General features: G+C 47.9%; 1 protein-coding gene across 1 annotated transcript; it reads left to right on the forward strand.

The window, feature by feature from the left end:
• Positions 1 to 9,858: 9,858 nt before the first annotated feature.
• Positions 9,859 to 100,952, forward strand: LOC144770783 (phospholipase A2 inhibitor gamma subunit B-like). Its single transcript, XM_078655537.1, has 5 exons — positions 9,859 to 10,115; positions 30,834 to 30,947; positions 70,298 to 70,447; positions 97,888 to 98,028; positions 98,577 to 100,952. The coding sequence occupies exons 1-5, from the start codon at positions 10,046 to 10,048 to the stop codon at positions 98,765 to 98,767; spliced, it is 666 nt and encodes a 221-aa protein (XP_078511663.1). The 5' UTR covers positions 9,859 to 10,045; the 3' UTR covers positions 98,768 to 100,952.
• The last annotated feature ends 43,227 nt before the right edge of the window (positions 100,953 to 144,179 follow it).

Here is a 144,179-nt window from a genome sequence, read left to right on the forward strand (position 1 = left end):
GCTATGGCTAGGGTGACCAACCGTCCGTAAATTTCACGGACAGTCCGTAATTTCAGCCGTCTGTCCGTTGTCCGTGAAGGATTCTTTAACGGACGCCATTTGTCCGTAATTTTAACCCCGGGCACCGGTCGCACTACCCTAAAGCCGGCACAGCTTCCGCCCTCCTCCCTTCTTGACTCTGATGAAAAGCTCAGATACTCAGCAGCATTGGAGACGCACTTCGGGATGGCAACCCTCACACCTCCAGCCCTTGATGAGCTGTTAAGAGGTGCTTGAAGGTGACAGAGGGAGGGGCGGCAGCTTCAGGAGCAGCGACATCTATTCACATGCAAACAGCCCTGAATGCGCCATGTCTCTGTGATTTAGGAGGGCTTCACACATTCCATTTCTGCCCAGGGCCCCAAACATCCTAGAACCGGCCCTGATTACACTGTGCAGCACTGGTTCTCTTCACAGAGCTTAAATGCTGTCACTAAATTGTAAACAAACCTCAGTTCTTCTAACATGCAGTCTTAATGTAATACAATTAAGAAATGGCACAATCGCACCCACACTGATTAACAAAGTATGGCAGACAATCAGTTAAATCACTTTTCTTGGAGCATCTCCTGTAAGTACTGTACATCACAGTGGGGATGGCAAAACTAACATTTTGCAAAGAGGCTGTCTTCTCGTTGTCTTGTCCAGGAGGAGGTGAGGAGCCATCCCCCACCCTGGAAGAGGCCAAGATGATACTAGAATACTGCATGTCCACCCTGGTGGATCCTGTTCCCCCTCCTGTGATGGCTCCTGTCCCGCCCCAGTGATGGCTCCTGTCCCGCCCCAGTGATGGCTCCTGCCCCGCCCCAGTGATAGCTCCTGCCCCGCCCCAGTGATGGCTCCTGTCCCGCCCCAGTGATGGCTCCTGTCCCACCCCAGTGTTGGCTCCTGTCCCCCTCCTGTGGTAGTTCCTGTCCCCCCTGCCTGTGATAGCTCCTGTCTCCCCGCTGTGGTGGATCCTGTCTCTGCCCTGGGTGGCTTCTGTCCCAGTCCTGGAACGGCCCCTGCAGCGAGGGTGAAGTTCTTGATGGGCCTCTTCTCAAAAGGGCTCAGCTCAAATTAATATGGAAAGGTGGGCAGTAAGTAAGTGAAGGGATGGGTGGATGGCTGGATGAATTAGCGAAAGGGAGAATGGATGAATGAAAGATTGAATAAATGGATAATGAGAGAGGATGGATGGATTGACGAGTGAGGGGAAGGATAGATGAGATAAAATGTAAATAGCTGGATGTATGGGTGGAAGGGTAGCTGCATGATAGATGAGGGGAAAGATGGATGAGGGGAAAGATGGATGGGTGAGTGGAAGGATGGATGGATGAGTGGAAGGATGGATGAGTGGAAGGAAGGATGGATGAGTGGAATGATGGATGGATGAGTAGAATGATGGATGGATGAGTGGAAGGATGGATGGATGAGTGGAAGGATGGATGAGTGGAAGGAAGGATGGATGAGTGGAAGGATGGATGGATGAGTGGAAGGATGGATGGATGAGTGGAAGGATGGATGGATGAGTGGAAGGATGGATGGATGAGTGGAAGGATGGATGGATGAGGGGAGGGATGGATGGATGAGGGGGGAAGGAAGGATGGATGAGATGGATGGAGGGGAAGGATGGATGGATGAGGGGAAGGATGGATGGATGAGGGGAAGGATAAATGGATGAGGGGAAGGATAAATGGATGAGGGGAAGGATGAATGGATGGGAAGGATGGATGGATGGATGAGGGGAAGGATGGATGGATGAGGGGAAGGATGGATGGATGAGGGGAAGGATGGATGAGGGGAAGGATGGATGGATGAGGGGAAGGATGGATGGATGAGGGGAAGGATGGTTGGATGAGGGGAAGGATGGATAGATGAGGGGAAGGATGGATGGATGAGGGGATGGATGGATGAGGGGATGGATGGATGAGGGGAAGGATGGATGGATGAGGGGAAGGATGGATGGATGAGGGGATGGATGGATGGATGAGGGGAAGGATGGATGAGGGGAAGGATGGATGGATGAGGGGAAGGATGGATGAGGGGATGGATGAGGGGATGGATGAGGGGAAGGATGAGGGGAAGGATGGATGGATGGATGGATGAGGGGAAGGATGGATGGATGGATGAGGGGAAGGATTGATGGATGGATGAGGGGAAGGATGGATGGATGGATGGATGAGGGGAAGGATGGATGGATGGATGGATGAGGGGAAGGATGGATGGATGAGGGGAAGGATGGATGGATGATGAGGGGATGGATGGATGGATGATGAGGGGATGGATGAAAGGATGGATGGATGGATGATGAGGGGAGGGATGGATGATGAGGGGAAGGAAGGAAGGATGGATGGATGGATAATGAGTGGGTGGGTAGAAGGAAGGATGGGTGGGTGGATGGATGAAGAGGGGAAGGATGGATGATGAGGGGAAGGATGGATGATGAGGGGAAGGATGGATGGATGGATGGTGAGTGGGTGGGTGAAAGGATGGATGGATGGAGAGTGGGTGGATGGAGAGTGGGTGGATGGATGGATGGATGGATGAGTGGGTGGGTGAAAGGATGGATGGAGAGTGGGTGGGTGAAAGGATGGATGGATGGAGAGTGGGTGGGTGAAAGGATATATGGATGGAGAGTGGGTGAAAGGATGGATGATGAGTGGGTCGGTGAAAAGATGGATGGATGAGTGGGTGGATGGTGGGTGGGTGAAAGGATGGATGAGTGGATTGGATGGTGGGTGGGTGGGTGGGTGAATGGTTGGGTGGATGATGGGTGGGTGGGTGGATGAGTGAAATGATGGATGGGTTGATGGATTGATAAGTGCAAGAGTGAATGAATGTACGTATGAGTGAAAGGGTGGATGTAAGGATGGATGAGTGAGTGAAAGGGAGGGTAGATGGACAAAAGGGTGAATAGATGTGTGAAGGAGTGAACTGATAGATGGATGAGTGATAGGGTCAATGGATGGATTCATGAGTGGATGAGTAGATGGGTGGGTGGATGGATGGAAGGAAGGAAGGATGGCTAAGTGAAAGGGTCGATGGAGAGAGAAAGGGAGGATGGATGGATGACTAAGAGTGGATGGGTGGAAGGATTAGTAAGTGAAAGGATGGCTGGATTGGTGAAAGGGTAAATGGCTGGATGGATGAGTGAATGGATGGATGGGATGAAGAGTGGATGGATAAGTGTACAGATGGATAGGGTGAAAGGGTGGATGGATGGATAATGGATGGATGAGTGAAAGGATGGATGAAGGGATGGATGAGTTAAATGATAGATGGAAGGATACATGATGGATAGGTTTGCAAATGGTTGAATATGTTTGGAAATGGCTGGGCTTAATTATATACTATTGCGCGACCTCTGATGAGTCTGTAAAACTTACCTATTGTCCTGAAGTTTTGTCCTGAATTTTGACCTCCTGTCCTGAATTTGTGTCCTGAATTTTGACCCTTTGTCCTGAATTTTTACACTCACCGTCCTGAATTTGCACCAATGCCAGTTGGTCACCCTAGCTATGGCAGTGCCCTTGAGAAGTGCCAGTGCTGCTCTACTATAGCAGTGCTGCTGAGAAATCCCAGTACTGCGCTATGGCAGTGTCCTTGAGATAGGGTGACCAGGCGTCCCCGTTTTGCCAGGACGGTCCCTGCTTTTAACCAGCTGTCCCAGCAAATTTCAAGGAATTTAGCTCAAGTCCCCGTTTGTGGAGAGGGTCGACTGAAAATAGTGGGAGGTGTTTTTTATGTTTTACAAAGCAGGCATAGTTAGCAGTTGTTTCAAGAAAGCAATTTTATTAACAGGCAATCTACTGGGCTTAACAATTGCATTTTATGTATGTTCCTACTGCCTGTTCTGTAATTCTCTGCTGAGGAGCGCTCTCATCGCTTGAAGTAAAATTGTAGTCCTTATTCTATTTTTTTTAAATGTCCCGGTTTTTTACTTTAAAATTCTGGTCACCCTACCTTGAGAGGTGCCAGTGCTACTCTACAGTAGCACTGTGGAGAAGTGCAAGTACTGTAGCTACCCTGCTGAGAGGTCCTAGTACTGCATCGCAGCAGCACAGTGGCGAAATGCTGCTCTTGTGTAGATTTGCCGAGAGGGGCCAGCGCTGCTCCCAGTGAAATAAAAGAAGTGCAGCTAGTGAGGGCACGCGCACAGCACGTGCGGCGTGAAGGGCTGCCCCGCGCGTGAGAGCGGAAGCACCACCACGACCCGAGCAAACTCTGTGTTGGCAACAGGCGCCGCTAAGCCCAGATCCAGGTGGCACCTCATACTCCTAGATGAAGGGCCCAACAATTTCCCACCGTACTTCCCTGACTGTACATTAATTCGGTTTTCTCACCTTAAACGCCTGGATTATGCGCCCCCGTTTTGCCCTTTTATTTCTCCTCACCACCGCTTTCCCAATAACACCCCTCTCATCCCTCCCCCACCCTTCCTCACCTCATCCACACAACATGGCCACCTCCCGAGTTAAGACTGGAGCCAATTGCTACAAAATCATTTTTCCTCCCAATCAATCTAAAGCTACAATAAAACGACTGAAGCATAACACTATTGAACGTTTCCCGGACTCCCTTTTCGTTGATCAATTTTACAATGGGTGTCTTGGGAGGCTCAAAAACGATCTCATTTTCTTCACTCGCGACACCCTCTCTTGGTCCAACACTTTTTACAATTCCCTCAACGTCACCTCCTCCTCCTCTATCCCCTATGGGAAACAACAAAAAATCTCCCCCTCTGAGTGCTTCAATGGCTACCTCACCATCTCACTCTATAACAACGGTACTGTCATGATCCAAGGCAAAGACACCTGCCTCTCGCTCTTTGACCACCTCTTCCCCTCCTTACTCCCCTCCTCTGCAATCGGGTTTCCCCCTGTCTCACCGTCCAGCTCCACCCATTTCTCCCTTTCTCCCACGCCGACCACACCCCACTCGAACTGGCTGCACTCTCGAGTAGCACAGGTCGGTCCTCTTCCCTCTCCGCCCCAACTTACCTCATCTCCTATTCCTCCCCCCTCACAGCATGTCCCCTCCCACATTACTTCAGCCCTACCATTAGCTAATACGCTCCTCGTACCATCCGCACTATCGCAATACTCAAATCTCTTTTCCTCCCCTATACTTCTCCCTATCACCCCCCTTCTTAGTTCACCTCCCCTCCAACCCTCTCCCCCAATTAATTTTCCCTATGCTTCCCTTATCCCTCCTTCCATCCCTCCTCTCCACCCCTTCATCCCCTCGCCTTTCATCCCGTTTTCGCCACATTCCCACTGCTTCTCTCCCCTCCCTCCTACTCCTCCAGTACTGCTGAACTACCCCCTATCCTCTCCCAGTAACCCCTCCCATCTCTCTCCCTCGGGCCCAGCAGGACTATTTCCCTTCCACAACTTCCCTCTCTTGCAATCCCCCTCACTCTGCCAGATGACCGTTCCCTCATCGCCACCTCTCCTAACTGTCTGGACCTCCACAACTACTGCACCTAACTTCCTCCCTAACCTCCTACATACCCATAACGCTACTCAGGCCTCCCCCCTCCTACTCCCCTACCGCCGTGTTCCGCACCTTTCTCCCTCTAAACTTGTCCTTAACTCCTCTCCCTCCTGCGACACCAACAATGACAACTCTCCTTTAACGCCCAATGCACTTACTCCACCTGTGAACCCCATACCCCAACTTACCTCCTGTCCCCCCACCTCTCCCCAACTCACCTCCTGTCCCCCCACCTCTCCCCAACTTACCTCCTGTCCCCCCACCTCTTCCTGCCTTCCACCACCAATACCACCGCCCCATGTCTCAATCGAGCCACCCTACCTTCCGTGCTCTGCCTCATTCTCACTGGAAAATACGCTAGGCTCTCTGATCACCTCCATCTCCCAGCTTACAGCTGCCATTTCACTTTTATGCTCGAAGATCTCCACCCATCCATGCACCTCTACTCCCTCTCAACCTCCCATGAGATGCACCTTGCCCCTTCACCCCAATACAGCCAAGTCCAACCTCTCGTCCGCAAACGTCTTGAATTCACACAAGCCCTTGAACGCCACCCTCCTTCAACAGACATACTCTAGCAACCCCACTATCTACTCTATTCCGACCATCACCTCTGTCAGAACAAAGCATCCACCTAAACCTTCACGAGCACCCCCACATAAGTACAATATCCCAATCACCCTTCAGAGCCCAAGTGCCCCCGTCACCAAAACAGTCTTGACAGAGCTGCGCTGTATGCTTCACAACTGCAGATCTGCAGTAAAACACAAACTTGAAATCTCCGATACCATCACCCTTCACAAACTTGACATGCTCTTCCTCACTGAGACCTGGTTCAATGATACCTCTCACTCTATTTTTGATCTCCTAGTACCCACAGGTTACTCCATATTTAGGAATGACAGAACTGACAACACGGGGGAGGTGTGGCAGTCATCTTTAGACACGCCCTCCAACTTAAGGCTTCTCCAAGCAGCTCCTCCCTCACCTTTGAATGCCTTTCTCTTGAGCTTCAATTGAAACACCGTCCATCACTCAGATTCCATATCATTTACCGCCCGCCTCGTAGTGGCCCCTCGTTTATAGAGGATCTCACTGACTTCATCAGCGACCAATATACACAAAGTGACAATCAGACCTTCGTGGGTGACTTTAATCTCCACTGGGGCGTATCGCAAGACTCCTCTGCGAACTCTCTGGCCACCTTCCTTTCTACTAACGATCTTATCCAACACTGCATTGAACCAACCCACTCTAAGGGTGCAATCCTGGACCTTGTTATTTCTAAAGCAGGCATGCTTTCTACCTCTTCCCCATTCCATGTAGATTGGTCTGACCACCACCTCATCCCATTCTCTCTTCAACTTTCACACTCTATAACTCTCGGCCAACCCAAGAGGGCCATCTCCTGGTTCCGTGATGCCAAAAATATTGATGTCGGTCCCCTCTGTGAATCAGCCTTGCTATCACTTCCAAGGCTAGACCCAAACATAGCTGTTGACGATCTCACCTCCCAATGCCTCACAGTCCTTGCAGCTGAAATTAATAACGTCGCTCCACTCAAAAGCAAAAGGATAAGGCCCACTCCCTCAGCACCTTGGTTCAACAAATCCCTTTATGAGGAAAGGAAGCAGCTAAGATTCCTGGAGTAGCAATGGAGGCAAGGGCCCTCCACAGACAATTTAGCCATGCTTCGCACAGCAAGATCCAGGTACCACAAGCATATCTTCCTTGAGAAAGCGGCGCACTTCAAAACCCTCCTTGACTCCGCCAAAAATAGACCTAAAAAACTATTCGAGCTCGTCAAGTCTCCGAGCTGCTCTCCCCCTTCTTCCGAGGTGGAGGATCCTACTAAGAGAGCAGCGGATTTCGCTATTTTCTTCGATGAAAAAGTGAAATCACTTGTGGATCAGGTCGCGCATCCTACACCTCCAGAGGAGCGCAAATTCTCAGCCATCTGGCAGAGCTTTGACCCCATATCTGAAGATGCCCTTCTCAAGTGCATACGCGAACCAAAGCCCTCCAACCATTCTCTTGACCCTATCCCCAGTGCAATTGCCTTGGACTTCTATACCCATTCCCTTTCCTATTGGGCCACTCTGATCAACCTCTCTCTCTGGCAAGGCTCCCTTCCTGTCCCCTTCAAAACTGGGCAGGTCACCCCTCTGCTTAAAAAGCCCACGGCTGATGCGAAGGACCTCAACAACTTCCGCCCCATCACTAACATTCCCTTCCTTGCGAAGATCACAGAAAGATGTGTAGCAAAACAACTCTCTCGTCATATCAAGGACAATGATCTTCTTGACAATTGTCAGTCTGGCTTCATGCAAAACTGCAGCACTGAAACAGCCCTACTGCAAGTGGTTGATGACGCGCTGAGGATACTCGATTCGGGGGGTCCTGTCTTCTAATTCTCCTGGACCTTTCTGCAGCCTTTGACACTCAATCACAACACCCTCCTCAATATCCTTCAACAGAGAATGGGCATGGAGGGCACTGTGCTTAAATGGTTTGCATCCTTCCTCTCTGACAGATCCCAAATGATCAAAATTGCGAACAGTCTTTCTTCTCCTGTGGCGGTAGGTCAGGGTGTTCCTCAAGGCTCTATACTTGCACCCACATTGTTCAATCTCTACTTAGAACCACTGGGAAACCTCCTAAGCAAATCCGGGATTCACTACCATCTCTATGCAGACGACACTCAACTCTACCTCAAGGTTGCCTCCACCCAGGATCTCTCCTTCCTAAGCTCTACTCTGGACTCCATCCAAAACTGGATGTCAACTCATCAACTGATTCTGAATCCTTCCAAAACTGAATTCCTCCTCACTCTCTCCCCCCCCCCGGTTCAATCATGGATGGATCAGCTGAATCTACTCAACACTAAACCCATCATTGTCGACAGCGCAAAATCCCTTGGAGTTATTCTAGACAAAAAACTCAATCTAACCCCCCACATCAATTCTATTGCAAAATCTGCTCGTTACCAACTGCGCCTTCTTTGGGGAATCAGACGCTTCTTCCCGGAACAGGACCTTATAACCCTGGTGCAAGCGCTGGTCCTCTCCAGATTAGACTACTGCAATTCTCTTCTTACTGGCCTCCCCAAATCTCACCTGTCCCCACTTAAGTCTGTTTTCCATTCAGCAGCTCGCTTCATTTATGGGGCCAAAAGAAGCGATCATATCACACCGATGTTATACACCCTTCGCTGGCTCCCCTTCGAGGCTAGAGCTATCTACAAGACCGCTTGTATCACCCACAAAGCCTTGCACTCCTCCTCTCCTCGCTACCTGGCGAATAAACTGAAACTCTATGGAGGCTCGAGACCATCACGTAATGCGGAGAATCTTCTACTTGAACCTCCCACGTTCAAGAAGGAGAGAACAATGGCCCAATCCTTTTCAGGCAACGCAGTGAGAATCTGGAACTCACTCCCGCCTCAGCTCCGGACCACTGCCTCCTCCCAGGCTTTCAAAAGGGACCTCAAAGTTCTCCTCCTCCAGAGGCACCTCCAAAAGTGATTCACGTCCTCTTGGTATTTGGAGGAAGACTCCCCACTACTGATATTTTCCATGCCCATGGAAGTGCCTTCCCAGGGTATTCCTGGGGTTGGAGTGTCTGCCTCTTTGGAGTATTTTCCATGTACCTGTGTTCGGTGCCCTTGTGTAACATGCACACACCACTTTGCCCTTGTATAACACGGTTTGCTACCTCTCACATGTTTTTATCTTTGATACTTGCATAAGTGCCACCTTGCCTACATAACGCTTGTTCGTATGCCTGAGTGTCTAGCACCGTTTGCAGTATTACACCTCAAATGATACTTTGTTCTCTCTTGTAACTGCACACTTTGTCACTTTTTTCTTCCTTTGCACTTTTTACTACCTCATGTATTTTTGGCTGCTCACAATTCTCACTACCTCATGTATTCTGTGTGCTCACAACTGTCACTTTTACCTTTACTACCTCATGTATTTTTTGTTGCTCACAATTTTTACTACCTCATGTATTCAGTTTTGCTCACAATTGTCATTATTACCTTTACTACCTCATGTATTTTTGGTTGCTACCTCATGTATATTGTTTGATCACAAATGTCACTATTACTTTATGTAACTTAACGTATGCTTTTGTAATGTTTCTCATTATGTTCCATTTCCGTTCCTTTTGTGAAGCGCTCTGACACCTTCGGGTAAAGTCCGCGCTATATAAAAATGCATAAATAAATAAATAAATAAAAGATCGATTCCTAGAAGGAGGAGGCGCGGGGCGGGAGGGGCAGGGCGGCCGCACCCCTCCAGGCCACACCCCCACTGGAAACACGGCACCTTCGCCCAGGCAGCGCCCCACCCCTCCAGGCAACCCCTCCCTGGAAGCACGGCGCCCCCGCCCAGGCAGCGCCGCACCCCTCCAGGCCACACCCCCACTGGAAACACTGCACCCTCACCCAGGCGGCGTGCACGCCCCGAGAAGCATAAATACACCGAGCTGGGAGCCACCGGCACACGGTGTAACCCTGGAAGCCATGCTGCTGCAAGGCACAGTGAGGGCTGCGCCTCTGCTCACCTGGATCCTGGCGGCCCTCCTTGTGGAAGGTAAGGACCCTTACCCCCTGCACCCCACGACCCGCGAGGCGCGTTATCTTTGATGTCAGACCCTCTCTCTCTAGAGCTTGTATTCCCCCTACACCCCTGCTGCACGCGAGGTTCCCTCTCTCTCGCTAGCATTTATCCGCGCAGCTCTACAGGCTGAAGGCGAGGTTCCCTCTGTATGTAACCTGTGTCGCCTGGGCCCTACAGGCTTAAGGTGAGGTTCCCCTCTCTCTCTAGAGCTTGTATCCCCCTACACCCCTGCTGCACGTGAGGTCCCCTCTCTCTCTAACATCTATCCGCGCTGCTCTACAGGCCGAGGGCTCTACAGGCTGAAGGTGAGGTTTTCTGTCTCTCTGCCGCCGTTATTCTCTGTTCCTTAGGATGAAAATGCCGCTCCGTAGACTAGTGCCACTTACTCTCTGTTCCCTGTATCCTGTCAGCTTTCCTGGCTGCAGATGAAGTTCACTCTCTCTCTAGAGCTTGTATTCCCCCTACACCCCTGCTGCACGCGAGGTTCCCTCTCTCGCTAGCATCTATCCGCGCTGCTCTACAGGGTGAAGGTGAGGTTCCCTCTGTATGTAACCTGTGTCGCCTGGGCCCTACAGGCTTAAGGTGAGGTTCCCTCTCTCTGTAGCCTGTATTCCCCCTACACCCCTGCTTCATGTGAGGTTCCCTCTCTCTCTCGCCTGTCTCCACGCTGCTCTACAGGCTGAAGCTGAGGTCCCTCTCTCTCTAGCCTGTCTCCACGCTGCTCTACAGGCTGAAGCTGAGGTCCCTCTCTCTCTAGCCTGTCTCCACGCTGCTCTAAAAGCTGAAGATGATTCCCTCTCTCTCTCTAGCCTGTATCCGCGCTGCTTTTCATGCCGAAGGCGAAGTTCCCACTGTTTGTAACTGCTGTGTCGCCTGGGCTCTACAGGATGACGGGGAAGTTTCCTCTCTCTAGAGCCTGTATCCATTCTACACCCTTGCTGCATGTGAGGTTCCTGCTCTCTCTAGCCTGTATGTATCTGCTTGCTCTGCTCTACAGGCATGGTTCTCTCTTATCTGTATCCTGTGTCGCCTGGGCTCTACAGGCTGAAGGTGAGCTTCCCTCTCTCTGTAGCCTGTATCTGTGCTTCTCTACAGGTTGAAGGTGAGGTTCATTGTGTGTGTAACCTGTGTCGCCTGGGCTCTACAGGCTGAAGGTGAGGTTCCCTCTCTCTAGAGCCTTTATCCCCCCCTACACCTCTGCTTCATGTGAGGTTCCATCTCTGTCTAGCATCTATCCGCGCTGCTCTACAGGCTGAATGTGAAGTTCCCTCTGTTTTTAACCTGTGTCGCCTGGGCTCTACAGGCTGAATGTGAGGTTCCCTCTCTCTGCAGCCTGTATCTGCGCTGCTCTACAGGCTGAAGGCGAGGGGCCCTCTCTGTAGCCTGTATCTGCGCTTCTCTACAGGCTGAAGGTGAGGTTCCGTCTCTCTAGAGCCTTTATCCCCCCCTACACCTCTGCTTCATGTGAGGTTCCATCTCTGTCTAGCATCTATCCGCGCTGCTCTACAGGCTGAATGTGAAGTTCCCTCTGTTTGTAACCTGTGTCGCCTGGGCTCTACAGGCTGAATGTGAGGTTCCCTCTCTCTGCAGCCTGTATCTGCGCTGCTCTACAGGCTGAATGTGAGGTTCCCTCTCTCTGCAGCCTGTATCTGCGCTGCTCTACAGGCTGAAGGCGAGGTGCCCTCTCTGTAGCCTGTATCTGCGCTTCTCTACAGGCTGAAGGTGAGGTTCCCTCTCTAGCCTTTATCTGCGCTGCTCTACAGGCTGACGGTGAGGTTCTCTCTCTCTCTAGCCTATATCTGCGCTGCTCTACAGGCTGAAGGTGAGGTTCCCTCTCTCTGTAGCCTGTATCTGCGCTGCTCTACAGGCTGCTGAAGGTGACGTTCCCTCTTATCTGTAACCTCTGTCGTCTGGACTCTACAGGCTGAAGGTGAGGTTTTCTGTCTCTAGAGGCTTTATTCTCTGTTCCTTAGGATGAAAATGCCGCTCCCTAGACTAGTGCCACTTACTCTCTGTACCCTGTATCCTGTCGGCTTTCCTGGCTGCAGATGAGGTTCCCTCTGTTGCCTGTATCCTCTGTGCTCTAAAGGTTGAAGGGGAGGTACCCTCTCTGTAGAGCCTGTAGTCTCTCTTGTCCCCTGGTTTAAAGTGTCCCCCTATTACCCGTATGCTCGCTGCTCTCCAGCTGAAGGCGAGGTGCTCTCGCTCTGTATCCTCTCTGCTGCCCCTCTCACCGCCCCCGGATGAAAGCGACCCCCTAATAGTGCTTAATTTGTAAAAAACGTACTGCTGGGGCCCTCGACAGGAGGACACTAGAGCTTGCACCATCTGTTGCCCCTGGCAGCACTGCCAATGACGGCACCAGCACTCTACTAATCATCACACTCTAAAAAGTGTGACCATTCATACTTTTACAGGCCCTCAAATCTATAAGAATGGCTTTGGAGGCAAATACTAATAATTGGAAATTTAAATTGAAATAATAAACAGAAGTTGTTGTGCGCGTACCTGAATTGCCTGACACCACTACCATGTGGCAGACAGTCATGGCAGACAGTCATAAGCCCCGGTGCTGGCAATTAAGTGCCGGTGCTGAGCACCTGAAAGCACCTGCACAAATAATAACCTGTATCCTCTGCTCTCCTGGTTTAAGGGTCCCTCTCGCTGTAGCCTGTATCCTCTCTGCTCATAAGGCGGAAGATTAGGTCTCATCATTGTCCACCCTGTATCCTCTGTACTTCCCTGGCTGATGGATGCGTTTCCTCTCTCTGATTCTTGTTGAAGTTGGTGTTCCCATTCCACAGCCTGTATCTTGTCTGCTCTCTTGACTGATGGTGAATCCATCCGCCCCACCTCTCTCCACACAGCTGTCAAGTAGTACCATGCGGGGTGTGACACACCATGTTTTTTTTGTTTTTTCTTCTAGTTATTAACATTGCATGTGCTGGGATTTTTTAGCCCATTCTTACAATGTTAAAAAAAGCAAAATTACAATGTGATGAGTAAAAAGCAAAGGCCGGAATAAGGGAGCCCACACGAAATAGGTTCACAAGACAGTTACAATGGGGGCATTTTGGAGCTCCGGGTGAGGTGCATTTTTGTTGCCCCCCTTTTTTTTTTTTGCAACAACATGAAGAGGTCATCACTCTTCCTCATAGCATGGCCTGTAATGTGTAGATCAAAAGGTAGTTCATTCTTTGAATAAATATATTGGTTTTATGTTGATGAAAATGTAATACAACCATTTAAATCTGATCCAGAGCATGCACAGGTGATGTGTGCAAGAGTGAGGAAACTCAGGTTGTGGTGGGAACTAGGTGCTGTGGGCAAGAGTGAAGCGGTACAAAAGGGGGTGGTGATGGACGGAGCATCTGAACCAATCAAACACTCACACCCAGTCAACAGATCTGGGTTTAATCCATCACCGTTCTTTAGCCCACTCTGCCACCCCAGTTCAGACATGGCCATATGCAAATCAGTCTGACCCAGTGCCTCATGGGAACAGTCCAGCCCGAACTGCCAAGCCATGCCTTCCCTCGACCGGAAACAAGCTTCCCAGGACCGGTCTCTGGCATTTCAGCCGTCTTCAGCCAGGCCTGCTTGAATCCAGTGGCAAAGTGAGCAAGGGACTCGCGTCTGAGCATACCCTGCCAACTTATGGCGAACAAAGCTGTACAAAAGGGGGTGGTGATGGATGGAACATATGAACCAATCAAACACTCACACCCAGTCAACAGATCTGGATTTAATCCATCACCGTTCTTTAGCAAAGAGTGAGGCAACTCAGTTTGTGGTGGGCACTGTGTGAGTAATAATAAGTTTTAATGCTCAATAATAATAATAATTATGATGAATATTAAGACTGAGCCTGCAGACATACCTAGACATCCTACTTGCAGGTGCCCACAAATCTAACTTTTCACCTCGTTGAAAATTCTTGGCATGTGACTATCAGTGTACCCCTCATTCAAGGTTATCTGTCCAAATTTCCTAAACACAGGCCAGGCCTTCTTCATTCTGAAAAGTGCCATAGTCAGGCCTGGTCCTGGCTGCCTGATATCCAGTGCAGTCCGTATGGACGCCCTAATGGGGGCTCCATAGAAAACTCTACCTGGCCTTTGCCTTCCGTCAGATTGGTAATATGGAAAGATGTGTAAGGCCAACACCGCAGGCAAGCTGGCATGTTCTCAGTTTTGGTCGCTGTAGCACAGACCTTGGCAACGCATTGCCATGTGAAGAATGACATGAAGGTGCCCCTTCTGCTGGTTTTCCAAATGAAAGTAAATGGAATGTGTATGGTCAAGCAGAGCCAGCAGGGGCGATGGGCCCGCCTCTCCATCCGCGAGCGCGTGCCCTCTGTCTCAGAGCACAGGTCCTTCCCACCCTCTGGCTGCACCCTGTGTGTGCTCTGCTCACCTTGTGTTTACCTAGACAGCTTGATCGTCTGCCATGATGGCACTCTCTCATGCCAGGCTCTGGCGGTTTCACTGCCCGGGTTGAGCACCTGCCAGGCTAAATTGCCCTCCACATGCCTCAACATGTGGTGCTTTTCAGCCTCCAGAGCTGCATAAGTGCAATTCATATGAGAGAAAATTAGCAAACAGTGGATTAATCTTCAAGTGAAAATCTAGAAAAACATTCAGGGGGCCGGGGTCGCAGGGGACGCAGCGGCGAGGGCAGTGAGGGACAACAAAGGTAACAGGAGGAAAAAGGGGCACAAAAATCGAGTGGAACAGAGGGCATAAGGGCACAAAAAACGAGGGAAAAATGAGTGGAACAGAGGGCAGAAAGGCTAAAAAAACGAGGGAAAAACGAAGTGGAACAGAGGGCAGAAAGGCACAAAAAACGAGGGAAAAACGAGTGGAGCAGAGGGCAGAGAGGCACAAAAAACGAGGGAAAAACTAGTGGAACAGAGGGCAGAACGGGCAGAGAGGCACGGGGCAGCGAGGGGAACAGAAGGGAAAACTGGGCAGAGACACGGGGGCAGCGAGGGGTGTAGAAGGAAAGACCGGGCAGAGAGAGCACGGGGACATCGTGGGGAACAGAGGGAAGACAAAGGAGCACGGACCACGTACAGGCAGCGGGGGAAGACAGACAACAGACTGCCTTTCTCTTTTTCCTCTCTTCTATTACTTTTTTTCTACAGCCTCTTTTTTTCTATTAATTTTGTATACTTTTCATAATGAATATTTCAATTATCTTTTTTTAGAAACTTTTGTGAATCTTTTCCGATACAAATATTTAACCTTCATTAATATGTAAATACCGGGTCTGATTAGCTTTTCTCAAGTTGTTATTACTGCGGTCTAATAATTATATAGACTTATTTCAAGCTGCTAATGCATTCATTAACTTTAAGTTGTTAAACATCAATACATATGTATGAAATAAGCAATTTGTAGCACTGAGACATTTTACCAGAATTAGTGTTTTCCATTCACAGCACACTTCATTTTAGTGCCCATTTTCAGGCTAATGGCAAACAACTTGTGGCAATGAGAATCGGTCTCTTCTGAAGGCATTGAAGATAGATATACATGTAGAAAGATTTAAATAAGTTCCTGGCCATGCTGCTCGGGGGCTCTAAGCTCAGATGGGCTCACAGGGGTCCACAGGGGTCCACAGGGGAGCTACGTACATGCGATCAGCAAGCATCTTCACCTGGAGTGACGAAAGCTGTATCAGTGCGGGACGTTGTTATTGTTATTGTTGGCTTCGGTTTATATAGCGCCAATTCACCGGCAGGTCTCAAGGCGCTCATGACCGAAGGACAGAACAACTATTAGAAGATCGGAAAGACCAGTAACACAATGAGGACTAAGTTGAACCCAAAGCCTCCCTGAATAGAAGTGTTTTTAACGATTTCCTAAAACGCAGAAGATTGCCTTCTTTGCGAAGGGACTCGGGTAGTCTGTTCCAGATTTGAGGAGTTAAAACAGAAAAGGATCTCCCACCCTTTGTTGCTAGTTTAAACCGTGGGCAAACTAACAGCTGAGCATCAGAAGACCTCAGCCTTCGTTCAAGTTTATACACCTCCAACCGTTCTTTAATATAGGCAGGTGCTTGCCCATAGATTGCCTTATGGGCCATGCATAAGCTTTTGAACTCTGCCCTTTGCCTAATGGGTAGCCAATGAAGGCTCTGTAACAAAGGAGAGGCGTGGGATCTTCTCGGGAGCCTGAAAATGAGTCGTGCGGCGTCATTCAGGACAACCTGCAATCTATTGGTCAAGATTTTCGGCAGACCTAAATAGAGAGCATTCCCGTAGTCCAGCCTCGAGATGATTGTAGCAGAGACTACTGTGCGAAGCATGGACGGGGAGAGAAGAGGAACTAACTTGCGCAACTGCCTAATTAGACCAGTTCAAGTCCCCACAACTGAGGAAATCTGGCTGGCCATTGACAGTTCGCAGTCAATCTTAATACCAAGACTTTTCACCTTGTCACATGGTATTGGGGTGGGGCCTAATTCCTGGGGCCAATATAGATCACTCCAGGGGGAACTTGTAGTCGAGACCACTAGAACTTCAGTTTTTTCAGGATTAATTTTCAACAGATTTGCAGTCATCCAACTGACTGCATATCTGAGAATATCCTGCGCGTATTTCTGCACGGAGACCGTATTGTGCATGCTAAGTAGCAGCTGGGTGTCGTCAGCGTAATTAAACACACGGCAACCCACATTGGCCAAGGAGTTAATCAATGGTTGTAGATAAAGATTAAACAATAATGGGGATAGTGCGGAACCCTGTGGGACTCCGCACGTCAAGTTACCCACCTCCGATATGCCGTCCCCCAGCTGAATCCGTTGTGTCCTTCCCGACAGGAAGGATTGAAGCCACTGAAAGGCCGTATCCCGAATCCCGAAATTGGCCAATCTATCCAAGAGCAGGGCATGGCTGACAGTATCGAACGCCGCTGATGGATCTAAAAGTATCAGGGTGCTCGGTTTCTTGCTGTCAGCCATCCCTCTAAGCTCATCCAGCACCGAGAGCATCACCAACTCGGTGCTGTGGTGTGCACGAAACCCTGCCTGACGTTCCTGGAAGAGATGGTGTGACTCCAGAGACGAGGCCAGGGACTTCAGCACATGTTGTTCTAAGATTTTGGACAAGAACGGGAGTTGGGAAAAGGGCCTATAGTTTTTCAAAATAGTGGGGTCGGCTCCTGGCTTCTTTATCCGAGGCTTCACTCGTGCTTCCTTGAAACTGGCTGGTAACAGTCCTGTTTCCAATGAGTTGTTCAGAAGGGAGATGATGTGATCTTCTAGAATAGGGCGCGCTAAACGGAAGACACTAGGCGGGCATGGATCTGCCGGAGAGCCTGATTTAGTTTTTCTCATAAGTTGCTCAAGACTCACCGGATCTATCAATGGTAACTTTGAAATAAGGACTTCCGAAGGGGTCTGGACATCCTGTGACATGATAGATCCAGTCACAGTACCATTCCTAATATCACAGAGAATGGTTTCTACCTTCTCCAGAAAGTAGTCTTGAAACATATTACAACTAATTGTTGTTTCAGTGTTTTCAGGTTTTTTGCTCAGCTCTGTTAATATTTTGAATGTTTCTTTCTGAACATTCTCAGCCTAGTTTATACGGGTTTCGTAATATTTTGCTTTAGTAGCCAGAATGAGTTTTTTGTATGAGTTGAGCGAATTTTTATACTGCTCTCGATCCCCTTCATCTTTTGTTCTCCTCCAGTTTCTTTCTACATGACGGAGCCCCTTCATCTTTTGTTCTCCTCCAGTTTCTTTCTACATGACGGAGCCCCTTCATCTTTTGTTCTCCTCCAGTTTCTTTCTACATGACGGAGCTTCTTTTTATGGTCCCTCAAAGGCGGTGTAAACCATGGTGCCCCCCTTCCTGCTTCTTTAGCTCTATGTAGCCTCTCCGGTGCGATCTGATCAATCGCTTTACTCAGACTTCAATCGCTTTACTCAGACTACACACTATGTCCCTATAATCCTGATCTAAATTGCCATTAAGGGCCATTGGTTGAACAAATTCCGAAAGGGTATCCGTTAAACTTTGTAAGTCAACTTTCCTTTATTGACGGACTTTCTTCATTTTAGAGGGTGGTTGTGTCAGCTTAGCATCAATAGGGATATCACAATAGACCAGGTGGTGGTCCGACCAAATGCAAGGTAGAATGTCCAAAAGAGCCACCTTAGGATCTAAAGTCCAAATAAGATCAAGGATGTGTCCCTTTATATGTGTAGGAGCTTCTACCAGTTGCCTAAAACCCAGTGAGGACATGGTTGTCTCCAAGAATCGAGCTGCCGGCTCCTTATGAGCCTGTCCCAATGTAAATTAAAATTCCCGGTTACCACTACTTTTTTATATCTTGAACAAATGTCAGATATAGTGGACATAAATAGGTAATTGAAGGCTGAAGTAGAATTGGGTGGACGATAAACTGTGAGAATCCCAAGACACAAATTATCAAACATGATTTTAACTCCAAAAACGTCGGCTAAATCCACTGTTTCTGCCACTATTTTAACTACTGTTAAGGTTTTTTTAAACAGAATTGCTGCTCCCCCCCGAGCATTATCTGCATGATTGTGCCATACTACATCATACTCATTCGGAAGAGCGGCTATGATGTCTGGCAGTGAATTGTCCCCTCAGCGAGAGTTAGGACATCAATATCTTCATCCTGAAGCAGGGAGAATATTTCTAAATTATGTTTGTGCAGTGACCTTTTATTTAAACAGGTCAATTTCAGGGACCATGGATGGGATCCAGTCAAACCAATAGATGATCTTACAATGGACATCTCGTCCAATCTAGTCATCGTGGCTAAATCTAGGGACTGGCCCTCCCTATCAAGCTGATGTAGCTCTCCCGAGGTATAGACACGCCGCCGACCAAGAGTCGAGGCCCCCGTGCGCGGATGGGCGCAGACGGGCTGGACTCTGGCGTGACTCCGGCGTGCTCACGCTGCGCATTAGCATGGCCGCCCTAAATAGCTGCCTATGGACACTAGCACGCCAACAAAGATGGCGCCGCCGGTCATCCCGTGTTTCCCCCAAGATGGCCGCCGGTGAAAAGAGGGATGAAAGGGACCCGCCAAAATGCGGTACGTTACAGTATTATAGTGCAAGTAAGCTGGGATTGGCCAAGTTTAAAAACAAGGGAAATATAACGAAATGCAAATCAAATAAAAAACGGGTAGTTTAAAACTCTCTATTGCCCACCGCAATATGAGGCCTGAAACGCGATCTCCCAAAGCCCTGCAAAGTTGAATAAAGCTCCCTACCTGGTCAAGACTTGGACCCTGATTTGCCCGCCCTAAATAGCTGCCTATGGACACTAGCGCGCCAACAAAGACGTCATGAGTTGTCGCTCCAGCTGCCTTCTTGTACCTACAGAGGAAGACAACCTATCGCATTTATAACCAAGTGACTTGTCTTGTTTAAAAGAAATTTGTATTAAATTAGCACAGTTAATTAAAACCATTGCAATAGAGTGTCATCATAGCTCAGTTACCACGTTAAAAGCAAAAACTAAGAAAACCATAAAGTTTAAGTTCATATACATATAACTAACAAGGCAGTCTTGTAGTTACCATTGTAATCACGTAACAGGTTTCCAGAGCCAAGAATACAATAAATTAGTACAGGAATACTAAGACGGGGCAAAAAAAGTCGGTGATACTTTTTTGGGGGGAGGAACTGGAAGGGCAGGGGCAAGAGAGGGTAAAAAGATTGTCCAGGTGTCTCACATATTTTCCAGACCTTGCAAGCTCTTGAATGTCTAAGGAAGTAAAGCGAAGGTCCGATGCCTCCCAACATGTTCTGATGCCCTCATTTTAAATATAAGGGTTTTAAAAGAAGTCTTCTGGGAGCGTCAAGGGCGGGACAGCGATACAGAAAAGGGGGTGGTGATGAACAGAGTGTCTGAATTAAGCAGACCACTCTTACCCAGTCCAAAGATCAGGGCTTGATCCATCACCGTTATTTATCTCACTGCCCCATCCCAGCTCAGAACCTGGCTATATGCAAATTAGTCTGTCCCTGGCCCAGTGCATCATGGGAACAGGGCAGACCAAACTACCAAGCCAATTCTTCACCAGAAAGGAGACAAGCTACCGGGGACCGGTTTCTGGCATTTCAGCCTCTTCGGCCCGGCTTGCTTGAATCCTGATGGAGCAGTGAGAAAGGGACTCATGTCTGAGTATACCCTGCCACACCTATAGTGGCCAAAAACGATACAGAAAAGGGGGTGGTGATGAACAGAGTGTCTGAATTAAGCAGACCACTCTTACCCAGTCCAAAGATCAGGGCTTGATCCATCACCGTTATTTATCTCACTGCCCCATCCCAGCTCAGAACCTGGCTATATGCAAATTAGTCTGTCCCTGGCCCAGTGCATCATGGGAACAGGGCAGACCAAACTACCAAGCCAATTCTTCACCAGAAAGGAGACAAGCTACCGGGGACCGGTTTCTGGCATTTCAGCCTCTTCGGCCCGGCTTGCTTGAATCCTGATGGAGCAGTGAGAAAGGGACTCATGTCTGAGTATACCCTGCCACACCTATAGTGGCCAAAAACGATACAGCCCTGATCTCTTGACTGGGTGAGAGTACTCTGCTTAATTCAGAGACTCTGTCCATCACCACCCCTTGTTGTAAATAATAATAAGGGCGGGACAGCAGCACAGAAAATGCAACCATGATTCAGACCTGTAGTTGCACAGTCTGCAGGCCCCCTCCTCACTTGTTGGAGCCCATCGGTTGAAGGCAGTGGAGCGCAGACCCTAGAGACGCATGAACATTATATTCTTCTGGGCCACTGCGTTCAGACTTTCCAGGAGGTAAGATTGAGGTACCCCAGGGAGGTATGAGTTAGTCAAGGGAAGCAGGATAGTTGTTGTTTTTAGAACCTGGATGTCCATCCGGTAGGAAATTTGTGTGACCTGCTTATTGATAACCCTTTTCCAGACTTTGTATGGAATAGTGTCTGCAGTTAGTAATGAGTTGTCGATGTCTAGCGTTTTTATGGCCTTTATAATTTGACTATTCCACGGATTCCCAGAGTTGGCAAGAGTTTCTTTTAACCCGTGCTTTTAGGGTGTTGTCTGCGGCTTTTAGTGTCCTTATAAAGTATTTCAGGATATCAGCCTCACAGAAAATAGATTGTCTTTGAAGGCCCAGCTCCAGTCGCAGTCTTGCCCTGTGGATGAATATCAGAAGATGGAAGATTTTTTTATAAATGAAAACTTGGGCGTGGTCGAGACTGGCTGAGCATGCGCCAGGAAAGGCCTGATGCCCATAGTTTGAGGCGGGGAGAAGAGTGGCTTTAATCACCTTCACAATCAGTTCGGCAGAAGGACTACTCAGGGACTGGTTGAGTCGGGTCAGAGAGTATGTTATTGCTCCAGCTCACTTTTTCAAGGCGGCTAGGTGGACTGATGATCTGGAAGACTCGCTAAACAAGATCCCAGGTAATTGTATTTTGATGTTGTTTTGATCTTTGGGGGGGGCCCAATGTTCCACGTTAAACTTTTCTTGTTCTTGCAACAGCCGAATATCAAAACCTTCGTCTTATCCTGGTTGACTTTTAGAGCGTTAGCAGTATTATATTTGTGGAGCGTGCTTAAGGCTCTTTGGAGGCCAGATTTTGCCTGGTCCATTATAACAATATAGTCGGCATATTGCACAATGTGCAGGTTCGTTTTTGCGAGGCCCAGTTTTGGCGGAAGGAGATTGCTTTTCTCCAGGAATCTTCCCATATCGGCGGTGTAAAGGTTGAAAAAGAGGGGGGCGAGAACGCAACCTTGCTTTAGGCCATCTGAGGTTGGAATTTTTGCAGAGACTGTCGCTGGGCCAGTTCTGACTCGTACCCATGTGTTCTTATGCAACTAGATAAGGGCTCCTAGCAGACTCTGAGGGATCCACCACTTGTCTAATTCCCTCCATAAGGTGTTGCGAGACACTTTATCAAAGGCAGCGCTGTAGTCTATAAAGCAGCAATTAAGGGGGAGATGATTTTTTTTGCGCTGCTTGTTGACTCAGGTTGGCTAGAGTGGTGATGTTGTCTATAGTGGAGGTCGGGGATCGAAACCTACTTTGAAAGTATGGTAGAATGTTGTATTCCGCTACCCATTTTTCTAGCGACCAGAGAAGACCCCGGGCATATACCTTGGCCTCAATATCTAATAGAGCAATGAGTCGGTAATTATCTGGGAGAGAGGGCTCTCCTTTCCTAAAATATGGGCATAATATCGAGCCTTTCCATAAGTCTGGTAGCCGATAGGTAGTAAACGCGTTGTTGTATAAGGGGACTAATAGCTTAACCCAATCTTCCAGTGCACATTTGAATACCGCAGATGGAAGGCCGTTGGGCCTGGGAACGCCATCGTTTTTCATGGCTTTCAAATACTTGGAGACCTCGGCCGGAGTAGTCAGCTCATGGGTTTCTATCTGCGTAATATCAACACGATCTCTAATTTCGCCCTCCACAGGGTCCAGGGTATCACAGCAGTATTGTTGAATCACATGCTGGTACCAATCTTCTTCAGGGACTGCATTCCCCCTGCTCCTATTGGAGGAACGAAGTTTATTTATATAGTTCAAAAAATGGATCAGTTTTTTTTCCCTTTGACAGGGCAAATATTTTTAGCCAGTCAATCTGTTCTTTTTGTTTCTTGGCTTCCCATGTTGATTTTTTGTAGGCTTTGCGCAGTAAGGCCATATTATTAGCAGAGTACTCTGTGCCTTTCAATTTGTGCAGGCGCACAACCCTCCTTAGGGCACTTCTTTGGATGGCTAACGCCGGGTTAAAAATCTGCTTCAGGAAAGGCCTGGGGGGTCTGTCGTGAGCTTCAGGGCCTGTTAAGAGGTCTCGTAATTTGACAATGGCTTTGTCCCACCAGTGATGGAAGTCTGTGGGAGCATTATGCGTGAAGTTTGGAGTTGTTCCCATGAGCCAAGTGCCCACCATATCGGAACCTGAAGTGTCCCATTTAATTCGTCTGACTAGAGTGTGGAATTCGACCTGCATTGAATGCCCCACTTCAGTTATTTCGGCAGCGGCAGGCACTTGCAGGTCCATTGTTACAGTCAAAGGGTTATGGTCGCTCTCGGTACGAGTGGGGATTTCCTTCATGATTAATTTGTTTGCCAGAGATGGTGATAAAACAATGTAGTCAATGGTCGAAAGTTTCCTAAAATGTTGGGGACAGATGGACACCAGAATCCTGATCCAATACAATTTGCTTCGCAGAATTTAAATTGTAATTGGTTAAAGTGGTCTAGACTTCTTGCTCTTTAGTTTTGGTGACTGCGTGGGCGTTGGAAACCAGGTCTCTGATGTTGCAATTGCCCAATAACAGTACTTCTGCAGAGGTGAATTCCAATAAAAGTTCTTCCAGATGTTTGACCAATAGGACTGTTGCCATTGATTTTGATGTTTTAGCTATATTGTGGTAACAGTTAATTAAGATCAAGGGAAAGGAATTGCTTGAAGTTGAAAGACCGGTAATTGGTACAGTTTGCTCTGCCGTTAAGTTCTGATAGATGGGAGTAGCTGCGATCTTGCACCTGTGTTTAATGAAAATGGAGATGCCCCCAGAAGGTCTTCCATAGGAATTGGGCTGGGAGGCTGATTGAAAGAGTTCATAATAGCCGTGGAGAGCCGATGGAGATAGAGACCAAGTCTCTTGAAAACAAATGATGTCATTTTATTCAGATATTCCACTGCTGATATGGATGAGAGGGTTGACTTCAAACCAGCCGCATTCCAAGAAGAAATGGTCAGTTTGGAGTCTGACTGTTTGGCTTCCCCGTTATTAGGGGTACTGCTGGGAGCATATGGTTGGAGGCTCTCGATGGAAGTATCCATAGCGGCTGTAAGTATTGTGGGAGACAGGGAGACTGGATTTACAGCTCACCAGACTTTGATTGTTATTACATGAAATGTTTATGAGGTTATCCGCTTTTGAAGCGTCTGACAGCCAAACATGGGTTGCACCCTGAGTCCCCTTCAGTACGCTGATGTGCGGCCTCACTGGATCATCCTGAAGAAGAATGTGGGGATATTTTTGTTGTAGGGGGACCCAAAGTTCTATGCCCCAGTCTTCATAGAGGCTGGCTTCCCCAAAAATTGAATCCCTTAGGGATTCTCATGACCACGTTGTAAAAGTTGCTTCTGAACCCCCTTTGTCTGGTATTGAGACAAACTTGACTGATGTAAGATCAGGAGAAGTAACCCCAGAAAGTGCCGGAACATGCTTGAATAAGCGGATGAGGTTGTTTCTATTAAGGATGTCGTGCGGGCCCTTGTGTACAAAGTGAGGAAAAAAAACAAGTTCTGCGTCTTTTTCCGGACTTGATATTTCTGTCTCCCAACTATTTCGGGTGGAGGCACTGGGACCTTGAGTTGTTGGGGTTGAACTTCAGATAGACGATAATTCCCCACCAGTTGACTTTCCCCTCCCAAGACATGTATCAATTGAGACTGAGAAGGCCTCTGCATTTGTATAGGGTAGTCCCGAAGAGTTTTGGTTGGGTCACCTGACGAGTGACACAGAGAAGGGCCCGTCAGTACACCTTCTGTTGTAATTTGGAAATCTACGTTGGTTTGTTTTGCATTTTCCAAGCATTTGTTTGGGCTGTTCCAAATGTTTGGGACTTCCCTTAGGGGCTGAGCTATGCTGTCTTGCCTGCCCAGGCGTTTGCCTTGAGAGGCTGTCCCGTTTGGTTTTTGTTGACAAAGATCCATGCTTCGCGATTGAGTATATTTCAGTGATTCCAGAGGCCGTGGGGGTTCCCTTAGGCACTTACTCTGTTAATGACCGGAGATTATCGGTGGCATTATTATTGTCCATGAAAGTCATTCTAGTCTCAGGGGTTTTCATTTTAAGTTTTGAGGCCTGGTTAAAAATGGGGAAGTGGGAGAGCCTCCTCGCTTCAGAAGCTGGCATACTAGATGCCCCTGTCCCGTCGAGCCCGAGCTCCTTTTTGCAAGACGTTGTTTTTTGGATTGTTTTTTTAAGTTTCTTTCTCTCCCTCCTAGACAATGGTGGTTTAGTAGGAGGATTAGATGGCAGGTAGGAGATGTTTGAATGGGCTGGGTCAGTGAGATCAGACTGCGTAATCGCCGATGGGATGGTCATTAGACCGCTGATGTTAGTGGACTCCAAGCCAACTTTGGGATCATTTCGGCTTGTCGCCAATGACAAGCAAGGCGAAAAAAGGTGAATTTTTGAGGTCTAATTCCAAGGAGGGGGAGATAATTCTTTTCGCTGATGGTAGGGAATCCAATGTTGCTACACACAAGGACTGTTCAGTGGGTAGACCGGTTTGAGCCGCTTGAGTGGATTTCGGTTTCTCGTTTCTATTGGTGTTGAGCTTCACGCTGTCCAAAAGCGAGCCCAGAATTTCTGGAAGAGATGAAAGTGTGTTAATTAGTGGACAATAGGAGCAAGAGTTTGAACAATCGGGAGGCCCTAATTACCTTTCGAGAGAGCTTAGCCTGGAGCCCAAGTCAAATAGTGCTAAAGCTGAAGTTTGAATTAAGTCAATCTGTAGTTCCATTTTCTGAGATTGCCATAACAGAACTGTTGCAATTGAGTCTTTCTTTACGTGAAGGGACGTCAACGAGACCAGGAAACGACTTATAGGCTCCAAGGGGGTAGATGGGTCAATGTCTTCTTGCACAGTGCTAAAGAATTGTAGTGAGGGCTGAAGCTCGGTGTATGGGCTAGGGAATCCTCGATTCGTGCTTCTAGGGAAGCCAAAAATCGATCGGATAGGTTTTTACATGACAAGGGACTTTAAAACTTTGGGCTCTTCCTTAAAGATGAGGAGTCACTGGGCTCAATTTGATGTATACCCGGGCTGCATCGCAGTGCGGACTTCGATAATGAATGAGTTGCTGCCGGGTCTCTGCTGCTTTCTTGAAGATTTAAAGGGGCGGCCAAGGTGCCGACATGGACTTGGGCTTGAACTTGTAATTTGGCCACAATATTCTGCCCAGGCAGTGGTGGTTAAAGCTCTAGAGATTGGAACTTGGAATCCGTCGCTTTTAAGTTTATTTCTAGGTAACGTAATGGTCATTCCACATTGTCTCAGTATTAAGCACACATTTTTACGCCTTTACATTTCGGTAGATTAAACCTACTGGAATTCACCTGGGGAAAACTACCGGGATGCGATATATACCTCACCCAGTGCTTTGAATTCAGAACCCTGCAAAAGCGGGTTTGCATAGGGATTGGAATTTTTATGCCCGGACCACTGTTGCACAGCGATGCTCATCATGGTGTGCAATGGGCGTGCATGCAGACGCCTTGGATCACACACCATGGTGTGCAAAGGGTCTGCATGCAGATGCCTATGTTTGCATACCATGGTGTGCAATGGGCCTGCATGCCGACGCCTTGGTTCACACACCATGGTGTGCATTGGGTCTGCATGCAGATGCCTTGGTTCACACACCATAGTGTGCAATGGGTCTGCATTCAGATGCCTTGGTTCACACACCATAGTGTGCAATGGGTCTGCATGCAGATGCCTTTGTTCACACATCATGGTGTGCAATGGGCCTGCAGATGCCTTGGTTCACACACCATGGTGTGGATGTATGTCATTACATCGCATTCTAATACCACGCATACCATTACAACGCGGGTATTACAACGTGATGACAATGACATCGCATGCCATTACATCGCATACTTTTACCACAAGTATGCTTTTACCACGCATGCCATTACAACGCAAAGGCATGCGTGGTAAAGCTATACTTATGGTAAAAGTATGCAAAGTAAGTTACATCTCTATCCCTACACCTACACAACAAACTACTCCCACCCTTACACTACCCTAAACCCTAAAACACTACTACGCTACCCACACTACTCCCACCCCTACACTACCCTAAACCCTAAAACACTACTACGCTACCCACACTACTCCCACCCTTACACTACCCTAAACCCTAAAACACTACTACGCTACCCACACTACTCCCACCCTTACACTACCCTAAACCCTAAAACACTACTACGCTACCCATTCTACTCCCACCCCTACACTACCCTAAACCCTAAAACACTACTACGCTACCCACACTACTCCCACCCTTACACTACCCTAAACCCTAAAACACTACTACGCTACCCACACTACTCCCACCCTTACACTACCCTAAACCCTAAAACACTACTACGCTACCCACACTACTCCCACCCTTACACTACCCTAAACCCTAAAACACTACTACGCTACCCACACTACTCCCACCCCTACACTACCCTAAAACACTACTACGCTACCCACACTACTCCCACCCCTACACTACCCTAAACCCTAAAACACTACTACGCTACCCACACTACTCCCACCTTTACACTACCCTAAACCCTGAAACACTACTACGCTACCTACACTACTCCCACCCCTACACTAGCCTAAACCCTAAAACACTACTACGCTACCCACACTACTCCCACCCCTACACTACCCTAAACCCTAATACACTACAATAAACATACACTACACTACCCTAAAACCTAAATCACTACACTACATAAACACTACACTACTCTCCCTAATACACTACACTAAATAAACACAACACCACAACACACACTAAAACGTTTTAAAAAAACACAAACAAACATTACCACACTACTTTAAAACTGCCCTAAACCCTACATAAGTAACCCCCACCCCATGCGCAAAACCCCTTACCTGTCTCCTCTCCAACGTCGCCTACGGATCCTGCTTCCTCCTTCCTGCTGAGTTCACATCGTTGTGAATAGCCGCCGCCGCATTACACATTACATCGCATGCATTGTAAAAGCGCATGCGATGTAATGGTATATGCGATGTAATGGTATGCGTGGTTTTACCACGCGTTGTAACATCACATGCGTTGTAATACATGCGATGTAAAAGCAACGCGTGGTAAAACCCGCGTTGTAATGGTTGTTCCCCCATGGTGTACAATGGGCCTGCATGCCGACGCCTTGGTTCACACACCATGGTGTGCAATGGGCCTGCACACAGATGCCTATGCTCGCACACCATAGTGTGCATTGGGCCTGCATGCCGACGCCATGGTTCACACACCATGGTGAGCAATGGGCCTGCATGCCATGATTCACACACCATGGTGAGCAATGGGCCTGCATGCCATGGTTCACACACCATAGTGTGCAATGGGTCTGCATTCAGATGCCTTGGTTCACACACCATAGTGTGCAATGGGTCTGCATGCAGATGCCTTGGTTCACACACCATGGTGTGCAATGGGCCTGCAAGCAGACGCCTATGTTCGTACACCATGGTGTGCAATGGGCCTGCATGCTGATGCCTTGGTTCACACATCATGGTGTGCAATGGGCATGCAGATGCCTTGGTTCACACACCATAGTGTGCAATGGGTCTGCATGCAGATGCCTTTGTTCACACACCATGGTGTACAATGGGCCTGCATGCCGACGCCTTGGTTCACACACCATGGTGTGCAATGGGCCTGCACACAGATGCCTATGCTCGCACACCATAGTCTGCATTGGGCCTGCATGCCGACGCCATGGTTCACACACCATGGTGTGCAATGGGCCTGCATGCCAACGCCTTGCTTCACACACAATGGTGTGCATTGGGCCTGCATGCAGATGCCTTGGTTCACACACCATAGTGTGCAATGGGTTTGCATGCAGATGCCTTGGTTCACCCACCATGGTGTGCAGTGGGCCTGCATGCCGACGCCTTGGTTCACACACCATGGTGTGCAATGGGCCTGCATGCCGACGCCTTGCTTCACACACCGTGGTGTGCATTGGGCCTGTATGCCGACGCCTTGCTTCACACACCTTGGTGTGCATTGGGCCTGCATGCCGACGCCTTGCTTCACACACCGTGGTGTGCATTGGGCCTGCATGCCGACGCCTTGCTTCACACACCATGGTGTGCGTTGGGCCTGCATGCCGACGCCTTGCGTCACACACCATGGTGTGCGTTGAGCCTGCATGCCGACGCCTTGCGTCACACACCATGGTGTGCAATGGGCCTGCATGCCGACGCCTTGCGTCACACACCGTGGTGTGCATTGGGCCTGTATGCCGACGCCTTGCTTCACACACCTTGGTGTGCATTGGGCCTGCATGCCGACGCCTTGCTTCACACACCGTGGTGTGCATTGGGCCTGCATGCCGACGCCTTGCCTTGGTTCACACACCATAGTGTGCAATGGGCATGCAGATGCCTTGGTTCACACACCTTAGTGTGCAATGGGTCTGCATGAAGATGCCTTTGTTCACACATCATGGTGTGCAATGGGGCTGCTTGCAGACGCCTTGCGTCACACACCATGGTGTGCAATGGGCCTGCATGCCGACGCCTTGCGGCACACACCATGGTGTGCAATGGGCCTGCATGCCGACGCCTTGGTTCACACACCATGGTGTGCAATGGGCCTGCCTGCCGACGCCTTGGTTCACACACCATGGTGTGCAATGGGCCTGCATGCGGATGCCTTTGTTAGGAGGGAATCTTCAGGTTGTAGAAGGGATGGACCATCCGGACAAGGGGTGCACACGTCCCCATCTGTGCATAAAAGTCAGGTTCATGGCTGATACAAAAGCCCTAATTTAGAGCCTAGAGACCAATACTGATCCATATACAAACCGATATTTGCACAGAAATCAGAATTCTGAGTTGTGCAATAACTGTTGCACCCACCGGATTTTACCCTAGAAATGTATTTAATTCTCTTGCTGTCTCAGCTGTGATCTTAACATATGTATTGACACCTATACTGTTTTTTATCCTGTGTCACTTTTATGGTTCGAACTAAAAAACGAATACCGTTATTTGAACTGAACTGATTGAACTGACTACCCTAGATAGACTCCTGCAGGTCAGACCTAGAAAAACTAATCAAGAGGAAAAATTCCTGAAAAAATAAGAGACATGTAGATTTTGTTAAATACCAATTCTGCATGTTATTCCTTATTTCAAGTGAAATATGAGTTAAATATCTGGGTATTGGTATTAATTGGGTGTACCCTCACAGTACCCTGACCTACTGGGAATCAGGGCCTTGGTTATCCATGGGCACCATCACGCTTGCTTTTAACCTCTTTGCTTTACTCCAGGTGGGTGATGTCATGGATTTTTACATGTTGGGCTTCACCTCTAAAAGCAAATTTCCAACACAGGCAGTGAACCTGGAAAAAAAGCTTGACTTGGCTCCTGCAGCAAGGGGGGACTCCACAAGAGAGACAAAGGGTCAGAAGCCGTGCCCCATTTGCCTTACATATTCCTCTGTACCTGTTTGGCGCTATACAAAGGGGGTAAAGGGGAAGGAGGGCCAGGTGGCATCATTTTACCTGCATCCCTTTCTGAATTACGGACAAGCTCCTAAATATGAGAGGCCCACCTGGCTGACACCTTCCAAAGCCAATGAGAATGTCCTAAGCTATGCACTCCCGCGTGTGCGCAATGCCATCTGCACTCTTTTGGATGGAGTCTGCTGAATTGGGTTACCACACCATTTGCTTTTTTTTTTAACTTGCTTTCCAAATGGGGGAAAAAGCTTTTGCGAATCAGGCCTTTAACTTTGAATACATTTGTGTTTGCAATCAATTATTTTACTCATAAAAGTGGCGACACAGGGAGATTATAATGTGTATGTGAGATTAACACAAAGTTTCTCCATTTTGTCTTCCAGGCGAGGCCCTCTCCTGTGTGGAATGTACCAGCAACATAGACTGCACGACCCCTAGCGTTACCTGCCCCAGCCCCTCTGATATTTGTTATACTAAATACACCGAAACTACCTCCAGTAAGTAGGAAGTTTCAAATGAATGGGGTCCCAGGCAGTAGGTACACAATGGCTACTAAAATGTACTATTTAGTCCATATATGTTTCGGCTTCAGACTTTTGTAATCTAGATTCATTTTTAGGACTAAAACAGATTTTCAAACATTTACAGATTGTTAACTCATTTATCCATCTGGCTAAAGGGGTTTATATTTCAGCGAACGGGATATCCATTACCATTGTTACGGAGTAACCAGTCTGCCAAGATCTAAATCACGCCCTTTGTAACTTGTAAACATAGAAACTGCCTCATTATAGAAGAGGACTCTTATAGGAGCCGTGGCAAATGTTTTAACCTCTTACTTAAGCAGAAAATGCACAAGGATGAGCCTTTAAACCTAGTGCATTTCTTGAGATTCACATGGAATTGCATTTTTAAATTATAAACTGTAGAAGAAGCCTTTTAATGGGCACGCTTAAAACTAGGGGAAATCAGAGGAGAATGAATCACAGATACGGTTATTACCAGGGTCTAGGGTTCTGGTATATCAAAGACCCTCATACACATGCGCCAAATGGTATGGTATATCTTGGTTCTCCGCCCTGTCGGCTATGTGAGTAGCCTCATCATTGGGTCTTTTATCACTCGAACACTGGGTTCTCCAAGTGATCTCCTTTTTTCACCCGGAGGTGAACTGTCTGGTTTTATGACAGTTGTGATAAAAAGTGCAGAAATGTTCTAGCGAAGTGTGAATTAAAAATACCTCATGTCCTCAGTTTGAAACTTTAATTACTGAGGATGGGGTAAGATTAAGAGTGGGGTCGTGCTGTGGTGGAAGTGCTTCTGTTCCACCGTACCTGGTGATAGATCGTGAAAGGTCGACATGTTTTGGCCGTAGGTAGCACTCAAGGGTCTGTGGGCCTTCTTTAGGACCAGATCGAGGATGGCTATTGTCAGGAACAGCCTGTGACTGGTAAGTACATTACTCACCAATCTTCATCGAGCTCATTCGCTCATGTTTGTTTTAGAGTCGCAGTTGGCAATTTAGTCTGACTCTGGAGAGATAAAAGACGGTACAGATTGAAATACTCTGATGCGTTTCATACAGTACGATGTAGGTATCATCCTGTTCTGTTTTAATAAAATAAATTTAAATTGGTACAGCTGGAAACAGGAAAGTTTCTGATGGTAAGTGTTCCAAAATAACTGGTTTGGCTTGTGAATAAATTATGAAGTTGTATAGTACTGCTGTAGTGTGAGGAAATTCCTCTATTGTGATGATGATGGTGAGCGCTATCAATAATGCCGCTCACAGTGCATTTTTTTCATAGGGATTAAGGTCATAGTTATCTCGCTCACAATGCTTTCTGAAGCATTTTTTTTGTGTTCAAATTATTTTTGTTGAAAAAAAAAACGCACAGAAACGAAAGAAAATAAATACAAAAATGGCGGAGAAGAAAATAGCAATACAGATGGCATCTCGGTACAAGACAATCATTGTATGCAAACTAGCCAAAAGATACAAGCTAACGAAAAATAATATGTACTATACAAAACAATACTATCGTACTCAAGTGCCTATAAAATTCAGCCATAGATCGATTGTGGGTCGCAGGGTAAGAAAATAAACCTCGGACGTAGTAAAATACCAAGCGTGTCCAGATAAGTAATCATTAAGTGACATATGAAAGAGTGAGACAAGATTACAGCATACTTCTTCATAACAATGTACAGTACAAATCTATATATTTCACAATAGAATAGATTCACGGGGTTCAAATGACAATGTTGAGGCGTCCAGGGATTTCCACAGTTTTGGGTGAGATTTGCGCCATGGGGAGGAATGAAGTGCCGGGTTGTCCGCACCACTCAGAAAGGACAGCCACTCTTGCCAGATTTTAAATGATAAGTTAATTGCATTTTTCCATTTGCACAATATAACCTTACAGGCTAGGGTAAGCAAGATGTCCATCAGATCTCGGTCGTTATCATTGACCAGTGTTGGATCCAAGACGCCCAATAAAATATATGAGAACTCCCTGGGAGGATGAGTGTTAAAAATGTGGTCTATGCATTGGTAGATTTTATCCCAATATGACTGTAGAGTGGGGCAGGTGAAGAGCATGTGTGTGAAGTCACCAACAGCAGAGTTGCAGTTCCAACAACTCGGGCTGTAGATGGAGTTTGAAAAGTTTTTCTGGTGTCCAGTATGACCTATTGAGTAACATGTACTTAGTCTGTGATAAGATAGGGGATATGTTATTCGAGAAGGCTGTGCAATATATTTTTTCCCAGTCAAATGAAATATTAGTAGTGTTTGGTTCAGATTCCCACTTTGTTTCATTTTGTTTGTGTGCTTTCCTTGGATTAGGTGTCAGAAGCTTGTATATTCTGGAAACCGTGTGGCCAGAATTCAATAGCAATGGTAATTGGGTAGCTAACGATCGGACGTAGGGTTTAATAGAGCGCGAAGAGAGGAGGGATTTCAATTTTAGGAATTCATAGAAGTCCATGGGGGTTAAGTTGTATTGACTTTGGAGAGTTGAGAAAGGTAGCGGTTGTGTACCTGAAAAAAGGTCTTTAACTAGATTTATACCTTTGTGAGATCATGGCTCCCAGTAGAGCATACTACCTTCGATCCGGTGCGAGGCGTTTTTCCATAAAGAGGCCATGTTGGACTTGTTTATCTTAAGCTTAGCAAGGTTGTTTAACCATAGAAGAGCTCTTTTGGTGTTGAGGAGAACGTATCGTGAATGAGGAAGGTGAGATAGGTCCATGGTGAGGAGAGCAGATAGAGGCATTCTATCAATGAGTGACCTTTCTATTTCCAGCCTTATTGGAGTATAGTCTGAATGCCCTGTCAACCAATTAGCTCCTTGCTTACAGAGAAATGCCGTTTGATAGTTCCCAAAGTTGGGCAGACCCAGGCCGCCTTTGTCTTTAGAAAGCTGTAGCTTACTCAATGATATTCTGGGCTTCTTACATTGCCATAGGAACGAGTTAAAGAGTTTATATATTTTGTTTAAAAAATCAGGAGAGAAGGTCATCGGGAGCATGCTAGCAAGGTAATTGACCAGGGGAGTCACCATCATTTTTAGGGTTTCAGCCCTGCCCCACCATGAGAGGTATTTCCAATAATGTGGATATCTTCTTGTAGACCGAAGCTTCATTGACATGGAGAGTAGATATTAAGTCTTTCTTGAAGTCAAGGCCTAAATATTTAAAGCTTTTAGATTGCCACGACAGACCGGAGTCACCCATAATGTCCTTACTGCCGATATTGTTCAAGAGTTTAACTTCAGTTTTATCCTTGTTTAGTTTATATCCAGACACCTTTGAGAAATGATCTATTGTAGACATCAGTGCTGGAATGGCCTTATCAGCCTCTTCAGAGACAACTAGGACATCATCGGCGTAAGCCGTAATCTTGACCGTGTAATCATTAAAATGGACCCCAGATATATGTTTATTGTTCCTGATGTGAAACAAGAACGGTTCAATGGCAAGTAGGAAAAGTGAGGGGGAGAGGGGGCAGCCCTGTCTAGTTCCTTGTTTGAGTTTGAAGGAGGACGAGATCGAACCTCCTGGCCGAGGGGCTGAAATATAATGACATGACCATACGCGTGAAGTTTTCACCCAATCCAAATTTATTCAGCGCCGCTTCTAGATAAGTCCAATGAACTTTGTCGAATGCCTTTTCAGCATCGAGTGTGATGGCTACTGTGGGTGAAGGTGTTAATTTAGCCTGTTCCAAAACATGTGGTAAGACCCTAGTGTTGTCACTAGACAATCTATTCTTTAAGAAACCCACCGAGATGGATGAATTATTTTAGGTAAGAATTTTTGTAAACGGTTAGCTAAAATCATGGCGTAAATCTTAGCCTAAGTTGATGAGGGAAATCGGCCTACAGTTTTTAGGAAGTGTTGTATCTTTCCCCTCCTTGGGTAGTACTGCAATAATAGCTTCGGCCAGAGTACCCGTGACTGCCTGTCTCACTGAATTCGTGGAATAGGTTCAAGAGGGGAGGAACCAGGAGCGAGGGGAAGCATTTATAAAAGTTTGCACTAAACCCTGGGGCTTTCCCACATTTAAGCAGTTTAATAGCTTTTTCAATTTCCAGGGCGGTTATTGGACTGAGTTCTAATCGTTCTAAATCTGACAGGGCTGGAAGGCCGCATTCGTTGAGATAATCCTGAATTTTACTTTCATCAACATCCTTGTTCTTAGAATATAAAGTATCATAAAAGATTTTTAAAATATCAGCAATCTTATCTGGCTCCGAGTGAACTGCGCCTTTATGATCTCGTATACTATTTATCGTATTTTTCTGTACTTTAAACTTTAGATATGCTGCAAGGCTTTTACCAGCCTTGTTGGATTTAAAAACTTTCTGAAGCATTTTAAAGAATAAATTCAATGTAATGTGGCAGCACTTGGTATGGCATGTGATGGTCAGCGTGTTACTAGTTACTACAGAGAGATTAGGCAAACTAAATATGAATGAAAATATTCTTATGGATACCTGTTGCAGTGTGCGAATGACGCGAAGTTATGAAAAGGGGTTAAAATATGAGTTTATATTTCAGAAAAGAAAGCCTGGTTAGATATTAGACATTGTACAGGGCGACTGAATTACAAACCATAGCACACAAATGCGTGTTACATGCACGTTTTTATGTCACTTAAATTGTGACTCGATGACAGCTGTAAGGTAATATATTATGAAAAAAGGCTAGCATCTTAAACATCATTAAAAAAAATATTTTCTCTAGAAAGGAATCTGTGTTGATGATTCCAGATAGCACTTCACAAAAACCAAAAAAATAATTTTTCTTTCATATGCAGATTGGCCAAGGTCAAAACCAAGGGGGAAGACACCTTTCTTTATTTTGAAAGGGGTCTCCTTGACAGGGTGGTTCAGTGATGATAATGATGGCACCGTATGTTATAGTGTGTCATATGGTGTGTCCGCTGACGTTCCTCAGAGGCGGTGTACCTCTTATAAGTATAAAGCTTGGTCTAACCTCTGGGGATGGCATGGTTTTATGCTGTGTTATGCATAGTTTTATTATTCTGATTTGTGCTCTTTGTTATGTCGGAACTGGGACTTTCAATGTATTACAGAGAGCCAGGGTATATTATCATTTACACCATGGACATTGGTCTTCAGGTGGTACACCCACCGCTGTTCCTTTTCAAAGAGGATGAGCTCTGCATTGTTGTTCTTTGTGGGAAGGGTTTCCAAAATGACCCGTTGTATGTCCTCGGTGATGTGTTTCATATTGAGAAAGTGAGTGCTCATCCGGGTGGTGTATTTTCTGCATTTGATGTTACTACGGTGCTCGCAAATCCTCTGTTTTGCTTTCCTGCAGGTCACACCAATGTACTTAAGACTACAGGGACAGGTAATCATGTAAATAACGTGAGTTGTAGTGCAATTGATATGGTATTTGATTGTCCATTCAAAAATTTCACTTAGACTCTTGGTAGTTTTAGTGAGTTTGCAAACGGAGCAGGATCTACATCGGTAATGACAATGGATGGGTGGTAAGTTCCACATTGTAGTCCATTTTTCTCCTTGAGGTCTTTTTTGTGGTTGTCTTGTGTGGACTAGCAGGTCCCGGATATTCCTGGTTCTTGTGTTGGCAAACCTTGGTTTCGGCCAGTTAAATGTTGCTGATGTTAAGATACGCCAGTGTTTATTGACTGTTTTTTTCACTAGGTTAGTGACTGAACTGTAGGTTGTGACACACGTCTGGACATCTGGGTTATTTTCTTTGATGTTCGTTTCTAGGAGATTGTCCCTGTGTTTGTGTCGTGCTCATCTCTGGCATTTTCTAAACCCTAAAGCTGAATTGAAATAAACTTCAGGAAAGAAAAATATCTTCCTTTTCTGCGTGACAGTTTATCACAGTGTTTTAATCGTATTTCCGCTGCACTGTCTGTAAATAACCTCACTGGACCCTTCTCCTCGCTTTGCAACTGCACACCTTGGCGAGCAAAGGAGAGAGGAGGGGAAAACAGGCATTTCTTCCAGTGTTGTGCACTAGACTCTGGTTGTGCCACTGGCAAGGTCACAGCCTGACACAGTAAGTAGTCCGCCTTCTCTTTCTCTGACGCTGCGGATGGGCGTGGCGTGCTATTGCCTGGCACTCCTAATGATTCTGATGGGTTCCCTCTGGGCGTAATTTCTTTGCCAAGATGCCTGCATGGCATTCATGGGCCTATCTTGAGGTGCAGCTTGTCACATTAAGTGGAGTGAAGAACAGACAATTGATGGACAAAGTAGGCTCTGTCGTAGCTTAGCAGCTCGTGCTCGTCCTTGTGCTTTGTGATAAGGTCGTTTTGTAATTGTAAATTTGCAGTATGCTCATAGACATGTGGGTGTGTCTGTCACCATAGTTTGAAACCTTTGTGCTATATACACACATTTGACCTGTACACCTGGCAATCCACAGTGATAATGTCTCATTGTTTAGGAAGTGCTTTCACCTTGCGGGGTCATTGAACAACTGACCCTGTTGATACTAGCTCACACCAGTTGTTAGAGAGCTGGACTAGCCCAAGGAGGTAGTTCCTTCTATTTGCAGTACGTTGCTTTATTTAGCCCCATAGTTCCACATTCCTACCCTTAGAACGCTTTATCACCCGCAAGGGTATCCTGTCGCTTGGGTACCACCCGTCTGGGTTGCCGTACAGGTGTGGGCTAAGGATTGCGTTATTTGTGCAAACTGCAGCAGGTCTGGCTGTTAAGTCCTTCGTATCCCAGGCCAGTACAAAATGTTAATAGGATGATTAATGCCATTGCACCTGTTCTCACTTCATGTATGAGCACCTTTTCCTACTGCCTCTGATCCCACTTGCTGGACACAGCTCCCTGTGGTTTCACTGCTTAAGCAACCTATCACAAACACCAACATTCTTGGCAGTTTATGAACATTTCTGGATTGCCTTTTATGACTAAAATAGTGTAAAAGAAGTTAATAAACACCTCCCGTACTTTGGAGAAACATGGGCTATCCTAGACATGGCACAAGCTGGCTTCCCGGCTTGTCACTGAAGCAAAGTGGCACTTGCATTAGTATTGGATAAATTGCCTATCACACAGGATAAGAGGCGTGCTGCAGCACGGACCCTAGTGGACTTGGTAGCCACATTGGAAAGCATATTTCATTCAGTCCTCATTTATAGACTTCAGGATGCCTGTGTCTGGAGCAAGGCTATAGGTTGGATCAATCTGTCTTATCTGGAAGGGTCTGTAGAGAGCCACCCATCATCTTTTGAACTTGGTTTAACCCCATACACCCCTTCGGACCGGGCTTGGTCCGAGGGTATAAATAAAGGAGCCAGAGTTGCACGCGACCACTGGCTCAATAGAGACTAACTTGTTTTGCGTGAGCTTCTTTTGTGCTCCGTAGCACAGGCCTTCACTGCTGGTCCTTGCCTGCTACACTGGCGACGAACGATGCAGAAGGCGCGTCTAAGGCCAGCCCGTCTGCGCCCGTCCGCGCTTGGACCGCGCCCAGCACCAGAACCCCTGGCCCCTTTAAAAACCACAACGCCCAAGAGCACTACGATGCCAGCTTCCTCCACGCACTCAACCCCGGACGAGAACACACCTGCTACCAGGCAATCCCGAAGCGCACCCAAGGACCTTTCACCTACGGAACTGCAGCTTCACCAGCACTTGGCCCGCAAAACCACCAACCGAAGGACCCAACTACCTCCGGTGCATACTCTTCAACACCGACTCTGCCGGCAAACACGTGGTCGAACTATGGGACCTCCTCGACTCTACCTCCCCAGACGTCGCCTTCCTGATGGAGACCTGGCTGAACCCCACCTCCGCTCCCGACATCGACATCGCCATAGCCATCCCGGAAGGCTACAAGATCAACCGCAGGGACCGCACTAACAACGTAGGTGGAGAAATCGCCATCTTCCACAGGAACACCATCAGAGTCTCGACCAACACTGACAACCTCCGGACCGCCGAACACATGCACTTCCAGATTCACACCGACCTCAACACCACCCTCAGAGGAACCCTCATCTACAGACCCCCGACCACAGTTCAGCGACTCCATCGCCGACTTCATCAGCACACAGGCCCTCGCCTCCACGGACTACATCCTCCTCGGGGACCTGAACTTCCACCTCGAACAACGACACCAACTCCACCACCCTGATTGACAACCTCGCCAACCTCTGACTCAGACAGCTCGTGACAACACCAACTCACGCCGCCAGCCACACGCTGGACCCCATCTTCACCGCAAGCCCCCACGTCTCCGTCAACCACACCACTGAACCCCACTGGACGACCCTAACTGCACCCACTTCACCTTCAGGAAGCCCACCACGCACCAACACACCCAACAGATGCCTCGACACTGCTGGAGGAAGGTCACAAGACCAGCTAACCACCACCCTTGCCTAGAGCCCACCCACCGACTCCATCGACCCTGACACCGCCGGCCGCAACCTCAGAGAATGGATCAAAGACTGCGCCAACACCCTCGCCCCGCTCAAGACACCCTCCAACAGCCACACCAACAAGAAAGCCACCTAGTTCACCTAAGACCTCCAGGCCTCCAAACGAACATGCCGAAAACTGGAGAAATACTGGCTCTGCAAACAAATACCGGACAGCCACGCAGCCCACAAGAGAGCAACTCGCAGACACCATCAACTAATCAGAGCCGCCAACAGGGCCTCATTCAAAGATTGCCTGGATAACAACGCACACAACAGCAAAGAGCTCTTCAACATCATGAAGGAACTTTCCAACCCCAGCTCCAACACCAATGACATTCCGCCTTCGCAAGACCTGGGCAACGCGCTGGCCACTTTCTTCCACCAAAAGATCGCCAACATCCACGACCGCTTCAATGCCACGACTGCCCCAACAACCATCTCCCCCACGACAACCCCCTGCACCAACCACCTGCTCTCATGGACCAGCATCAACGACAAGGACACCAGCGAGATCATGAACACCATCCACTCCGGATCACCGCTAGACCCATGCCCTCAACAAAGCCAGCACAGCCATCGCAACCCATCTCCGGAAAGTAATCAACATTTCCTTCAAGACCGCAACCTTCCCAGAAAGCTGGAAGCACGCCGAGATCAACGCCTTACTCAAGAAACCCAAGGACCTCGAACGTCTGACCCATCTCCCTGCTCCCGTTCCCGGCGAAGGTCACCGAGAAAATCGTCAACAAACAGCTGACCCGCTTCTTCGAGAACAGCATCCTGGACCCGTCCCAGTCCGGGTTCTGCAGCAACCACAGCACCAAAACTGCCCTCCTCGCCGCTTCCGATAACATCAGGACCCTGCGTGACAATGGAGAAACAGCAGCCCTCATCCTCCTGGACCTGTCAGCCGCCTTCGACACCGTACACTACGAACACGCCTACACAACTCCGGGATCCAAGAGAAGGCCCTGGACTGGACCACATCCTTCCTCTCCGGGAGAACTCGGAGCATCCGCCTCCCCCCCCCCCCTTCCGCTCCATTGCCACCTATATCATCTTTCCACAAGACCGGCCCAGCATACCTCAACAGACGACTCAACTTCCACTCCCTCACCCGCCAGCTCTGCTCCGCCAGCCTCGCCCTCGCCACAGTCCCCCTTATCCGAAGAAAGACCGCCGGCGGAAGATCCTTCTCCCACCTTGCCGCCAAGACCTGGAACACCCTCCCCACCAACCTACGGCAGACCCAAGACCTACCGACCTTCAGAAGACTCCTCAAGACCTGGCTCTTCGATCACTAGCAGCACCCCCTCCCCCTAGTGCCTTGAGACCCTCACGGGTATGTAGTGCGCTTTATAAATGTCATGATTGATTGAACCCCCACCCTCCTGCCGATAGCCTCACTCATCTCATACGCTGAGCGGCGAGCCTGCCACCCCCACTGCAAGACTAGTGTGGTGACGTGTGTGGAGACGTCATGGCTCACTGCCTTGTATCCCACTGTGGCAGTGCAGCCTGAGCATACTGAAGTCAACCCAGCCTGCGGCGGTGATTAGGAGTGTGGAGCTCAGACGCACTCCGACATCTGCGAGCGGGCTAATCCAGTCAGGGAGGCCATCAAAGAAAAAGAAATTGCGGGGCGTTGCTGCCTGCCTGCCTCCTCTTCGTGTATAAGCAAGACATGCAACTGTATCCCTGCAGGGTGAGTGCCCCACCCTGCAGAGATACACTGAGGGGAAATGGTCACACAGGGAGCCTGAAAAGAGGCATTTCAAAATACATTCCCCCCCTCCCACACACAACGGCCTAAAGACTTGCTCTCAGCAGCTGAATACCCAGCAATACCCAGCCTCAATCAGTCACCTGCACATTACTGCCTGGAGCACAATGTGTAGGCGAGCATGCCCATAACCACTTAAAGGGGAAAGGAGAGCCAATCACAAGCACAAAGGTCAGTTGCAGTCTGCGAAAATAATAGTGCCACAACAGCACCTCACCCACCTTCAGCAGCTCTACCTCAAAAACATACAAAGACCACCATCTACTAACAATGGCAGATCCTACTGCCACCACAACCACCCACGCAGGCACCACCAGCACCATTCTCACTCGCATCAGTGATGCCCAGCTCGCCGACCCCGCCACGGCCATGCCCAGGTGGAAACTCTGGTTGGGTCGCTTCATATAAGGAGCTTCCTTGGCATGGTGACATACTGCGGGAGGTTCGTTTCAGCTCTGGCCATGCTGTCTGAACCCCTTTGCCAACTTACAAAGTCCAGTGTACCGTGGAGGTGGGGCCCAGGAGAAGAGACAGCATTCAACAATATTAAAAATGGTGCTGCTGGACCAGACGGCCATTGTGTATTTCCACCCCAAGAAGAAAACAGCTTGCAGTTGACGCCACCTCCATAGGGCTCAAGGCAGTCCGCCTGCAAGAAAACAACAGAGGAACCTGTGTCCCAGTCGCGTACGCTAGTCTGTCGTTGATGCAGACTGAAAACTGCTACACTCAAATAGAGCGGGAAGCCCTGGCAATCATTTGGGTGTGCAAACATTTCCACCCATACCTCTACAGCCACCCGTTCCGTGTAGTCACGGACCACAAGCCTCTACTACCTCTTTTCAATGGCTCACCTCACCTAGCGCCACCAAAGATAGAAAGATGGGCCATCCAGCACCAAGCTTCTCCTTCCAGCTGATGTACAGACCAGAGGAGGACTACCCGACAGACTTCCTGTCAAGACACCAACCACCTGGCAGCATAGGCGAAAACAATGTGGAGGACGAACATACCGAACGCTTCATAAACCTAGTGGAAGCCAATGCCTGCCCGATCGCCATAATGCGAGAAGACCTCCAGAGTGCCCCAGGAGCAGATTACACATTTGAAAAGGTGAAGGAGACTCTGGCTAGTGGATAGTGGCATCAATTCCTTGACGGTTCAAAATCACCCATGCCAGAGGAACAGAATGTCGGACGCCAGCTCTGGAGGGTGAGACATGAACTAAGCATCAGCAGGACAGGTTGGGTACTACGAGGGCAGTGAATTATCATTCCAAGAAGCCTCCGCATTCAAATGGTCGCACTTGCCCATCAAGGACACCAGGGGGGCGCAAAGAAAAAGGCCAGACTCTGCAAGAAAGTGTTGTTCCCCTACGTGGACAAAATGGTGGATGAAGAAGTCAGGCGCTGTCGACTAATCCGCATTGATTTTGGGAGCTTCCCAGATGGGCAGCACACAGTGGTAATAATGGACTCCTTCTCGAAGTTTCCCATAGTGGAGCTCTTGCAGACTACTACATTAATTCACGTTAAGCCAGTACTGGAGAAGACTTTTGCGCTGTTTGGGCTCCCAGAAGAGGTCCATTCAGACAACGGGCCGCCATTCCAGGGGCAAGACTTTTACGATTTCCTGGCACAAAGGGCTATCAAACACCGTGTGATCACCCAACAATGTCATCGCTACCTATTTCGGCCCAACCCTGCTCCAAGGCGAAGACTAAAAGACTTCATGTGCTGATATGCCTATGCAAGTTTGTTTGGTTATTCTCTTTCACGCTACTCCTTGTCTGTTCTCTCTTCTCTATCGGTTTTCCCTGTTCTCTCTGAACTAAAATAAGGGAGGGATGCAGAGAGCCACCCATCATCTTTTATACTTGGTCTGACCCCATACACCCCTTGCAACGGGCTGCACGCCACACACTGCTGCACGCCACACACTGCTGCACGCCACACACTGCTGCATGCCACACACTGCTGCACGCCTCACACTGCTGCATGCTGCACGCCTCACACTGCTGCATGCTGCACGCCTCACACTGCTGCATGCTGCACGCCTCACACTGCTGCACGCCTCACACTGCTGCCCGCCTCACACTGCTGCCCGCCACACACTGCTGCCCGCCACACACTGCTGCCCGCCACACACTGCTGCCCGCCACACACTGCTGCCCGCTGCATGCCACACATTGCTGCATGCCTCACGCTGCTGCATGCCTCACGCTGCTGCATGCCTCATGCTGCTGCATGCCTCACGCTGCTGCATGCCTCACGCTGCTGCATGCCTCACGCTGCTGCATGCCTCACGCTGCTGCATGCCTCACGCTGCTGCATGCCTCACGCTGCTGCATGCCTCACGCTTCTGCATGCCTCACGCTTCTGCATGCCTCACGCTGCTGCATGCCGCACGCCTCCCACTGCTGCACGCCTCCCACTGCCGCCCGCCTCCCACTGCCGCCCGCCTCCCACTGCCGCCCGCCTCCCACTGCCGCCCGCCTCCCACTGCCGCCCGCCTCCCACTGCCGCCCGCCACACACTGCTGCACGCCACACACTGCTGCACGCCACACACTGCTGCACGCCTAATGCGAGACCTATTGCATTGCAAATGCTTGTTCTGGACTGCAGTGACAGGAGGCACATCGATGTGCGCGTGCTTACTCCTCAGTAGAGGAGAAGTTACGGCATGACTTCATGCCAGGTGAGCATTGTAGGGGAATCGAAAACCTTTAAAGATCGTCATTTTCTCTCTGGATTGCCCTTCTCTTTTTAAAACTCAGAAGCAGCAAAATTGTCGTGGTGTCAACAGGATTTTAAGTGGAAGCTTTTTCAATATTACACACAAGACCTAGTTGCGGCTTATTTATCTTATGCAACTAACAACCATTGACAAAGCCAATAGTCCTGACTTGTTGTAGGTATGATGTTACTTGTTGTATCATATATCTGGATGCAATGACAAAAACAGCAAAATACAAGTCGGGCGGCACACTATTCTAAGCACATATTTTTAGCTTACATGTTTAAAGCCACGCCCTTAATTACATTAGTTTTTCATCCCACTTAAAGCCCTGAGAGCTAGTGTATCTGCCATGAAGGTATTTACAGCAGGAGACTTTCCTTCCTTTGCATACCAACCTTCAAGAGTTCTTCACTTAGCCACACAAAGATTGATGGTCATTCTGAAATCAGTGGATGAGAGCAGGCAGTATATCCAAGTCATGCTTTGCTGCTAGTGTGTGAAACTCGCTTCCCTTGTCTCTGCAATGAGCTTCATTTCTTCTTACATCTAGGAAGCTGCTGAAGATGTAATTGTTCTTTATCATTCTGCTGATATTGACTGTGGTGTTAGTGTCAGGATGCCCCTGAGGGTGATATCCTGCTTTGCCCCAGTATTGGACTTTCATAGATTCCCATGCTTTGTATCATTCCCCCGTCGTCGGAATGGGAGCCTCGGTAATAGAAAAATACCATAGCAGTAGGTACAAAAGTGAAAGACAGGCCTAGGCCTCATCTCATTTTGTAGCCTATCCGCCTCTTTTTGTAAAAGAGACCAAAAAATTGCAACAACCAATCAGAGTTGCCTCACCCCTTAGAACCCTCCTGAGAGAGCCTCAGAGCCTCAGATTTTCTACCGCACGTTGTGCTTAGGGAGTCTCCTCTGAGCTCTGCTCAGATTTCTCTTCAGATTGGATTTTTCTCTTCATTTTTAACTCTACTATGTCTTATGTCTGATGAGGAAAAGAAGGCTTTATTTAAAGCCTGTGCAACCTGTTCAAAGAAAAGGCTGTACATAGAGGACAAGCATAAAGACTGTATATACTGCTTGTATCCTGATCATAAGGCCACAGATTGTAAGATCTGCAGGACAGTCTCTACAAAGACCTTGAGAGACCGGGAAGGATGTCTGTTAACCTGGTTAGAGAAAATGAAGTCTCGTAAGGAGGTTCTATCATCTGACAGTGAGGATTCTTCTTCAGCTGCGTCTTCCAGAAGAGCCAGGAAGTGGGGTAGGTCATCCCCTTTAACTTCATCTGAACCCCCTGTTAAGGCCTCCTAAAAGCCCACTGATAGGTCTGAATGGGCAAGTCCTAAAAAATCTCCTCACCGAGGTGTAAAGGAGAGGCTGGGACAAATTGCTGATGCGCAAACATCAAATAAGGTACTTCAGATTCCTTCTGTGGCTTCTCCTTCAGCTGAAAAGGAGAAGATTTTCAAGAAACCAGCGCATGGAAATCTATGAAGGTACCAATACTGGGGAACCAAAGTTACAGGTAAGTAACTTGTTTTCCTACAGAACTATACATTAAATAGATAAATACATATGATCTCTTAAACCTGCTTAATTTTAGTCATTGACTATTACTTCGTTCTACTCCCTGGTTGGTCCAGCAGCACATTATTCATGCATGATATATAGCAAGTAATACATCTGTATTCTCCCATAACCATCTGGAATAGCTGGATTAACATATAACTACTGCTCACTTACTCTGAGAGCACAGTGCATACACTCTCCTCGTTCCTGCACTGCATCTCACGCGTGCACAGTATTGAGAAATATTGCTGGATATACATCTTCTTTGTAGGGCTGAGGAGCCACCATTCTTCTTAGGGTAGCCCAGGTAAGCTCTGCTTTGGGGCAGGAGGCAGTCAGCAGGGAAGAGACCTGAATGGGGCCCGGCACAGACCACTGACATAGAAATAGTGTGAAAAAGGCTGCATTATTGAAACCGGTGCACATCACAATTAAAAGGCCCTTGGCCTAAATGCCGTACAAAACTACAACCTCAAGCTGTTACCTATATTACGCTACCCCCACCCCTAATTTTCCCCGACACAACATTTAAAACCTGCAATACAGTACCACCTACTGTGACCTTTTAGCTTTTGACCTTTGAACTTTACCCTTTTACCCTTGGTGTGACCTTTTAACCTTTGCGTTTGACCTTTGAACTTTACCCTTTTACCTTTGCCCTTACAATCTTAACCTTTACCACTATTAACCTGTCACTAACCTAACTTCCTAAAGCACCTTAAAGATCCTACCTCATGAACCTGTCTACCCATTCCTTTTCAGCCTGGATTTTCTCTGTCAATAAAGAATAAACTTGGCTAAAACATGACTGACAACCTCCACCCAGAAAAAGGGGGGTGAACTACCCCTTTTTCTGCCCCCCAAAAACTTGGAAAACTGAAGAAGCCTCCGCAAAAGAAACCTGCACCTGACACCACCCGATCCATGAGAAAAAGGAAACCGCGAAAAAAGACCCTAAAATCACCTACCAGTCATAGATAATGCCCGCCGCGTGGGCTTCGAGAAAATAAATCCGGCCACCAAAGACCCCTTCCATGACTTCCTATTGCCTCCAATTAAAAGTCCTCATACCCTACCCTGCATGGACAGCACTCAACCCACCTACCTGTCGCTCGACCATTGGCGTAATTCACCTGTACGGAAATTCCTAAGCCCTACACCCCGCCCCCAACAGCCTATCTTTTAGAGGGTAACAGCTACCTCCCCCCCTAGGCCCCCACCTCCTATACGATCCCATGTGCAAACAATATGAAGCGGGCCCAGGACTCCAAGCCTGCTTCTCTTTCTTGCTGATCTTCCCATGTAAAACAGACTCCTCCCGTATCGAAACAGACACCCCGGAGCCTCCAACTGTAACCAAACCTGAAGAACAACTATAATATTTCAGAAAACGAAAAATCTGAAAAACCACTACCCCCCGACCATAACACATTGCTAACAGCAGTACATGCCCTTCACCCCAAGACCTACATGCCCCGAACCCATGGCCAGACTCCAAGACCTTGTGTGACTGCAGATGCACAGCAACACGGAACAATGGACTAATTTGCCCCTTGGCCCCCCAGTGTGACCTAACAAGCCCCAGCCCCCAACCGCTCCGATTTATGGTAGGCGTGTAAAAATCCGAATGTATGCTGTTGCCAGGAGGCTACCCCTAAGCTTACTAGTTTAACCATACCACTACCTAACCAAGGGTAAACCCCCCCCCCAAAACCACCCGATGAGTGGGAAAAACCACAACTAAAGGGTTCTCCAGGGACACACCCGAGGAACTTAAGGAATAACCTACCACACCTACTCCACAGTTTCCGGAGAGAAAAATTAGGGGGTCCCACCCAAAAACCACATGTCTGGAAAATGTGAAGTATCCCTGACCAAAACTACCCTGCACTGCGGACCACTCGGCTGTCCCACTCACAACCACTATCCCAGTTCAAACGGATGCCAAAGAAACTGTACCGATCACAAACCTCACTCTGGATTTTTGACTCTCTTGCTCCCTGCAAAGCAGGGCAGCCCCTCAAGCCTTGTAACCGTGAACCTCTTACGGACTCACCCACTGTGCGCCGGAGAAAGCATAAGCAATGTCCGAGCCCCTCCCTGTCGCCTGACATGCTAACAACATGCCCTGAAGTTCCGATCTGCGCATACTAACCCAGAAACAAATTCAGCGCCGTACCGGGACACACTGTCTGCCCTGTTTGTCACTGGCCCCAAAGCTAGGCCCAAGCTGCCCCCAAAACACTGACCCGTGCCTACTGACAGCCTATGGAAACAAGCATTTACAATGCAACGGTTTCGCCTTTGGAGAAGTTAGAGCTATTGGCATTGTAAATGACAAAATTTGTATTTATGTGTTGGTTTTGAAAACAGATAAATAAATGACATTGTCATTTACATTGCCAATAGTTTAATCTCTCGCAAATGTGAACTATTGTCTCCTACGGACGAGCTCAGCAGACAGCAATTACTACCACACACACACACACCCAGACCCAGCCCCACACACCCAGAGCCAGCCACACCCAGAGACCCCCCACACACACACACACACACTGGAGCAGTCACACACACACACACTGGAGCAGTCACACACACACACACTGGAGCAGTCACACATACACTGGAGCAGTCACACACACACACACTGGAGCAGTCACACACACACACACACACACACACTGGAGCAGTCACACACACACACACACACACACTCTGGAGCAGTCACATATACATATACATATACACACACACACACACTCTGGAGCAGTCACACACACCCACACCCAGGAGCAGTCACACACACACACACACACACACACCCAGGAGCAGTCACACACACACACACCCAGGAGCAGTCACACACACACGCACACACCCACCCAGGAGCAGTCACACACACACACACACACAGACACACAGACACACAGGCAAAACTTAAAAACCTCCCGCCCATGCTCATTACTTGATAAACAGTACCCTCAACTCAACCATGCCCGACATGGGTGACCAACGCCTATAACCACCAGCTATTCACAAGGTTTAGGTTACATTTTTAATACAATGAATCAGCTTCCCCAAGGGCTAGTCTGCTCATGGTTCACTAAGCCGCAGTGAGAGCAAAAAAGACAGCCCAGTGTCCACAATTTACCTGGCCAAGAAAGATTTGTAATAATTCTTAAAATATTTAAAATGTAACCAACTGAGGCCGGATAGGCTACACCTCCTGATGCTAAAGGGTGTTGGTGCTTGCCTATGTAAAGGAAGCTTTCTAAGCAGTGCAATTAAGCTCCTGGAAACCCCTCGAAGTGATAAGCGCGCTATAAAAATGCTGAATGATTGAAGCTCTGGGAGACGTGGAATGTACTAACGTCGAACAACGTAAAATACAGTCTGCAGAAGCTCGGCTGTCCCACTCACAACCACTATCCCAGTTCAAACGGATGCCAAAGAAAGTGTACCGATCACAAACCTCACTCTGGATTTTTGACTCTCTTGCTCCCTGCAAAGCAGGGCAGCCCCTCAAGCCTTGTAACCGCGAACCTCTTACGGACTCACCCACTGTGCGCCGGAGAAAGCATAAGCAATGTCCGAGCCCCTCCCTGTCGCCTGACACGCTAACAACATGCCCTGAAGTTCCGATCTGCGCATACTAACCCAGAAACAAATTCAGCGCCGTACCGGGACAAACTGTCTGCCCTGTTTGTCACTGGCCCCAAAGCTAGGCCCAAGCTGCCCCCAAAACACTGACAGCCTATGGAAACAAGCATTTACAATGCAACGGTTTCGCCTTTGGAGAAGTTATAGCTATTGGCATTGTAAATGACAAAATTTGTATTTATGTGTTGGTTTTGAAAACAGATAAATAAATGGCATTGTCATTTACATTGCCAATAGTTTAATCTCTCGCAAATGTGAGAACTATTGTCTCCTACGGACGAGCTCAGCAGACAGCAATTACTACCACACACACACACACCCAGACCCAGCCCCACACACCCAGAGCCAGCCACACCCAGAGCCCCCCCCCCCCCCACACACACACACACACACACACACACACAGGAGCAGTCACACACACACACACACACACACACACACACACACTGGAGCAGTCACACACACACACACACACTGGAGCAGTCACACACACTGGAGCAGTCACACACACACACACACTGGAGCAGTCATACACACACTGGAGCAGTCAAACACACACACACTGGAGCAGTCACACACAAACACACTGGAGCAGTCACACACACACACACTGGAGCAGTCACACACACACTGGAGCAGTCACACACACACACACACACACACTCTGGAGCAGTCACATATACATATACACACACACACACACACACACTCTGGAGCAGTCACACACACCCACACCCAGGAGCAGTCACACACACCCACACACCCAGGATCAGTCACACACACACACACACACACCCAGGAGCAGTCACACCCAGACACACCCAGGAGCAGTCACACACACACACACACACACACACACACACACACACCCAGGAGCAGTCACACACACACACACACACACACACACACAGGCGAAACTTAAAAACCTCCCGCCCATGCTCATTACTTGATAAACAGTACCCTCAACTCAACCATACCCGACATGGCTGACCAACGCCTATAACCACCAGCTATTCACAAGGTTTAGGTTACATTTTTAATACAATGAATCAGCTTCCCCAGGGGCTAGTCTGCTCATGGTTCACTAAGCAAAAAAGACAGCCCAGTGTCCACAATTTACCTGGCCAAGAAAGATTTGTAATAATTCTTAAAATGTAACCAACTGAGGCCGGATAGGCTACACCTCCTGATGCTAAAGGGTGTTTGTGCTTGCCTATGTAAAGGAAGCTTTCTAAGCAGTGCAATTAAGCTCCTGGAAACCCCTCGAAGTGATAAGCGCGCTATAAAAATGCTGAATGATTGAAGCTCTGGGAGGCGTGGAATGTACTAACGTCGAACAACGTAAAATACAGTCTGCAGAAGCGCTTATAAAAGTAAATGTCCCTCTTCTACGCAGATCTATGGCGCACTTCATAAAACAAACTGTTAGATGTTTACTGAAGCGTCGGAAGACACATCTGTTGTTAGAAGACATACTTATATGCTGTGCAATTACACAAGCCACCAAAGTAAACATTTCTTGATTCAGCCAATACTGCTTGCACGAAACGTTGCCTCTGAGTCATGCCCCTACGAACAATAAATGAAAGTGCAACACCGGCTCGTAGAGAAACGGCAAGCAAGTGTGCTATGTGTGTCGGGGATTTTCACGCACAACCCTTGTTGCCGCCCCGACTGGGCTGAATGCTCATGGGCTAGCTACTGAATTAAATTCTCTTCCGTGGCTATGAAAAGCAGCATTTTTCAAAGAAATGTGTGCGTGTGTTTTGAAAATTCGTCGAATCCATAGAGTGCTTCGCGCAGCAGATCAGCTGGTTTCCACACAGCAGAAGGCTTCCAGACATCACTAACACCAGCAAAGTGCCTTTTCAGTGTTCAAATTTCGGGTAAAAACGAAGCTCAGAGTACTTAGAAACACAATAGGTTAGCCTCTGAAAATGGGAATCAAATGTGCTCAAAGCACGGGAAACTTGAGATCACGGAAGTCAAAGCACCCATCGGGAATTCGGCAGTCCCCGATTATTCATCCCCATTTGGTGTATTCCTAATAGACGTGCCTTCATCCCTCGCCCTCCATAACCCATCTACAACCCCCCCTGTACCCTAGGAACACAAATGGAACACCTAAAACACTGTCAGAGACGAGGGGCCGTGAAGGAATGAATCGAGGCTGCAGAAGGGATGGGGCGGAAGGGAGAGACGGATGTATTGTATTGTATTGTAATTATATAGCGCTTACTACCCCTGACGAGGCGTCGAAGCGCTTTTTCGGCGGGTAGCACGCTACTCCGGGACCCACAGAGGATTAGTGTTGAATTAGTATAGTGAAACATGCAAGTACATTTTAAGTGGTGGATAGGTTAGTCAGTTATTTGGATTTGGAATGATAGCAGAAGGATAGAGTAGGACAAAGCTTTGTTTATCGCTTGCTTGTTGACGCATGCTATTCAGGGAAGAAGTAAGAAGTAAGACTAAAAAACTTTAGTTCTACTTTTATTTCTAGCCTGTCCCGGTTTTTGATTTTCAAAATCTGGTCACCCTAATTGTAATCGTAGCTAGATAATGTACTGTGTTTTTATGCATATAATGAAATTAGTGTGCAGTTTGGATGTAGTTCCCAATACTGCCCACGAGATGGAAATATGGGACCATAAATAATTGCTCACTTTTAAGTCGCCATGCAAACTTGTGCTGTCGTTACAATGTTCTGTCCTTTTCCCTTTATTACCAAAAGCCAGTTTTACAACGTGCTTCAAACATCACCTGCTTTTAAAGGCCTGCGGCTGTTAGCTTTCCTCACATGCCGCAGGGTCAACAAGGGAGGGATTTAGAAATGCACTCCGAGTGGAGCCATCATTCGAAGCAGAGTAAATGTTTATACCAGACGAGCTTAATGTAAATGTGGCAGAAACTTCCGTCGGATGCATGCATTAGCCACCATTAAGTAGGCAATGCATAGAGAAGATGTGAAGGCATGGATGCTGACAGGGGAGGTAAGCATACAATTTAAGAAGAAATGTATGGAAGGTGGGAAGTGGTTTATGTGAGTCAGGAAAAGATGTGTGTATCAGGGAAGAGGTTTATGGACAATGAGAAGTCCTTTCGGCTAGGAACACATTCATGCAAGATGTTTATGTAAACCTTGATCTACGTAGGAGGAATGAAATAAGAGATGATCTATGCACAAGGAAGGGACTGACATCGCGAGCCGGCGGAACTACAAAAACGGCCGCTGTGATGTCATTTTGTAGTCCCGCGGAGAGATTTCCTCAGCGTTTTGCCGTTTTTTCACCGATGGTCAGTGTTGCCAGCTCCAAGGGCAGTGAGCTCAAGATGTGGCAGACGCACAAATAAACAAGCATTTAGGACAGCGGGAGGGGGGCGGGAACGGGGAGAAGCACACGGACGGGGGGGCGGGAACGGGGAGAAGCACACGGATGGGGGGGGCGGGAACGGACAGGGGGGGGTTGTCGGGAAGGCTTCCTCCGTTGGAGGGGGGTGCGGGAAAGCACTCACCTGTACTTCTTCCGGCGGCCGTGGTCGGCATGGAATGAGGCAAACAAACTAATAAAAAAAAAAACGAAACTCCGCCCACCGCCGCGATGACGACATCGCGGAGACGGAAAAAATCGCGGGAACGCCCACGAATCTGGTCCGGCCATGACGGACAGATCTCTGTTCCAATGGCTAGCCTCCATTTATGGAGCTAGCCAATGGAACAGAGGGCGGATTCAAGTCCCCCCATACTGAAAACTAAACATTTCTCCTGGGTGCGGAGCTAAAGCTCCGTGCCCCAGGCGAAACCTAAAAATAGTTCGGTAAATCTGTCCCTTCTAATTACCCCCCTTTGCCACAGTATCAAGTACAATGCCCCTGAGTGGCAGCCCGTACTAAGTCCAGCTGCTTTCCTTGTTGCCAATGTGCTCAGCACATGCTTCTGAGCTCCCAACACTGCCCCGCCTTCTCCGCAGTCCGTGGACCGGGCATATCCTCTCTAATCCCTATCTGAACACAGGACCTCCCTGATCACCGCCTCAATATCACACCCCAGGAATGACTGTGCCGTGCTGATCCGGCTGATTATCACGCTGTCACCTATGCCTCCCGTAACTGTCAAGCCTCCCTGGCACCGCATAAGTCTTGTCAGCTTTAATCGCCATCAAGCAGCCATGCCTCCATGGCCACAGTATCATTGTTGATGCTCCTGCATGCCAGTGCTGTTCTGGGTCACTAGATTTATGTTGCCCAGGGAACCCTCAAAATATCAACACAAACTCCTCCAACATGTGCTACTGACGTAGTGGCCACCCGTCTGCTGTGTTGCCAATGGTACCCCACAAGTGCACTCTGAGCTCATCAAGCCTGCCCAGCAACCTCTGGCAGCCCTTGGAACTGGTGCTAAATCCGTTCCTTTTCCATGTATCCTCAAAGTTGTATATGGTATCGCAAAGGTCAACTCTGCGATCCTCGAGCGTATGCTAGTGCCGTACTGGGCGACTTGTCGAACTAACCGCCTTTGCTCTATCACAATTAGTAACCAGGCCGCCCTGGCCCCAGGCTCCATCTCACTGGCCTGTATTTGACAGCCCCCCACCTGGGTCCAGCTGTATTTGACAGCCCCCCACCTGGGTCCAGCTGTATTTGACAGCCCCCCACCTGGGACCAGCTGTATTTGACAGCCCCCCACCTGGGACCAGCTGTATTTGACAGCCCCCCACCTGGGACCAGCTGTATTTGACAGCCCCCCACCTGGGTCCAGCTGTATTTGACAGCCCCCAACCTTGGTCCAGCTGTATTTGACAGCCCCCAACCCGGGTCCAGCTGTATTTGACAGCCCCAAACCTGGGTTCAGCTGTCTGCTTTCTTGCCCCAAATCACCAAATCGCCTATGATCCCCCATAGTGTTTTGCTGTATCATAACCAGACCTCCGAGGCCACAGGATAGATCTCAATTTCCTCATATGTCAGTTCTAAAACTTGTCCAGCTATCTGCTCTTGCATCCCTATGTAAACAAACCTCGCTGGGCACTGAATCCATCGTAATGGCTCTGATGTCAAAAGTTACCCCTAAGACCCACCTGAACGCCCCAAGATATCCAGGCTTCCAGCAAAGACTTGCCACCCCACAATGATCACTTTTGCCCAGTTACATGTTACCTCAAAATGCCCTGTCGTCCATGACATTCCAGTTGGAAAAAATTGTAGCCGCACCAGGCCCCCTTCCTCCAGTTCACCTTCCAAGCGAGCCACCCCCTGCTTAATAATCTTGGATGAAAAACCACTATTAACCCTTACATTCCGGAGAATCCCCCACGCGTGTGCCGTTTCCCTTGGCCATTAACGTAATTTTGTGGTACTATACCTCCACAATCCAAAGTATTAAAAGATCCAAATTGCTAGGTGTATTAGAAGCAGTTCCCATACGCCTGCCTGTGTTGATATGTCCCTGCCGCCGTCTACCTTAACATTGGTAATAGAAAGTGTACCCCCGGGGCCTGTAGACCTGCCTAACTACCTACAAAATACCTGGTGCCCTTCCGGTATGAAGGCTCCTGCCCGCACCACCAGTATCAGCTTTTCTCTTTAATTACCAGCTTACACCGTCTAACGACAGTCATGAGCCCTTCCCGTAGTGTAAACTTATGCTCCCCAGAGCAGCACTTGCCTTCCCTTGTACCTTAACACCACCTTGAACTCTCATGCCAGAGCTCATTCCTCAATTACACCCGACACCCAAAGTATGTTGCTGCCCTTTTACCTGGCGCCAGAACCGGCGTCAATGCTGGAGCCCGCCCTTTGTCCCCTTTTGTTCACCTCCTGTCGGGCTCCCCACGGCTCTTCTGCTGCAACTGACCTCTCTGTCCGCTTGCCCGATTAAAGATCCTGGAAAATGTCATGAAAAAATGGTGAGAACCCCTCCGTGCCTCCAAATTATCGTCTAATAACCACTCCCTCATAGACCAGATCATGATATTCCATGTGTACGCCCTCATACGAGGCAGCATTTCCAGCATACCCTCCTGCTCAACTGCACATCCTCATCATGCTCTGACAGCATCCACAGGAACCGGAATCTTATCTTTTGAACCTGTGACCCAAAACAGCACACCACTTACCATTTGAGCCATAGCTCCCTCCAAAAGCGCTCCACCTTTATCAATATACCCTTGCGCCCACATTGAAAACCGTACTGTAACCTTCCAGCCAAACTATATCCTAAAAGTGTGTTTTTTTATTTTGTCAATTTCCGCCAGGGGGAGTACTGTCCCCCTTGGCCCGGTGCACCGCTGAAACCGTACGGGGGAAATGTGAGGCTGGACCATACCCTAAAAGCTGCTTTCTGAGTCGCTTGCTGCCAGGGGGAGTACAATCCCCCTTTGCCTGGTGCATTGCCGAAGCCACACAGGGCCTACGTGGGGCAGTGATCTTGTGGTCCAGGTGCACCCCCGAAGCCGTACAGAGCCTACGTGGGGCAGTGATCTTGTGGTCCAGGTGCACTGCCGAAGCCGTACGGGGCCTTCGCGGGGCAGTGATCTTGTGGTCCATCACCCTCCAGTCGATTTCCGCCAGGGGGCGTACTGTCCCCTTTGACCTGGTGCACCGCTGAAGCCGTACGGGGCCTACGTGTCACAGTGATCTTGTGGTTCCCCGATGCTCCAGCCTGGAGCATCGGGGGACGCACTGGGCCCAGCCTTCTCTTCACCACTGGGTAATGGAGCCGTACAGTGCTCTCCCGTGTCGGGAAAGCTGAAAAAGTGATCCCGCCACAAATATATGGTCCGGTGTGCTGGTCCCTGCCTGTATCCTAATCTGCCATCCGAAAGTCCCCGGGGCCTGCACCCAGCTGACTAACCCTACAGAAGTGGGAGAGGGAAAGCTGCTCCACTCTGAGAAAAAGATAATGAGCTGACCCCTTCACAAGTAATGCTCAGAATAAGGAGATAAGCATGACATGCCGACCCATCATTGTGGCCGCACTCTGCCAGCCAAGAAGTTAAAGAAAAAAGGGTGGTCAGAGAAACCTTCAGCCCCCTAATCGAAAAGCCCCCGCCTCCGCTTGCTGTAGCTCACTAAGGTTTAATCGCAAAAAGAAGGGGGGGGAATCAAGTGTTAAACGACCATTGGGCTCTAAGGGGTCCAGCCCTCCCTCCATCGCGTGTGTCATCCCAGGCCGAGGAGCCGGCCGGGACCATGCACAGCTGCCCCACATACCGCCCTGGTCCTAAGGAGACCATACTTGCAATGAGGCATTGGTGCTTTTCAGCCCCTCTAAACAACCCCTGACTAAAAATTCTGAAGAATGGTGGTAGAATAAACCCCCCTCTCCCCCCAAAAAGTTTGGGAGCCCCCGCACACAATTTTTGCTAGAGATGTGCCTCTCAAGAACCAAATTCAGGCTGCACCCCTTCTACCCTGACGGAAAATCATCTCTCCATCCCCCATACCCAGAGACCGAAACACAGCCATATTCTCCTAAGGAGGGGCCTGTGCCAACATACCCCCATCAGGTTCGCCCTCTAGAGACGGGAGCCACCTAAGTCTCACCTGCGGTCACGTACCGACGAGTTTACCCGCAAGCCGTCGCAGCGCCTACGTTTGCCTTCATATGGAGTTCTCCCGCGTCACAGGCAAGCTGCCACAGCGAGGAGCCTCTCCTCCCTGTGGAGTTCCCCGTCTTCACTGACACCTGGCAAATGTCTTGCTGCTCTAAGGGATCCTAAATCTAGCAGCCAAGCACGGCCAACGAGAGGGAGCCGGTATATGAAAGGGGGAGTAAAAGGGAAAGGACCTTCACTTACTGAGGCGTGAGCCGGAAGAAGTATGCCAAGTTAGTGACTGTGCCTGATGTTAATTGCCCACCCTGTCCTTGTGTTATCTTTGGGGCATCTATTTGTGTAAATCAAATCATTTTAAAATCGCAGTTTTTAAACTTTATTCTTGAGGGGGATATGATTGTTTTTTTATTGCATCACCGTTAATTGCAGGACTTACCCGGTGCTAAGTGCTTTGAGGGCTCCTGGTGTGATTTGGACACCAAGGGAGGGACGAGAACCGAGCAGCTAGCCGGACGGACGCCATCTTGAGGTAGTCCAGGGTCAGCGCTCTAGCCTTTCCCCCGGATACAGATAAAAACAGGGCTGGCGAGAACGCCCAGCGGGCGCGCGCCGAAGGCGTGCCAAAGGCAAGCCCGTCTGCGCCCGTCCGCGTCTGGCCCGCTCCTAGCGCCATGACCCCTGTTACTGTCTCCAGCTGGAAGTTATCTAATATTTCCTATAATGCCGACACACTTAAAATGCTCAATGTGGCAGAGAGGAAAACGAACTGCATGGTACTTCATTTTGAGGGTGGGTCAGCAACATGCCCACTTACTTGTTCTAGCTGCAAATGTAGAATTCCTCCTATTCAAATGTCTCCTATCCATGCTCTATCCAAAACTAATCTAGAGAAAGGGAAGGAAGGAGTTATACATTTTAACTGCCTCCTTTTGAATGCCAGATCTCTGGTGAAACATAGTTTGGAATGTGCGCTGCTAATTCAGGATGAAAATATAAAAATTGCCTTTGTGACGGAATCTTGGACAGATGCAGCCTCAGGCCCGGACTTAGTCAAGTCTACTCCCCCTGGCTACCTTAGTTACACGAGGGATCGACCTATGAGGAAAGGGGGGGGACTAGCAATAATATATCATGAGTCCCTTAATGTTTTCTTTCAACCCTTGCTCGTGGAAGGGTGTGAGGCTTTAGCTTTTAATTTTACTCTCCTCAATCATCACTCTTTTAGGGGGTGCCTAATCTACAGACCTCCACGACCTAAAAAAACTTTCCTTAGGTCTGTTGGAAGTATACTGGAGGAAGGTTTCTGCTCGAAGGCTTTTACAGTTTTGGGGGACCTCAATTTCCACTTAGAAAGCCTCTTGGATGTTGATACTAAAGATCTCATTGATTTGATGGATTGCGCGGATCTCAAACAATTAGTGCAGGGACCCACGCACAAGGCAGGCCATACTTTGGATGGTCTCTTCTCTAACTATCCAACTTTAAAGTTCACAAAATCCACACCCGTTGTCTGGTCTGACCATACAGCAGTATTTTTCACCATAGCATTGCCGAACCCTCAAATTGGAGGTTGTCCACCCAAATTAGCGAGGACCTGTAGGGCCTGGAATAAGGTTGAGGGACGAGCATTTGAAGATCTTTTACTCGCGTCTAAAGAGCCACTCCCTCTTGAGGCTGAAGCGGCGGGCCTCGCGTATACAAGTTGGCTTGAAAAAGCCTGTGGCATTCTCGCTCCACCTAAACTATGCCTCCTAGCCAGAGCCCGCCCATCAGCCCCCTGGTTTTCTGAGGAACTCAGAAATCAAAAACTGGGCTGTAAAAAATTGGAAAGGGCTTGGCGTAAAGAATACAGGAAAAGTGATAAAAAGCTTTATAAACAAAGTCTCCATTTGTATAAAAAAAATGGTGGGATTGGCAAAACAAGACTATTATACATAATCCTCGCCAAGAACTCAGCAAAGGAATTGTTTGTTACGGTCTCCGCCTTGGCTGCCCCTATACCCGCGGTCACACCCTCTAGCCCTGAATTATGCGATGAACTAGCCAAATTCTTTCTAGGGAAAGTAGAGACAATTTTTAACGCTTTTTCTGGTTTAGACATACCAAATTGTCGGGTGAACACACCAGAAATCATCACTGAGTCCGTTGCTGGGCCAATACTGGAGTGTTTTTCTCCGGTAAATGGCGAAGAAATCATGGGTCTGCTGCAAGAGGCAAGATCAGGCTCTCCATCAGATCCATGTCCAGTTAGCGTGATTAAACTGGCCCCAGGTCCGATAGTTACATCATTGGTAACTGTGTTTAACAACATGCTCATGACTGGAGGCTATCCATCCTGCTGGAAGAATGCCTCAATTTTGCCCTTATTAATAAAAACAAATTTGGACATTAGGATCCCAATAACTACCGCCCTATAGCGAGGCTCCCTCTACCAGCTAAACTTATTGAAAAAGTGATTAATATCCAACTTAGCTCCTTTCTCATGACTACTGAGGCATTGGATCCCTCCCAACATGGTTTTAGATCGAATCATAGCACGGAATCTGCTCTGATTAAAACAACGGAGAAAATCAGAGCAGTGACCGATGCGGGAGGTAGGGCTGCACTGGTGTTGTTGGACCTCTCCGCGGCCTTCGACACGGTCCATCATGGAATCTTGCTGGACCGTTTGAAGGCATGCGGAGTACAAGGAAATGCATTTAACATCTTAAAAGCTTTCCTCTCCAACAGAGTTCAGACCGTGGCCTTAGGCGAATTTGAATCAAAACCCTTCGTCTTGCCTTGTGGGGTCCCTCAGGGCTCGTCCCTGAGCTCCACACTATTTAATATATATGTTAGTTCACTGGCTCCAGTAATTCGGGACTTTGGTTTCGAGCTTACCTCGTACGCTGACGATACCCAGATTGTGGTGTCCTTGCTACCAGGAAAGGAAGAAGGAGTAGTATCCAAGAAATTTCAGGACTGCATGTTGGCGGTCGGAAACTGGATGGCGGAAACTGTCTTAAATTAAATTCAGCCAAAACAGAAGTCATACTGTTTGGCTCAAATGTCAACTTCTGGAGTCCAAATTGGTGGCCGGAGCGGATGGGCAATGCTCCCATCCCAGTGTCTAAAGTCAAAAACTTAGGGGTATTGATCGACGATCAACTTACCTTTCGACCTCAAGTCAACGCCCTCTCTTCTTCCATCGCCTTTCTGCTTAAATCCAGTCGCAAGATACTGCCATTTATTCCAGTTACTGGCAGAAAAACAGTGGTTACCACTTTGGTCTTGGCGCGGTTGGATTACTGCAACAGTCTTTTTTTAGGTGCCCAGCAGGGCATTTTAAATAGATTGCAGGTGCTGCAGAATGCAGCCGCCCGGCTGATTCTGGGCATTTCAAAACATGCCCCTATGACCCAGGAGTTAGCCAAACTTCATTGGCTTCCAGTGCGAAAGCGGATTTTATTTAAGACACTGTGCCTGGTATTTAAGGCCTTGCGAGGATTAGGACCATCTTGCCTCCGGCACTATTTTCACTGGTATTGCCCGACCAGACTCCTTAGATCCACGGATGCAAGGTTGATTGCAGTTCCCCGCATTAAGAGAGCACGCTGGGGCGGCAGAAGCTTTGTGCTGGGTGCCACCAAGGCTTGGAATGTCCTGCCCCTTCCTCTCAGAAAGATGACTGATCTTATGGCCTTCAGAAAGGCCTTGAAGACCTGGCTATTCACTAACTAACTGCTGATTCGACTTTCCCTAGGAGTATTACTTAGCGCCAGGACACCCACGGGTAACATAGCGCTGTACAAATGTCAAAAATAAATAAATAAATAAATAAATTAAATTAGAAAATGAAAGCATTTCTCACAGGCTATGACCAGCCACTGGGAATACTTTAAAATGGTGGCTGGAGACACAAAATGGGGACCTAAATATCCCTTGGGCTATAAAATAGCCCAAAAAGCCCAACAAGCCTAAAGGGGCGGAGCAGAGGACCGTGCCGCTCCCATTCCCTAAACATCTCGGGGGCAGACCTTCCTACGCTCTGCTGCCCCCCAAGACCCCCTTGGGCGAGGGAGCGTGCACCATCCTTTGAGGGGCCTCTCTGGTGGTCGTGTCTTTCTGGTCGCCCCTTTCCTAATAGAATCTAAATGTAAGGCCTCTGTGTATGTCAGAGAGGGTCTGCACAAGCAAGGCCACTGCAGTGAGCGCATGCAGCAGCGACCGCACAGGCTTCACAGCTGGAATAATACCCCAGGAACCGCTCTAAGCAACAGGTGTTCGCCTGCTCCCATGTAGGTAAATACTCAGTGGTCGAAGATCCCTCCTTTTAACCCTATTTTGCTTCCTCAGCCTATCTTACTCTTTACTCTGCTGTCTACGCCACCGCAACACGTGACCACCCAGCGTGCCCTCCACCCACGTCTGCTCTCCCAGCTAAAGAGCCCTCCAGTGCGCGCTGCAGCCACACATAACGCAATTCAGTCTTAAAATGGCATTATTACCACTCCTTCTATTTCGTGCACTATTTTACTTTTGCCAAAAGAACATTTTCTATTCATGTTTGCTTCCTTGCTCCTTTTCCAGTGTCTTACTCTGCTCTCTAGCTTGTAATGCGTTTTCATTAAAATTATATTGTTAGGTCTCGCCTGGCCCAGCGCATGCGCTGTTCTGGCGAGACTTTAGTGAGGGCTCCAAAAAAATGCTGCCATGACCGACCTACAGCTTGAGTGCATGTGCACGGGCGCATGATTTCGAGCAGAGGCGCTATATGGCTTTCCTCGTCATGTTCATTAAGCACCGTGCACATGCATGCAAGCTGTAGGCCGGCCATGGTAGCATTTTGATCGCGATCACTTACACTTTCGCGGCCGCTTTGAAGTTCTCGTCGCTCCTTGCGTGACTCCCCATTCGTCATATATAGAAATCCATCTCGTGTAGCGGAGCTCTTTGAACAGTGGATAAAACAGCAACCCAGGGCCATAAAAAAAAAATGGGCAAAGTTCAGTCTCACCTCTCCTTGCGGTATAGTGCTCTGTGTCAAAACCCAACCCTGCAGCTTGCAGATCAAGTGCCTCTCTGCCTTTCAACACTCGCAAGCGCATATGCCTGGTTTAAGTTGCAGCGGTCATATACCGCTTTCACTTTCGCGGCCGTGTCGCTTTCACGGCCGCGCGGCCAATGCTTGCTTTTTAACTTTGAGCGTGAGGCGCGCGGCCAATGCTTGTTCCAGATGTATTCTGTAGTGTTCTACCGAAAAATACACAATTTACAAACCACATTGCCGTTGTAGATGTGATTTCACAAGTAAGGGTAACATGTTAAAGCTATCAAAGATGTCACGTGACCTTGTGTAATTTGAGATAAGAATACAGTATCCCCCTTGCATTCTGGTACTAATAGTTTTGCTTTTTAGGCATTATAAAAACGCTCCCTGCTACTGTTATTGACCTTCTGTACGCTTACAGCCTCCCAGCGCGCATGACGGGCAATAAAAAATGAATACACCGTTTTCAAATAATAACATGCCGCAATGTATACCAACATAGCGCTATAAAGTTGCCTCTGCGCTTTATATCGGCGCTACGGAAAATGACACTACGATGCTGCAGAGCCTGGCCTCATGTCCGAAACGTCTCCAGGCAATAAGTTAAAACACAAACACAAAGAGGGTCAACCTCCTGACCGAAGGGGTGGGGCACTTACCATCTGCACCACTTTGAGCATCGCCTGCACTGTCCGGAGGTAGCCCCTGTCGATGGGGCCAGTGTCCTGGGACACCGTCACAGTGCTGGCGCTGGTCCAGACAACGTGCACACTCCTGTCTGGTCCGGGGATGTCCGGTACTGCAGCACCCTGCCCTGTTACTAGAGCTACCTCCTCTCTCACTACAACAGCTGCCGACCCCTCCGGCACCCTCACTTGAGCTTTCACTCAAGCCCTGGCATCCTCTTTTGACACTTCTTGCAGCCCCTGGCGTCCCCGGCCCGCTCAGCCTTTCCTGCCTTCCTCTGCCGGCACCCACAGCCCACTTTCCTCTTTATCGCTCTGCGTTTCTGCCCTTCACTTCCTTGGCTCTCGGCTGATAGCATCACTTCACCCATCTGCCTACACCGTGTATCCCCCTTTTATCACTGCTGTGCAAACCCTCATACTCCATACACCTCGGGGTCTCTGCTGTATTAAAGAATTTACTCTGCGTTCAGTATCAGTTAGCTCTCTCGCCCATCTATTAGTTCAAAGTTCAGCTTTGTCCCAAAAAAGTTTCAGAGGACTCAGTCTCTCGACTCTCAAAAGTTAAAAGAAGACACTCATACATTGTGCGTGGTTTACAAAGGGCCCGCGCCCGATGTTTACCACAGCACACCCCTGCCCTGGCAGGTTGCCTCCTGCACCCGCCTCCCCCTCTATTGGAAGCCCCTCCCCCGTGCGTTCCTCTGCTCCGTGTTTTCATGTCCACCTCCTTTGCAGCACTTTCTCCTTTTTCCTGCGGTTAGTGTTGCCAGGCCCGCCCCCTATACTTCCTCTGTCGCTATTACGACCGTCCCCCGCATGTGTTGATGCCCTCCTGCCCTGGGACTCCCTTCCTTTACCCCAGTTTCCTGCTCTCGCTTTCGTTATTCCGCCGCACCCCAACTTCCTCCCTGCTTCCTCTACCCTAGTTTTCTCTTGTACAATCCCCCTCCCCCTACCCTATCCCTTCCCCTCCACAGACCCCGTGCCTCCCCTGCCTGCCGCAGGCCTCCGGTACCAGGCCCACGGTCCTGCCCGCCGCAGGGTGCTGGCTGTTGCTGAGGAGACGCCTCTTCAGGCCTCGGTCCCTGCCTCTTCCCCACATGTACACGCCCAGCAGAGCAGGGAGGAGTCCAGGGGGCGAACGACTTCCTGACTCAAACGGACACTACAGTCAGTGTAGGCCAGATCCGGCTGGCCTGCACGTCCTCACACACAAGCCCCCTTTCAAAGCACTCGATTCTAAAGTCAGCACCCGAAACATGGGACTAAACTGACCACACCCACTTGGCTGAGCTGCTAAAATAGTTCCTCATTGACTGCGAACCCTCCCTGTTTATATGACTTTTTTTAGTTAACACATTTTTTGCCCAGTTTCCTAATGCTAAAAGTGATGTCAGGAGAATATCTCCCAGGACTTGGCTACAGGTTTATGATTGCAGTATATACTACGCATGGCTGTCAAGTACTAGGTCCAGTCCAGGTCTTTTCTTTTGAATTCTGGGACTTGTGGTCCTGTTTTGTAATGGAATACACAAGAATACAAGCCCTAGAATTCAAAGAAAAACAAGCATTGGCATAGCCAATAGATCTCGCATTTGGGACCTTACAAGTGTTTAGCCATGCAACAGTTGGTGTTGCGCCAAGGATATTCTGCTGCATAACTAAATACTTATAAGGTCCCAAAAGCGAGACCTATTGGCTATGCCAATGCTTGTTTTTGATATTGTGCTTATTACGATAAATCCTGCGTTTTCTCAATTTTCGAAATTGTATTTATGTTCAATGTACAACCTTTCCTTGTAAACAAGCATTGGCATAGCCAACAAGTCTCGCCTTTGGGACCGTATAAGTGTTTAGTTATCCAGCAGAATATCCAGGGCTTGAGTCGGGGTACCACGCGGGTGGACGGCGTCCCCCCACTTATTTTACCGGGAGCTCGATAATTGGAGCAAATGGAGCCGCACATTCACTCTTTGGCCTCTCTGAGGCGAGATCGGAGTCCATTCAGAATGCTGCTCACGCGTTGGATTCTCTGATGCAATCGCATCTAAGGGGTGAGCGAGGGGAGGTAATGAGTCTGATGGTGCAAGCCACCTTTCATGACATCACTTCCTGTCGTGACATCAGCGTCCCCCCCCTTCTTTTTTTACGACTTGTGCCCTGAGAATATCCTTGGTGCAACAACATCAAGTGTTGCAAGGCTAAACACTTATAAGGCGAGAACTATTGGCTATGCCAATGCTTGTTTGGAATGTTGCCGGCTAGCCAGCAAACTGGTCTTTTGAAGACTGGGGACTCTATATACATAAGCATGATATTTTCCTATTGTAGGAGACCTGGGCTACTGCGGAAATTGTTTTGGATGGTTACAATTCATACTCCTTCACCGCAGCTTGCTCTGCTGCAGGCTAAACGTCTTGGTTCAAAGTCACCCTGTATTGCACCATCTCACCAATCCCTTCTGATAGTCTCTTAAGAAAAGCTTTCCTAACTGTTTTGCCAAATGATATGTGTATTGTCCTAATTCATTTCTATAACGGCTATTTTGAATCCAACCACACTGCCAACTTTAAAAAGCTGTCAGGTTTTATATTAGGTCTTCATTACTTTTAGCATCCTTGTGTGATGGCTTTAATATTATTTTAGGGGTTGATTTCAATGAAGTGGAAAATGCGCAAACTACGTTTGTTATAGCCTTACCATTGGGAGTGACAGACCACGCCGGGATAAGGGGGGAGAAGGTCAGGCACTTCACCAACTTACCAAATTGTGTAATCTCCTGAATGCAACCGAAGTTTATGATTCTTTGTACCCAACGAAAGTAACTTTTGAGAGGGGAGTGCACCTCCCTGATGGACTTAATGTTTGCGAATCCGGCGCTTTGTGCCTAGGTCACTGGGGCCAAAGTAGATGAAAGACCTCATAGTGCCCATAACCTCCTATGTTTGGAATTATGTATCCAGAGTAGAGGTGGGGAGGGGAGCTTGGGGAGATGATCTTGACCTTACAATCCCTAGTAACCAAGACTCCAAGGGCAGCAGTTGTTCTGGAGAAGTGTGGAGAAGACCACTATCCTAGAGAAAATATGATCCAACCATCTCTCTGTGGAATTGCTTGTTGTGAGTTACACAGTGTCTACCCACTTTGTAGAACTAGGTTTAATGGTCAGTGGTCTGTTTATGAGACCAAACAGCCAAGGCCGGTGGATCCAAATGGTTAGACCAGGCATGTAGAAAGGCTTCAAAGTGTCTTCATGAAGCCTTAAAGGTTAAGCCAAAGGATGAGCAGAAAGTGTACAAATGCAGACAGGTTTACAGGGATGTGGAAAGAATTGCAAGAGAAGACTTGGGGAGAGTTGGTGAAGGCCTCCAGACTGAAAGATGCTAGACCTTTTTGGGCTGCCATAGGAAACATCAAGTCAGTGGGGGTAAAATCAAACCGTGTTATCATGACTAGCCAGGATGCCTTGGTCGACCATTTTAAAAAAGCTTATGGCTATTCAAGGGATTTGGGAATTGTGGTGGAGTTAGTGATTCCCTTTCCGGTGAAATTTTCTGTACAAGAAGTAAGAAAGGCAATCAACAAAAGCCCATGCAGAAAGGCTCCTCCCCAGATGGGGTGCCAATGCACTTATATGAAACTGCCCCAGACCTTTGGGCCCCTTTACTGTGTAACTGTTTGACTGCACTCTGTAGAACAGGCATACAACAATCCTGGCGCTCAGCCCTAATTGTCCCCATTTTTAAAAAGGCAATCTTCAGAATGCTACTGTCCAATTTCGTTACTGGATTCTGCTGTCAAGTTAGTGGGTAGAATAGTTCTGGTCCACCTTTTGGACTGGGTTGGGGTAACCGGTATACTGTCGGAGGCGCAGTACAGATTCCATGACGGGCTAGGCTCAACAGATCAATGTTTAAACCTATATCTGCTGATAAGTAAATATACCATAGTCAAGCTGGGCTCCATTTGTCTGTCCTTCTTGGATCTGTCCTGCACCTTCGACAGCATGGTGAGGGCTAAGCTTTGGAAGATGCTAATTGATATGGGGTTTGACGATGACCTGTTCCTAAGAGCTCTCCATTATGACCTCTCTGCCTCTTTCCGGTTTGGCTTCTCAGGTGTGAAGACCGAGAGATTTAAGATTGGACTTATGGGTACGCCAGTGGTGCGTTTTACCGACCCTGCTATATATATATATATATATCGCCTATGTCCTGCCCCATCTTCTAAAATCTTGGATGCCCCCTCCATAGGAGGCATAAAGGTCCTGGTATTACTATATGCTGATGATACCATTGTGCTATCTAGAACCCCCCAATGGCTTAAGAATGTTTTACCTTCATAGGTTCTTTGGGTTTTTCCACCAATCGCTCCAAAACTTTTATTAATAATTGTAATCTAAATCAAACTAAAATGCGGGGTATCAAGTTGCAATGCCATTCTGTGGCACTTACCCAGGATTTCTCTTAGCTGGACATAGTTTTTTTTTTTTTTTTAAATATCTTTTTTATTGAAAATTAAAAGAAATATAAGATACAGTGTCAGACGCCTTGCATCACGGAATGGATAATTTTCAAACAAATAAATGGTGAGCAATGAACGGAGAGTCCAGACTGTGAGGCCAGAGCTCGGGCTGAAATGGCGTGCGATTTTGCAATACACAACAATAAGCAATCCTATAGATTGACATTTTGATTCTTCCATCACTCTTTGAAAACAGGGTATTAAATGCTAGATAATCGAGCTGGTGTCGAAAGCAACACGATAAAAACGATAAGCGAAGCTACGATCATTATCCATTTGCAGCAATTAAGGAGAAAACATTGTGAAAAGTCTAAAGCAACCCCAGCACTAGGACCCGTCAGCCCACAAACCAGATAACCCCCGGGGAAGGCAGCTACCACCAGGATTGAAAAAGGAGTTTGAGACATAAAAACACACACACATACAATCGACGAACACCCCCCCCCCCCCCCCCCTCCCTGCACCCCTGCATAAGGCTTCCGCCCAACCCCAACTAGCAGTGTGCCTGTCGCCCCATCTAACTAAATACCAAACATTGAAACGTGGAGGAGGAATTTGTCATACATGCTCCCGGTCTCCCCTCCCCCTCGCTAAAGGTGAACGACCCCTACAATTAAAATATTGGAGGAAAATCGATTAGCGCAAAAAACATAGGGGAAGTTATAACAACCACCGGACCTCCCGCATCAGCAAAGGTAGCAGAATCCCATGTCCATTAAAGTCTCAATATCAAACCCAAGCAGTCAAGCTCATCCCTGGCCCTTGCGATCCTTCATGCGAGCTCCCACCATTAGAACCACCGGAAAGACAGGAGAGTCAAGGAGTCCAAGGAATTTCAAACATTCACGGCAGAAACAAGTAAAAGTTAGTAGGCCTTGAAATGAATCAATCTCGCTGAAGTATTCCCCCATCGACAGAAAATCTCGATAGCCTTTCCTCCACGAATGCGGTAAAGTCAGATGGGGGAAGAGGGATGGAAAGTCAATCGAGAAGGTAACAAAGGAGTCCTCCAGCCGTGAACGGTCAAGTGATTCTATCTCAGGCAACAATGGTGGTGGAAGCAAGAAATTTTCAGAGATCTCGAGCTCGCAGGCTGGTACTGGAGCATTAATCAGGGGCGTCAGAACCATGTTTAGCACGGGGTCCTCCTCCTCGGTTAAAATCCGCTCCGCAGGGAACTCAACTTGTGTCGATGCTGGTAAAGGGTCAGAGTCCGGTCTCAAACAAATAGTCTCGACTTCATCGGTTATTTTGTGGAGGATGGCATCAACTTGATAGTGAAGTGCCGCGATGGCGGCCATTATTGCACTGAGTGTCGGAGTACACTCCGTCCGATCCATCTCCTCACACTCGATAAGAATCAAATCGATTATCCCGGAGGGGCCGGACTGCTCCGGGGGGACAAACAAGAGCGGGGCGGACGGTAACGGAGGGCGATTTTGCTCCGCCGCGGCAGGCGGGGACCCCAGCCCGCGAGACCCGGGAGGCGGTGCAAGGTCTACGGGGAGGGGACCCCCGCTCACGGCCACAGATCTTTGGTGTTGCCGGTCCTGTATCATCAAACGTACCACTCTACCGCCATCCGAATCGGGCAAGGGTGACCTCCACTTCGATAGACCGGACCCTGCCCACGTCCCGCGGCCGATGTTATTCAACTGAAACCCGGATCGGTCAGTACTCGAGGCCCCTGGTTCCAGGCTGGGTTAGGCCGAAAAAGAAGACACGGTGTGGCTCCGTCATTCAAGCCAGCAAAAGTCTCGGAAAAGCACCATTGGGATCCGCAACTCCTCAGCCACACGGAGGTCCCGCGCAAAATCAACCGGGAGCTTACGCGGCCATCTTGGTTGCTATCGCAGCTCCTCCCCCCCCCACCCCCCCCCCCCCCGGGCATAGTTTTTGATTCCAAGGGGAAATGCGGACCCTGTACCTCAGTGGTGCGGTGTAAATTCTCAGGTTCGCTTGAGTATGTTTTTTACCTGGCCAGACGCATTGGGGAAAAACATGTGGTGCTCCTATAGGAGGTATACAAGAGTGTCTTCTCATTTTAATGTATGGCACAGACATATGGTGTTTATAGTAACCCCAAGTCACTCCACGAGGTACAAAATAGAGTCACGAGGAGACTCCTTGCTGCCCCACCCACCTGTTCTACTTTTATTATGCGCTAGGGGTGGAATATGCAGAAGACTCCATTAATCTACCCCCGCTGCTGCTGTGGTGCTTGATATAGACTAACCTGCGTGCCGCCTTCAACGAGGAAATAGTACTAGACTGCTTGTCATGTGATGGAGGGCTGAATATCCCTTGGATTCACTATGTGAAGTATGTATTATTTGATCTAGAGGAGTCAGTTTTTCCACCACCCTGTAACTGTGCAAGCAAGATGTAGCTCAGGTAAAATCCTTGTTTAAAACGAATATACCTTATCTTAGCAAATGAGTCCTCCAAAACCACTGTTATGGAGTATTAGCTCCGCACATCACTTTGGGTGTGGCAATGTGCCGGGGGGTGGGGCGCTAGACTCCTCATGGGATAAAATGTTACTTACACATTTCCGCCTAGGTTTTGTAAGATGGCTTCTGAGTTTTTCTCTGTGGCCTGTATGATGTGGCCTGTATGGTGACGTGCCCATGTGATGAAGTTTAACCTCAAAGTTTGCTACGTTTCACTTTTTTCCTGTACATTTTATCAGGATTTTGTCAAAATGTACTTACTCCCCATCATCAGGGAGTGGGGCATTCAAACTTCCCTTGCAGCCCTTGAGTGCCTTCAAACACTGGAGTCTCAAACGAACTGTGTCAATATCTGCTCCTTGTTAAGATGTGCTATCAAAAGGAGGAACTCAATGCTGTTATAATCTCTTTCTATTTCTCTTGCATTTGAGTAGCTTTTAAGTATAGAAAGCAATGTTGCGATGTAACTTATTCTGTAATAAATTGGCACTTGCACTTTGTCTGGCCATCCAGGCAGGCAACTATCAAGTGTGGTGACTCCTCTTTACACATGAATTTCTGCTAATACCCCAAAATCCTACCCATAAATTGTACCTTTTTTGCCTAGGAGTCCAGGATGTATGCACTTTAAAGTAATCAAGGCCATTGTTGAGTATTTACTTTGTGATGCACTTTTTTCTTGCTATGTTATGTTCTCTTTTCTTGTAATGGGATATATTTTTATCTGCTGCACTTTTATGGCCATGTTCGTGGTCGAGATAGATATTTTAAACGAACCATATAGGAGGAGGTGCTGTTTAGGGGTTAAGTTAAAGCTGCTGTCTCTGTTAGAACAACTACTTTTTGTATGCTACCTTGTTTATCGATGTTTTCCCTACCAGGTGGAGTCCTCAAAAAGGAATATGTTAGAGGTTGCGGACAGTACAGTGCAAAATGTAACAAGGTTCAAAGTATGACTGCTCCCTACATTGAAATCAGAGGAAATTCTACCTGCTGCAGCACCGACAACTGCCACCCTGACCAGCCCACAGGTGTGTATGAGTGTTATCACATCTTGTGTTTGTGTGTGTTTTTTTGAGCTTACGCCTCAGAACACAGGTTTGGTTCCCTTCTCTACCTCTGCTGTTCAGTGTAAATATTTGTGCTAGAAATTGGGTGATGGTTGACTAGGGTGTGATCCTTGGTCAAGTAGCAACCACAATTGTAGTTGGGGTAAGTCACAAGCAGACTTCACATTAATCTGTGCTCACCCGCTGGTAGCTTGGCACAGCAATGTGTATAAACTATCTGTGCAGTACTTCAAACAGCATAACTGTGACAACACCACACAAAAAGATCCCACAAATGGTTAGAAAAGTAGAGCAAAATGTAATAAATAATCAAGACCAAACCAATAAAAATCTAATCAATATAAACAGAGCTTTACATTTTTAAAGAATAAACTGTAATATAGTGCCTAAAAACAAAAAGGGCCAACCACAGCAATCTAGTCGGGCTATGACGGGTTAAGGTCAAACGTTCAGGCCGACCACTATGGAGCACGGGTCAAATACATTCCCAGATTATTCACACAGAAGTTTTAACTTCTCAAATTTTGTGCCCGGAGTCCTGTTCATGTTGGAGAGATTGCTGGGAGCAAGAGGTTCGGACAGTGGTTGGCGTGGAATGAAGGGCAGACCGGGCGTCTTAGATGGGAAGGCTAGAACTTTGCGTTTGTAGCTCTGCATGGGCTGTCTGCTGCTGTGCGTAGAGATGGGCTCGCGGCTGCTTGTGCTGGATTTCAGTGTGAGCGGAGTGCTTCTAATGTGAAGAGTCCCGTTTACGGTTGCGAGGAGCCCAAAAGTTTGATTTACGAGTCTGATGAGCCCCACCAATTGTCCAGTACATGAGGGGCACCACTTGGTGGGGGTGGGCGGGGGGGGTCCAGGAGTTGTTAGGGAGCCTTTTATGATACTGAGGCTCAGATCAGGAGGCCAACAGAGTAGTCCTGTGACTCTCTTTGGGGTCCTGGGTTCAAGATGAAGTTGCAGGTCCAGGTTTTCTTCCCCAGACAAGAGGACTGCAGGCAGCAGGTCAGCACAGCAGGACAGTAGTACTTTGAGAACAGCAGTCTGTTAGATTTGTAGTCCTTGTAGCAGCACAGCAGTTCTTCCCCCTGGCAGAGTATCCACAGGCCCATAAGTATACTGAAGAGCGTCAGTTTGACTTCTTTTTTGTAATACACAGTTGTGCCTTCTAAATGGGGAGAAGCTTCTAGAGGCAGAGGCATGCCTTTGAAGTGCACAGATACCCTTCCAACCTGGTGCAGACTGCCGACTAACTACAAAGAGTATGCAGCCCTCTTTTGTGGAGGCAGGACACAGCCCATTCAAATGTAAGTGGGGCTGTACCCAGCTCCTCCTTCATATCCTGTCAGGGATGGCCCAACCAGTCATACCTAAGCTCCCATTGTGTGTTGCTGTCTAGAGGGAATATCAAAGCTTAATTGTCACTCATACCCAGTCATGTGTCCCAGAGACATCCTGCAGGCACCAAATGGCTAAGGTGAGAAAATACCAACTTTCTAAAAGTGTCATTTTCAGAATTGTAATTTAACATCCAACTTCACCATAAGTTAAAATGTTAAATTGTGATTCCAGAGACACCAAACATGAACTAGTTATTTCTTTCCAACAGGAAACTAAACTTTTATCAAATGTGATAGGGCATCTGCATTGTTATCCTATTGGAGAGATAGGCCTTGCAGAACTGAAAAGCAAATGTAAGAGTTTTTCACTACCAGTACATGTAAATCTTAAATGTACATGTCCCTTTTTAAATACACTGTACTCTGCCCTCTGGGATGTCAAGGGCCTACTCTAGAGGTGACTTAGATAAATTAAAAAGGAAGGTTTCGGTCTGGCAAAGATGTATCTCGCCAGGTCGAAATGGCAGTTTAAACCACACACGCAGGCTCTGCAGTGGCAGGCTTAAGACATGTTTAAAGGGCTACTTAAATAGGTGACACAATCAGTGCTGCAGACCCACTAGTAGTTTTGTAATTTACAGGCCCTAAGGACATGTATTACTTCTTTACTAGGGACTTATAAGTAAATTAAACGTGACAATTGAGCATAAGCCAATTTTACCATGTTTTAAGAAGAGAGCACAAGCACTCTGTGCACTTTACCACTGCTTTCGAGTGCTAGAGGCCTAAAACCACTAAGGGAGCCTTTTAAACAGAATGGGGGTTGGGAGCACACTGCCTCACAGTCCCAGCACAGTTCGCCCCTTTGATTCTCCCAAGCTGACGAGCTTTGGAGATGCACCTGTGTGCCTGTGAGTGGTACTGTGACCTGAGAGGAACTTGGCAGCATTTCCTGCAACCCCAGATGATTTTTCTTTGCTCTCTAAAACTGCTGCTCTCTACTGATGAAGGGCTCAACCCAGAAACATGTGTCTAGAGATATACAGCAATGTCTTCACCAACTTTGGTGAAAAACTCCAGCTAATTTTGAAGTAAGTTTGAACTGTGTACTGCATTTACAAGGATGCAAAGGGGCGAACTGTGCTGGGACTGTGAGGCAGTGTGCTCCCAACCCCCATCCCATCATCCGCTACTCTAGCTTGAATCCAGTGGCAAAGTGAGCAAGGGACCCGCGTCTGGGCATACTCTGCCAACTTAGGGGGAACAAAGCAAACGCAAGGAGATGATGGACGGAGCGCTGAAACTTGTCAGATACTCACCCCCAGTCACAGATCTGGGTTGAATCCATCATCATTTTTTAGGTCACGTCGCCACCCCAGTTCAGACCCAGCTATATGAAAATCAGTCTTGACCCTGTGCTCATGGGAACAGTCCAGCCCGAACTGCCAAGCCAGGTCTTCCCTGGACCAGGAAACAAGTATCCTGGGATGAGTTTCGGGGTAACAACCCTCAGCAGCCAGGCTAGCTTGAATCCAGTGGCAAAGTGAGCAAAGGACCAACGTCTGGGCATACCCTGCCAACTTAGGGCGAACAAAGCAAAAACAAGGAGATGACGGACGGAGCGCTGAAACTTTCCAGACACTCACCCCAAGTCACAGATCTGGGTTGAATCCATCGTTGCTCTTTAGGTCACTTCTCCACCCCAGTTCAGATCCAGCCATATGCAAATCAGTCTTGACCATGTCCCTTATGGAACGTTTAACTCAGAACAGAAAAGCACTATTGAGAAGCTATGGCCATCAGCGTGACAGGCTTAATGCACAAGCTGTGCCTGTCAGCGTGGTGGTGCTGCCATCACCCCCATAGCACTTCAATGGATAAGAAGTGCTTGACCGGCTCAAAACATAAGCTGTGCCTGTCAGCGTGGCGGTGCTACACCTCTGCAGTAGCACAACAAAGAAGCCAAAAGCACAACCAGTATGCGCCTTTAACAGAGCTGTGCCTGTCAGCGTGAGAGGCCCCTTGAACTTTGACTAGGCGCAGCCTCACTAGAATCCGCCAACACCCCGCGAGATCTCTTTGTAAGGCCTCCAGGCCCGCACCGGTCCCACCATGGCCTTCTGCTTGACACAGCGGCAGAGAGCACGGCGGTGTCAGCAGGCGGAAAAGGGGTGAACAAAACCTCACACGATGGCAGTTGAGTAAGTGCCTTTCACTTGCAAATGCCCGCCGGTGAAAATAAACTCTGTCAAAACATAGCTGCCAAGGTTTCAGATTGCTTTGTGTGACATTTTCATAATGTCAGTGTAATTATGAGTGACATTTCAACCACTGAGAGACACTTTCTCGCAAGCAAAATCAATCAATGAAGACGAAGGAAACATAAATATCAGAAATTATACCTATTTGAGCAACGAGAAACTATAAAAAGATCTTTAAACGGCTGCAAGGACACTTCACTAACCTAGTGCCCTTATATCCTGATTGTATATACTGTTCAATCAGGTAAATAACAATATGGTCTCCACAACTCAATGCTGGACTTCCCTCAAGCCTACAAATAGCCTCCGTAGAGCCTCTGCCATGTTTCTGCCACCTTACCCTGTGTTTGGAACAGACTCTTTCCTTCCATCATTCAGATGTCTTCCCTCCACCACGCACCTCCCTTTACCTTATGAGACTCCCCTTATATTCGGTTCCCTTCCACCTCTTGGCAGACCTGGTAAGTATTTCAACAAGAACTCATTGCTACAAACATTTTCGAACAGGCTCTCATTAAACCAAATTCACATCTGGGCTCAGGCATGGTAACAATGTTCAGCTCCCAGAGAAAAATGATGCTTATTCCCTTAGCCTTCATATTTGAGTCTCTTAATGCTCAACAAAATAACAGTTTGCATTTCATTTCCTCTAACATTTCATTTTCACATCCTGAAAAAAATATATCCATCCTGGCTGTCTGCGGAGCACTGCCAGTGTCTGGGCAAAAAGAAGAGAAGCTCTGCCAGGCTGTGGGGGCATTGAGGGGAGAGGTAATGCCAGTATCAGAGCAGAACAAAAAGATGAGTGGAGAATGCTTGAATTGATCTCAACTACTGGCAATTACTGGGACCTTGTTCCAGTCCATCCTTGCTTCCCCACGCTACAAAGAGTCCAGCTAATTACATATCAGCCTTGGTGCTTTCCCAATGGAAACAGCCAGGCCTAGAACCCTACAGTTTGGAGCACACCTGAAAGTGACCTGGCCTGGCAGTGAGAAGAGCGGCTCTGTCATGGTCTCTTGGAGAGAGATAAACTATTCTGCCAGGGTGTGATCCCCAGAGAAAGAAGAGCTGTGGTGGATTCTGGGGCTCATAGAAGCACTTCCACAATGTGGGCGGTGAGAGGAAATGCTCTGCCAGGCTCTGGGGCGGCGGCCATAGAGGGAGATGTTATGTCTGTACCGCCGGATTTAAATAATCTCAGCCACAGGTAAATTACTCGGGCCGTATTCCAATCCATTTTATGCCCATTGTACTCCGAGTTCAGCCATGTGCTGGAATGGGAGGTCCCAACAACATGAGCAGTTGCACACGGTCTAATCCACCAGGGGCGTAACACAGGCCCCCGCAGCCCTCGCGTTGCGCGGGGGCCCCTGTGCTCTGGGGGGCCCTCACTCTTAGTGGAGCCAGCAGGCCTAAATGGTGCGCACGCTTCTTCCGTCCGGGGGGCCCCGTGCTCCGGGGGCCCCCTGATTCTTAGTGGAGCCTGCAAGCCTAAATGGTGCGCACGCGGCCTCCGTCCTCATTAATTAAATATTGCGAGCATGGCACGCCACCGTCTTCATTAATTAAGGTGTGCTGTGCACGCCCGGGCCCCGCACCGGCCTCTGCATTAATCATCGGTGCGCCGGCAGGGCCTCTGGGCTCTTTATTTCATTAAATGCGCAGTTGTCTCTGCGTCTGCGCAGCGCTCTCTTCAGTGTGAGGCATAGAGAGAGTGTCAGGCTGGTGACGTGACCAGTGTCATGCGCATTGCAATTAAGTGTGCACATGACCAGTGAGGCATCCGAAGACCCAGAGACAGTGAGAAGGATCGTCTTTCCCTGTGCGGCCGCCTGGCATTATTTAATGTTTTGCCGACTTGCAAGTATGACAGGCTTCCCCGGGCCACCGAAGGGGGCCACCTACGAGGGCGGCCACCCTTAGTGCCACAGGATGGCACAGACCCCAAAGAGCGGTCTAGTGTTCGGGACTCGGAGGGTCCCCAGTGATGTCACTTCCGGCGGGGAGGGGTCAGGGCCGAAGGTATATGGCCTGGGGTCGTGGGCCTGGTGCCCCCTTTGACCCCTGACCGGCCGCGGGGACGGACCCTCTCCTCCCTTGACTCTGATGAGCGGTGCTGCCCGGATGCTGTTTTAGACGTTTGCCCCCTTGGAGCTGTCTGTTCTGGCGGTGAGTGCCTTGTGCCCCCCCCCACCCCACCTCCGAGAGCATTGTGTTGGGCACGGCCATTGTTGTGGCTGCGGCCACTCTGTGGGGGGACACCGCCAGGCGTGCTGAGGACAGCGGCCCCTTCTCCTGGTTGTTCGATTTTGGGAGAAGGGGTAGGGTTGGATCGGAGGCTCCTTGCCGTCCGGTGCGGCTTCCTTGACTCTTGCAGGCAGGTTGTTGTTGGGGGGGAGAAAGCGCCGCGGGGCCCCCTCCCCAGCCTTTTCCTTCCAGGCAGCGGCATGGTGATGTGGGGTAGGTGGGGGGGAGGCACGCGTTGCTTGGCTTCTCTCAAAGAGACCTACATCGGCAATGCCGGTTCGAGGGCTCCGGGGACGGTTGGTGCAGTCCGCTATTGATTTTGCAGGGAGGGGGGCAGTGCGCACAGGCTGTTCAACACCCCCCCCCCATCGGACGGTTCATGGGCCCCGATGCGCAGGGTGACTTGTGGTTGCGTGGGGGAGAGGGCGGCGAGCGCCAAGTGGCTCCCCCGCCCCCCTTTGTGGCTAGTTCCGTTCGGAGGCTTTTGAGGGGATGGTTGGCTGCTCTGCAGCCATGCGGCCCCCGGCCGAGCCAGCCTTGGTGTAGGGGCACCTGACCGCATGCGGTGGCTGACCAACCACTGTGGGTAGGTACCAGCGTTTTGCGAGGGTTGATGCGTGCCTGGAGTGCGGGGTTCGGCCGGGGATTCATTCTGGTGGGGGTAGCCACTGTTTCTAGCCTGTGTGAGAAGGTGTTTAGTGTGCCCTGGGTGTGTTGGCGGGTGCGGGGCCGTACCAGTCACCTGTTTGATTGCGGACCTCTGTGGCATTGTGGCGGTGTCCTTTGTTTCCGCGGATCACGTTGTGCCTTTCCCGTGAGGCAGAGGTTTGTTGCTCTTCCCCCCCCATCGAAGCCTCATGAAATGTGGCTACTATGGCCAATTTGCTGCGTCTTGTGAGAGATCGCTGCTCCGCTCACTGTGATTACGGCAGGTCTGGGGGCGGGTGACAGACAGGAGATTACTGCAATTCCAGTATTTGGAAACTTCTGAGGGGGAAAGTGGTTCTGCCTTCTCCTCTGAGACGAATTAGCAGTCCTCTCGGGCTGAGGGGTCATACCCTCGTTGGAAGCGGCTCCCCCTCCTCATTTACCATTATGAATGTAGGATGTTGATTTATGGGCACGCAGTCCGGTCGTGGCCTTAGTCGCTTTATATTTGTGTGTTTTTCCCACATCATATGGTATTGAATTCCCTATAATTCATTTATGTCGAATTGAGAGAGTGGGTGACAGGCATATATGCGTTTTATTACACAATCTTTCCATATTGCATCCAAGCGCTTCACAACAGACACAGCTTGTTGCAGCTTGGCCAGCTGAAAAAGCAACAGGTGGTCGCTAAGGGTGACCTGCTGATGTGTCAGAAGTCTGGTAGAAGGCGAACATAGCGCCCGCGTGCCCGAGCACCCTCCCCACGGGGCCACGAGCATTGGACAAAATGGCGCCCCATGTATGAGGATACGCACCCCCCCTTTTCCCCTAAGTGCCACAAGTGGTTTTAATTGGTGCCCAATGTATTGGGAGCGCCCGAAAAGGACACCGTGCGTGTTGGAGGCAGCTGTTAGAAGACATTTTGCGGATATTACCGCTAGTTTGTAGTAGAGACTGCTACGCAGGGTTTTAATGGCGGTTTCTTTTCTCAGATGCGTGGGGGCAGAATAGTAGGTTTATGTTTTTCTCGCATGCCGATTCTGGAAGGAGAATGCCTTTTACGTTGTCGTAGATTTTTCATTTAACCCATTCAAGGTCCGCACGTAGCGCGCTCACCGCAACCGCCCGCTGGTTCCCTTGTTGGGCACGTTATCCTATACTATGTTTTGGCCCGCTGGTACTTCTCCGAGGGGCACGAATTTCTGTTCAGGTAGCGTGTTCACTGCGCCCCGCTATGTTTATCGATGGGTTTGGAACTCGCAGGCGGGGCGATTACCTCCTCTGCTCCCGGGGGCTGGGATTGGAGCGTCGCGGCAGGCCGGAGGCTTGGGTTTGAATTGTGGGGCTGGCATGGGCCCACTTTCTGGTTGGGATGGCCATTGTGAACAGCAATTATGGGGTCCATGGTTTGTTTCCTGCCAGGTGAGCGGGGCCCGGGAGGAGCGTAGCACGTCGTGCTCGATGCGAGTTCTTTTGCTCTCAGCAGCTTGTCCTGAATGCCGTGATCCCGCCATGGCAGCGTTGGGGCCTGCCTTGATATCAAGTGCGTGGGAGGTGCAGCGGGTACGGGGAGGCTCGTCTCTTCGGGTGCATTGTGTTTGGCGGTAGTTATGCCTGTTGTCCCTGTATTGGTCATCTCGACCCCCCCTTCCGGCCACACGTGTGTCATCTGTCCTGTTCCGGTACTGGGAGCTGCTCTATTCTCGGGGCCGGCATCTCGCAGCTAACAGCGGCGGTGGCATTCCAGCACTCTGGGGATGTCGTGGCTCGTGGGGGGGGGGGGCGGTTGAGTGAGCCAAGCTGGCTGCTCCGGCAATTTTGGTGGCAGAGCAGTAGTGACCCGCTTGTGTTCCTTGATGTGCACAATTTCTGTTGATGCAAGGGAACCGGGTTCGAGGCTTGCTTGACGCTCCGCATCCAGCTGCAGTTCAAAATTATGTACTCACGCTTATTTATGCCTTTATTAGCGCGGACTGTATCCGAAGGTGTCAGAGTGCTTCACAATGGGAACAGAACTGATACAGGAGAGCACGATTATGAACACATTACACAAGCAAACGCTAAGCTACAGGAAGCAAAGTGACATACGTGAGCAAACAATTCAAGAGGTAGCAAACAGTGCATTGCAGGTGGAAAAAGTGACGTGTGCAAATTTCAATTACGTACAATGTACAAGTAGAGGTAAATTAGTGCAATAAAGTGCAGACACTCAAACACAAGAACAATCGTTATGCAGTCAATGGTGGCACTTGTGCATGTACTGGAAGCAAAGACATTATAAGGATTAGCATACATTGTGTTACATGAGGAGAGTGACGTGTGCTTGTTACAATAGAGTACCTGACACAGGTAGCAGGATGATACTGCAATAATTGGCAGACTCTCCAACCACAAGAACACACTGGGAAGACACTTCCGTAGTCAAGGAGAATAGAATTTTTCCATATTAAGAGGGCATGAAGTAAATTTGGAGGTGTCTTTGAAGGAGGTGAACTTTGAGGTCAGTTTGAAGGCCTGGGAGGAGGAGGTGTTTCTGAGAAGAATTGTAAGGGGACGAGGTCAGAAGTGACTCTAAATCACACACTCCAAGTGCAATGGTCATTATCAGACTTAGCAAGTGAATATTGACTTAAGTTTTTAGACTCTACACTTCTGCATCAGGCGCTGGGGGTACGCAAGTATGTGCCCCACCCAACTCCTTACGATAATGTATTGTGGGCAAACTAGTTCTCGTAACTGACAAACAAGCTAGGCCTCAGTGGCGTGGGGGGCATTGATGGCCCTGTCTCATTGCAGAGAATCCATATTGCTATAAGGAGGGGGGGGCGGGATTCTAATGGATGTTTGATTTCCCAAATGCAGGAACCGCGCTGGAGAACCGCCCTACTCACATGGGGGTCCACCTGAAGTGTGCATAGTAGGTAGCCCCTCTGCAATAATTGGATGTTATCTCTTGTAAAAACAACTGATGCGGCTGGGCAATTTGTTGTTTTACTGGCCAGTAATTGGGGTGTTCTCTCTTTAGGCATTGGCAGAGTGTGGGCAAATCAGGCATTCCCTGTGACAAAAATGAAATGTGTTGTCTTTTAAACAACTGGTGTATCTGGGCATATCATGCATCCCATGTGCAATAAGGGAATGTGGGGTTCTGGGTCAGCACGCCCAGGAGTGGAGTGTAACCTGTTTTCTAATTTCAGGACAAGCGGATCATGTACACAGGCACCACTCTGAGTAGGACAGGTGGGAATGGAAGCAGGAATGGCCAGGGGTGCTCCGGGCTCAGAGCCTGAATGCTGTTCCTGGGTTAAGTGCTCTTGGTAGGCAAGGGACAACCTGGTTTCTGACTTCTTGTAGGGGAAAGTAGAAGCAGTGTTATGCGTGGCGGTTGTGCATTTACCATGCCCCCCTTACACATCAGCCCCAGTTGTGCTTAAGTACATTATGCAACTGTTGGCCGCAGCTCATAGGTGACAGGAGGGGTAACCACAAGGGTAGATGGGCAGAAGACTGGTATGGTTTTCATTGGTGGGTTGCCCAGGGGTCTTCTACAGAACTTATTTGAAGGTCAGTACTTGTGTCACACTATAGGGTTGCACACAGCGGGGGAGAGGGCCTGTCCAGGTGGGCAGGGGCAACGGTATTGTCAAGTGTGGACTTCCCTATGCGCGGTTACGGCCCACCAAGATCATGAGGGACAGTTGCCTTCGGACCAGGGCATCCTTTTAGCCTTAAGGGGGCCTGGTTCGCTTCTCTGGACACACTGCTGTGGGATACAAATGGGTCAGTTCTGTTGGGACGTATGTTCCATTGGGTAGAGCTCCTTAGAGGAAGGCGTGTGCAGCATGGACCTGGGGTAGCCAGCTCAGGCTTGCTCCTGGGTTTGGAAGTTGATGTGATGGGCCAAGGGGTGCTGAACCTTGTGTAAATGATGTAGTACAGCATCTAGTTTACCAGTTCGGTATGGGACCATCATTAGCAACAGCAGCTGCTTATGTGGATAGCAGTATAGCCTCTTTTAGTACGCCCAGGGTTGGGGCGGGCAAGGTCAGCAGCTCGGCAGCCGGAAACGGATTCGAGAATAATGATATCCGGGTCAGAGCAATGTGCACTCGGCAGTCAAGCAAACTAGTTTCAACAGAATCCTGATACACTGTCGGGATTAAATGCAAGGTTATGGGCTACACATAAATAGGCCTTTCTGTGTGCAGGGGGCGTGAGTGAGCCATTCCCAGGAGGGTGCGATTGGCCTTGATAGTGCTGAATTGGAGGGGATGGAGCACGAATAGGGACATCTCCAGAGCACAGTTTCCAGTGATACTTGAGAGGTTCAGGGACATTTCTGATCAGTTCACAGTCCTGTGGAGCGGCTTAACTGATATGGGATTTTGGTTGCTGGGCAGCACAGCTGTCCAGAGGAGGAAAGGACATGTCTTTGCTTGAGCTTAGGGAGGCCTCTGAAGAAACAGGCTGTAGGTCACTTGGTCTAGAGGGCCACTCACACCGCTTTTGAGGCTGCTCTCTTTTCAGCAACTTTTGCGCTGGCTTTCTGTGGTTCATTGAGAATGGGGAGCTAGTGGCGAGTTCCAAACAGGACACACCAGGAGTAGCCTTGAACAGACGGGTGCTGTTCTGTCGGGTGAGGTCCTGACTCTAAGGTTGAGGAGATCTAAAACGGACCAGGAAAGGGCAAGAAAAGTTATATTGTTAAACAGGTTGGAAGTGGCAAGTACTGCTCAGTGCGCCTAGTTGCGAGATCTCTGGTGCTGCGCCCCCCACCTGGCAAGGGGCCTCAGGAAGCATGCTGATGGGACCCTTTGACCAAATACCAAGTACAGCGCATAGTGGAGGTGTTTGGTATTCGCAGACAACAAGGTCCAGGGCAAGCGCTTTTGCAGCCACTCCTTTGGAATAGGGACAGCAACCACGGCTTTCCAGGCAGGCTTGCCAGTAAAACACATAAAACAAGCGGGGCGTTGAGTCAAGTTGCTACAATAATTACATACGTCCTTAAGAGGCAGGTTTAGGCACTGACCGCGATTTTTGATGTGCCGTTGTTGTGCGACCCGGAGTCGGTGTAATCATGTTTGCAGTGTTTGAAGAATTTGGTTGGTGTACATAATGAACGATGTGTAAAACACCTGCCTGGGGCGCAGGAGCCTGCTGCACATGATGAGGAGCACTTTGTGCGAATTGAGCAACTTGCTGGGGACCTGTGAGTTATGGTGGTCCGAAATTACCCCGGGGCTTTATTGGCGGGGCGCAAGGACAGGGGAGGCGATGGAGACCTCTCGCATGCGGGTCAACAGCGATATGTGCAAATTCACTGAGCAACGTGGAATTGGTTTCATTAGACAGGGGTTGCTACATGCAAAATGCACAGGGTGCTTTGACGAAGATGGTATACACCTATCAGAAGTGGGGATGGCCCTCTTCCTGCTAGATTTAGCGGAAGCACTGGTAGCAGCAGGGTAATTAAAAGATCACTAGAAGGTGGGGGGGCTCTTGGGCGGCGGCGGTCACACCCAGAACCATGGCGGAGTTACAGGGCGATCCAACGCTGGAAGGTACAGAGGGGTACCCTCTACAGGAGCACAGTAAGGGTGCGAGAGCCAATTCTCCCCAGGGAGATCCTCGGTGGGATCCTGGAGGAGTGACAGCGCCCCGTTAGTCCTTCGGGCAGTTGTGGACCTGAGAAACCGGGGGTTGCCTGCAACGCTCCTCCCCCCGAGGGGGAGGGGCGTGAGTAAGGGGTGGACTGGAGGTCTGCCGGGGGGTTGGTTAGACCTTCCCCCCCCAATATTGACAAAGCCCCCGCAGTTAACACCACAGGGGGGTTTATGGCTCATCAGGTGGGCAGGTCGCGAGGGGCGCCCTGACCCTGGATCGCCCGTAAGATAACCCAACGTGTTGGCATAATGTTTATGCAAATAAAGCTGCAACAACTTTCTCCAACAAAAACATTGTGTGGTGTCTGTTATTTGGGAAATTGTTGTGAGCGGTTTGGGGTATGGGCCGATATTGGCACTAATGGTGACGTAGGCCTAGGGGCCCTGTACAAGGGTGCAAATAAGTGAGGACGCAGAGGAGGGGGCATGAATTGTTGAGCTGTCTCTGCGTGGCGGGCGCAGTGTCATAGCTTGTCACTCAGCTGGCTGATTTCTTTGGCCTTGGTTGTTACCGCTGTGAACACCTAACTGCTGCCGAGAGTACTGGCCTGCAAAGGTACTGACTACATGATGAAGAGCCTATCTTATGAGGTATGTGTCTGGGTGTGCAGGCAGCTCCAGGTTTTGTGCAAAACGAAAGGCCAGTATACAGCAGAGTACACGTGAAGGTCAAAGGAGGGCCATGTAAGCCCTTCCCCTTCCCCAAAATGACATATGTGATCTAACTGTGGATAAGGCCTGGGGAGGGGGTGTCTGTGTGCCTAGACATGACAGGGGTATTTATTCAGTGAGTAAACTCCACCTCCAGCTCAAGTCATTTCCGACGGTTGTAGTTCCCAATCTGTCATCGTTGTGATGATGATGACCCTCTGAAAATAATACGCCTTGTACTTAAGTATGCAGTGGGAAACTGGTCGTTTTTTTATTAAAATGCGTGGCCGCATACCTCGCTCATGTGACAGCTCCTCGAACTGCAGCAGGTTAATAATTACCTGGCTTTTGTTTCTTTTATGTAGTCACTTTGGGATGGTTCAGATGGGAGCTCTCCGTACACTCCTATTTTTGATAGCTTATATGTGTACGACGCAAATATTCATGAATTACGAAACAGCAGTGAGATAATGAAATATAATACAAAAATACTCCCTTGAGAAATTAACCCTGTGTTTCAGAAGTGGTGGAGGCTTGCCAGAAAACCAGGGCTTCCGGAGTTATGCGGCAGGGAATGGCCGGACTATGCGGCAGGGAATGGCCGTACTATCCGGCAGGGTTGACCTAAATTATGTGGCCAGTAAAGGCAACTTATGCGGGGTAACGAGGAAAATGTTATGATAGTATTTCAGAATTATTTTGTCATTTCCACACTTGTTACCACTATCCGGGCATTAGTCTACCTCATTCGTTTCAGTTTTACATTCAAATATAGCAATAAGTAACATAAAAATGACTAATCAAGCTTTACAGAGAGCCTCCCAATCCGCAGATAACCAATAACCAACCAGATGAATGTGCAGAACATCCAAACAAAGGTTTGATTTGAATATATTTTTAGATGATTGTATCTCACTTGAATTGTCCACAGAACATTTTGGTGAATCTTGGAAGGAATCTATTTCTGCAGTTTGAAAGCTTCACCAGTAATGTCGTAGTGGTATGTAGCTCTTATGAATGATATTAACCAGCCCCAGGTCCAGTTTAACACATCTTGGGGACCGATGTGGTAGACCAACTCATTTCTTCCAGATGGACAACTCAGCAGCTTGAACTCTTTTGACATCTTTTGCATTCAGTATTTCACTCTCAGACAATAGCAAGCTGACCGCTTTCATCGTTAGTGATTCTTTTAATAGGTCTATCTTCTATTTGTGAAACAACTTCCTAAGTGTCCCAGGTCATGTGCCATTGAATTAGCACACATAATTCTGCAGTCAGCATCCAAAAACAGGTCACTCCCAACTAAACATAAGTAGTCCCTCTTTCCAAATCATCGGAGTTTGGTATTCTTAATATTTCTTTTTCTGGAACACCATGATATTAGTTTGGCTATGTTTATTCTTAAATGATTTTCTTTGCAATCAATGGAGAAAGTGTCCAGTAACCGCTGTAAGCCTATAGGTGTGAGATCCAAAATGACTGAGTAATCTTTTTTTTTTAAACTTTATTTTTGGGTTTTATTAACGATACAGCAAAGAAGTGCAATCACATGTACACATTTCAGCATATAATTAACAGTAGTCCATGTAGCCATATATCAGATAATGCAGTAGATGAATATCATCATCATCATTATAAGTCAATGAACATTGAAGCGTATCTCTGGGCCTCCTAACAGTCTTGTAACATCTTTAGCTATACACAATGACATCATGTATAGAAAAATAAACATTCCTCACATGTTCAGGGCAAGGCTAGGAAATTCAGATAAATACAATGTAGAAGGATGGAAGCGTGGAGATAACAAAGTAAACAGTACTTATCATTGCCCACAACGCAGCAACACCCCCCAGGCCACGCTAATGTGGCATCACACACTTTGGCATCACATTCCCATCTCACGCGACGTGTCACTTTTGGGCGCGTGTGGCGTCATATTGTGAAAGTACTTCCCGGGTATGGCTAATGTGGTGGCTCTGTGTCAGAGGTATCAGCTCTCTCTAGGAGGTAACAATGCAATGGGGCCCAAATATCAGCCGGCCTGGAGGAGACTGGTAACAGCTCCGAATATGTAATAATTTGGTCTTTACAATATGTAAGATCGCACAACCAGTCCTTGAATTTGGGGGTCCTGCCCCTGCCCCATTTGCACGCCACCCTCCTCTTAGCCACAAGGAAAGCTAAGGTGACAAATTTGCGATATATAGCCTGTACCTGTTCCACGTAACCCAAGAGAGCCAGAATGGGGGAGGGTTCTGTCTCAGTATTGATTATCTCAGATATCGCTGCGAACACCTGACGCCAGTAGGCCTGCACATCCTTACAGTCCCATGCTAGATGCAAGAAGTCAGCCCCTGGGGCACGACATCTGTCGCAGCTGTCATCAGCGCGCAGACCAAATCTGTGCATTCGTGCTGGTGTATAGTACAATCTATGTAGGAATTTGTAGTGTATGATTCTGAATCTACTGCTTGATGATACACGCTCTGTTTGTTGTAGGCAGAATTCCCATTGCTTATCTAGAAGTGTGACCCCCAATTCTTGCTCCCATTTTGCTTTAGACGCAAGCGGAGGTGTCAAGTGTATGAACAGTATTATAGATTGTCGACACTAGTTTTTTGGCAGTGTCATCTTGAAGAATGCGTTGTAGTGGCACGAAAGCTTGGGACTCGTGAGGAAAGGCCGGGGTAAGCGCTTTCAGTCCTTGGCGGAGTCTAATGTACAAGAAGGTGTCAAGGGGTGACGGCTGTTTCCCTTCATAGAAATGGTCTACAGTGCGAAACATCCCGGCATGGTACAAATCTCCCCATGTTGTGATGTTTATTCGTTCGAGCAGTTTGCAAAATAGTGTTTCCTGCAGCAATGGCATATCCAGGTGGTAGACGAGAGGAAGCAAAGGCGAGTATAGCATATCGAAATGTAGCAGATTTGCCAGCCGATCCCAAGCGTGGACCGTGCTCATTACTGTCGTGGGCGTTTTATCCCTACCTTCGGGAGGAGCATATAGTGCACCCTCTATTGGAATGGGGTGCATCAGCCAGTGCTCCGCTGCAACCTGTGGCATATATCGAGGCTGTTTCATCCAGAAATAGGCATAATGGGCTTGAGCCGCATAGTAGTATAATTCAAAATCTAGAATCCCAAAGCCACCCCTATTGTAGGGTCTAATGAGCATGTCCCATTTGAAGCGAGGCACTTTGCCACCCCACACCAGTCGAATAAGCTCCGACTGGGCACCGCTCCCAAGCCAACAGACCACGCATGCAACCTGGGCTTCATCCTGGACTCCTCCCTCTCGATGACCAGACAAGTCAACGCCGTTTCCTCATCATGCTTTCACACCCTTCGCATGCTCCGCAAGATCTTCTGATGGATCCCGACCGAAACCAGGAAAACGGTCACACAGGCACTCGTCACCAGCCGACTGGACTACGGAAATACCCTCTACGCCGGAACCACAGCCAAGCTACAGAGAAGACTCCAACGCATCCAGAACACCTCCACCCGACTCATCCTGGACATCCCCCGATGCTGCCACATCTCCGGCCACCTGAGGGACCTACACTGGCTCCCCGTCAACAAGAGGATCACGTTCAGGCTCCTCACCCACGCACACAAGTCCCTCCATGACCTGGGCCCCAAGTACCTCAATGACCGCCTGACCTTCTACACTCCCACCCGCCAGCTACGATCGACCAACCACGCCCTCGCCGCCGTTCCACGCATCCGAAGAGCCACCGCCGGAGGCAGATCCTTCTCCTACCTGGCGGCCAAAACAAACTCCCTCCCCATCCACCTTCGACTGACCCAGGATCATCTCGCCTTCAGGAGACAACTCAAGACCTGGCTGTTCGAGCAGTAGCGGACCCCTTCCCCCAAGCGCCTTGAGACCCCCCCGGGTGAGTAGCACGCTATACAAGTGTTATGATTTATTGATTGATTGATTGATTGACTTAAGTTGTTGGAAAAAAAACTACCGGGGTAACAGGGGATATTCAAGAACAAATAAAGTAGCTGCGGCAATATCGCCATTTTTATCAACGACACTCTGCCTGCCATAGACAGGAGCAGGGTGATCCATCTCGTGACATGATCGATAATACGGGAAATGGTCGTGCCATAGTTAGCTCGCAAGAGTTCGTCTCTGTCCTTTGCTATCCAGATTCCCAAGTATTTGAAATCCCCGTCACACCAAGTTATAGGGTAGTCAAGTGCAAAGTTCGTTGTGGACGTCGTGAGGGGGAAGATGCATGACTTGCCCAAGTTGATCTGGATGCCGGAGAGTCTACCAAAGCGGATAAACTCCCTAAGAATGGGGTTCAAATTCTGGCAGGGGTCACGCACATATAATGTGATATCATCTGCGTACAGTGATATCAGTATTTGTCGTTGGTTGCATCTCAACGCCTTGTCATTAGTAGCGTCAAGGAATACAGCCGCCATAGGTAAGTCTTCATGGACTGTATTAAGCACAGAAAAGAATGTGCGTAGGTTATGCGAAGTCGCTCTGCCAGGGACAAAGCCTGATTGATCAGGCAGAATCAGTGTAGGGAGTAAGAGATTGATGCGCGTGGCAATCAATTTATCAAGTATTTTGACGTCGCAATTCAGCAGGGATAGGGGCCTGTAGGAGTCACAATTGTTTGCAGGCTTCCCTGGCTTCAGTAGCGATGTAATGAGGCCAATACGCATTGATGGGGGGAGATGGCCGACCTCCAGCGCGTCCTCATAGACCTCACGCAACACCGGGGCCATGAAATCAATATAGGTTTTGTAGAACTCTATTGGAATCCCATCCACGCCCGTGGCTTTGCCTGATTGCATAGACATGATAGCATCACGTACTTCGTCCAGTTCGCGCTCAGGAATGCTCTCTGCGCGTCACTCAGCCAGCCTAGAGATATGTCTTCTAAATAGTCCTGTAGTTGAAGATGTTCCGTTCGAGTGGATGTGTAAAGCTTAGTGTAGTGTGTGACGAAGGCGTTAAGAATCTGTGCAGTGTCTCTATATATCATACCATCTGGTCCCTCAATTTCTAATACCACATTAGGTTGTTGTGTTAGTTTAATCATTGCAGCAAGGGCTTTCCCAGGTCTCTCGCCCTCACCATAATGGCGGGCTGCCCAGTGCTTACTTCTGAATTTGCATTCCCTATTAGCTTCGTCAGCGCATTCGGTCACTTTTCCCCGGATCTGAGATAGAGTTGTGGCGTCAGGGCTAACAGTCAGGGATCTTTCAAGGAGTTTAATCTCAGTCTCCAAGCTAGTTAGTATTGATATTATGCTTTTCAGTACCCCTGACCCTTTGGCGATGCAGATGCCCCTTAGGGTTACCTTAAATGCATCCCAGATAGTTTCCACGTCTTTGACGGAGTCTTTGTTGCGTTTAAAAAAGTCTAAGGCTTCGTCACGTAATTCTTCCTGAAATGCAGTATCAAGGAGCATTGTTGGTTGCAGGTGCCAGGTCATTCTCGGGGGGCCAAAATCTGAGTCACGTAGTGCAATTTTTACAGGTGCATGGTCCGAGTAGGTCCTAGGTAAGTGTTGCGCTGTGACAAGCGCAGGGCATAATTGTGTGGAAATAAAAACGTAATCGAGCCGTGCCCAGGACCACGCCTGCGCAGTGAAGTGCGTACCCTCGTGTGTGTCAGTATGAAGGTGTCTCCAGGCGTCTATCAAATTATGATCTTTAGTCATTGCAAGTAGCGTTGTCCTTGCTTTGGTGTAATGATGGGGAGCTTGATGTGATCTGTCAATGGGTGGATCTATTGTTAGGTTAAAATCCCCTCCCCAGAGTAAGTGTTGTGGTCCCGTGCCAATAACAGCTGCCCATAGGTCTGTGAAGTACTGGGTGTCATCCGTATTTGGGCCGTAACAGCACACCATAGTGACCGCTAAGTGTCCCAGTCTACCCCACATAATACAGTATCGCCCTTGGGTATCTAACTTGGTGCCTCCTAGGGTGAATGGTGTGCCTTTTTTTATAAGGATCGCTGTACCTCTAGCGTATGTGGAGTATGAGGAAAATGCTGTGTGAAGTGCCCATCTGCTGGCGAAAGTCTGAACAGCTAAGGGCCTGAAGTGTGTCTCCTGAAGGAAGGCAATGTGAATAGAGTGGCGATCCAGGTAAGAAAGCACCTGGCGTCGCCTCCGCGGGTCTCCCAGGCCTCGCACGTTCCACGTGAGAATGTTTAGGTCAGTAATCGTCATGAGTAGTCTGTATGGTTATGGTAGCCTGCCCCGTGTGATGGAAACATCCAGGTAATCGCATTGAGTGAGTTGCCACCAGGGGGCTGTGTTACCTCAGGAAAGGAAAAGACTTGTAGGTACGGCCTCCAAATGTCACCTTTATTGTGGCTATAGCATAGTCTAGGTCTCATGTGTACTAGTTGCACCTCGTGTACAGTCCTCCTCCTCCCACCCCTCTGCATCAGTATCCGATCGATATTCAAGAGCTCTGCAACAGTCAACTACATCATACAATTAGCCAACTTCACAGTTCTTCCAATCCCACCCTCCTCCGACTGAAGCAACCCCAACTTGCCAGTACACCTCACCCACCCCATCCCCTATCCCCAAACAAGTAAGCAATCATACCCCAAGCGAAAAAGTTCAGTATTGGGGAATACCCGCTGGGGGTCCTACCAGAGAGCTGCATCACCGCCGTTCTCCTCTCTAGTCTCCGAACCTAATCGTCCCTAGGACTCCGTGTAGAGGAGGATAGCGGGCCCCGGAATATACCACCACTGGACTGCCAGTCAGACCACCTTATCGTGTAGTATAGGTAGTGGCCCCAGGTCACGCATAGTTTAGAGTCAGCATAGGTAATGACAGCCAGCGAGTCCGGTGTTACAATACAGTCAGATCAAGAGTCACTCAATGTTGTCTTCTTCAGCTGAAGCAGCATCTCTTCGAGGTCTGTCTCGGTCCGTGCCACCATGGCGATACTTCTTAAGTGAGCGCAAGTATTCCTCGACCTTACGTGGATCAGTGAAGAAGCGTTGTTTGCCCTGATGCGTCACACGTAAACGCGCCGGATAGAGTAATGCATAGTCAATTTGCTCAGCTCGTAGTTTCTTTTTGACGTCTACGAATTTGCGCCTTTCCTCTTGTACAATCGGTGTAAAGTCCGTATATATAGAGAATTGCACCCCCTTATAGGTTAGTTGTTGTTGAGCACGTGCCGCCCAGAGGGCTGCATCACGATCTCGATAATTCAGCAGGCGTGCAATTATGGGCCGCGGTGGTGCTCCAGGCTTAGGCTGCGGTCCAAGGGAACAATGTGCGCGTTCCACAATAAATTGTGGAGAGAAAGCTTCCTGCCCAATGGAATCTCTGAGTAGGTTTTCAACATAGATCTCCATGCGCCTCGTGTCTGTGGACTCCGGAATGCCCGTAACGCGGATGTTGTTACGCCGACCGCGGGCTTCCAAGTCCTCGTTCTTAGCAGCTATTACACGGAGGAGTTTGTCCATTCTCGCTAGCTGTGTGCCATGGGCGGCCGTGTCGTCATCATTGTCAGAGATGAGACGTTCCATCTCCTTTAACCGCTCCTCATGCTGATCCACCTTGTGAACAATGGCATCCATCCTGGAGGACATGCGGTCTACTTTATCCACAATCGTAGCAAAGCCTTGTCTCGTCTCCTGGAGAATTTGTTGTAGATCTAGCTCTGCGGTGGAGTCAGACGTGCTTGGCCTTGCAACGTCTTTTGGCTCCTGGGTAGTGGGGACCGTCTTAGGGCCTTTTTTTGCCGCTTGGTCAAAGGAGAGTCTGGGCTGGCGGGTATCAGGTTTACCCATGGTGTCTGTAGAGGTAGGTCGCACTTGTTATGGAGGCAACTCCGGAGGTTTCACGATATGTCTCCTGTTCCACTCAGTAAGGGCTATGCAGGCGCAGGTGTTGCCGTCAGACGCCCTCAGATTATTGCGCTGATGTTTATTAGTGGCGGGGGGATCGTCGTGCAATTGCTAGCGATTGAATGGTCGTAGAGACAATGCTCAGGTGTCCCTTCTGTTGGCGCAAAACGTCGTCATTGCAAATCTGCGTGAGGTTGAGGCAGTTATGCTGGCTTGGTCCGCTGAGTTTATACAAGCACCCGGTCAGGTTTGCACCATCGGTGCCTGTGGGCGATATTCACAACAGGGCTCAACGCGCGGTCGAGCGTCCCAGCATTTTCCCCGTGTCTTGCAGTGGGAGGGAGTAGCTCTTTGCGGGGATCAGCGGTAAGTTCAAGCCGTCCCTTGGCGTAATCTGGACAGTGAGATAGGAAATCAAGCTGGCAGGGAAGTGCGTTACAACAAGCGCATGGAACGGGCGTCACCCCCTGGAGATGTGCAGTCAGTCAGCTCAAGCAGTGTCTTCACTCTACACCGCTTATGCACGCTCGTTAACTGGGTGTATTTTCAGTTGGCACACAGGGGAGCAATGTCCACTCCTTAGGTCACCGCCCCCTATCACCACATCAGGAGCGGCCCAGGAGCTCATCGGTAAGTGCTGCTGCCGATGTTGCTGCAGGCAGATCACTCAGTCAGGGGGGGCAGGTAGCGCTGCGTGTTTGTCCAAGTAGAGTGCAGGGTGCTGCGGGGCTCTCCCGTCCGGCAAGCATCTAGGCGCCCAGCCGCGCGGCCTCAGTATTCCCGGTCGGGGCCCGGCTAACGCACAGAGCCTGCAGCCCGCCGGGGTAATTGCGCCTTTCAAGTGTGTCCGTTCCGAAGCGCCTCCTGTACTTCTGGCGCGCAGGGTGACAGTACCGCATCCGACGGTCGGTGTTTCGTCGGGCAGATCTCGCCTCCGGAGGTCAGGCCCACTCTCCTCGTGGCAGACCACGGACTTTCCTACCGCCGCTCGCCCGCCGCAGCTGGACCTGCAGCACGGTCGCCGCTCCCGGTCTGAGGCTCACGGGCACGGATCTCTGGATTGCTGTGTTAGATTCGCTCCAAACTTTCACGGAGGGCCAGACTCGTTGTATGCCACAGTTCAACACTGTTTAGAGCGATGGCAGGCCAGTGATTTCAGGATAAGTGTAGGATCAGAATTCCGGGCAGCAGGAGCCTCACCAGTCGGCGGCCATTCTGCTAGCGCACCCTCTAGCGCCCCCAATGACTGAGTAATCTTATACTTTGGATTACAGATGTATCTTATAAAGGAGGCAAAGGCTGTGGTCCTTGTAAAGCTTTGGGTGCATCTGAGACATAAAGAGAGAACACAGAAGGGCTAGAACGCAGCCTGGTCTAAGACAGTTTGGTGTCTCAATCCTCTTTGTTACAGACCCATTTTCACTTTTCTGTGCTCTGGTCCAAGACTCGGTGTGTAATTCAATTATCAGTTTCAGCAATGCTGAACGTACCCCACAGTCTGACATTTTTCTCAACAATATAGTGTTCTATATAGTGGGCTGTGCATTCTGGGGCCATGTACCTTATAGATACCATATAGTGAAGTGTACTATCTAGTGCATTGTGCAGACTAATATTGTGTGCTTTGAGTACTGTGTGTAACTTACTACATCATGCTGTCTAGTATTGCATGAACTTGAGTCTGTGATTCAGCTTTACAAGTTATGTTTTCACACCCACAGGTGACAGAAGTGAACTTAGTTCAATGCACCAACACTTGAATATGAAAGACAGGTTTTAGTAGCCCTGTAGGACCCCACCCAATACATAGTTGCAGGGTCATAACAAAGGCCCCCCGCAGCCCCCAGGCTTACCTATACTAGAGGCGGCCCCCCTCATCCCCTACAGATATGAGTGTGAGGGGCCCCTTCGGCACATCTTGCAGGGGGCCCTCTCACGTTTTGTTAGGCCACGTGCAGCGGCTGGGGCCTGAGTATTTTAAAGTCGTCCTACCACCAGGACTCGACAGTCCTCACGAGGCTTGGTTTAAAGATTATCTCTGCATGCCCGCCTTGTCACTTAGATGAGAAATTCATTTTCATGGCAGAACTTGAATATGTTGCCTTTAATAAGGTAGATTCCCTCGTTACGTTGGAGTAATGTAAATGCAAGCTTAGCTGTGACCAACTAACTGCGTCAGTTTGGTTCGTTTGCATGACTAGCACTTGGGTGTTTTTTACTTTACCTGCACAAGCACCAATTTGATCCAGTGTTTCTTAGACATTGTAACGTCACCCTCCAAGTAAACTGTTCACCCTCTTTGCAGATGTGCCCTTTGTTTCGTATGTGCCGAATGTGCAGAGAGTGATAGAGAATGCAAGTGCCAGTCCCAAAAATGCTTTCATCTGAGCAGCTATCTGGGAAGCAGCTGTCTCAAAGGCGGCGCTGTCTGAAGAAATCCCAGGCTATGAATCCTATTAGGGGATACTTCCCTTCCACCAAAGCCAGCTGCTCCGAGCCTCGGCTTTGTGTGGAAAGTCAAACCTCCGCCAACAATTCAAACCCTTTCTTCTACCTGGAGCATCTGTGGAGGCATGCGTGCGCACATGAGCGCTCGGAGAGATGTGACTGTGAGTACAGGGTGAGAAGTGTGACTGCAAGTGCAGATTGAGATATGTGGCGCTCTGATGTACGGTGAGAGCTGCAGTTGTGACTCCAGCGTGAGAGGTGAGCCGGTCTTAGTAGAGGGTGAATGACGTACCTTGTCCGAGCGCTGAGTGACGTTTGACTTTGAGCCCACGTGAGTGCAGAGTAACAGCTGAGCCGTGTGAATGCAGTGTTAAAAGTGGGCCTCTGTGAATGCACTTCAGACCTTGTGAATGCATGGTGTGCCTCTGGGAGCGCCTGTTGAGACGTGAGCTGATGTTCTTTCAGGGTTAGTGGTGTACATATGTGAGAGAAGAATCTGTGGATGAATGGTGAGAGGCGTACCTATGTTAGTGCATGGTGAAAGGAGAGTGTGTGGCAGTGCATGGTGATAGGTGAGCCTAAGTGAGTGCCTGGTAACATCTAAGCTTTTGTAGATGCATAGGCGCCAAGGAGAATGTAAGGGGATATTTGAGCCCTTTTAAATTCACGATGAGAGATAAACCTTGGTGAATGCACAGGACAGGATGTGCCCATGTGAGTGCCCAAGGAGGGGTGTGCCTCTGTGAGTGAGTAGTGGTCTACCCTTGTGAGGGATGCCTATGTGAGCAGAGAGCGAGTGATATCAGTGTGTGTGTGTGTGCAGGGTGAGTGGTGTGCCTGTGTGAGTACTGGGTGAGTGGTGTGCCCACGTGAGTGCAAAGTGGGAGGCGTGCTTGCTTAAGTAGAGGGTAAGTCATGTGAGACCAGCGGCAGTGTGGGACTGTGTGAATGCAGAGGTAGAGGCACGTCTGTCTGAATGCATGGGAAGAGGAGGGGATGGGTGAATGCAGAGTGAGAGACATGCCTGTGTGTAACGGAGTAGCCAGAAAATTAGAATATCCGATCACTTCGAACCAAAGCTCTGATGGTACCAAGCAAGCACAGCAAGTGAGTCTAAAACAAGCTAGAAGTGCTCCTCTGTCTCTTTCATCCAAGCATATATTCATTCATTCATTCTTTCACTCTCCCATCCACCTTCTGCTATCAATCATTTCACCTTTACATTCTGTCATCCATTCATTATTTCATCCAACTTTCAATCGTTCACCATTCCATCCATTGGCCATTTTATCCATCCATCCATCCTCTAAGATTTTCATTTACTCTACCATCCTTACACCCTTTCTCAGATTTCCATTTACTCTGCCATCCATCCATCCTCTGAAATTTCCCTTTACTCTGTCATCCTTTCATCCACCCATGTATCTATCCTCTCACTTACTTATCCTCTCATATAACATAACATGTATTTGTATAGCACATGTATCTTGGCGTTGAATAACAGATATTTATTGTTACCCAACTCAATGGTATTCCTTTTATTGACCCCAGAAGGATGAAAGGCTGAGTGGACCCACTGGGATTTGAATCTGTGACTATGAGGTCAAACACAAGCCCCTACAGTTGACTCATTAGTCCACTGAGCCACCAGACCCACTCATTAACCTATCGTCTCACTAGTGACATAACAATAGCCCCCGCACACCCAGCGGTGCGGGGGGCAAGCACTGTGCAGGAGTGGCTGGCTGCAACCTGAGAGCTCCTGAATGGGTCCAGAGCGTGGGGGGCCCCCTCCAGGTACTTTGCAGGGGGGCCCCCTCAAGTTTCGTTACGCCACTGTAATCCACCTGTGTCACCTGAGAAATGTGTTAGAGTAACTAACACGACCGCCCCCCACTGACTGCAGGCAGCCTCCTGATCCCGCGCTGCCTTTCAGGAATTTGTGTTAAGACACACACACACTTGTCTCAGGGGCTGGTGGTAACTTACTTCAACTTCATTTGCTGCTTGACTCACCTGTGCCAAACCAGAAATGACTGACAGGGAAGGCTGAGTCAGTAGATAATCACGTTCTGCAGTGTACCGAGAGGAATAGCGTGTGTGCAGCCCTTGAGTGTCATGCTTCACTGCAGGCTGTTTTCTAGAGTTGCTACCAGGGCCCAGTGAAGTCACGGTAACTGCAGTGGCCGGTGCGTGCTTGAGATGATTTGTGTCCGCTGAAGGCAGACTGGCTCTCCCAAGTCAGTGTGCCGCCACTCGCAAGGGATTGGAGAACAAAGAGCCCACACGTCACTGGAGGCAGGAGGGCAGATGAGGCCTAACAGAGTCCCTGTCCTCCACACACAGGGATGGTGGTGGTGGGGGCTGTTAGGGCGGGCTGTGGCTACAGGACTGGCGCAAGGCAATTAGCGAGCCCACTACTGGCTGCAATCATGTGCGTGCGGACATTTGTTAAGTTGCGGCCGCTGCCTGCATGGAAGCTCTGCCATAGTTATAAATAATGTTGCAATAACTGTACCTGAAATGTTGCAAGTTCACAAGAAGGCCGGTGGGGTCGGGTCTATCGCGTCTGGATCACACAATGCGCGGCAGTCTATTTTGCGAGCGCCAGCTGCCATACGCCCATTGCACAAGTTCATCATGCCCCCTCTTGCGGCCCCGAAATGTCACGAGAGACTAGAGTCTCGTCTGCACTCTCTCAGATTCCCCCGCCGCTTCGGCCTAGTTTCTCCGGACGTGACTGCACTCTACGCCGGCACATCCGGACTATTGAACCCGGCCCCCCTGGTGCCACACCGGTGATTGACAGCTGCAGTATCGACTGCTGAGAGGGCAGCCCGTCCCCCCCCTGTGTGTGTGAGTGTCTCTGAAGCCGCGCTCCGCCTCGCTGGCGCCGCATTAATTGTTTCCAGGGCAATACATCAGGCCGCTGCCTGGAGTGCAGAGATACATTGTAGCGCTGCTTTCAGCCACTCCACAGAGCTGAGAGCAGTCTGGTTAACTATTTGGGAACTCTGCTCATCAACCAGCACCTCTCTTGGAGCAGCAGAGAGTCGGGGCACAGGCGCCGCTGGTGGCGCGCCTGGTAGGTGACAAAATGCTTGACAATGCATTTCAGTAAGGTGATGCGGATCACCGCACTGAAATGCGTGAGCGTTACACCTGTTGCGTGACGCTTGGCAGGACTGTCAAAACTGTGCAGACTCACAGCCGCATCGATATGAATCCCCTTCAGCAGAAGTGCGTTGGTATTTATTTTCAACTGATATCTTTAGCAGAAAGGTTAGACCTAAACCCTGGAACCGGCAATAACGTTGACAAATTCCCCAAAAGTGAGCAGTGAAACTAATCTGTCTCACTGGACAGAGAGAATAATATCCTGTATGGGAAATGTCCTGTGGGAATCCCCCCCACTCCCACCCCTGCTCTCCTCATCTCTATCTTGTGGGCCACAAGATATTTAAACTGAATTACATGGAACAAACTTTGTGGCACCAAGTACTTGACAGGGGTGAAGCCGTCGCCAATCTTAAAGGAAGATAAAAGCTGCTTGTGACTTTTATTCAAGACGGTGGGCCATATTATCAAGAATGGCGATAACATTATCGCCACTTTAGCGGCAGGAAACTGCGGCTAAAGCGGCAATAAGGGGCTTGATAATATGCCCTTGTGAATGCCCATAGAAGCCCAGTTTTCATGTCCTGCACACCAGAACCTGAGCTTCTGTGGGAATTCACAAGGGCATATTATCAATCCCCTTATCACCGCTTTAGCTGCCGCTAAAGTGGCGATAATGATATCGCCATTCTTGATAATATGGCCTGAAGTGTCACAGGTTCATTGCCGCCTCCGCTGGTCCTTCAGCGTCACGCTCCACAACGGAAATTCCAACTGTCTTTGCGTTGTGGGTACATACCAAGCCAAGGGGAGGGGTAGGGGTAGGGGGAGGGGGAGGGGGAGGAAGGAGCGGGGGAATGGAACATGACCAGGGTAGGGTGAGGATGGCATAGGATGACTACAGCAGAGAGCCAACCCAGGCAGTGTGTCTCACTTCACTCTGAATGCTGATAACTTTTCCCACTATAAATATTTTTCTATAAGTACTGGAAGGCAATGAGGCGCAAGCAAGCCAGAGCTCGGTGAACATTTACTACAACTATTATAGAATTCTGGTGCCTTGGCTCGGATGCCTGCTGGCATATCGCATTCTGTTTGCAGCCAGTGCTGGGCACGGAGACCTGACACCTTTCTTTTTTTTTTTTTTTTCTTTTTTTAGTGCCAACCACTGGGACTACTCTGAATGGAGTGACGTGCCGAACCTGCCTCTCAGTGACCAGCACCTACTGTTACACGGCAGACACCATGAAGTGCTCCGGGATACAGACCATGTGTGCCCTCTATGGCATCCGAACCACAGGTAAACTGGCAGACCCGTCTTGGGTCCTGTGCTTGCCCTGCAGTCCAGGGGCATCTCACAAAAATCCCAAACCCATCTGTTTTATGTTGCGTGTATTTGTAGAGCGCACAACTCATCCAGGGGGTGGCAGTCAACATACCACAAGTGGATGATAACCGGGGCCAGCAGTAGAATCAAATGGTACTGAAAGCAGAATCACTTGAGATGTAGGTAAAAACATCACCTGGGGTGTGGATAACATGATTTACCTGGATGATTGTATATCAGATCATCTGCAGAAATATAGTCTTACATAAAAAGCACACCAGATATTATTTTGCACACATATAATCCCATTGGTTCAATTTTGGATTTACTCCAGTGGGACAATATTTTTGAGAGCGATACTTAGGCCACCATTTTTAGGTGAGCAATAATCTGACACTGGTCTGCTGCCCCCATACCAACTGAGGGTCACTCGGGGTGAAAGTAATAGGATCATGCCTGGTGTAGGTTACAGGATTGTGTGGAATGGCGTTGATTACAGATTTTTTTTTTTTTTTTTGCAGGTGTTACGAATTCTGACATTGCATTCCGGGGCTGTGCAAGTCCAGACTTTTGTTTCATTGGTACTTTCACCTCCACTGTCAACGGCTCAACCTCGGATGGTGTCATGGGCTGCAGTAATGGTGCCATCCGCCCGGAGCACGGCCTCTTCTTCACAGCCTTCACACTCCTGCTCCTGAAACTACTGCACTAGGTTCCTGAGATGGAACCAGAACTCCCTGGTAAAGCTGATCCTGAGCATGGGAAACTCCTTGAATATACCATCTACAAGGCGCTTCAACTTCATGCACCAGGGCGTTCGATTTACAGCAGCGGGGTACAGACCAGGCCTTGCCAAGCGTTCATCTCCTGTCTTGTACCTCATCTTGAGACCTTTCTTTGTACTTTTGATCAACCCCATAGGGACTCAACACTGTTTCATTGCAATACTGGTCTTCAGCTGGTGTCTTAAAAAAGCTCGCAAACATATTTTCCATGGCCTCGTACTAGTGGATGTGAGGCTTTAGGCACAAAATCACATTGCCAGAAGATATTTTCTACTCTTTAGAGAATTCACCATCTGGTCCATTTGGCTCTCCCATGGCAATGGCAGAAATTCCCCTCTCATTCCCATCCAGCTCCCTTAAGTCCGACAGATCCAGATGTATTGTGGGATTGAATGACGTTTTACCAATGGACCCAAATCACCCCCTTACTCTTCAGTAGGGAGTCTACCTCACCCTCTAGGGACTATGGAAGTAACAACAAAACTGTCTAAGGCAACTTTCTATATCGGGAAAGAGCTGCTACCACAAAATGTGATGTGTGATGTCGGATCATGCCAGGAATTTCAAATACTTAAGTTTGTTTGAGCATGCCAGGAATAAATAAACCAACTGTGTTCTTCTATCTCGATATGACTAAAAAATGCATATAATAAAGTCAATCAAATTAATTAAACTGAATTCCAAGCGCGGACAATAAATCATCATTTCTAATATTCCCCTGAATTGCCCATATACGTTCTTTGATACTGTCGGGTTATTCTTATTAGATTAGATTTCTATTTTAAAGGCACCTTAATTTGTCTGTTTCTTTCAATGCAAGCCGGCTACTTTCTTGTACAGTCAGTCCTCCATTGTGTTAATTAACTTCAGGTGAATAAAATAGGAAGTGACGTCCGAACCAGAAAGGAAGGGCAGCCTGCACACCCATCCCAGCAGCCACATTTCTAAGTATTGTTACTTTGTTTTTAATTTTCCAAGGAGACATTACAAGCATGGGAACCCTCGACTCCTCCACCTTCACCTTGTAAAGAAAAAAACGTAAGATTTTTTTCCTTCTTTTTATAAGCCTGGTATAGGAACAGTTGACAGGTTAAAGCTTCAGTCTGTCCCATTGGTCCAGTTCCGAACAACAAGGTAATATGGGAGCCTGAGAAATTGGTCATGTGCACCGCATCAGGGCGCACTAAGTAGCATTCTCAAAGTTAGTTTCTTCCAAAGGGCTCAGATGTCTGTTTTTGTTAAAGGTCTATCTGTGGCTCTTTTTTTCCAGGGTCTTCTTTAGATGGAGTTACCATCAAAGACCTTGAAGAGGTTAAATAAAAAACTGCATCCAACTATCAGTAATTGTCAATGTCCAGGTTTTTGGAAGGCCCCCAATGTTGGGACTGGTTGGTCAGTGTTCTGATTTCCCTGTCTCTCTGTTTCTTGTTTAGGAGTCTAAAGCATTTGCTGATGGCGCTCTCTTTTACATCGGTGTGTCGAGTGAGGACATGAGGTTTAGGACTCGGGTGGGTCTTAAGTCAGATATTTCAAGGCGCGTTGATTGCGCTCTGTCTTCAAATGTGTTAGCATTAAGCTTCTGTCCTGACAATCTTCAGCGATCACAGTCGGCCATTTTACACCCTCTATTTCTGGATCCTAGATCCAAGTCTGGAACTTTGATAAACAGTTTCCCGACATTGCTCTGGGTTAGGCTTTCCTTCTATTGAAAATGCTGTCTCAAGCTCTTTGCTCTTTGCTTTGACAGTCAGATACGTCTCCATGAAGAGGTGATAGGTAAGGTTCCGATGTATTTTTTCACGCTACGTGATTAGGCAACAAGCAACATAACTTCAGCTTTTGTTCTTCTCCAAATTATTGCTGTTATTGAATATTCCTAGCATTTTAAGTATCCTGTCCCTGTAATCTGTGTAAGCCTGTTGAGCCACATCTCCTGCGTTTTGTTTACATTGATTCTTTTTAGCAAAAACAATGCAATGAATGTAAAGTTAGTGTACAGCAGTAATCATTTCTGTACAATTTCAAAAAAAATTCTACTGTAATACTCATTGTAAAAGGCTGTATTTTTTTGAAGATTTTTATTCTTGTACAAATAAAATAATTGAAATCTGAGATTTTATATTTTTTAACTCAAAATTGAAGAGTTGTGATTCATGGCAAAAAACAATTTGGATAAAGCTGGAAACAATAGAAAACCTCTTTGCTCTTGAGCAGGTTGCTAACTTACACATATGGTAATACACAACACAGGCTGAATTTCAATCATAGCTTCCTTCCATGAATTGCATGTATGATTTGTTTCTGCAAAAAAGTGAAACTTGATGAAACTAGTTCCGGGAGGACCACTGAGTTGTGCATCACCTTTCAGCCCAGGTTCCCTCTGGCGTAAGGGCAGTTCCCGTGTTTTTAAACTTACCCACATGGGTCATCTTTGTGAGTGACTAACATACATCAAGCTACAATGCCTTCCTATTACAAGGTTTGCTGTACCTCTTGATCATTACAAGATGAGCAAATTTGGTGTCCCAGTTACAAAGGCATTTGGATTACATAAATTGGGACTACTGTAGTATTTGTTTTTGTACTTGCACATGCCTTTTTGAATTTACCCCAAAATGGGGTGGGGCATTTTCAAAAACAATGATTCAAATAGAAAGGATTGTGCCCTCATGCACTTTCACTAGAAGGGAGTTAGACATTTATTGGCCAATTGACAAAGACATTTAAGAGTATGTGGAAGAGTACTACAAAAGTACCACTCTATGTACTCCTAAACAGGTCCTTTTGATATGTGTGCAATTGCATGGTTTCACGCACTTCATGGATGTGTGACGTCTGACAAGTGCGCAACGTCAAAGAAAACATATTTGACACAAAAGAGTTACGAATTGTACACTCAGACTACTAATGGCCGCTGCACGTCTTGTTGTTTCTAGACCTCTCTTCTCTGTCTATTAACTTCGGGTAATAGACAGATGTCAGATTGATAGAGCGCGCGAGGCCACCCGACCAATAGTTTTCGCCGTTTCCGGCTTCAGGGCCCATATACTTTTCAAATCACCATATACATCGATCAGGTGACTTCACGAGCTCTACCAAGTTGGTGTGTGTGTGTTCCCTGCTACCAATTTTCGGTGCACCCGACTTACCATCCACCGATGCGGGTGCCTAATGACCACAATGAATCAGGGAGCTAGCTGTAAGGAAAGGCAGCAAAATACAAACCCAACCAATAACATTCAAGTACTGTTTAAATGACCACGGACAACTGGAAGTTTTAAAATGTTTATCTAAAGTTCATTATTTTCTTGCATGAGGTACAATAAAACAAGGCAATCAATAACCAAGATAACGTAAATCACATAGGCATAAAGAAATAATGACAGAGTAATCATCAAAGTACTAATAAAATGTAACGAGAAAGATACTATGCAAGTCAGTATTATCTAAACAGGGATAGCCTAAGTGTGAGTGACTATAGGAGAGCTTATAATGAATAACACGCTTCACTTAAGGTGAAGGGGCCTTTGAACAATCTAGGCAACGAAGTTCTAGACCATATCAGGAAATGACACACTGCTATGCAAAATATAATTTCTAACAAATGAGAAGACATAGGAATAAACTTATGGAAAATATAAATGACTTTCAATAGTTGCAGAAAGGCATGGAAAATATCACATATGCAATGTTGAACTTTATTAAAGCAAAAGTTAGAAATTCAGAAGGTGCAAGAATTTCAAGAGGTTCAGAGCAATATTTACCTAGAAAGGTGTGGAAACCAAACCCTGGCCACGGGTCGGTTAAGGACAGGAAACCCTCAAGGAAGGATACCCCTCAAAGGACAGCAGGTGCAGAATGGACACCCAGGATAGGACAGGATACCCTCGGAATAGGAATCAGGACAGGACCCTCAGGACAGGACAGCAAACCCTCAGGACAGGACCCTCTTCAGGACAGGACCGGAACCCACAGTTCGGAAGCAACGCCTGCGCTCCACCCGCTCTGCAGCTATCGATCAAGACCCCGATTGGGTCAGCGAACTCCTAGCTAAGTGCTTTGCCAGCACTTTAAGGTTCAGTAGAACCTCAGTCTATGGTCAAATTCGGACAGAGTGCTCCGCAGCGCTCTGTATCTTCAGTCACCTATTGAGTGCGTTGGGTCAGTGACAGGTCAGCTAAACCAGACAAGTCGGACGGTTCACTAGGTGAACCCAGGGTAGATATACAGTTTGGGGACAGTGTACCACCCCCCAATGTTGCAAAGTGTCAGAATCCCTCAATTTCGATTGGTCCTAAGGTAGGATTTGGGTAACACACCAATCACAATACACGATTTGAAGCCTTCATTAACATATTTGGGTACCGCCTAGCAGGTTTGGGGTTCTCATGAGAACTGTGCAGGAAATTAACATTGTAACACATGAGGAGCAACATTCGCCGTTCTCGTAGCGCAGAGGTGGCTTTCCCAGGCGCATCTTGACTGTGGCTGCCAGCTGGCTGAGTTCCACTGTCCAAAGTGGCCACTTTTCAATGCTCCCTGGTCATGCGCAGAAGAGACCGTCAATATGGCTCCCAATCAGTTTGGACCCCCATTCCCCGCGGTACATGAAAAGTAAGCGAAAACAAATTAATACATAATGTCATTATGAAAACACATCACAGGGTTTGTACTTTTAACTCATCATCAAGAAATAAACTTATTGCATCTAAATGTTAGCTACATTGATACGGGCACAAGAGCAGTGGCACGAGCAGTACCACATGATAAGCACAGCTATGAATTACGCATGCGCATAACTTTCCCTCCACTTCTGCAGACGCGTCAGGACACGTGAGTGTGGCTGACGCATGCGCAGTAACTAAAATACAAGCGGCGGCCATATTAGAGGACACGGATTAAATTCATTAGAAATACACATAGGCAAGCTTCGGGAACTTTGCCTAAACAGAATAAATGTTAGTAAAACATACATTTTGTTACCTTATTACACATAAACGAGGTTCTTGACTTCGGCAAGCCGCAAAATATGCGAAGCTTTGCTTCATCAATCCCCTCTTTGATGATATTTACTATCATCACAAATTATAATGGAACCAGATGCCAACTTTCTTTCATACTTTATAAAGTTCTATTTCTTCCAGCAGCCGTTCTAACTTTTCTCTTTCAGTTTTAGCAGGGTGAGAAGTCTTCACCTTTTTGTATATCTGATCATTCACCTCCTCTAATTCAATCTCATCCACACTTCGTTTCACTCCTCTTGCATTTACCTCGTGCTTTTTGGTGCGCTTGCGGCATTTACAGCATAAGAAAATGGAAAGTATAATAAGACCTATAATACCAATTGGCATCAGAATTTTGAATAATAAGCTTTTACCTATGCTAGCAAGCCAATGACCTACATTTGAGAGACCATCTACCAGTCTCTTCCAGGCACTATCAACCTCGAGTGGTTTGAGTTCCTTTGCCAAATTAGTAATGTTTTTCACATATCTTTTGATCTGTACACTTTTATCCGGAATATAAGTGCAACAATGTTGCGCCTTCAACATCCGGCAGACTCCGCCCTCTTTCGCTAATAAGGTGTCAAGAGCAAGTCGATTTTGTAAAACCATTGATCTGATCGCAACCATTTCGGTATTGACCAGCAGAAAACCATGAGCCGTTTCAGTAGACAGCACATCTACTATAGTAGACAATTTGCAAATTCTGTGAGTGTTCAGAACCACTCCCACTCCAGGTATCAGTGCACTGAAAATACTACCCATAATTTCACCTATACTTTCTCTTTTACTACGCACTAAGCCATTAGTATCTTCATTGCTTCCAGCTTTTCCATTCACATGGTATATTTTCGGGAAGACAATGCCAAAGTAGCAGCTTCCATACCAGTGATCCGGCAATTTGAAATAAGCCTTGTCCCCACAAATATAATAAATTCCAGGAAACACAGGCTCTGACCCATTTTTGAAACCCCAACCTCCAATTACCTTGTAATTATGTTCGCATTCACTGGAACCAATGAAAACATTATTATAATAGCTAGTCTTCTCGCGGTGAAGACATAGCTTGCCTTTCTTTTCAAAATCCAGCAACAGAGCAGGACCCGCTCCACCAGATGAGGTGCCTTCCATGTTCTCTGCCCACTTTGGCTTTTTCTGACTTTCGTCATTAGCCTTCTTTTGAATTTTAATTCTCCTTTTCTCTGCCATGTTCAGGAACATTTTTTCCTGTTCACGCAAAGAACAAGTCAAGTTATCTCTGTGTGCGTCTGCTATGTCAATGTTACCTATAGTCAGAAAGTAGTCTCCCATATATCTTATGGTGTCAGTTTTGGTATGTACAGGATTCAAGTTCCCACGTATAGGAAGTTCAGAAAAGATCACGTCATTGTTAGAATAATAATACTGTAACGGTCCTCTTTTATAGAATAAACTAGCTAAAATGCTACAGGAGATTCCATATGTCAATGGCAGATGATGGTATGTCACGCCCTCAGCCACCGAAGTAGGTAGCTTCATGCAGACATAGCAATCTTCAATTTCCATAGTCTCTACATAGTGTATTAACAAGTTTGCGAAAACATTTAAGTGTGTCCTGTTCTTCATTCCATGATAATGTAGTCCTCCCTCATCTGATGCTTCTAAGTTCTGCTTTGTTTGCCTCAAAGCTCTCTCATGTCGTGCTACACTCTGTGTTGTTAGTTCCTCATTATCGGTATTTACAACTTCAGTAGGGACAATGTTAGTATCTTTACTTACAGCAAAGGGAATGAAAATTGTTAATCCTATCCAGATAACTATCAGTACTACTACACTACATATACACACCTTGCAACACGTCTTAAAACGGCTGCAACTAGGTCTACCATTCACCGTTGAATCAGACATTTTGGCTCAGAAGGAGTCTCTCGAACCCCTCTTTTTGGCTTCACACAATTAGCTTACTTTGTGCAAATTCACGGTGGTTCGTCTTCCTCTTCAGCTGAGTACTCTGGGACGGGTTCTCCGTCGCTCACGTCAGTTATATCAAGATCTTCAAGTTCCTCCAAAACCAGTGTCCATTCAGGAGATTTGTACTTTTTGTTTTGTCTTTTTATTCGCTCACTCCTTCTTTTGGAAGAGTCTTCTTCTTGCTCTGCTATTCGAGCACTTCTTCTTGCTTCTGCACGTTTTTCTTCCACTGTCTTTATCCTTAGTCTCAATCTTTTTACAAACCTAGGCTCAAGGTTGTTTCTTTTCTTTAGTCTCTTAGTCGGTACTTGGACTTCACTTTCTTTTCTTATTCTCTTGTTCTCTTTATCTGGTGGTAATTCTTCTCCACTTTCTTCTCCTATTTCCCTTATCTGGCTAGTTCCAGGGCTAGCATCAAATTCTTCTGCCTGGTTGCTAATCTGGCCTTGTTCAGGAATATTTTGTTTTTGGCTTTCGATTGTCTCTGTTTCTGTTTCTGTTTCCTGAACCCGTTCTTTTAACCCTCTCTGATCCTGTTCAAGCACTTCGATCTCTTGATTTTCTTCTGCTTGAACTATCACTCTATTTCTAGTCTCTCCCTTATCTGCATCAGGTGTTAGCGGTGGTGTATCGAATACCTGCTCTGTCCCTGTCTGACCTTCTCCTTCCTCAGTTTTGATGTGAATCTCAAGCGGCTGAGGTTCTTCGCCTGTGCCTTGCTTTTCCTGTCTAGTCCACTCTCTACCTTCACTAAGTCGCTCTCTTGTTCTGATAGGATCTTCGGTCAGATCAATCATCGGTATCCATTCTTCTGGCCATATGCTTGGCAGCTCGTCTTCAGCTACTCCTGGCTCAGTTTCCTGGACCTCTTCAGCAGGCTGGTTTCTTGGCAGTTCGTAGTCAACTACTCCTGGGCCAACGTCTGCTGTTCCTGCAACCTGACTGGTGCTGGGCTGCTCGTTGTCAGTTGTTTCTGGTCTGGCTCCTTCAGGGTCCTCTGCTGGTTGCCCTTCTTCTTCAAATCCTCTGTCTGGTAATACCTTCTGGGTGTGTCCAGCGTGGATCCACTGGGGAACACCTGCGACTTTCACTGCAGTGGTTGTTACCAGGATTACTTGGCGTTTCTTTCCCCACCTTGGTGCCAGACAGCTTGATCGAGTGTGCTTCTTTATTTTGACCCAGTCTCCTGGAACCAAGCTGTGGAGAGGAGTCGTTGGATTGAGGATGCCGTCGTCTCCAATCTGGCGAGAGATAGAACGCACTTGGTCACCCAATCTTCTGCAGTATTCAAGCACTAAATCATCAGTAATACTCAACAGTTTGCTTCCTGGCACCCATGCTTGTCTCATCACTCTTCCCATAATGATTTCATGGGGACTTAGGCCTGTCTTGCGGTCAGGAACACTTCTCAGTCCCATCAGGACCAGGGGCAGGGCCTTCACCCAGGTCATGCCAGTTGCATCAGTCAGCTTTGCTAGTCTGTTTTTGATAGTTCCATTTACTTGTTCCACTATTCCAGAAGCCTCTGGGTGGTATGCACAATGGAGTTTCTGCCTTATTCCAAAGGCCTTACACAGTTCAGCCAGTATTTCATTCTGGAAATGTCCACCCTTATCTGATTCAATAATGTATGGTATTCCGAATCTAGGTATCAGTTCTTTTAGTAAACACTTCGCTACTGTCAGTGCGTCACTTTGAGGAGTAGGGTAAGCTTCTACCCATTTTGAAAATACGCAAACAAGGACATATCGTTTCCCTTCACAACGGGGCATGGTGATGAAATCAATCTGTATCCTTATAAAGGGACCCCCTGATCTCCCAATCCTGCTCAGTTCAACCATTGTCCTCTTGCCTGGGTTCATCTGTTGACATGACAGGCACCTCTGGCAGAGGGACTCTGCTACCTTCCTGAACTTTTTACTGTACCAAGTCTGTTGAAATACCAGAATCATGGCATCCCTACCAATGTGTGATCCTTCATGTATTAATCTTGCCATTGTGCCAAGCAAGTGTCGGGGTAACACAGGCATACCAGTTGGGCCCAAAATCACACCATCCACACGTCTCGGTCTACACCCATCCTCCTTCCATTTCTCTCTTTCTTGCCAAGGAGCCGATTCCTGCCACTCTCTCACTTCATCCCACGTAGGCACTTCTTCAAACACCTGAAGCTGGCAGCTGGTTCCTGGCCCCCCTCGTTTTGGATTTACAATATACCGATCTTTGGCACACCATTGGGCCACTCGATCAGCATAATCGTTTCCCAGTGATACTCTGTCCATGCTCCTTTGATGAGCAGCACATTTTACCACTGCCAGTTCTTTGGGCAACTGGATGGCCTCTAAAAGGTCATGAACAACCTTTGCATTCCGAATGGGAGTACCTGAGGAAGTCATGAATTCCCTTTGTAGCCATAATTGGCCAAAGTCATGCACAACTCCATAACAGTACTGACTGTCAGTATACACTGTTATGCGTAAGTCCTTTGCAAGCCTTTATCATGGCTATCAATTCGGCTACTTGTGCAGACTTGATGTTATATAGGTAACCTGCTTCTTCAATTTTTGTGAAAGACACTACTGCATAAGCAGCACTCAAGCCTCCTAGTTCATGTCTTAGACAGGAACCATCCACAAATAGTTCTTTATCATGCTCAGGCAATGGTACTTCTTTTATGTCTGGGCGTGGCTTAGTACTGAACTCTGTCAGGTCAATACAATCATGTTCATCATCATCCCCACCTTCTATTTCCAAGGGGTCGGGGAGTAAGGTGGCAGGGTTCAGAATACCGCACCTAACAATGCTTACATTTGCTGCACCCACAAGAATCCTCTCGTATTTAGTCAGCCGACTAGGGGTGAGATACTGTGTTTTAGTTCTGGTCAATAGAATTACCACTCCATGTGAAACATACACGGTCACAGGATGTCCCATGACAATGGACTCACTCTGTTCCAAACTTGCACAGGTAGCAGCTACTGCTTTCAGACAGCCTGGTAACCCAGCAGCTACTGGGTCCAATGTGGCAGAGAAATAAGCCACAGGCCTTCTGGTCGTGCCATGTTCTTGAGTCAGGACTGACAATGCGCAATTATCGCGAGTGTCACAGAAAAGGGCAAACTCTTTGGAATAATCTGGCATTCCCAACGCAGGGGCTGTACACAGACAGTTTTTCAGTCTTGTGAAAGCCATTAGACTTTCATCGTCCCACTCTACAACATCTGGCATTCCTCTCGTGGTCATTTTTATCAAGGGCCTGGCTAAAGCTGCAAATCCCAGAATCCACTGTCTGCAGTACCCTAATACCCCCAGGAACATTCTGACATCTTTTTGAGTACGGGGCAACTGCATCTTTTGAATTATTCTCACTCTTTCTGATGTGACTTTTCTGACACCCTTTTCTATCTGGTGTCCTAGATATTTTACTGATTTCGCACAGAACTGTAGTTTGTCAGGGGCCACTTTATGCCCTTTCTCACACAGATGATTTAGGAGGGCAATGGTGTCAACTACACAGTCCCTGTGACTTTTAGACGCCAGTAGAAGGTAGTCTATGTACTGTACTAACACAGAGTTCCCAGGTAAGATCAAAGTCTCTAGACATTTTTTCAAGATCTGATTAAAGATAGAGGGGCTCTCTGTATACCCTTGAGGGACCCGGTTCCAACAATACACGTGACCCTCGAAGGCAAATGAGAAAAGAAATTTGCTGTCGGGGTGCAGGGGTATCGAAAAGAATGCATGACATAAATCAATCACAGTGAACCATTCAGCATCCCAAGGAATCTGGTACAATATCACTGCAGGGTTTGGGACAATAGGGCAGCAAGGAACTACAATTTTGTTAACCTTTCTCAGGTCCTGCACTACCCTATACTTGCCACTAGGCTTTTTGATGCCCATAATCGGTGAGTTACATGGGCTGCTCATCACTTCCTGTATGATGTCTCCTTCTAATAATTTTTGTATTTCCAGAGTGACACCTGCTTTCACTTCAGCATTCATTCGGTAGGGCCTAGTGTTAGGATATACTGCATTGTCCTTGATGGCTATCTGTATGGGGTCCACATCTTTCATCAACCCCACATCTTTTCCAGTGAAATCCCACACCTCTGGCTTTACGGCTTCCTGGAGTTCTTGGGGCAAGTCCTGCAGGGTCAATCTTTTAATTTCTGAGTCAGGTCTAAGCAACAATAATTTATAAATGCCGTCTTCATCTGGGGTCTGTATTTCAACACCTTTTGGTGTGCAAAAGATGGTACAGTTCATTTTGCACAGCAAATCACGACCCAGTAGATTCACTGGACTGGTGTCACAGACGACAAATCTATGCATCTGTTTAAAATTTCCAATTGAAATCTCCATTGGTTCGGTAACAGGAGTACTAATCAATTGATTAGATACACCCACTACTTGGATATTTTCTCCCGAGAGGGGTAGGTTTGGAACGTCCACTGTTCTTACAGTAGAACGGGTAGCGCCAGTGTCCAACAGAAAGGTGACATCATTTCCGTCAACCTTTCCTTCAATATATGGTCCAGACTGGTCTACCGGCAAGGAAGCGCCAAGTACGCACTCCTCGTCCTCCCCTCTCAGGCCCCGTCAGTCCTGATCATTACAAAGGAAGGTATCATTCAGCAGATACTGCGAAGTTGCTGTATTTCTGTTCTCCCCGCTTTCCCAAACCTCTATCTCTTCATCTTCTGCCTGTCTTCCCCTGTATACCTGCTTGGGTGCTCGAGGCACCTGAACTGTTTTTACCTGGGGTTGAGTCTTTCTTGGTCTTTCTTTCTGCGTCTGTGGAGTTAAATCAGGAGTTTTTTCATTAATATCTACTAATTGGGGACACTCGTTTCGCCAGTGTCCAATTTCGCCGCACTGATGGCAGGGAAATTTTTTCATAGCCTCTTCCCTGCTAAATTTGGGCCGGGGCTTTCCTCCACCCCCTCCCCCAGGACCTTTGTTCTCAGCATTTTTAACCATGTTACTCAATTGTTTTTCCTGCTGTTCTGCGAGCTTCACCTGAGCCCACATCACCTTTTCCTTAAGGGCCTTTTTCTTCTCTGCCATCTAGTCCTCGCAGTACTTAGCGTACCGCAGGACCTCATCCATTTTTTTTGTATGCCAACAGATTTTATTATCTTTTATCCACTGACAAATTTCAGGTCTTAAACCATTTACAAACCTGTAAATAAAGTGCGTCATATCCTTCAGGTCGATGTTATCAATACCACTGTATGTTTTAAATACCTGCAATAACCTCTCATAGAAGGAGTGCACTGTCTCGTCCCTTTCCTGAGTTGTTCTATCTATTTTTGTCCAATCAGTTTCCTTTGCGGGCACCTTTTCTTTCAAATGCTGAATTACCTGCTCATATTTCCGCATGACATCCTTTGATGGCTCCCCAGTTTCCTTGTTTCTGGGATACTCCTCACTGGGCCAGTCTATGGCTATTTTACACTGGGTCCATAAATCTACTGGAACCACAATGTCGAAAAACCCATCCAGGTCTTTCCACAGACATTTCTGTACCTTCACGAACCTCTCCACCTGCCTGTACCAGTCAACTGGTTTCTCTCGTAATTTTGGAAAATCGTTCGTGAAGGACACAATATCCTGCCTAGACCAGGGGACATGCACATATTTCCCTCCTGGAACTTCGCGCATGGGGCATAACTGCTCAGGTTTTTCTACCTCCCTTAAAGCAAACTCAGGAGTCACTTGTCGGGAGCAAACCTCTTCCCTCTTTTTCGCCCACCTGCTTCTCCATCTTTCCACATCTCCCCATTTCTGCAGTACCCCCATTAATTCTTTAATCTGCAACTTCTTCCCTGCCACATTCAGGTGTTCTATATCTTTGTCTGAGAAGTCTGCTCTGTACGGTTTCTGTAAGGGCTTGGATTTTGAGATATCTACCCCCATACTAACTGCTGTTTCGGTCAGTTTTTCGTGGAGCACTCTGGTGTTCCTTGTAAAGCTTTTACATATGAACGACAATTCTTCTTCAGAGTAGGTATTCAATCGATCCAACCCCACATTTCCTGCCATTAATTCTTCTATTTCAACCCTCAGCTTGTAGAGGTCTAAAGGTTTTGTTTGCGGAGTCTGCTTCTCTAATTCACGACTCCAACTCTCAATTTCATCCGGAGTTACCAGAGAGACATTCCTAGTACCTGTTGCTGTCTCTAATTTAATTTCTTTTGTATTAAAAGGGTTATGCCTCTGCTGTATTCCCTTTCCAGTCTGTTTGTTTGGCAATTCCAAAAACGCAACTTCAGACTCGCACTCACTGGACTGATCATCTATGATGATCGGTTCCTGTCTCGGGGTTGCCATGCCTGGGGTCATAACTGGAGTAATTGGATTTCCCTGACCATTTCCGTATAACGGGACCACCGGTCCAATAGTTACTGGAATAGTCAATGCCTCAGGACTGGTATTTAACTGGGAAATTTTCTGAATTATTTCTGTTCTTTGTCTAGCTAGAGCCTCTTGCTCCTTTTCCACTAGTACCCTTCTTAAAGTTGTGTCATGTAATATCTGTGGGGTCAACGGAGGAGTAAAACTCGGGGCAGTAGGATGCGTTTCACTTGGTCCTCCCCCATAATTTGGTTTCGGGAATAAAGTTCCAGTATTAAAGGACCTGCGCTCTTCCCCATATGGAGGTTGAACAAAAGGCAGTCCTGAATTCGATGGTTTCTCTTCGCTTTCATACAAGGGTCTGGGAAAAAAGATTTTCGTACGTGAATATTTTTCTTCCTGGCTTGCGGGCACTTTGGGATATATATCCCTTGTTTCCGTCGGTTCGGGTTTTTCAGGATAGGGCAATACTTGACCACCCCCTCCCAGTCCCAGGGACCTGTCTTCTTCCTTTAGGAAGTGGCGTCGGGGAACATCTCCTACACTGGAAGGTCGGGTTCCCTCATTGTAAGGTGGCGGACTTCTGGTACAGATGTCATCTATTAGTTCATCATCTGAATCCCCCAGGGCCCCCCAATGCTTACATTTTTCAGTACTTTTCTCACCCGCTCCAATGTTATGACATGCCGGCATCATGGGAAACAGACCTTCAACAATCATGCTCTGTCTCCACTGTTTCATCCTTTTATCCCTGGACTCCTGTTTCTGCCTGGGGTACCACTTGGTCAAACCCTTGTCCATTCGGGGTCTTTCTCTTTCAAAAGCCTCAATCTCCCATTCCTCTAATGCCTCATACTGCGTTAGTCTCGGTCTGGGATGCAGTTCATTCATTCGGGTTCTTAAATTAAATAAGATCCTACCATTGAAAGTACCATCTAACGGAAAAGCCAATACTCCGTCATCCTTTGTGTATTTCACCCAATTCTCCAACCACACACAGGTATTGTACCCTCGGTCAAACATCATGAATGAGGCGGGAGTATTGGGTGCTGGGACAAGAACACCTTCCCTAGATTTAATCGGTTTGTCCGTTTTAAAATAATTTTTCACCTTACTTACAAGGGACATTTTTCTCTTGGTTCCGTACATAATATCGTATCTATTAGTCTTCCACTGATCCCTTTCAAACCCTAGGTGCCTTGGATCAGGTCGAGTTCCTGTAGTCTGCGAGTGCCACATACGACTTCTGCGCTAACTTTGTTTACAAACTACCTCCAATCAGAACGCGCTTCAGAAATTCGTGCAACCAATGGGTGCGCGACACTAAATAAGCTCCTCCAATGGGTGCGCGGCCCCTTCGTGGGACAGTTCCCACGCTCCGGCGCTCACCCCTCCTTTACAATTCCAGCTCCGCTACCCGCCCGCTGCTTCTACCAATCCCAGCGCGGCACAGAGTGACGTCAGAGGCGCTTCGCGACTGACTCCCTCCCTTCACAAGGTAACGGAAACTTTCTTTCTTTTAAAGTGCTCAGTGCTTGGTTAATTTACAACAAATACACATTCGCCACAGTGCTCAAGTGTCTAGACAGAGAAAGAATTGTTTTACTGCAAGTAAACTACTTCCATTTACTTTTCACTCGCTGCGGGCAGATCTCTTCTGCCTACCCTTCACTCTAGCATCGGTGAACCTGTTATTCCCCTAAACTCATCCACTTCTTTCCGGGATATATTCCGAGTTTAAGGTTTCTCAGCGGACCCCTCTGCTTTCACGCTAGCTCCGAGGAACCTGCTACTCTTCCGATGTGACCCTTACTAGGTTACGCCACTATGGGAATTTTGCCAATGAACCCCGTTACTGTCATTTATTCACACATGTATTCAGAAAACCCTAGTTAGTGCTTCCCGGTTATCCTAACCTGCACCTAACTTTCCTCGAACCTGTGACCTCAGGACAATGGATTCTATTCACCACTTGCCCTTTCAATTCCCCGGGGAGTTCGGACAACATACAACTAAACGATTGACAATTGCATGGATTAGTACATATAACAATATAAGAACAAGAATAATGGCAATACAGTAATTCATGAATTTCAGCAGCGTATTCACAAGAGAGTGATCAGTTCCCTCAGAACAGCCGCTCTTATAGCAGCATTAATATAATAGCAGCTTCCGACTTAACTAGTCCAACTAATCCCTGCCTTACTCTCAACTAGTCCCTAACCATCCTCTAGCTACCAGAAAACTGATAGAGCGCGCGAGGCCACCCGACCAATAGTTTGCCGTTTCCGGCTTCAGGGCCCATATACTTTTCAAATCACCATATACATCGATCAGGTGACTTCACGAGCTCTACCAAGTTGGTGTGTGTGTGTTCCCTGCTACCAATTTTCGGTGCACCCGACTTACCATCCACCGATGCGGGTGCCTAATGACCACAATGAATCAGGGAGCTAGCTGTAAGGAAAGGCAGCAAAATACAAACCCAACCAATAACATTCAAGTACTATTTAAATGACCACGGACAACTGGAAGTTTTAAAATGTTTATCTAAAGTTCATTATTTTCTTGCATGAGGTACAATAAAACAAGGCAATCAATAACCAAGATAACGTAAATCACATAGGCATAAAGAAATAATGACAGAGTAATCATCAAAGTACTAATAAAATGTAACGAGAAAGATACTATGCAAGTCAGTATTATCTAAACAGGGATAGCCTAAGTGTGAGTGACTATAGGAGAGCTTATAATGAATAACACGCTTCACTTAAGGTGAAGGGGCCTTTGAACAATCTAGGCAACGAAGTTCTAGACCATATCAGGAAATGACACACTGCTATGCAAAATATAATTTCTAACAAATGAGAAGACATAGGAATAAACTTATGGAAAATATAAATGACTTTCAATAGTTGCAGAAAGGCATGGAAAATATCACATATGCAATGTTGAACTTTATTAAAGCAAAAGTTAGAAATTCAGAAGGTGCAAGAATTTCAAGAGGTTCAGAGCAATATTTACCTAGAAAGGTGTGGAAACCAAACCCTGGCCACGGGTCGGTTAAGGACAGGAAACCCTCAAGGAAGGATACCCCTCAAAGGACAGCAGGTGCAGAATGGACACCCAGGATAGGACAGGATACCCTCGGAATAGGAATCAGGACAGGACCCTCAGGACAGGACAGCAAACCCTCAGGACAGGACCCTCTTCAGGACAGGACCGGAACCCACAGTTCGGAAGCAACGCCTGCGCTCCACCCGCTCTGCAGCTATCGATCAAGACCCCGATTGGGTCAGCGAACTCCTAGCTAAGTGCTTTGCCAGCACTTTAAGGTTCAGTAGAACCTCAGTCTATGGTCAAATTCGGACAGAGTGCTCCGCAGCGCTCTGTATCTTCAGTCACCTATTGAGTGCGTTGGGTCAGTGACAGGTCAGCTAAACCAGACAAGTCGGACGGTTCACTAGGTGAACCCAGGGTAGATATACAGTTTGGGGACAGTGTACCACCCCCCAATGTTGCAAAGTGTCAGAATCCCTCAATTTCGATTGGTCCTAAGGTAGGATTTGGGTAACACACCAATCACAATACACGATTTGAAGCCTTCATTAACATATTTGGGTACCGCCTAGCAGGTTTGGGGTTCTCATGAGAACTGTGCAGGAAATTAACATTGTAACACATGAGGAGCAACATTCGCCGTTCTCGTAGCGCAGAGGTGGCTTTCCCAGGCGCATCTTGACTGTGGCTGCCAGCTGGCTGAGTTCCACTGTCCAAAGTGGCCACTTTTCAATGCTCCCTGGTCATGCGCAGAAGAGACCGTCAATATGGCTCCCAATCAGTTTGGACCCCCATTCCCCGCGGTACATGAAAAGTAAGCGAAAACAAATTAATACATAATAATGTCATTATGAAAACACATCACAGGGTTTGTACTTTTAACTCATCATCAAGAAATAAACTTATTGCATCTAAATGTTAGCTACATTGATACGGGCACAAGAGCAGTGGCACGAGCAGTACCACATGATAAGCACAGCTATGAATTACGCATGCGCATAACTTTCCCTCCACTTCTGCAGACGCGTCAGGACACGTGAGTGTGGCTGACGCATGCGCAGTAACTAAAATACAAGCGGCGGCCATATTAGAGGACACGGATTAAATTCATTAGAAATACACATAGGCAAGCTTCGGGAACTTTGCCTAAACAGAATAAATGTTAGTAAAACATACATTTTGTTACCTTATTACACATAAACGAGGTTCTTGACTTCGGCAAGCCGCAAAATATGCGAAGCTTTGCTTCATCAAGATCTCTTGAAAAATATTAGAGTTTCGCTCAAGGCATCTCACTAAGACATGCAGGCTAGTTACGCTGTAGTGTTAAGATGTAGAGAGTGGCGCTGTTTTAGGTAGATGTGATAGATCCAGGGTCCCTAAAATCTGATCTTCACTTTTGGATTAGTAATCTCAATGCGGATTGCAGCACTGGAGCATCACATGGATTACACTGCTATCGGATCTCAGAGGTACGTGCCCTGGGGTCTGCTCCTCGGACAGGGAAACCCAAAAGACCCTCAACCTGAGGCATTAAGGATTGTATGAGACATGCAATGTGTCCTAGTGCCTGCATAGCCTTCTTTTGGACATAGATCTTGCTCCTGGTGGGTCAGAGGGGAGAAATAAGAAATCCGAAAAAATGTTTAGTGATCAACAAAAATGGAAACATTAATCCTTTCGCTCTCCTTATGACATGATTTATATGCAGAGTGCAGTATGCGATATGTTACCTTTGTTGAGCACAGCGCAGGCCTTTGGTTCGCAAAAGGCTATGCTTTGAGTTTGTCATGCTACTCCTTTCCTTCCTCATCAAAGGGAATAAATAATGTATTACACTTTACCCATCAGCATATGCAGATTGTGGCGTGGCATTTTTTCTTGTGTGTGCGTTATTTTTTACCGTCAATTCTTTGTTTTTTCAAAAGGGTAAACTTTTAACAGAAGGAAGCTATCTAAACACATTTATAGTGAGCAAAGCATACACTGGCAGGATGAAAAAATGAAAAAGGGTATAAAGTAAGAGATTAATGGCAGTCAACTACCCTTCATCTCTTACCTTATACGGTTTTATTCATAAGTGTTCTCTAACTATCCATTTGTGAGATCTCAAACAACACGACTTGAGCCACACTGTGCAAAATATTATACAACATGAGTAAGAAAGAGAGAAAGAACAAGAGATAGAAAAATAAGAGTGAAGACTTAAGGTGATTCCAATTATCCAAGGTTTTAGTTCTATTAAGCCTGAAAAGCGCTGCTCACCCCACGTCTATCAGGACAAAAGGGTAGTGTACTTGCTAAAGTGCCACCTGAAGCACAAACCTATACTATGCTCAGCTCATAAATTGTGATGTTATAGCAGGGTATCGCTTCTTCGCTTGATCTTGAATCTTGTTTGTTAAAAAAAGACGATTACTTTTTTTATAAGATGCTGCTGTAGCCAAATCATGTATCCATTCTGCAGGTGAGTTACATTGCCTCCAAAAACAAATTTTTGTTACAGCAAGTGATGTATCGTACCATCTCTTCATATAGCTGGTCCTTCAAAATATTTCAGCAGTATCATGCAGAAAGACCAATCCTGGGGAAAGGTTCAGGATTACATTTTTTGGATGAGTTCTTAGTAGTCATTACATTTTGCCAACTTTTTTGTAACAATAGACGGGACCAGATTAAGTGTTGTATGCCTCCATCTTGATTGCAATAGCATACAACACTGTCTCAACAGGTAGTATTCTAAAGACAAATTATTACACAGTAAAATAAATTACAAGCAAACGAGGAAAAATGCATGAAATGCCAAGGATGACTATCGCAGTCTGTATTCGATCATGGGTACAGAAATACATTTCAGACCGCAATATCACTTATACATAAGTGTAAGCAAAAGAGTGCACACATGGTGCTCGTTAAAAAGTGAACAGCGCATGTGAGGCACGTGACACGGTGAAAGTAAACAGAGAAAAGGTGTGCCTTTTAAAATGGTACGTAACATATGAAAGCTGAGGGAAACTAATTTACAGGGACATGTTACATGCCAGAAGCCGTAAATATGCGTTCGAGGCATGTGGGCTGCTGAATTCATATCTTGTGCATAGATCGCCGCCTAGTGTTGGGTCCGGATGATTGCATATTGTTGTCCTGGAAGAGTCTTCGAAGTATCACGAGATAGGTGGCTCCTCCCCTGGACTACAGTGCGCATGGGCATCCTCTCCATCCTCAGATTGTTTTTTTCCGCCATTGGGTTCGGATGTACTTTTCTTTACTCAAGTTCGGAAACTTTTCTAAAGGCCAAAAGGCCTTCGGGGTCGTCGGTATTGTTATTTCGATCGGTGCCGAGTTCTTGTTCCAGTTCTTCTCGAGCAGGACGTCGAAGAGAGACGCGTGGCCTTTTCGACACCAGAGGCCCGATCGTCGATGGAACGGAGCCCGTTCAAATGATGCCCCCTTTGTAACTGTAAGTACCCGCACATCGATGTACACCCGGTGTGCAACAAGTGCTTATCACCAGAGCACAATGAGGACAACTGTCTAGCTTGTGCTCGATTCAGGTCAAAGAAGACGCTTAGGCTCCGACGTGCAGCGAGGCAAACGATGATGAAGCCAGCGCCCGACCCGGTGAATATCTTCGATGAAGAAGACGATGAGGTCGTCGAGGGTGAGGATCCAGAACAGCAGTCGGATCCCGGTTCGGAGCATGACTCCAACTATTATGAAGACGACAAAAAAACGTCGATAATGAAAAAGTCATCGAGGTAAGGGACGACGTATCCCCCATCGGAGCCGTCGATGATGACTCAAGCAATGAACCAGGCCCAACAGTGGGTACGGGGCCCGGAACGGACACTTATAGACTTCCAAGGGCTCAGGTCGAGGCATCGCCAGAAGGCCTTAGCCAAGATCATGACGAACATTCTATAGCCCCGTGTCTCAGCCCGGCTAAGAATATATCACACGAGCCATCGGTCGAACTACTGAAAGTGAAACCGAAAGCCATCGAGTCAAAAACGAAACCGAAACTGCTGAAGACAGTCTTCGGATTGAAGAATTCGAACACATCGGATTCGACAAAGACAAAAAGTGTCGACGACCCTGCGAGGTCAAAAATGAAGGGTGTTGAGCCAAAGATCGGTGCGCTGAAGTCCATCACTCAAGTGAAGCACGTCGAACCGACGAGGTTGACGTCTACGGACAGCGACACAAACAAGGGACTCCAGTCTCGGAGGGTTCTCGATCCGAAGCAATGAGTCGACAGGCCACAGCTCGTCAAAGCCCTCGAGCCGAAACCCAAAGGCGCCCTCGAAGGAGCACGTCGAATCGAGGCAAAAGAGCGTGCCTCCAACGCAACAAGCACCGAAGTCAACACAGGGCCAAAAGCATATTGACGACAGGGCAAAGTCGGTCGGGCCTCTATCGATGCCGGCCCCGAAGAAGGTCAGTCTGTCTAAAGACACTATGCCACCGATAAAATTCGGTCTGCCCCCGACTGCACGCCCTAAGGCGCTCGACCCGAAAACCGGGGTCGAAACACCAAAGAAGGTGTCAATGGGAAAAAGGAGTCTTCCTCTGGAAGAGGACGTTGTGTACCAAGAGCCCTCCTATGATGATCAGTCGAAGCTACATATCGACTCCGATTCTGGCAGACTTACTATTTATCAAAGCAAGATCAGGTCGGAAAATCCTCTGGAATCATATAAAATTGCACTCAAAAGGAAAAGGGATTCTTCTACATCGCCTGTCCTTTTTGAGACTGTAAGGTACCACGGCCAGGACATTTCTGCATACTCACCCACACGCACTAATGAGGATATGGGGTATGACTATAATGAACAATATAATTACCCTGCGGACACGGATCAGGATGACCAGACTCAAGCCTGGACAGACCCTATTGAGTGAGTCACAGACTATTCCTGATATTCCTTCTTATCCTGTCAAACCTTCACCAACAGAAGATACAGCTGTGTTTAACACATTAATAGAAAGGGCAGCACAGAATCAAGATGTGGAAATGCATGCTGACCCAATTGAAGAGGACTTCTTGTTTGACACTTTCTCCACTTCAGAGAAATCGGTTAAAACATTGCCAATGTTGAAAGGTGTCCTTAAACATGCAGGAGACATTTTCAAAGAAACCACAAGAGCAAGGGTTGTTAACCCCAGAATTGAAAGAAAATACAGACCGGCGCCTGTGGACCTACATACATCAAGGGACAGCTGCCATTGGACTCTTTGGTGGTATCAAATGCTCGTAAGCGTGCCAACTCACAAACTACTGGTGATGCTCCTTTTCCAGACAAGGAATCTAAAATATTAGAAGCTTCTGGGAAAAGGGTAGCTGCTCAAGCAGCTAATATCTGGAGAATTTCCAATACACAGGCCCTATTAGCCAGATACGATAGGGCGCATTATGACACACTAGAGCAACTGCTAGAACACTTGCCTGATGCCTACAAGGAGGGAGCAAAACACTGATACAAGAAGCGAAACTGATATCCAACGCATCCATTAAATGTGCGCCAGATGCAGCAGACACCGCAGCCAGGGCCATCAACACAAGTGTCATGCTCAGGAGACCTGCTTGGTTGCGCATCTCTGGGTTCAAACCGGAGATTCAAACCACATTATTAAATCAACCTGTGAACCCTGATTTTTTTATTTGGTCCTGATGTGGACACAATCTTAGAGAAAATTAAAAAAGACACAGAAACAGCCAAATCCATGGGTGCCTTGCAGTCACAACAATTATGGGGCGGCTCCTTCTGTCGCTCCGGTAACAGAGGAGCTACAAGAGGGCAGGCATCCCAGCAGACTCCATACAATAAAGGGAGCACGCAAACCACCTATAATAAAAACAATAGAGGTGGATACCGTGGCAACAGCAGCAAGGGCAGAGGACGAGGGAATAACACCAGATCCTCCCCCAATACTAAGCAGTGACGCCTTGTCACTGCCCCCGGACCATGTAACACCGGTCGGGGGTAGATTACGACAGTTCCTGTCAGTCTCGGAGAGCATTACCACAGACAGGGGGTGAGACAACTTATTCAGTACGGCTATTGTCTAGAGCTAACCTCCACTCCACCCAACATACCCCAAGACACTGTCCTATGTCCGCAGAGCACATAGGCTTATTGCAGCAAGAAGTCATCAGCATGCTGCAAAAAGGGGCCATAGAACTCGTCCCTATACAGCAACAGGGTACAGGGGTGTACTCGCTGTACTTCTTAATCCCCAAAAAGCACGGGTCTCTCAGGCCAATACTGGACCTCAGGCCCCTAAACCAATACATCTTGTCGGAACACTTTCACATGCTCACTTTACAGCAGGTTCTACCATTACTCAGTCAGGGAGACTTCCTCGCAACACTAGACCTAAAGGATGCGTATTTCCACATACCAATACATCCAGCACACAGGAAGTATCTCCGGTTTACCATACAAAATCAGCACTACCAGTTCAAGGTACTGCCTTTCGGGGTGACAACAGCCCCCAGGGTGTTTACCAAGTGCCTAGCGACAGTAGCTGCGCACCTACGGAGGAACCATATTCACATCTGCCCCTATCTGGACGACTGGCTTATCCAAGCAAAGTCAGCCCAGCAATGTGCCAGCCACATGTCCCGCACTATTCACCCTTCTGCACAGCCTCGGATTCTCATTAAACTACCCAAAGTCTCATCTTCAACCCACCCACGTACAACAGTACCTGGGAGCGACAATAGACACTCTGGCAGCAAAGGCGCAGCCAAACTCAGCAAGAATCAACAGCATTAAATTACTGATTCAGAAATTCAGACCCCAACACTCGCTCACAGCAAGGGTGTTTATGCAGTTGATAGGCATGATGGCCTCCTGCATCTTCATAGTCATCTTCATAGTCCCTCACGCGAGACTACACATGCGTCCGCTTCAGGAGTGCTTAGCACGGCAGTGGAACCAGGCTCAAGGACAATTAAAAGACCTAGTGTTGGTGACCGGTCGCGCATACAACTCTCTGCATTGGTGGAACCCACAAAACCTTTGCAGGGGACGACCGTTCCAAGAGCCTGTACCACAAATTGTGCTGACGACGGACGCATTTCTCCTGGGATGGGGAGCGCATGTCCTCCATTACACAGTGCAGGGACTATGGACGACACAGCAAAAGAGGATGCACATCAACCTGCTGGAACTGATGGCAATCTTTATGTCAATGAAGGCGTTCAAAGTACATTTGTGCAACAAAGTTGTGTTGATCCGCACGGACAACATGACTGCCATGTACTACATACAGAAGCAGGGAGGGACATACTCTCCACAGTAGTCACATCTAGCGCAAAGCATGTGGAAGTGGGCCATCCAGAGGAACATATTCCTCATGGCGGAACACCTCCCGGGCAGGGACAACCAGATGGCGGATCTGCTCAGCAGACACAGCCACAAGATGCACGAGTGGGAGATACATCCCTCAGTGCTCCACTCGTACTTACAGCAGTGGGGTCACCCAGAGATAGACCTGTTCGCCACAAGGGAAAATGCAAAATGCCAAAGCTTTGCCGCCAGGTTTCCACACCCGCAGTCTCAGGGCAATGCGATATGGATGTACTGGTCAGGCAAGTTTGGGTACGCTTTTCCCCCTGCCCCGCTCATACCACTAGTGGCACGCAAACTGCGACAACACTCAATGACACTCATCCTAGTTGCTCCAACATGGGCAGGGCAACCATGGTACACCACGTTCCTAGAACTTTTAGTGGTGCCTCATCAAACATTATGGAGTCCCCTGCTGACCAAAGTGTTTAACGCAGTAGCTCTGACCTCTGCACCTCAGTCGTGGGGAGAGTCGATTATTATCCCTATCTATAACAAGCATTAGAAATGCAATAGGTCTCACATTTTTTTGAGTTAGAGCCATTGGTGTTGTAAATGGCAATGTCTTTGACACTTGTGTTATGGGGTGGATGTATGTGGTTTGAATGAAATTATGTGGATGGGATTGAATGAATCAATGAATGAATGAATAAGATATTTATTGAGCGCACTGTGGCCAAGCGGCTTCCTGGCGCTGAGAGCTCTAAACAACAGAGACAGACAGGGCCGAGGGAGTTAACAGGTGTAGGCCTGGGCAAACAAGAAGGTTTTGAGCGCTTTGCGAAAGTGTGAAAAGATGGGAATTGAGCGCATAGATAGAGGGAGGGAGTTCCAGAACCGGGGGACCATCACAGAAAATCTTGTACCACCAGTGCGGGATTTGCGAAAGCGAGGCACAGTGAGGAGGGCAGAAGTAGATGAGCGGAGGGTACGGGTAGGGGTATGAGTGGAGATCAAGGTATTGATGAATGCCGGAGCAGAGCGATCAACAGCCCGGAAAACTAGGCACCCTAGTTTAAATAGGGATCTCTGCAAAACAGGTAACCAATGAAGTGATTTAAGGACAGGGGTGATATGGTGGGTTTTGGAAAAATGAAAAATAAGACTGGCAGCCTGATTCTGGATTGCTTGAAGACGGCGAGTTTCGTAGGCGGGGATGCCCACGAACAAGCTATTGCCATAATCAAGGCGGGAGGTGATGAGGGCCGAAATGATAATTTTAAGGGCATCCAGGGAAAAAAAACGGGAGATTTTTCGGATCAAGCGGAGGGAGAGGAAGCAGGAGGACACACTACAGAGCTAACCTGTGCATGCATTGACAGGTCCTGGCTGACCTTGATGCCCAGCGTTTTAACAGAGGAAACCGGGGTAGGAGGGGGGCCAAGGATGGGGGGCCAGAAAGCAGAAGACCATGGACTGGATGAGCCACCAGTCAAGACAAGCTCAGTCTTGTCCGGATTGAGCTTGAGATGATTGGCGCTCATCCAACCAGAAATAAAAACCAGAGTGGAACGAAAAAATTAGAGCGAGTAGAGGAGGAGAGGTCAAAACGAGCTGGAGGTCATCTGCGTAATTATACACAGAGACCCCCAGATCAAGAAGAGAAACAATGAGGGGACGAATATAGAGATTAAAAAGAAGAGGGGAGAGAGAGGAGCCTTGAGGAACCCCACAGGACACCGGAAGGGGGGAAGCAGAGAAACCAGAGAGGTGAACGGCTTGTGAGCGTCCTGTTAGAAAGGACGTGATCCAGGAGAGAGCAGAGGCCCGAATGCCCGGTGCGCCGACACGGGTCAAGTAAGATGGTATGATCAACCGTGTCGAATGCAGCGGACAAATCGAGGAGAACCAGAGCTTGAGGGGAGTTGGTATCGGCCTTAGCTTTTAACTCATCAAGAACCGCAAGCAAGGATTGGAATTGTTAGTTGTGTAATTGTGTGGCATGGAATTGCGTGGAGTGGATTTGTGTAGTGTAAATATGGGGTATGGTGTGCAGTGGAATTATGTGTATATTAAGTGATGTAGAGCATTGTGGTGTAGATAAAAGATGTGTACAGTATAGTGGCATAGAGTGGCGCTGCTTATTTTGCAGTGGAGTAGAGCGGTGTAGATTGTAAAAGAGTGGCTTCGAGTGGTGTAGTATGAAGTGTAGTGGCATATAGTAGATTGTTTTAAAGTAGAGTGAAGTGGTATAGAGTGGAGTGGTAAAGAGTAGAGTGGATTGGCGTAGAATAGAGTGCCCTGGAGTGCAGTTTTGCAGAGTAAAATAGGTGTCCCCAGTACTTCTGTATTCACTGGCCTTTGTCCTTATATACAAACATGCACAGACAATAGAGGGTAACGCATGTACACACTACTAACACTACTTCATGCACACACGACAGGAGCGCCTACATGCATACATGAAAGGAGATGCAGACATGCATATATGAGGGGATGTGTCCTAGGAATGCAAATTTCTGCCTTTTGGTTCTGGAACCTCCGGTTTGAATCCCAGCCTCAGTGCTAGACTCAAAATCGTATGGTTGTTGGCAAATCACTTAATCTTCCTGTACCTAAAATGTGTTGCAATGTATTTGTGTCATCCACACTTGATGTACGCTATCTTGTACATCATCTCCAGACCCTTCACATAATGGTATTTATAGAGTGCTCTGTTTCTTCACTGTTAGGTTTGCGCTATATAAAGTACCTACACATGCATATATATGATTTAGGCTTCTACAACCACACGTGGCAGAGGCTATAACATGCATAGAGCAATGAGGCTGGCTGCTACGTGGGTACATAACTGAAGAAGTAACATATATAGAAGGCTGATGCTTCTGATTGCAATCATGACTCCCAATGCTAAATGCATACATGAGTGAGGCTGTTATATGCATACCCAATGTACCGCAATTATATCTGGACCTACTATGTGCACACATGACTTACTACTGCTATGTGCATATATGACTCAAGCTGCTATGTGTACTCCTAACTCAAGCTGCTTAAAGAACACATGACGGAGGCTGCTACATAGACAGAGCACGGTGAGGCCTAACAGAGGGTGCTACATTCATGCAGCATTGAGGCTGATTTATAAATCAATCATAATCAGTGGCATCTTGTACATCCTAGACTTGGCACCAAAACCTCTTCACACACTGAAGGTAGGTGTGAGCCTCGAGGCCAAAGAGCCGGGTCTGAAAGGGCTGGACTGGTCGGTGGGCTGGTCACAGGTAAGTGGGGGCTGGGCCTAGCCTATTTACTACTGCAAATAATGTAATAATACGGTCTGATGGTTGGTTTATGAGACCCAAATACTGAGTGTCTCAGGTCCATCCCTGCCTGTCTTGAGTGTGTTTGAATATGGGGTGTCCCGTAATTTGGGTCTTGTCTCAACTCACATGCAGATCAGTGCTGCCCCCTGCCTGTAACAGGAAGTTCTTACAGCAGCTTTGAATGCAATAATAACTTAAAAAGTATTAATGTGGAGTTATTTGCAGTGTTTAAATTAGGAGAAATTCTGGAAATATCTGTATTACTAATGAGGAGAAAAGGGACGAAAGGGTTGTGAGAACTAAAAGAAGGTGGGGGTTGTGCAACATATTTAATAGGTTATTGGGGCTTTGTAATGGGCAGCACTCACATCATCCATCAAGTAGCCATCTTATATACATTTCATACAGGTACGAAAACAGATTTGGTGCTTTTTTTTATTACGGAATGAAGATAGCACGATTGGCACTGCTACACTTTACATAAATTAGTTTTGCACAAGGGCAAACATTGAGAAAATGAATAGATTCGATGTTTTGTGTGTTCCTATTACAAATAACAGAAAATCTATAGTTTATTCATTTTTAAAACATGAAAAAGGAAACTACGTTGATTATGAATTACGTTAAAGCATAAACTCTTAAAGTCTCATAAATACTGTAAAATTAGTTTGCTTAATTTCTTTACTAGTGGATATTCACGAATGATAAATTTTCCTTTGTTAAAACCAAATTATTTAACATAAAATCATTTGCAATCAAACTATGAAAATGTTTCGCAAACTATTTACCTCATTTTTGCAACGGTGAAAAACACATTTGTGCAATATGGAATACCAAAGACAGCTGTGCAAACAAGCACTTGCGCTGTTTGTTGTGCACCAGTGCTCAGAGAATGTCGAAAAGGCCCCAGGGCGCTCAATGTGTTGGAAGAGATGTGTTTAAGGCAACAGAGCTGGAACCTGCAGTGCTGGCCCGTCACTTACCTGATTGTACGTTTCTGTGCCAATTTGCCAGGATGTTAAACAAGCCCTTGTCATTAGTCGTCTTGACAATGCCAATGCTTATGGCCGCCAATGACCCCTCACTGTCCAGACTTCAGCTGGTGCTAAGCGATGCTGCACGCCAGGTAAATAACCGCCCGGCTCCTACTCTGAGAACCCGACATTGGGTTCGGTCAGGAAATGCCCTGTTTTTAAGGTCTGCTGCCTCAAGTCTTTGATGGGCAGAGCCCCCACGTGCATAGAGGATAAATGACGTCATTACTGCTCTACCAGAACTCTTTGGTCTAGCCATAAAGCGCGACTGACCGTTCCCCCCTCCGCTCTTCCAGAGTCGGAGGTAGATCTCACTCTTCCCTGCCCCTCGGCTTGGAATAAACTTCCGTCCCATCTCCGCAGTTGTCCAGATTTTGATTAGTTTAAAAAACTCTTGACGGCCTGGTTATTTTAGTTGTGGTTGTGCTATGTTGTCAAAGCGCCCAGATACACCAGCCGATATGAGTCATTGCGCTATATCAAGTGAAAATAACAAAACATATTATTTAATTTTCCAAGCAGTGAGTGACCTCCCTGAGAAGGCTTTGCGAACCTGAAGGGGTCCCCGAACCCAAGGATAAGAACAAGGTCAGACTTTTATTGTGTTTCTATTTGCAGATATCAGGGTGTTGTACCGTGTATGTTGCGGGTATTAACGCACGGGCACTGTGTAAGGCTTCCGCCGGGGATGTGCTGGCTAGGGATTTGCAGTCTGGTTGAAAGCAGACCGTTGTAGGGTTAATAGTTACCGTAACAAGCACTTTACAATTCATAACACCCTTTTATAGTGCTTTCTCACGCCAGACACAGACAACAGGTGCTAGCACTGTGCAAATCAACGAAACTGCTTTCAGCGACATTGGAATGATGAAACGTGTCCAGCCCCTCTGATAAACACGTGTGCCCTGCGAGTTCTGTGCAACAGGTGGTAACCCACTAAACTGTAAGGACAGGAAGTCCGAGTTCAGTTTGGCAGCTGCCACCTTTCAAATGTGGCTTTATTGCATGCTTCTGCTAATGCTTACTAACACCTCCGACCCTTTGCATCACGAAGGCTCGCCCTAAAAATGTCAAGTTGACCCGCTCTTCTGCTTCAAGGTCTTTTACTTGCACCTTAGATGCACAGCATATGATTGTGCATTCTTAAGTCAACACTAGTTGTATTAAACCGGGCCTATAATGCATGCAGCACTAAAACACATAGTAGAGTCCAGACACAAACAACACTGCAAAATGCTGTTCTGCCTTAGATTACATCAGTTTTTTAGTTAAGTGTCCATTGACCATCTTTAATTAGCTGGTCATTAACACCTTAGCCCTCATTTCTAGGTGGCCGAATTTTTTTTAGCTGGTAAAACGTCCCAGGTGAAATACCGTTATTGAATGTTTACAGTAATACCACTGACAATTCAAAGCTAGTTTTCCAGGTTAGAATAGAAGTACTGTGCTGTTTCATTCTAACTGACTGGTAAAATCACACATTTTTCTTTTTATGACATGCTTTGCCCGCTGAAATTTCTTCCGGTTATACCGAAGGAATTTGGATGGGGTACCCTGCCCCCACACCAAATCCCCTCCCCCAGAATGTAAACACCGCTGATTAAAAATGTGCCCTTTTGATGGTACCTTGCTGCATGCTGGGCCGCTATAGGAACATCCTTATATCTCACTCTCATTCCTGCCTCACCCTTGTTTCCATTGATGAGGCCATATTGTCTCACAATCGTCTCTCTCATCCATATTGATCTGAATCCAAAACCCCTGGCACAGAGAATGGGAAATTCAGAAAGGAATGAAAACTCTGAGTTGGAATTAAAGGATACGTTTTGAGGCCAGGTGTTACAGGACTGAAGTTTTTGCTTTCTTCAACATATAGGACAGTGGGAAGGTCTTCTTTTGAAGAGATTACACATTTAAACAAACAAGGTAAACCTAAGTTTGCATGTAAAGCACCACCCTAAGGCAAGAACGGAGGAAGCCAGAAGGCCACAAAGAAACAGTCTCAGACCCACACGTTAAGCAAGTATTGACAACGTCAAACGTTCTGGCTTTTGCTTTGTAAAAATATTTTAACCAATTTCAACAAGAGACACAGATTAGACAGCACATGTCACCACCGAGCAAGCTTCCCTGTACAAGCAGCAGAAATTAAAAAGAACTAGCTAAAAAAAATGCTTGTTTGATTTAGTTGCTCGCGTGAAATGGATAAAAAAAAAAAAACAAGCTCGCCTGGATTAACTAGCTGCTTGCGCACAGACCTAGAAACATTGAGAGCTCGGAGACGACCGAGGCCAACAAACACAATTAGGCAAAAGACAATCATTAAAGACCAAAACACACTGAATGACACCACTGAGAATTCCACAAGGGTTGAAAAGCAAACAGGAACATGTTATTTAAAAAAAGTAAGGAAGGAGGGATTTATGATAAATGCTATACTGACCGTGGGTGTTCTTGTCTCCTTTGCTGGAAGTCTGTGGTAGGATCCAGGGTGGATTTGGGTCAAAGAGGTTGTTGTTGGCCTGCTTCTTTCCAAAGAGCCGGGTCAGGGTGCCTGATTTGGAGTGTGTCTTCTTCATGGCGTCGGATGCTGGGCCGGACCTGGGGTGCTCCGGGCCTGCTGCTCTAGCAGGGCACACTGCGGTATGGGGCGCACGGCGGCAGTGGCTCTATACTGACGGTCGCAGGTGAAACGCGTTGGGCTGGAACACCGGGGGGAGGAGAGCAGGGAACACCCAGCCCTCTTCCTGCAAGACACACTCGCACAGGTAGGACGGACGCGCCTCTCTCTCTCTCTGGGATCTACCCTGCCCTTCCCGAGGACGAAACTGCCCTCCTCCCGGTTAGAGCTGTCAAGAGGAGCTGCTGTCCTGTCTGCTGCCAGAGAGTGGACTTTGGAAGGGTGACATACCAGGGAACACCTCCGTGAAAATATTTCACAGGGTCTGATGCACTGCCCTGCAAATTCTGGCCGCAAAGAGCGACCAAACTGTCCGTATGGAGAGGGCACCGACAAGGGAGCTGCTGTGCTGTGTTGTTCCACAGATTCCCGGAGGTTAAATATACTAAAAGCGATGTAAAAATGGCGTGTGGACTCGGGTTCTGTTCTACAAATTCTGGCCACACCGTCGCTACTGCAGGTTGGAAATAAGGCTTTTCTCGGTGTGCCTGCCCTCTCACAGAGCGCCTGGCCTTTCAGAGTGTAGAAATGCCATGGCAACAGTAAGGGTGAAAGTAACAAAGGTGCTGCTCCGCTTTTCACCACGAAAGCCCTGGTAACATGAGAGTTAAGGTAAGCCGATGCTTTAAAAATCCTGCTCAGCACAATGAGCAAAACAATACAACAGTAGAGGATGCATAGTTTACTCCTGCGGTGATGTGTGGTCCCTCAAGTGCACCTTTATGGTCAGCCTGTGATGTGCTGCTGTAGGTTAGCACGTGTGCCTCGTGCTGGTTCCCTAGTGCTGCAGCCGTGTGTCAGTACATCAGTGCAGGGCTGAGCAGAGCAAACAAGCGCCATTACTCATCAAATCTAAAAACACACGGCTACTGGCTTCCGGGCAGTTTGTTGCAGAGTTTAAACACACACAGGTATCTGTTGACTCTAAGAACCTGTCCTTCCGAGGCGGAAGGCGCGCAGCAGGCAGTGATGTCTGCTGTCCCTGAGAGTAGCGATTTGGCGTCAGCGATGAAACTCCCAAGCAGCAGACAGGTGACGCGCTGATTCCTGTCGGGTCACTTCGCTCGCCTTACCTTTCCCCTAACAACACCCTCTCTGTAACTACAGCAACTGCCCGGGCCACATTCTTAGCTGCTATCGCGGACTTCCACAACGAGGCATTGTTAATAAATGCAGGACACTTCATTAAGAACCAGCACAGATTGTGGGACAGGGACAAGGCTTTCAGCAGCCCAAGCGCCTCTCTGAACAGTCCCACGACTCCCTTCTTCAGCCGCTCATATTATTCTTTAAAAAAAAAGTGCATAGTTCCAAAATGCCTAAGTGCGTTATACTATAAGGAGAAAGATAACTAGTGAGGTGAGCCACCTGCAGCAGCAATCAACCTCGAGAGCATAGGTTCATGTTCTCCCATGTCAGCTGTGAGCATTTCAGCAAGTCTGTTCAATTAACTTATTTTGTTGTCTGGTTCTTTCAGTTTTTCTGTGCAAAAATGAGGCTGAAAAAAGGCTTGGCAGAACATCAGCAAAAAAAAGCGCAGTCATGCATTCACTCGAATGTACGGCTACAGACCATGACCCGATGGTGCCCTAAAGTTGATGACGTGCACATTTTTGTTTTTAACTGTTCGAAGACGACAGACGGCACTTGGAACGGTAAATAAAACTTAAAATAATTTAAACATGTGTGAAAGTGTTTTTATAAAAGCCTGCATGGTATATAGCAGCTGTTGGGTGAACAGAATCGCCCTTACCCGTAACTAAGCCTCCGCTGCAGGCTTGGTACGGCGGAGTTCGGCCAGTGTAATTAATGCCTCTCGCAAATGCTGCTGCTGACTCCGGGCCCCCTCGACGCCTGCCACAGGGTGGCCGAGATAGCTGCCCCTGCATTACGCGAGGAGAGGGAGAAGGGCCGCCGTTTGCACAGGCTTTGGGCGGGGGCTCCGGCAGCAGACACAGCCCCCGAGGCCCAGTGTGCAGGCACCAAGCGCCGCCCGCATGCAGCAGAAGTGACACCACTGCCCAGTCGGGTGGGAGCAGGCCAACCCCGAGTAACAGCAACGTGGACCAGCCAGCCCCCCGCGCACGGTGCCCGGCTGCAGGAACCATCACGGGCCGCGCGCGGGACACCTTAAATATCCCGACCTGCCCCGCGCTAAGGAGCACGGCCCTGCGTGCCGCGTCACCGAGGCTTAGCAACACTTTGGAGTCTCATGCATGGAGAGTGATGCGCAATTTACCCGAACACAGGACGAGGGACCAGAGGTACAGATGTTCAAGAACGATTGACCGCATAGAAATACTACAGCAGCGTAGTCCCCCTAAAGGAAAACTTAATTAACTAGCAGGACCACAGACCACCGGCGAACTGCTGCATGCACCAGCGCGAGACACTGCAAAAACAATCCCGTTCCCCAGGTTCAGGCATGAGTAGTGCACGAGGTGAGAGCGCACGAGACGCCGTCGCCGTGAGCGTGCACGCAAGCTGAGGAGGATCGCCGGAGAAGACATGGAGCCTGATGCCGATGCCGAGACTGACCTGCTGCAGAGGGAGAGGGACACGCAGAAAGAACACGGTGAGGAGGGGGGGGGGAATGTGTCTGCGTGTGCACGTGTCTGTGTGGGGCTTAGTTGTAGGGGGTGGGGGGTGTGTGTCTGTGCGCTCCTGTGTTGTACACGCGTGATTGAGAGGCTGACTTGCTGTGCGCGTCCACATAACCGAATCTGCGCCTGCCCCGTTCTGTCTCCCTTCAGAGCTAACTCAGTGACAATAGGTCGAGAGAGCTCGACCTAAAAAGGGAGATAGGAGCGAGGCCAAGAACTATCGCCCTATCTCCCTCCTCGACTCCTCCATGAAAATAATGAGTAGGGTGCTATTGATTCGATTGGAGGAATGGGTTGAAGAGAACGGGATCCTAGCGGACTCCCAATTTGGTTTCCGCATAGGGTTAGGCACTATAGAACAGTGCATCAACCTAGATCTTATTATAGGCAAATATACGCGTGCAAAACAGGGTTCGCTGTTCCTCTGTTTTGCGGATTTGCCAAGTGCTTTCGATCTGGTTGACCATGGCTTATTATTGACAACCCTGTTGAATATGGGAGCCCCCCCCCCCCGAAATCATTTATTTTTTGGCCCATTTATATGGTAACCTGTCTGCAAATATCCGTTTTGGACCTATGGGCGAATGCACCTCAAGCATTAGAGTAAGGTCTGGAATTAGGCAAGGATGCGTTCTTGCCCCTCTTCTTTTCTCTCTTTTTATTAACGCCATTGAAACAGAATTGCGAACAGTTAATGCCGACGTTCCGTCCGCTGAGGGTTTATCAATCCCAGTTCTGCTCTACGCGGACGACACGGTTCTCCTATCCAGAACCCCTTAGGGTTGCAAAAATTAATGGATAAGTTTCAGGACTTTATTAATGGGAGAAAACTCAAGATTAATAATTCCAAAACTTTTATTTTGGCCTGCGGAAAGAAAGTCAAAAAACTAAGACCCTTTACATTAAAGGCCCAATTGGTTCAAGTGGTTGATAGTTTTTGTTACTTAGGCATTACTTTTAATAGTGGGGGCATTTGGTCACATGAGATGACCAATGTTAGAGGAAAAATGGGTAAAAGTGCTTTTGGAATTTTTAAATTTGCTACCAAATTGGGCTCAAGGCGCATATCTGATATGCTATACATTTATCGCCATAGATGTCTTACGTTGGCCCTTTATGGGTCTGGGGTATGGGGACACTGCAATCATCAACCGCTCCAAGTTGAAGAAAATAAATTCATTAAAAAACTCCTCTGTCTACCATCTTCTACCTCTACCAGCCTGATACATCAGGAGGTTGGTTTGGAACATCTCACAGATCTTATTGGTCTTAGACCTCTGCTGGTATGGAGGTCTATCTGGCTTAAAGAACAGACCAGTTTTACGGGGAAAGTTATTACTGATTGTCTTCGCCTGGACAAGTATAAATTGATTCCTTGGCTCAACTACATATGTTCTACATATGATGAAGTTTTTAAGCTAAATGTCCGTGATGACCCCCTTTGTACTTAGGACATCCCTAAAAACGAGTTAAAACACCTGTATCTGAGGGCTAAGGCACAAAAGCGCTGTTCTGTAACTAGCCAGCTCTCTACTTCTCGTTTTTATAACACATATAATCGGGCTGAACCTGGTTTTGCTGAATATTTAAAAATGGTAACTATACGATCACACCAGTTTGTTCTTACCAGATTACGTATGGGGATAGTTCATTTGCTTGTTGCCTGTCCGCTCATTCAACTTCACACTGTAATCCCTTGTCCGTGTGATGGACTTTCCAAACAGAGCACTGTGCACTTTTTATTGATTTGCCCTTATTATCTACAACTCCGGGTAATATACCTGAAACCACTTTTTAAAAAATATAAGGTATCCTCTGTGGAAACAGCTATGAGTCTTTTATTCGCACTTGCCAAATCTGATGTGTGCTTTTTTACGGCTGTATACATTTTAAAATCTATATCCCTTAGGAAAAGTTTGACTTTTTAACAGTATGTTGTAAAATGTAAATGTAAACTGTAAATGTTGTGATATACAGCTGCACTTTTATGATTATTTTATAATGATCGAATAAAGTTTTGAAATCGAATCGAATCGATTTAAGGAATGTGTGCACTCCTGAACTAAGAATTACTCGGTAACATGCCAAGGATTATGGTAGTGTGAATTCTAACTATATCACACAGGAGGGCCAGAGGAGGTTTAAAGACCTGCAAGGGTTTACTCCTCTACTCAACATATGAGCCACAAAAAGAAAACCTTGTGTCTATGAATGTTGCTGTCATAGCTGGGGACCTAACCGTGGTGGAGTGTCCCTTTTAAATGACAGTTTCCCTCACACCCCTTAGGTGGCATGCTTCATCATTTCGTACCTCCTAGTACTGTGATGCCTAGTCACGCTACATCCCCCTCACTGAGAGGGAGGGCCTCAGGGATGCTTTGAAAAAGAGAGGAATGATAAATACCCAATTAATGAGCTATGGGTGGAGAGGGCAGCAGAGCAAGTGAAAGTGGTGATTAAAACTTGCTACAGGGCTCGCAGATATCTTTATTGAGGTGTTCCTTAGCCTAGATTAAAAACCGGGCACTGCAGGAGTGATTAAACCCACTTTTAGTGTCAAGAGAGAGGTAGATGTTTCAGCCTATAACCATCAAAAGAGGTGTTGTGACTTTCTTCAGGACCTAGATATCAGTGCAGCTGCTAAAAAGTGCTGAAATAAAAAAACAAGCTATTTTCATGACATATACAAAACAATCCAATGAGCCTTTGAGATATCACTGTGTAGAGGAGAGGATTCATTGGCGGTACCCAATGAAAGATATATATAAAGATAGTTTTGTATACATATATGTCGTGCCTGAGAAAACAAGGTTAAGGTAAAACAGCTAGGCAGACAGTTTTAGAAAAAATAACATATATGATTATTCTATATGTAGAAAAACCCAACAATATGGCATCAAATAGAGTAACACATCCCTGCTGTTTATTTCCATTGTGCCCCCAACTCCCATTAATCAACTGCGGTGGGTAGAAAACAGACATTGGAAAAATGTCAATCACACAGTTAATTCTAAATAGGTATTGAGGCTTACCCTGAAGGACTGGACTTTTTAACAGTACCAGCGGTGCCAGGGAACAACACCTATAACCTTCATGGGATACCTGTTTCGGCGCACAAACTACAGAGACACGGGACACTTCCTTCGGCGTCAAAGATTCACGGTTTATTTACTGCAGGGAACACAGAAGTCACAACAAGTACAACACGTGCAACTTGGGGAGACTGCTTCAAATTGGTTCTGTGGATCGCTCCTTTTATACAGAATTTACTCATAGGACAACATGGTACACAAAAGTTTACAACCTGGTTCCCATAATTATCCCCCAGAGGGGTCGCTTTGGTCACTTTGGTACACATAAGGTCCGGAACATAAGTGCGGAAACATTTGGCGGTTCCCAACTGTAAAAACCCATCTTCCCAACATTAGTGAATTCTAATCGGCAGTAAAACAGATGAAAATAGGGACAAGGACAGGTGCAGAGGAAGATGGAGACAGTGGGGGATTGAAAAGAGTGTGAAAGGGGAGGTATCGGGAAACACGAGATACAGGCATCAAAGGGACGTGCCTAATGAGATGCACGGCTGAGACAATAAACCGGACGGCAAGATGAGCCTCGAGCGGGGCCATCTGCCTTACAGTATCATCCCCCTCATTGTAAAAGATATTTACAAAGTACATGTGTCTTCCACAAATATCCTGAGAGTCCCAGGGTGACGAAGCGGACAGTGTCCGTTCGCTGGCTACTTGAGGGCAAGAGACAAAATGGATGCCGTATCTAAGATGGAACCCGTGGGTACAGATGAAAAACCCGCATATCAAACGAACGGTTTAAGTTAGCACAGCGAAACTGCGCACACTTACTAAACTCGTCATTTGCGGTTCTTAGATACCAGACTCGACCATATTCGTGCGAGTCGAAAACATCACTTAAAATTGTCACGGAACCTCAGACGCTCCTTTTGCCCTCATGTAGGCAAGCACTAGTCGGAATCATATTCGATATTCATCAGACCCTCGAGATGTTGCTGTAGCATAGCTCTGTCCAACCGAGACCCTTTGCTAACAGGTGGCTGTCTCATACACGTTGTAGCACAGAGGCCACATAAGGCAGGACCGCACTGCACGCAAAGGCAACACGTGAACAGGAACACTACAACGACTCCAATGATCGTCAGAATTTTCCAACCCCAAGTCAACATCAGGCCCCAAAACCATCCAAGTAGCGTCCAATCCCCTACATCCACGTGTATGGATTCGGAGATCTTATGCAACTTCGAGATGGCTTGATAGACAGTCGGAGCGTTATCAGGAATGAAAATACAGCAGCTCGAATGGATCACCTTACATACCCCACCTCGATCTGCTAAGATCACATCTAAAACCATACGGTTTTGTAACGTCATAAGTCTATCCGCCTGAAGTTCTGTGGTGATATTACCAAGGGCACTGGCAGTAATATTAGCTGTCGATTCTACCACTCGAGTCAACTGTCTCAGGTTCCTACTATTAACCATAGGTCCCCAAAATGGGAGGAAACCCTTGAAAAAGTCTCCTGCCTCTTGACCGGCAGTATCCTCTTCGCTAATTACGCCTCTCACAACTCTAGTTTTGTGATAATCTGCATCTACAGTAAATGTCGGAGGCAACAAGTTTGCGATAAAACATGAGCCCATGAAGTCAGAGGGCAACCATGCATACGCACGATCATGACAAATAAAGTATGTACCCTTGGCAGCCAAAAATACAGGGGACGAGACCATTGGCAAAATATAATTTTCAGTGCAAGCACTCTCTCCAAGTCGGGATTTCGATCTACGGCCGCGACCTATTAAACAAAAATTGCCAGTGTGGGGTACGACCCATATCGGAGGCGAGCTTTTAAGCTGTTTTTCACCAGTGAACACACTATATTCGCCTCTACTTAGGACCCTATAGGCTTGTACCTCTTCTTCAGGGATAAGCGAGGGATCATAGATATCGCTATCTAAATCCTCTATTGCTATAGACAAAGATTTTTGGTACGAGGTAGGACCAGAGTAGGGGGAACGTGGTTCTCGAATGGGGTGGAAACCCAGTGCGCTTTGAAACATTGTTTGAAATGCTCGAGCAGACCCTTGGGAGCTATACGGTAACACCAGATATGGAATTCCCTTATCCGTAGTATGCGGCATCAACCCACACACCCAACAATTAGTAGTGTTAACCACTAACTGATGCTGATGAAGGAGCTGAATAAAGGAATTGTTGCGGAATTCTGCACGTCTAGCCTGCTCGTGTTCAGGTAAAATGTGAAAAGAATGAGGAGAAACAGTGGAGGTGAGTTTAAAGTCAGGGGTAGGAGTAGGTATGATAGAGGGCAAGAAGTAAGACATCGTGTAATATACTCCACCCGCCAATAACGCAGAGACAGTCACAAATAGTACGAATATTTGGAACACAAAACATTTGGTACGACTGAGTTGCTGCAGCTTGAATCTTTGTGCTTGAGCTCTTTCCAAGTCCATCAGCTTTGAAAATGCCATTCCCTATGACCGTCCGCAACGTTTCTTGACGCACTTCGTTCTGTGTAGCAATAGTCAATTCCTAGGAGTTCCCAGAAATCGACGGTCTTTAACCTAGCGTCAAGACCTACTAACCAGGAGGAAGTACACGCGCGGCCCTACGGCCTTTATTTCACAAATATATATATATAAAAAAAAAAAATGTCTCTCAGCTGTGGAAACAAAAAGTGTAAGGAACGAAGCTCAATGAATATATACAAAATAATTACAATAGTATGAGTGTTCAAACTGATCATGGAAAACGGACAGAACGGGTTTTTTATTAGTCTTTAGTGCTGGATCTCAAAAAATATCGGGTTTTCCCAGGACGTGTCTGTTCGTTAAACAAAAGTTCTGTTGAAGGGACAACGCCCTGTTGATCAGCTAAATGTTCTGGTCTTGAGTCTTCTGATGTCAAGTGTTCAATAATGCCTTTTTGCTGCACTGAGGATTCTCCGACAGGTTGTGCGTCGCTGAAAGGTACAAACGCCGGCAATCCTTCGGTTTCAGTTGATGCAATGCCTTTCCTTACCCACGAGTCTGCTGGCAACGGAATGGGGACTTTCTTGGTATGGGTGGCATGCACCCAATTTTTCCGCCCCTCGAGACGAACTGCAGTTCTCGTGGCAAGGAGGACCTGATAGGGTCCAGTGAACCTGGGATCCAAATTGTTCTTGCGCGAAAAATTCCGCGTTACCACCCAATCTCCGGGCTGGAGCTGGTGGCCTGGACCCTCCGTCTGTGTCGGCAATGCTTCGTGAACCTGTTGGTGAATTAACCTCAGTTTAGCAGTCAAGTCATGAAGATAATCGATCAACATTGGATACTCAAGATCACAAAAGGCACTGTTAGAAGCGGCTGTCTCTAGTTGGCAGAGGTATACACTTCTGACAAATAGGGACACACCTTTTCTAGTCAGGGCAAGGAGATCACACACTTAGATAACCCCTGCTCACCCCCTTGGTAGCTTGGCAAAGCAGACAGGCTTATCTCAGAGGCAGTGCGTTAAGCATTTATGACCACATACAGTAATAAAGTGAATACACTACAAATGGACACGACACAGTAGTATTATAAAAATAAGTATTTTTATATAAGGCTTAGCACAAGACCAAATAACGACAAAAATATACCACAGTTTCAATAAATACTCTTGGAAGGAAAAATAATAGTTCAAGCACGGTTTCTTCTTAGCACAAAGTCTTTAGTATCAAAAGCAACTCTTCTTCTCTAAATCAAAGTTCTTAGCAACAATGTAACCCACACGGGAGTCACACGACGTCGAGGCAAAGTTAATCCAAAGGTTCGGCGTCGACCGCGAGGAGCGCTACGTCGAGCCCGGAGTCGCACAGACCCCAACAACACAGTACCTTGGAAAAGTGAAGCACTCGATGATCAGCGGCGTCGAGATGTCCGGCGTCGCGTCTTCGGCGTCGATCGGGCCTCGGAGTCGGGGCGATCTGCAGCGGCGTCGACCGAAGTCAGGCGGGAGCAGCGCTCACGGGATGAAGCAGGATACGGCGTCGTCGATGTCGATGTTGCAAGAGTGAGCAGCGCTCACGGCGTCGAGAGGGCTCGAAGTCGATGCGATCAGCGGCGGTGCAGACACGGGGTCACTTGGAGCTGGAGCCGAACTCACTACTCACTGGCGTTGCTGCTGGCGTCGATCGGGCCCGGCGGCCGGCGTCGAGGAAGCGGGACACTGGAGCCGTTACTCACGATGTCGAGCTGGATTCGGCGGCGTCCGTCGGCGTCGAGATTGCTGGATTCTTTCAGAGGTGCTGGATTCACAAACTCCAGCAAATAGCACTTTAAGCAGATGAAGTCCTTTAGCCCTGTGACTTCAACAGGAGACTGGCACTCTTCCAGCCCTTGGAGATTTTCTCAGCAAAGAGTGAGAGTACACACAAAGTTCCTCTCTCCTGGTTCCTTGGCAAAAATAAAGAAGCAATGCAGGATTCCCCCAACAAACAGCACTCTGGCAGAAGGGGTAGGCAGTCCTTAGATCAGCAGGCTTCTTGTCCTTGGTTCAGGTTTCCTTGTCAGAAGTGATCTGATTTCTTGGTTCAGGGGTCCTTCTCTTATACCCCTTTTTGGCTTTGATCCCTTTGTCCATGCAGGGGAATTTCCCCCCATCCTGGGTTTGTTGTGGGTGTTGCCAGGCCAGAGCACCTGGCCTATTCACTGGGCAGGGCAGAGTCCTCAGCCGCTCAGCAGGAGCGGAGCCAGCATTGTGACTGGCAGGGGCAGGGCCATCAGCTGCCCGGCAGGAGGCGGGCCAGGAAAGTCCCAGGCAAGCACAGAGTCATCAGTCGCCTGGCAGGGGGGCGGAGCCAACATTGTATCAGGCAGGGCAGGCTATCAAGAGCTACTCTCCCCTACTCTCAATGCAAATGCCCCACTCATCCCACACTGACTCATTCAGACTCTCTGGAGCCACCCAGCTCCTGTCACACACACACCAGAACCAGCAGAGACCGGTAGACAGTTAGACAAGAAAATAGCTACTTTCTAAAAGTGCTATTTTCAAACACAGAGTCCAAAAACCATCCACACAAACGGATGCGTTATTAAACCCTGAGTTCAGGGATACCAAACTCGACATTGCACCATGCTCCCCGAGCCCGCTAGGATTATAACCTTAATAATCCTGGCAGCCCATTCTAACTGATGGAGAGCAGGCTACCTTACAATAGTGAAAAACGACTATGGATGTAATTCACTATTAGGACATGCCAACCTTGTCAGGCTTGTCCTACCTTATGCTTACAATGCACCCTGCCCGTGGGCCTACCATAGGGGTGACTAACATGAAGTTAAGGGAAGGTTTAGGGACTGGCAAGTAGGTGTACTTGCGCAGTCCTCGTGACAGTCAGACTGCACGTGGTCTGGCAATGGCAGACCTTCAGACATACTTTTACTAGGCCGCTCTTGTGGGTGGCACAACATGTGCTGCAAGCCCACTAGCAGCATTTGTCTTTACAAGCCCTGGCACTCCTGGTGCACTCGACTAGGGACTAATAGTAAACCAAATAAGCCAAACATGGAAGTCAATCAATACAGCAATTTCACATAGGGAGCACTTGCACTGTGGCACTGATCAGCAGTGGCACAGTGCCCAAAGCATATACCAGCAAAAACATCGTAAACAGAGGAGGCAAACAGAAAAAATGGAGGAGAGACTCATGCCAATGATGCCAGGTCTAACACGTGTCCCCTCCAGCTGAAATGTGGGGAGAACTACCCTTACCCTAGGGAGTCCTCATCACTAAGGCGGAAAAATCTGGACAGACCATCAGCATTGGCGTGATCTGTGCCAGGGCGGTGTTCCACCGTGAAGTCCATCCCCTGTAGGGAAATGGACCACCTCAACAGCTTTGGATTCTCACCCCTCATCTGCATCAACCATCTGAGGGGCCGGTGGTCTGTCTGCACCCGGAAGTGAGTCCCAAACAGGTAGGGTCTCAGCTTTTTCAGTGCCCAGACCACAGCAAATGCTTCCCTTTCTATCGCACTCCACCTCTGTTCCCTGGGAAGTAACCTCCTGCTGATGAAGGCTACAGGTAAGTCTCGGCCCTCTTCATTCACCTGAGCTAGAACAGCCCCCACGCCATGCTCTGAAGCGTCCGTCTGAACAACAAATTCTTTAGAAAAGTCGGGTGCCTGGAGTATGGGTGCTGTGCACATTGCAGTTTTCAGGGTGTCAAAGGCCGTCTGACAGGCGTCAGTCCAGTTCACAAGTCGTGGCTGCTTCCTGGAAGTCAGCGAAGTCAAGGGGTGCACAATGTTACCATAATCCTTGACAAACCTCCTGTAGTAACCCGTGAGACCCAGGAAGGCTCTCACCTGAGTCTGGGTTTTGGGCGGTGCCCATGCCAGGATGGTATCAATCTTGGGTTGCAGGGGGGCCACCTTGCCGCTCCCTACTTGGTGCCCCAAGTACACCACTGAACCCTGCCCAATCTGGCACTTACTGGCTTTGATTGTGAGGCCTGCTCTGCGCAGGGCCAACAACACTTCCTGGAGGTGGCACAAGTGTTCTTCCCAGCTGGCGCTGAACACTGCGATGTCGTCCAGGTAGGCGGCACTGAAATCCTCCAGCCCAGCCAAGACCTGGTTGACCAACCTCTGGAAGGTGGCAGGGGCATTCTTCATCCCAAAGGGCATAACCCGGAACTGGTAGTGCCCATCTGGTGTGGAGAATGCTGACCTCTCTTTTGCCCCATCGGTCAAGGCGATCTGCCAGTACCCAGACGTTAGATCAAACGTACTAAGGTACTGGGCAGCCCCTAACCGATCGATGAGCTCATCAGCTCTGGGGATGGGGTGCGCGTCAGTCTTGGTGACTGAATTGAGTCCTCGGTAATCCACACAGAACCGAAGTTCCGGTGAAGCACCAGGCGCTGCAGCCTTTGGAACCAAGACCACGGGGCTGGCCCAAGGACTGCTAGAGGACTCAACCACCCCTAGGGCAAACATCTTGGAGACCTCCTCCTTGATGTATGCTCTGACCTTGTCAGTCACTCTGTAAGCCTTGTGCTTGACAGGAGTGCTGTCCCCGGTGTCTACCTCATGGACACACCACTGAGTAACACCAGGAATCAAGGAAAACAGATCAGGGAATTGCCCCAACAAATGGCGACAATCCTGCTGCTGTTCAGGGGTCAGTGTATCAGAGAGGACAACACCATCCACTGACCCATCTTGCTCTTTTGCATACAGGAGGTCAGGAAGAGGCTCACTCTCCTCCTCCATTCCAGCATCTGTAGCTAGGAGCATGCCCACTTCGGACCTTTCTAAGTGGGGCTTCAAACGGTTGACATGCAGGACCCGCAAGGGGTTCCTGGGAGACTTCAAATCCACCAGGTAGGTGACATCGCTCTTCTTCTCCACAACCTCGAATGGTCCAGTCCACCTGTCCTTGAGCGCACAAGGTTCCACAGGGGACATGACCCAAACTTTCTGTCCAGGCTGAAGCTCTACCAGAGTGGCCCTCTGGTCGTACCACCGCTTCATCTCCTCCTGGCTGGCCTCCAGATTTGCCTGAGCAAGATCCCTGAAGCGCCTAGTCTGGTTCCTAAAGGCCAGCATGTAACTGTATACATCCTGGGGAGGTTTCCTGGGAGATTGCTCCCAGCCTTCTTTGACCAGACTTAAAGGTCCTCTTACCGGGTGACCATACAAAAGCTCAAAGGGGCTGAACCCTAGAGACTTCTGTGGCACCTCACGGTAAGCAAACAACAGGCATGGCAAGAGGACGTCCCATTTACGCCTCATTGGTTCTTCAAGACCCATAATCATGCCTTTAAGGGTACGGTTGAATCTTTCAACCAACCCATTACCTTGAGGGTGGTAAGGAGTGGTGAACTTATAAGTTACCCCACACTCCTTCCACAGAGACTTCATATAGTTGGAAATGAAGTTGGTGCCTCGGTCTGACACCACCTCTCTGGGGAACCCCATTCGGGAGAAAACACCCATCAGCGCCCGTCCCACCACGGGGGCAGTCACTGTTCTGAGAGGGATGGCTTCTGGGTACCGTGTGGCATGGTCCACCAAGACCAGGATGAACCTGTTGCCCAGGGCTGTCTTGGGGTCCAGTGGCCCAACAATGTCAATCCCCACCCGGTCAAAGGGGGTACTGACCACGGGAAAAGGTTGGAGGGGAGCCTTCTGCTTCCGCCCGCTTTTCCCACTTGCCTGGCAAGTCTGACAGGTCTTGCAATGGACATCTGTGTCCCTTCGCATCTGAGGCCAATAGAAATGGGTGACAAGCCTGTCATAGGTCTTGTCCTGCCCCAGATGTCCAGCTAAAGGAACGTCATGAGCCAAACCCAGTAGGAAGGCTCTGAAGCGCTGGGGTACCACCAGCACACGGGCTGACCCAGGCTCAGCAGCCTTAGGCTCGCTATACAGGAGGTCGTTCTCCCAGTACACAAAATGTGACCCTGACTGATCACCTGAGGTTTGGGCTGAGGCCTGCTGCCTCATACCCACAAGAGAAGGGCACACTTTCTGTTCTGCACAGAATTCCTCCCTGGAGGGACCACCATCCTGCTGCCAATGGGTCAGCTCGGGCAGGTCTCCCAGTTCGGCAACTTGTTCACCTGTGGGTTCCAGGGCATCCCCCTCGAGGTCTGCCTCCTCCTGGACCACGGGAACTACGGGGGACGGTTTCCCGCGCCCCCTGCCTCTTCTCTTCACAGCTGGGTCCTGGGCCATACTTTCAGGCTCCAGAACCCCATCAACACCCTTACTTGCTGTCATGGATCGAGTGGTTGCACACACCCACTCTGGCACACCCAACATTTTCAAATGTGTCTCCCTCTCCACCTTAGCCCAAGGGGAGTCTTCCAAATCATTGCCCAGGAGACAATCAACAGGCATGGCGGGCCTCACAGCAACCTGAAGAGTACCCGAAACTCCCCCCCATTCAAAGGAAACTTGAGCTACCTCACACTCTTTCTGGGAGTTGTCAGCAGCTAT

The sequence above is a fragment of the Lissotriton helveticus genome, chromosome 7 (genome assembly GCF_964261635.1).
Source record: "Lissotriton helveticus chromosome 7, aLisHel1.1, whole genome shotgun sequence".
Taxonomy (NCBI): domain Eukaryota; kingdom Metazoa; phylum Chordata; class Amphibia; order Caudata; family Salamandridae; genus Lissotriton; species Lissotriton helveticus.

What these genes read in the sequence shown, in the direction of transcription:
- LOC144770783 (XM_078655537.1), top strand. Translation starts at nt 10,046, where the DNA reads ATGCTGCTGCAAGGCACAGTGAGGGCTGCGCCTCTGCTCACCTGGATC. An exon ending in ATACACCGAAACTACCTCCA is followed by an intron (nt 30,948 to 70,297) that starts GTAAGTAGGAAG and finishes TTTCCCTACCAG; the next exon opens with GTGGAGTCCTCAAAAAGGAA. An exon ending in CTATGGCATCCGAACCACAG is followed by an intron (nt 98,029 to 98,576) that starts GTAAACTGGCAG and finishes TTTTTTTTGCAG; the next exon opens with GTGTTACGAATTCTGACATT.